Raw genomic sequence first — 142,676 nt, forward strand, 5'->3', positions numbered from 1 at the left:
CCGCTATAGGGGTAGTGGCTAAGTAAACTTGAATCTCCTCTGTTGGCTCGGGTCGGCTGAGAAGAGGCGGGTTCTCCAAATATTTCTTCAGCTCTTCGAAAGCTTCCTGGCATTCGTCCGACCAGATAAAGTCCTTTGGGTTTCGGATATTCTTGAGGGCCTTAAAGAACGGTAGGCACTTGTCTGCCGATCTCGACATGAATCATGCCAACGCTGCCACTCGTCCGTTTAGCCTCTGTACTTCTCAGATCGTCCTTGGAGGGCTCATCTCTTGGATGGCCCTGATTTTTGCCGGATTCGCTTCGATGCCTCTGACAGAGACCATAAAGCCGAGGAACTTTCCCGAGGTCACGCCGAATGCACACTTGGCGGGGTTCAGCTTCATTTGGTTCTTCCTCAATACGCCAAAGGCTTCTTCCAGGTCAGCCAAGTGGTGTTCGGCCTTCAAACTTTTCACCAACATGTCGTCCACGTAGACTTCCATGTTTCTTCCGATCTGCCCGCAGAATATATAGTTCACGAGGCGCTGGTATGTCGCTCCGGCATTTTTCAATCCGAACGGCATGACCTTGTAGCAAAAATTTTCTTGGTCAGTTCGGAATGCCGTGTATGACTCGTCCTCCTCATGCATCATGATTTGGTTGTAGCCGGAATACGCGTCCATGAAACTCAGCATCTCGTGACCTGCCGTGGCGTCGATCAAGAGGTCGATTCGAGGTAGCAGGTACTCATCTTTTGGACAAGCCTTGTTGAGATCGGTGTAGTCGACACACATTCTCCACTTCCCGTTCTGTTTAGGGACCATGACGACGTTAGCCAACCAGGTCGGGTTTTCTTCTCGGATGAACCCTGATCGGCGAAGTTTCTCCACCTCTTCTTTGATTGCGGTTTGTCAATCAAGTGCATAGTTCCTTCTCTTCTGCCGAATTGGTTTTCGACCTGGATCTACGTGGAGCCGGTGTTCAGCTATATGCCTGGGTATGCCCGTCATGTCGGCAGCCGACCAGGCAAAGACATCGGTGTTTGCCCTTAAGAAAGCTCTGAGCTGATTCCTTTGATCTTCATTCAGTAATGATCCGAGCTGGACCACCTTCGCTGAGTCGTCCTCGCTGAGATGAAATGGAGTCAGGTCTTCCACGAGCCGTCCTCTCCTTTCGATAAGCTCATCCCGCTGATCCTTGGGGAGGTGTTCGATGCACATTGCCATTCCTCGGACATTACCTTTGTTTTGCTTGACAAAAGTAACGTAGCTCTCCCGCGCCTTCTTCTGGTCGCCTCGGACCTCGCCGATACCGTTCTTGGTGGGGAACTTCATCTTCAAGTGTGTCGGGGAGATGATGGCTTGGAGAGCGGTCAATGAAGGAAGGCCGAGTATGGTGTTGAAAGCCACTACCGACAGTACTACCATGAATTTGACTTGGATCGTCGCCTGGCATGGAGCTTGCCCAATCGTGACCAGCAGGTCCATTGAGCCCTTGATGGTCGCGGCAGCTCCCGAGAACCCGTGAAGTGAGGTGCCTTCCGGCTTGAGCGCTTCGTCGCCGAAGCCAAATTGTCGGTACGCTTCTAGTGACATAAGGTCCACGGATGCGCCGGTATCGACCAATACACGGTGGACAGGTCTCTTCGCAATTTCTACCTGCAACACTAAAGCATCATCATGAGGTAAACTTATATCTTCGAGGTCGGCCTCGGTGAAAGAGATCGTCGCCGCTGGCTTGAGCTTCTTGGTGGGTATCTCGGTAACTCCAATGAACCGTGCGTTTGCCTTAGCTTTTCAAGTAGTCTCTTGTCTGGGCCCTCCGAGGATAGTGTATATGGGGGCTCCCTTGTCACTGCTCGGCCCGGACCCGTCCTCTTTCTTCTCAGCCCGGACTTTATCTTCATCTCGTTCGACTCGCCTATTTTTGGGCCTCGGCTCGGCTCTTCTTTGATCCCGCTCTTCAAGTCGCCGACCCCCACTCTCTTCTCGGCCTCCTTTGACATATCGCTTCAAATGGCCCATTTTTATCAGCTCTTCAATTTCTCTTTTCTGTTGATAACAATCATCGGTGTCGTGACCGGTGTCCTTGTGGAACTGGCAATATTTGTTGGGATTCCGAGATGACCCAGCTTGCATCGATCGGGGTCGACGGATGTACCCCCCGTCCTATATTTGCATCAAAATCTCCTTGCGCGAGGTATTCAGTGGGGTATAATCGGGGCTCCGAGCTCGATCCGACCTATCGGCTCAGCGATCCATCCTGGGTCGTTTGTTTTCCCTACGGTCGTCTGTTGTCGGCCTTCGTTTCCCTTCCGAGCCTGGAGGACCTCGGCCATATTCGTAAATTCATTGCATCTCTCCAAGAGCTCGATCAGGTTTCTGGTTGGCTTCCGGGCCAAGTCCTTGATGAGGTCCATGTCGGCCAGTCCGTTGCTCATAGCCGTATGGGCCGTGGCCTCATCCAAATCCTTGATGTCTAATGACTCCTTGTTAAAGAGGGAGACGAAAGCTCGGATCGATTCGTCTGGCCTTTGCTTCACGCTGAGGAGGTTGACCGTTGTCTTCTTGTGTTTCATACTACTCTGGAAGCGCGTGATGAAGGCTCGACAGAGTTGAGCGAAGCTTGTTATAGAGTTCGGCGGCAACCAGGAGAACCATGAGGTCGCCGCGCCCTTCAGGGATGCAGGGAAGGCTCGATAAGAAACGATCTCGGTTCCTCCGTATATGGTCATCATCGCATTAAAGTAGTTGATGTGATCCGTCGGGTAGGTCGTCCCGTCAAATCAGTCGAACGGGGGAGGTTTGAACCCGGTCGATAGCGGTGCGATCATGATCTCAGGAGGATATGGGTGACACCCGACCAACGAATAGTCGTCCGGGGTCGCTTGTTTCTTCAACCCCTCCACTTGCTCCGCCAAGTCTCGTAGCCGCCTCTCCAGCTCTATTTCAGGTGCTCGACCAACTGGCTCCTCGGCCCGAGGTCGGTAGGGTAGGTCGTCTCGTTGTGGTCGGCCATTCTGGTCAGCTCGGTCAGCACCATCCTTCCTTGTTCTTCTTTTCTCCTGGAAGTTGGACCCACGGGGGCTCCCCTGTTGTTCTTCTCGGGGAGGCGAGCTTTGACGCCAGGGGGTACGACGAGATCCTTCTCCTTGTCTCCTCGGCCCGAGGTCGGTAGGGTCGGTCGTCTCGTTGTGGTCGGCCATTCTGGTCAGCTCGGTCCGCACCATCCTTCCTTGTTCTTCTTTCCTCCTAGAAGTTGGACCCACGGGGGCTCCCCTGTTGTTCTTCTCGGGGAGGCGAGATTTGACGCCGGGGGGTACGACGAGATCCTTCTCCTTGTCTCGCAGCGCCCCTTTCATTCGGCTCTTTCCCTTATTCTCGGACTCTCCTCGACTGTCCGTCCTCTCTGAGCCGTCCAAAAAATACCGACCTCCTCGCCACCGAGCCGGCTGGTTCGATTTCCTGCCCTATTCCTGGGCTTCGGCGATGCTCTTGCTCATCCAGCCGAGCGCCACTACTAGGGCGCAGAGGTGGAGTCTTCTGACGAGATGGGTGTGAGGACGCGGCTCGGCTAGGCTCGGCCCTACGCCGGCCACCATTTTGCTGTAAGTTTCTCTCTGCGCGGACCGGGGCTGGAGGGGGCACGACCAGTGGTTGGCCCATCAGCCCGCCTCGGGCCATCTGGTTCATGAAGGTGCGCAGCATCTCGTTGGTATGGAGCATCTGTAATTGCAAGTCCATAACTTATCGATTATTTGCCAAGGCTTTGGGGTCCAAACTCTTCAGCAAGGGCGGCGACGCTGGTAAGCCCATCCCGTCCAAGCTTGGGTCGGCCTGTACCCGGCCAGCCGCGGCCGTGGTTAGCACACCTCCCCCATTCCCACCCTCTAGTGAGGGAATGGTGCTCGTGATGGGTTGCGCACTCCCTGCCCAAGGGGGTCTTCTATTTATCCCCTGTCGAGAGGCTTCGGGGGGTGGTGATCGCCTCGTCTGCCCAACGGGTTATGGCTCGTCCGTGCGGGAAGTCGAGCCATGCTGCCCTGACCTCGTGTGCACCATTATTGTTGCTCTTGAAGTTGGTAGAAACGACGATGCTTGCTGATGTCGTTCCCACAGACGGCGCCAAATCTGTTGCGTGTGGAAATCTCCGACTCTTGGTTCGCCCACGGATGAGCCTGCAAGGACCAAGTGATGAGCACAAGAGGGCCGTGTGGCTCGCCTAGGACTCTCCGATGCTCAAGTTAGATCACCAGTGCAACAACAGAATTACTAGTAAAAGCGAGATGAGGAATGGTGCTCCATACCGGGTATTTATAGAGTGAGGATGAGATGAGGCGGTTGGGAGAGTCTAGTATGGTAGGAGTCCTTCTTTCGGAAGGTTCTCTCGTGTAGAGCGAAGTGGAGAGCTATTTTTGGGGTCGGGCTCTTATTAAGGTAAGAGTCCATGTAGAGTGTGACTTCGTGTTGCGCGAAGATCGTGGCTCGATCCTTATCCCGTGATTCTCGGGATGCGCTGACGTGGCTCGGAGATCCCCGGTGGAGCGCTATGGCAGCTTCAGTGGAGGAGGGCTCGGCCTAGGAGGTCGGCCCGAGAGGTTGGTCTCGGCCGTAAGCTCGGCCAGGAGTCTATGGCTGACTTGTATGAACTCGGCCTCAGCCACTGGCTAGCTTGCGCGAGTCTGGTTCTGTCAGGTGACTTATCGGAGATGGGGTTGGCCCGGTTTCTTGCTCGGCCCAACTCGGTCCTCGGACTGAGGTCGGGTCGGCCATGTGGCAGCCTCTGATAGGTGGGGTGTTTTATGCCTCATCAGTGTGATTACATTTTCATCAAAAAAATAAAACACAAATTAATGATAAAGTCAATAGGACATGTTGATAAACAAAATATTTTAGAAACTATATTATACTATGTATTATGCACGATTGTGTATGTATATATTTGTGCCTTACAGTTGGATGTGGGTGGGGGTAGAAGTGTAATTAGACATCTTTTTTTCTCCCATCCAACGGTTTGAAGGCATGAGCTTTTATCGTACACGATCGTGCATAAAACCTTTTGCCTTATTAATATATCACTCTATTGTTTTTAGTGTTACGATAATGGTTCCTATTACTTGTAATATATAAAGGAAAAAGAACTTTGTCCTAGTCTATCTCTCTCCTCCCCATATGAGAAGATATCTCTGCCCCCTTGTTTTGAGGAGGAGAGAGATAGACACATGGGTGCTGGCATAGGCCACACTCCTGGGTAGAAAAGTGCTTCCCAATTTATAATTACTTCAAACCTATTTTTACTTACAAGGGAGGGAAAGAGGTGCATGTGTGTTTGTGGAATTTTATGAGCGTCGCTTGCCATTGATGCTTTTGCACGCCCTACACCATCTCTCTTCATCCAAACCCCTTGATTACGATTCGTAGTGGGGGTTTCCCATAAGCCCGAATTAGTACTCAGTATCGTGCTAAGCCCTCTCCCTTGATATATATTGATGTTAAAATATTTTGTTTCTTAAATGCTAACAGGGAAGTTTAAAACTAAATCCAGCTCAATTCAACCTTTCCAGTCCATGTAGAAACAGTCATAGCCAGATTTTTTTTTTGGGTGAAAGTCATAATAGCCATATTCAATAAGGTGATTTTAGTTTATGGCCACAATTTTAGGAATTGAAATTGGATTGGATCGGCTGTATCGGTCTATCAGTATCGGTATGGGCAGTGACTGATACCGATCTTTCATTGATCTATATTGGTCAATACGGTATTGATGTGGTATTTTTTTGAAGAAAATTACTGTTTTAATATGGAATCGGTACCAATGCAGCTTGATACGCCCGATACATATCAATATTGATATCAAGGGCGATTGAATACTATCATCGATACCATGAACTAATCCATGCCCATAGTGGCACGTGAAATTAAAAATAAATTAATAAAAAATCTGAAATAAGAGAGAGCATTAGAATGGGTCGCAAGTAATATTTTTTTAAGGGCAAGAGATTGTTGTTTGATCGTGTAGCGCCTGCATCAGCATGGGGCCAATGAGAGCGCATGCAAGGGGCATCAACATAGATGCATTTTTTTTTATTTCATAGGGGGTAGGGTAGACTTTCGTGCGCTCCCATGTATGGGCGTAGGAGCCCATGTGGTCGGGTAATGATCTTTTTTTCTTTTTCAATTAAGAAAAAAAATGGAGAGAGAGAGAGAGAGATCCGTCGGTAGGCAATGTTTATTGGGTTGGCCCATCAATTTGAATTCAATTGGACGACCCAAAATATCTACTCAGTGGACCCAAATTTTGTAAATAAGAAGACCTCGTGGCTATCCGTACATGTCAATAATTCTAATTCACCAAAAATATCAGTCAATAAAAGCTCAAAGAGAGTATTATTAGCCCATAGATTGGGCCCATACATAATCTATTGGATGTATGAAATATAAAAGCCTTAGTGGACTTTTTTTTGGGTGCAAAACCCCTCCCCCCCCCCCCCTCAGGGAGGGGGACGGGGAAATAAATAGACGGCCCAAAGGGCAAGAACAGGTGTAGGGTTGAGATTTCCAAGTCCGGCGTAGGGATAGATTGGGCCTGAGCTGAGTTGTTGGGCTGAGGTCGATAGGATTGCGCCTGGGCTGCTCGAGATGGGCTGGGCCTAGGTTAAGCTAAGGGACCTAGGGTTGAATTTATGGTTTTAAGAAATTTGGCCCCGAACTCCGACTTTGTGCCATTGGATCATCCTCCCTTGGGCAACATGTAAATATAGGGTGGGATTATCGGTCTGGCGCCTGGCGGGGACATTTTTGCATTATTGTTTTATGGGCTAGAAAACATTGCCTGGGTCTCTAGAGCCTGCACGCATGCTAGTCTATGTGAGGGATCTTTATCCTCTCAATTACATTGCCCGTACTTGACTCAAGTACATCTAACAGAGGAGACAGAAATGACTAACCTACCCCCTGCCCGAACACACTGCCCGAGGTGGGGTCCACCTCCCTCTATTAGATGTACTTGACGGTCAAGTACGGGCAGTGTAATTGAGAGGATAAAAATTCCTATGTGAGTGGGTGTAAGCATTGTTTTGGATGAGATTTTCACCTTTTCATGGGGGCAATGCAGTATTTTCATGCGCTTCTGTATTTAGGTACATGTGTCACGTGGCTACACGATGGAAAATTATCCTCTCCAATTCCCTATAGCTCGGCAGTGCGATAGTGCTAATGTGGATGTCCGACATGTGGCAGCTCAAACATCCAACGATCCGAGCTCATTAACTATGTTGAGCTCATACCGTTGGATGTCCGAACTACTATGTGTCAAATATCTACACTAACGCTGCGCACTGCCGAGCTATAGGGAATTGGAGAGGATAATAATCCCCACACGAGTAGGTAGTGTTCTTTTCTCCTGTTTAATATCTCCTGCACGGAAATATGACACTACACGTGCTAATGAGTGTTGCTCTGGCATTGTTTGAGTAAACGAAATCATCCTTCATGGATTCTGTTTCCGTTTCAGCCAGAATCGGCTAGAACCCTAGGCAAATCAATCGGAATCGGAACTGGGTCCACCGATTTCCATGGTTTCAAGAAATGGGGGAAAAAGAATATACCGATTCCGAAGCAGATCCAGGTTGATTCCGATCCATATCGTTCAGGAGTCAGGACCGATCTGGATCCGAAGTCGTTGTCTTGAATCTCGGCCGATCGCACGTGAGAGTAGAGAGATTTAATAATTGAAAACCTCAAACCTCAAACGGGGTGCATGAGGATTGCCACGTTGCCGTTCCTTTTTCGTGCCAGGCCACAAGAGCCAGGCGTTCCCCTCGCTCGCTCGTTCATTCGTTCGCATCTGTAAATCTCTCCCCTGTCGATAAATATTACTCACAGTGGAGTGACGTTCGGAGCCTTCTTTAGGGTTTCAGATAGCTCTGATCTGATTCAAATGGCAGAGAGAGAAGGCAATGGCGAATTCGAGCTGGAGATAGTAAATGATTATGTCAGAAGTTGAGATCTGCGTCACTCTTATCGGATGCTCGAATCGCAAGTGAAATATTGTTTTTCTTCAATTACTGTTATCTTTAATCCAATAGAAACGAAGATTTCAGAGGGAGATCTATACTTGTATAGATACTGTCTTCTCGTTGTGTAAGCGTTCTGATTCGATTGCTAAATTGGATTTTAGTAAAGTCAAGCAGATCGTAAGCTTAATTCTTCTGTTTAAGAGGCCAAAAGGTTCGAACTTCGAAAGGAAGATCCATCAATTTTTTAACCTAGGTTTGTAATATCGCCTGTTATTTCTAATGAATGGAGTATATTTAAGGTTTATCCGAGGAGGTCAATTTTCATTCGATAGATTAATTTTTTTTGAGCTTTTTGTGTGCAGTTTATTTGGTTCATCGGTCACAATTTCTGGCATTTAGGCCAGGATCGTTTATTTAGATGGTATGGAACACTAGCTTAAGGAACATAGTCGTTCAAGCTGGACATATCAGGGGTTTTTGTAAGGGAAGAGTGCAGTTGAGGGATATCCGTCGGGGCTTGGATGCCAGACTTGGCGCCCAGTATTCATTAATTCGCAGATTCAGGGCGGTCGAAGCGATGATGGTTGACAAAGGTGCAAATGCTGAACGGGGAACCGTAGCTGACTTCTTGCCCGAGAAAGAAAATATGGAAGATAATGGCTGTGCTACTGGAGGATGGCGAAGGTATTGTTAGATTAACTGGCATTGCTAATCTTTCCCATTGTGCATTCGTTATTTGGTAAGTGCTTTTTATGACTTATTTGGTGTCTTGGAAATTTTTGATATGCAGATGTGGTAGTTTGATTTCAGCGCATTTTGCTACATGAAAGCATCTTCCTTTTCTTAGTGGTGTGTCTAATCATATCTGAACTCATTCACCCGTATTGGGTGGGACCAATGCCTAAAGACTGAAATGCTAAAATAGACAGGTCAATGTCTGTATATGCCAAGTAGGGGTGTAAATGAATAGCCGAAATCCGTTTCTGTATCCATATTTGTATCTATTTAGCACTATCCGAATCCATCCGAAAGCTAAACGGATGCAGATACAGATAGACTATAGCTATCCGAAAAGCTATATTTACATGTAAACGGATAGTTCCGTATCTGTGTCCATATCTGTTTAGCACTATCCGAATCCGTCCGAAAGTCGGATGCAGATGCGGATATAGCACTATCTGAGCCGAATCCGATCCGTTTACATCCCTAATGCCAAGGAACATCACTACGTAAAGAGGTGGCAAAAAACTTAGTATGTAAATTCGTCCAAAATTTCTTTGCCTAGCTTTTGCCTTTGCTAGTTTAGTTTTGTCGAGAGTTTTCTGTCACTCTGCGTGGTGTCCGAATTAAGGAAACTACGTATTACAATATCCATTAAGAAAATACAGTTCCTGTCACTATATTAAGTGGCTGTTGATTTTTTGGTTAGAAACTGAAAGGTTTTTGAATTAATGAAACATTTACTGAGATTATCATTCTTAAATGATTTTAAGTATATATAAACACTGTACTTGGTGAGTTCATTTTGTTCATTATGTCTTAAATACGCGATCTAGACCTAGTCTTAATACATTTTCCAAGAGACGTTACCATATTGTCCAGTTGAGTAGGTGGCATAATCTTTGTTTGTAGATTCAGATGCGCAGAGTCTCCCCTTACAACACTTTAAACGCCTAGGGTGGGGGTCAAGCAAGTGTTTAATTTTCAACTAGTGTAAATATGTTGCTGTGATGTCAATATAATCTTTCAAGAGGTTTTCTATGTTTCACACTCTTACAATGGATCTGGCTGGAATATGTCATGTGGCACTCTACACAGGATTCATGATTTTTGTATAGGATGTTGTCATTGAATGTGTCAGGGTTTTTGAATTACATTAGGTCCATATTGGTCCTAGGCTTATACTTGATCGAGGCTAAGTTACATAGGACAGGCTGTTTGCTACAAGTAGGAGAAATGCCTGAGCTACATATTAATATATTCTCACCATGGATAGAAGTTAATATCACTGCTCTGGTTAAGCTAGGTTTGGATAATATGGAATAACGTACTTACTTAGAATTTGTGCTATTTTTTGAATGGTAGATACCCAAAAATGTATGATCCTCTTCAGGTAGATGAAGGTAGCATCTCAAAGCCCATAGTACATGAGCAGGGGATTGGACCATCATTAGGTTGGTTCACCTTGGAGACCCCTTATTTTCAGTTGGTATCTGAGTTTCTGCCCAGTGGATATCTTAGATTGCTTCTATTATTTAGTTATCTTAAATGGCTGCAGTGATTCCAGTCATTTCCCATGAGTTCATATCTGTTTCATGATCCATAACAGTGTGTAGGAATGATAATTTGCGCCATGGTTTTTTAATGGAGCAACGTAATGGTTATTTCATATGGAGACTCAAATAATTTTCACTTCCTGATTCATAGGCAGAATATTAGAATCATAAGGGCACCATGATTTAAATGGAATGACATGGATTTTCGTTTCGTTTGGTGAACAAAATAGCTTTTAATTTCTAGATTGTGACAGTATATGAGTGGTCGTTGGTAGCATGGTTTGAATGGAAAGACATTATGGTAATTACATATGAGAACTGAAATAAATAAACAGAAAATTCATTTGCAGTGTGGGAAGAGCTAATATGTATTAATCACACTCAATTATGTTATTATTATTGTTAATTCTGTCCATTCTATTTTGACAGAGAACTACTTTTTTTTTTTTTGGTAAAAACTTTGGCAGAAAACTGAAGGGCTGTATCTATTAATATTTTCTCAATTTCCATCATCCATATTCCATTTTTCTCTTTTTATTCATTTATGCATTTATGTATATATCTCTGGGAATAAAGAATCTATTCCCTTAGAAACTGTGTCAGGAACTGATATATTTGGAGAAGCAATAAAAGACCTTTGAAATTCCTTTAAGATTAAATATTGATTTTTCTTTTTATGTTAAAAATTTGCGGCAATAGTGGTTGTTATTCTGGAATATCAGCAGAGAAAATCTATGCACTATTTAGGATTTCATGTATTACTGGTTTGAACATTTCTCTTTTAAGAATGGAAAATTTTGTAAGATATGGTAGTTTTAAGGACCATATTTGCAACAAGGGTTTTTTGCATTAGTTCATGCAGTGAACCATACTCCCAGCCAACTCATTCATTTTTTGTTGAACACATCTTGGTTGGACAATTGCCTGAAAATAGCCGCTGGCCGGATGAACCTAGACCCTTTTTGTTACCTGATTGTGGCTGGTTATCAATGGAATGTGTAATATTGTTGGAAGAAGTCACCACATTGAAGAAGAAAAAGAAGAGAAACAAAGAAAAAACTGCATGGATGCTGAGGATCCTTCTCTTGTTCTGTCTTCTTTTATTGCTACTTTTTTCTTTTTCAGTTGTTTGATATTGTGATATTTTAGTCCATTTGATTATACAATCTAGATTGATGTCATTGCTGTCTTGGACGGCTAATTGGAAGTGATGCCATTGATGAACATTATGAGATGAGTCAGATGACTACTTTATTCTTTTTCATGAATAAAAACTTTTGGTCAGGAAGACAACAATAATGTTGGCTTATGCATTTTTGGTTGGTTTTCAGTGAAGATGGAAGACTGAGCTACGGCTATTCAAGTTTTAGGGGAAAGAGGGCCAGCATGGAGGACTTCTATGATGTTAAAATGTCAAAGATTGATGGTCAAACAGTTTGTCTGTTTGGAATATTTGATGGTTGGATGTTCTTTCTTACCAATAGACTTTGGTCAATTTATAGTCTCTTGTATAATATGTTGTTATTATGGTCTATTCAGTATACATGAAATTAGAGGACATGGCTTCAAATCCATGCTTTCATGGTGTCACCTTAACCTTGAAGAAATCAACATATTTAATGATATCTGATTTACCTCTTCAGTTTCTGATGTCAATATAGTTCTTATGAACAGAAACCCTTCCCCCCTCACCTCTTCCAACTCCTACAAAGGAAAAAGAGGGAGGAAGGGTTCATCGAATAAGTTTGAATTTTGGTGTACGTGATACTCTGGATTCATGTCCATTACCCTCTATTATTTTCTTTAAATGAAGGATTGAGGATTGGATTATTTATGACCAATCTGGATTGCCTGTGCTTTACCTAGAATTAGCTTGGACCAGCTGATCCTTACTGAAGCTAACTCGGACTGGCTAAGGTCAAACACAATTGGATGCAGCCAATTCTTGAATCTTCCCTATAAATTAATGCTGTAACCCTTTTCATTTTTCCCTTGAAGAGTAGGATTTCAGATTTTTATGATCATAATGTATTGCTACAGGTCATGGTGGTTCTCGTGCAGCTGAATTTTTGAAGGAACACTTGTTTGAGAATCTCATGAAGCATCCAAAATTTATGACAGATACCAAGTTGGCTATAAGTATGTTCAAGTTTCAACTCTATATATTTAATGCATTATTTCCAATTTCTACATGTTTATGCACATTTAGTTTATCCATTGCAGCCAGTGATCTGGTGCAAGAAGCTGCAAAAGTAGAATCAATTAAAGATGTAAATGTTGCATTGGAACAAGTGAAACCTGATGGGAAACCAGTATCTTCTCTTCTCATTTTCTCCTTTACACTCTTTCTGTCCTAACAATTCACAAGGGGGAGGAGAAGAAAGAAGGAAAAGATTCCCATGGATTCAGTGATACAATGGAAGCAACCTCTTTTTACAGAGTTGGCTAACTTTGTGGGTCTAAGTTTGCTGCCCATTCAAGAAATTATGATAATTTCATTTCCCTTCAGGATTAACCGAGGACTACTCGAATAGAAGACATGATGCCAAACAGTCCGAGGAAAAAACTACTCTCTCTCTTTTTGTTTTTTTCCTAAAGAGAGAACAAATTTTGGAAGTTGAGTTTTGATCTATGTGGACTGAATCCCCTCTGGCCTGAGAGGATAAGACTTTTCTCCTTGCTCCACTACCATGGATAGATGACCATGCACGATTGGTATTTGAGATTTCAATCCCACTGTGATCCATTAGGAAAGTTGCCCAAATTTGACAATCTTATACCTGGTTGATTAAACAAATTATGGCAATTATTGTTTGATTGTGCATTGTGTGGGGGTTTCCTACCTCCTAATCAACTTATTGTTTTATTTCGTTTTGCAGGTGAAACTTATCAAAGGACTGACATGGACTTCCTGGATGCCGAAAGCAATACTTACCGTGATGATGGGTCTACTGCTTCAACAGCTGTTTTGGTTGGTAATCATCTATATGTAGCAAACGTGGGAGATTCACGGGCAGTAATATCAAAAGCAGGCAAAGGTATTCTTTACACCTATTTTATAGTTCATTTGATAGCTGCTGATGGGTTGGAAAACAATTTCCAGATATTGTTTTAGCCAAATTTAAAAGTGGGCAGATGTCAATGTGTTTTTAGACACTATATTTTATGACTATGTAATGCATAGGGATTGTAATGGTTGTTGAAGAGCATTTCCAGATAATCGTTTTCAAATATCATATGCTTGGCATCTTTTGTCTTTTATTCATTTTCAGAAAGGTTTTGTGATGGGAAATTATATCAGGGTAATGGTCAATGGAATAGCTGATGTTGGTTTGAGGTTCAGGATTCCATAGATGGATATAAAAATTTGAATTTATTTGGGTATTCAAGTGGCTATTCTTTGGAGTGCTTTAGTACCGATAATCTAGGTGGTTTTTAGCACCCAAAACTGTTCTCTTGTGCCGTGCTCCAGCACTTGAAACACACATAAAACATAATTCTATATCCCCCCCCCCTTTGGTCACCCATCTATGTTGTTCTGCCTCCCTTTGATGGTTTGACAACTCAACTAAAAACTAAATGAAACATTTAAAGACCAAAATACTAATACTAATTACAAGTGGGTCATTGTAATTGATATTGTTTCCCCCCCCCCCCCCCCAAAGAAAGGGAAAAGGCGTACCCAGTGCACGAGGCTTCTGCCACTGCGGGGTCTGGTGAAGGTCATAATGTCTGCAGCCTTACACCCACTTCGCGGAGAGGCTGTTTCCAGAGACTCGAACCCGTAATGACTTGGTCACAATGGAGCAACCTTACTGTTGCACCAAGGTCCAACCTCATTGTCTCCCCACCGACCCCCGAACCCCCCCCCCCCCCCAAAGAAATAAAAAATAAATATATAAATAGGAAAAACAATTCCTGAAGTTTTGATATAAAATGTAATCACAAATAAGGAACTGGCATATAGATGGGAAACTGATGCATTCATCAAGTCTCAAGTGCAATTCAATGATCATGATCGCTCCAGAGTGCTCACTAAATGAGACATTTAAAGACCAAAATACTAATACTACACATCTGTTTTGCAAGGCAAGGTATATTGATTCCTTTATATGCATAAAATGGACCATTGACCATTGCTGGCCCGCCTATGCGGGATCTTGGGAGGGGTGAGTTTGGAGTTGGATTCCTTTATATGCATGTGTTCCTAAATATTTGTAACTTTAGAAGATAACTAAGAATCATATATTAGCCTTATCCCATTAGAAGTGGGATAAAGCTTTGCTGAGTTGAGTTGTAAGTAATACTACTGCATTGGGTTCATAAATATGATCTGATGCAGAAGCCGAAACCATGATTTAATTGGCTGTTCTTTGATTTTCGTTGGAGCCTTTTTACTTTTCTTATGATAGGGTTAAAACAGTCTTTTTTATATTTATTTTCAAGTCTATTATGTTTTATGTTTGTGATTAGGATTCAGATTAGGAATTCCCACTCCTAATCTGACTAGGATTTGCTTTTAGATTGATTATTTGTAAGGCCTTTTGCCCCCCCCCTTTTATTATAAATAGATATTTTGTGGGAGGCTCCCCCCACCTATTATGTTTTAAAATTTTCGTTTCTCTATGCTGCTGCTATGACTGCCGGCTGTTGCTCTTTGAGAGTGTTCCTTGTGGGTAATATCAAGGATCCCCTTGTGAGTAATATCAAGGGCTAGGGCTGGAGGAATCTGGCGACTCCTTGCATCTCGCAGATCGGGAGGTCCATCTTCTCCTTCAATCAAGCTCTTCAAGGTTGCTGCCATTGAAGTTCTGCAATTCCAGTAAGTTTACAAATTTCTGCAACTGTATTCTTCCTTTCTTCTTCCTCCATCTAACCTAATCGATTTCCCCAAACCCTAGTTTCTCTAATTACATTCCAGCATTCATCCCTCATCCATGTTCATCACAAATTAGACCATAGCCTCCCCATATCAGTTCCTCCACTCGACCCAACCAGCAGCCACAACTGTCCATTAAAAACCCTAATTCCCTCCCTCACCATTAAGACCTAAAACCCTAAAACCTATCTAGACCTAACCAGCCAGCCAAACCTCACCAAACTCCAACCGAATCACCTTCCCCACATCTGTGACACTCGGCCAGAAGCCCTTGACCTGTTTCCCCCTAGAAACCCTAAATCCCTTCATTCCTTTCATTCCCAAAACCTGAAACCCTAACCCTAGAATTCCAGAATTTTAATTTCTTATTCAATCCTAATTAAACCTTTACCATTAGCTTCCTAAAAACCTGCATGTCATTACTACATAAAGCCCTAACTCAAACCCCTAGTTTTAACCCTAATTCTGCCCTAACTTAGCCTATGCTGTCTCAATTGGCCAGCCCTAGTGTGTGACCCCATTCCCTGGCTCCTAGTGGGACTATTCCTACCTAGGACTACATTATGATCTCTAAAGTTTGAGCATTAAAAGCACCTAAAAAAAAGTTGAGCACTAAGACTTGACTGAATCCCTCACTGGTTTTCTTATTAATAATTCTATGGGAATGAAATGCTCTTTAGGAGTTAAGAGTATGGAATGGCTAGTTTTTCTTCCTATTTTTTTTGGATTTATTCTGGATGCTTGGATATGTCTAAGGGTTAGTTTTATTTGATAATTTGTAAGGGACAATCAGTTGACAATCGAAGTATACTTTATTTTTTCAAACTCAAACAGAATTCCTGTTAATTAGTTTAATGTTGGAGGCTTGCCTATGGATATTCTTTACCTTTGTTTTCATTTTTCATTTATTTTGTTTAAGGAGATACAAAAAGATTAAAGGTACAATACTAATTCATGGTCTCTGCTTGTTTGGTTTCTTGGATTTTTTTTTTTTGTTAAGACCACAATACTAATCTATGGTTCTTTATCCTATTATATGGTGTTAACTACATAAATCTAGAATTTCCATTCTTCTTTGTCAAGGGACCAATCTTTGTTTATTTTATTTGATAGGCATTAACAGACTGGTCAGAGGAAGCAAATAAGATCTTGCTTATGTACATTAGAGAAGTTATGTCTACATGCATGCATGCATATAAAATAAAGAGAAAGATAACGTGAATTTATTTCTGACATTGCCCTTATTGAAGATGCATACTTCAGGGGGGAGAATGGGATTGTTCCAGCTTTGCTATTTTATTCCACTATGCTATTCTAGTAATTGACCTTTCTATTCCAAATGTGCATATTTCTTCTGTTTCATCTCCTGAAGTTTCCATTAACAAATTTGGGTACCTTAGCTTTCTTTCGATCTCTTATGCACTGAATATAATTTTTTAGTTTAGATGAGTTCCCTGAAGATGGTTCTTGATCTTTCTGCTCAACAGCAATACCCCTGTCTGAAGATCACAAACCAAACAGAAGTGATGAGCGGAAGAGAATTGAAAGTGCTGGAGGGGTTGTCATGTGGGCAGGTAAGATTCCTACTGTCTTGACATTATAGGTTTATTTTACCCCTAAAGGTTGTACTACTCATTTGGCAATGTACACCAGTACACAGACATGCAACAGAACAGATGCATATCTAATGTGGGCCCAGCCGATGGTTTCTTCTTTCCATGGAGGTTCTTGTGCCAAAGATTGGACTATGTAGATATTGCTAACCACCTATATCTGTTCATTTTCTCTTCTTCAACATACACATGTTTTTGACAGAGATCAAATGGTTTGGTGCAACATACCTCCCCTCTCCCCCCAACCCCCCCCCCCCCCCAAAAAAAAAAAAAATAAAATAAAAAATATATATATATATATACAGGAAAATCATTGTTTGTAAATTTGTTAACTATGTAATGTAGCTCTAAATAGGAGAAAGATCCTATTATAGGCCAAGCAACAGGATCTCAAAGGGGGCTGCTGGTTCGAATGGGCAGAATTAGGGTTTTAGGCCAATTTCTAGGGTTAGGTTTATGAATATGGAGATGAATCTTATAGGGTATTGGTGGGCAGGTCTAGGAGAAGCTATTAATGTAGGTTTGGATGATGTTTAACTAAAAAGTTGAATTTCAGAAAATTAGGGTTAGGGTTTCGGGTTTTGGGTTTTAGAACTTAGGCTAAAACTAGGGTTTTTAATGGGATTTTAGGGCTAGGGTTGGGATCGAATTTTCCAGGTAGGGAGGGGGAGGTTCGATCCAAATATGAGACGTTTTTATTGGCTGGAAGTACTAATTCTGGAATTTAGGGTTTTTCTGGGTTTCACAGAGACGAGGCAAACTAGGGTTGGAGTGGGAGAATGGGGCTGCAAGTTGGATTGAGTGGAATGGAGCAACATTTTTTTTTTTTGGGGGGGGAGGGGGGGTAGGGCGGAGGGGATTTTGGGGAGGAAGATAATCCTTGGTTCAGCGCAGGAAAAAGCATCTTGCAGTTATGCCTTTAGCTTGTTTAGTTGTGGCAGCTATTTTCCTGTGGACTTGTTCCTTGTTGACCTTTCTCTGGAAGTTATGGTACTCAGCACCCAAAAGAAAAGTAGATCAATTGTAGGATATGAAGATCAATTTTAGCATACTAGGCCTTGCTGGGTGGACCCTTGTTTTTTGTAGCCTTAAGCCATCATTTAGTAATGCTGATTAACTATAAATGAACAATTAAGTCTCTTTCATTTGTCTGTGTCCTATTGGAGGGCAAGGATCCATGTAGCAGACCCCATTTAGCATAGATGATCCGGACTTGCTGGGCTGTGCCTCTTTCCTCTTTACTTTCATCCTTCTTCTTTCATTTTTCTTTTATCTTCCATCTTTCATTTGTCAGTGTCCGTTTTCATTTCTCATCTCAATTTTCTTCTTTCTTGTTGTTTAGACCTCTTTGTTTGTTTGGATTCATGTAGCCGACCCCATTAAGTTGGGATAAGGCTGTGTTTGTTTGTTTGAACAATTAAGTCTCTTGGTTAACAAGTAAGGTTGATTGTTTTGTTCCTGTTGTTGTCTTTCAGGTACTTGGAGGGTTGGGGGTGTCTTGGCAATGTCCCGTGCATTTGGCAACCGCTTACTGAAACCGTTTGTTGTAGCAGAACCTGAGATTCAGGTATCTAGTGCCTTTGTTGTGTTAAATTTAAGAATTAATTTAGGATTGGAAGTATTTTAGCAAACCTCTCTCCCCCCCCCCCCCTCTGCCGATTTTGAGATCAGTGTATTGAAACATATCAACAGTTATCTACTTGACTACTGAGTTGACTCTACAACTGCAAGAATGGGGTACTTCTAGATCTTGATCAGGTTTAAGGAGGCTTAAGTTTCTAAAAACTTATTGACTTGTTAGGAAAATTCTATCCATATATAAATTCCATTCTGTTCTCGAGTTTCTTGTTATTTGAATGTAGTTCTATATAAATTCCATACTGTTCTTAAGTTTCTTGTTATTTGAAGGTAGTTCCTAATGTCTATTATCATTCTTGAGATTATGATTTATTGCCAGCAACCCTGATGTGTGTTGCTATGTTACCAAGTCTGGTAACATCCCTGCCAATTGCATGTCCGTATGTATGGACATGGATTCGGTGATGGTTGTGCCGCTAATTCAGAGAGGATATGCCCTCTCCCAACTCCCAAGTCCTGTTCAAAATCCTTTTATTGCAGAGGGGAGGGGGGGGAGGGGAAGAAAAAGTCGGAGAGGAGAAGAAAGCCAGAGAATGTGGAGGAGGAAGTAGGGTGGGAAAAGAGAGAATGGAGTGATTGGAGGAGGAGGAAGACGGTGGGGGAATAAGAAAAAGAAGAAAGTGGAGGAGAAAGGGCATGAGGATGTACTGATGTACGCCTGTTTCACTTCAGTAATCTGCATCCTTCTCTCCTCTGTGTTTGACATGATCAGTAACCAACATTTCTTGGTCTCATCTTTCTCTCTCTCTCTCTCTCTCTCATGATCTAACTTGGGGATTAGTAGGAAATATAACTTAGGATCCACAACCAATTCTGTAGACCATGTTTAAAAGTTTCAATTGGAGAATCTCCATAATCAACTTATATAAGTATGATAGCACACTCAGGTTTGCACGACCAAAGCCAAAGTTATAGGCCTCGAGAGAAAATCCTTGTCTTCTTAGGAATTGGAATCGATGAAATAGATTATTCTGGGCTTGTGGCTTTTATATTTAATTTGATCCCTCTTATAGCACTTGTAAATTGATTTTTATAATATTAGCTAATAATATATTTAAAAGGGGTCATACCCAGTGCACGAGGCTCCCACCACTGTGGGGTCTGGGGAGGGTCATATTGTATGCATCCTTAACCCCCGCTATGCGGAGAGGCTATTTCCAGAGACTTGAACCTGTGACCACTAGGTCACAATGGAGCAACCTTACTGTTGCACCAAGGTCCTGCCTAACAAGTCGTGCCAGGTAGGGGTTGAACCTACGACTTTCTGCTTAGGAAACAGATGCTCTATCCACTGAGATAATAATATATTTAAAATGTTTAAAAACTTTTTATTCCCCACAGTCCCCAAATTCTATCTTTTTGTGGTTTTCCAAATTGGACATTTTGTGTTGGTGTTGATCTTCGACACCCACACTTGCATCCTGATAATATGGGTCTGCCACACCTGCATCCTGGTAATATAGGTCTGCCACACCTACATCCTGGTAATATAGATCTGTGATCTCATGAGCTTCGAAAATGAGGAGGATGGGCAGCCTTATTCCCTATGCACCGAAAATGCATCTCATGGTGACCACCCTTTCTTTCTTCCATTTTAGGTTAGGCGGAAGAAGAATGGTGTTTCATTACTGGACAGATTGTTAATGGCACATCTAGTTATTGTGATACAATCTTGAGGTGCAAATAGTGACGCAGATAATCACCGGAGGTCTTATTTTAGTGGAAACAAGCGTTGGGTTGGGTTCTATACATGTTGGGCCTTTGGTCCAATGGATTTTTATTGTGATAGGCTACTTTAATGGACCTAAAATATGGGTAGGAGGAATGAATACAAAATTTAATTACTTAAGCTGTGGGATCTAGTTATGCTGTTATAGTCCTATTCTTTTATTTTTAATTGTTATTAAAGTGTTTTAGTTGAGTTGGATTAGGTTTCTCTGAGTTCAGCCTTGTTTTAAGTTGTCTTCTTCATTATTTTATAGTATTCTAGTCAGTTACAACTACCTCCAAGGTAAGCTATTGGTTAGAGGAGTTTTAGGCTTAGTTTTAGGTCCATTTGGTAAAACTATATATGATGGAGATCCTTAACTTCAGGTTGATTTTCTATCTACTTTTCAGGAACAAGAAATTGGTGATGAATTTGAATGCCTGGTGCTGGCCAGTGATGGACTTTGGGATGTAGTACCAAATGAGGTCAGCTTCCCTCTCATCTTGGATGTCAAATTGTTGATTATTGTATGGTTGGTTTATTTTTGGTTGCATCCTTGACAGTTCGTAGCTGTAATGGTTAGCATGTCCCTGAGAATTAAATACCATAATAAAAGCTGCAGGATTCATCTTGACATTGTATTTAAGTTTCATTTAGCTTTTTCCCCCCAGTATCTTTAATTCGACAAGCACAGGCTCTCTGATTTGGATTCTCCATGTCTGATTTACTTGTGTGCTAATGCCTTAGAGCTTGGTACTCAAATTGGATGTTCCAGGTTGACGTACATGTTTCTGTTCCCTTGTATTGAGCGGTTTAAGAGAGGGATTCAAGAAGACTCGCTGAGAGTTATTTGGGCTTTGTTATTTTCTTGGCCATAATAGGGTGTCATTATAGTGAGCGAGCCTTGGCGCAATGGTTAAGTTGTGCTATTGCAACCATCAGGTTGCGGGTTCAAAACTTGGAAACAGCCTCTCTGCAAAGCAGGGGTAAGGCTGCGTACATTTGCCCCTCCCAGACCCTGCAGTAGTGGGATCCTCATGCACTAGGATCCTTTAGTAGGGTGTCATTATGTTGATCCATTATGTCATTGATCTTTCACCATAAATCTCGGTACACTTATCTTGAATTAACTATCCATGTCAGGATGCTGTTTCCCTTGCAAGAGCCGAGGAAGAACCTGAGGCAGCAGCCCGGAGGTTGACAGAGACTGCTTATAATCGTGGCAGTGCGGACAACATCACCTGCATTGTGGTGAGATTCAACCATGACAACGCAGAATAAGGTTTCCTCCAACACGAGGGTATCAGGAATGACTGGCTTGATTCCAAATCTAAATTATTGCATTTGATAATTCTAGATGAAAATTTTTCCATGTGCATAGTAGTCCATGTGAGTATTGACAAGCACAGGTACGGTTTGTTACAGGGACCTGTTTATTCAGTGTTTTGTCTATATCTTCTGCAGCATACTGGGGCAACCATCTTGTTCTTTATTCTATAGTCTTGCAGTGTGATGGTGTTCCCTTATTCCCAGGGTTTAAAAACTCGGAATCGTGATCTGGATCAGTCCTGGGCCGAATTGGTCAGGATTGGTGAAAAATTGACCGGAATCGAAGGCTAAAACATGCCCTCCTACCAGTCTCGATTCTTAAAATGGTGCTTATTCAGACTGAAGGTATTTTTCCAGTTGTCCCAGGGTAATTGTTTTAACCATTGATTAAGAACAGAAGATTAGTGTTAGGGCCCGTGTGATCCAAAAGGAAATGGGAGACAAGTTGTCAAGCCTTACTTCTACCTAGAGAGAGAGAGAGAAGGGGGCGGGGAGGGGAGGGGACAGTATTAGCCTATTCCGATCCCAACAGTTGAGTGGGTGTAATTTAGGACATACAGGAAAAAGGTTTAGTTTGACAGGAAGATAGGTATCGGGTGTCAAACATGTAACGATCGGTGTCACAGTCCAGCACCATGTCCTAGGGTTCGAGGGTACCTGGAGCAGAAAGGATTACTGCTGCCACACCGTTAAGATCCTATACCGTTAAATTGCTGGCCGCAAGGACAGTGCTGAATAGGCATGGCAGAATGCTTCTGAATCCAATGTTGGAAACTTTAAAATACTCGGTGGCTAATATGGCCAAGGATTTAGTCCACGGTACCGGTGCCAGTGGATATTGATATACAGTTATGGATCGGTGGAATCAGATAATTTTAGTACCTTTTGTTTTTTCAACCCTCTGGCTTTTGCAAACATATCCCGATACTGATTCATAAATCCATGCTTGTGGTTATTGTTATAATGTTCTGAAATTTTTTACCCTTTTCTTCACCTGAGGAGTGGTTGTATCCATTACCATGTGCACGAGAACACTGCGAGTCTGTGGAAGTAGTTTTCCAGGAAAAAAAAGTTTTATTGGATGATTTTATGCGACATCCCTGCATTAGGGAAGACGTGAGGGTAATTTGGTCGCTTTACTCTTTAATTTTGATTGGTTTTTATCATAAAGGTATTTTGGTCATTAAATTCCTTGAAACTAACCTCTAACGTCCTAGACTAACGGATTGGACCAAACTGTTACAGAGTTTTGTAAGCAGGGGAGTTTACAATTTGTAAAGTTAAAGGGGCGTATTTAGACAAATGGGCATTTTCAGGGGGGTATTCGTAAAAAAACCCAAGAATCTATACAAAGGGAGTGCAGAATTTTTTCGCCATGCATTTATAAGAAAACTTGTATCCTTCTAAACTTGTGTAACCTCCCCGTGTCTATCTCTCTCCTTACACAATTGGAAGCAAATATATCAATTTAGAGGAGGGAGAAGAGAGGCTACGCAGTTTGGCAGTTTTTTTTATCATCTTTTAATACTTAAAAAAATTTAAAGAATCAAAATTTCAAATTTTAGTTTTTTCCTTGACCAACTTATTTTATTTAATATGACACATCTTAAAGACCATTTTAAGGGATTTAAGTGGGTTTCCTCTTCTTGGTTGTTTCTTCGGAATGGTGCACATGTGTCTACCATTGATCCTTTTAAATGGTTATATGGATTTTATCACGTTTGTTGTGCACAAGTTTGATTATGATTTCCTTTCAGTCTAACTCATGGAATGTGTTTAAAGACATGGGTTGGTAAAGAGAACACATGTTTATTTTGAAACCGCTGGTTTATGTAGGTGGATCATTCTCTCATGTCCATACATCACACAAACTTTCATCTCATCCCTACCGATTGAGACTTTTGTTTTAGGGTTAATTTCACATTGTTAAGACCATCACAAACCCTATTTAACAACGGTTGAGAATGAAGCAGGTATAAGAAACTTTTAAAGTTTGATAGTTAGAATAATTGTAGTCACAGATTTGATATGGGCAGTTCATGCTTGTGAATAGGTACCTCATTTCCAAATATTCCACCCAGGAGTCCTTGTTGCACCACAGATTTTTCCTATCATATTTTCAATAGTTCTCTACAAGAATGGCTTTCCATATTTCTGTTCAAGACAATTCTACTTCAATTATCAGTTGGCTAAAAGTTTTAGAATCAAGTGTCTTGTTGAGAAATTCTGATTCTCACTGATTGTCCTAAAACACATTAGTCCTACACCAATAAAAGAAAAAGTTGCTCGAGGGAAATTTTATCGTTAGGACATCATGGATCATGCCTATTGCTTAGTACAGTCCAATATCCAATAGCTTAGACAAGGCCTCTAAAAAAAGGATACACAAGTGTCAATAGCTGCATGGAGAACCATTTAGTTTCATAGAAAGAAAAAAAAGATGTTTAGTTTTCAGTAAATATGTCATTGAAACTAGTTTTCCTACAATTCTTACCAAAAGCTTCCTAAAAAGAGATGTTTAGTTTTCAATAAATATGTCATTGAAACTAGTTTTCCTACAATTCTTACCAAAAGCTCCCTATGCCATTCTCCTACACCTTTGACATGTCTGATTTGAGACCCCAGAACACCCCTTCCCTTTTCCGATTTATAAGTATGAAAAATTTTATAACCAATTCAAAAATGATTTAAGGGATATAACTTCAAGAACAAAAACACTCCCAAAGTGAGACTAAATTTCCCAACAAGTGTTTAAATTTGTTTATCAACATCTACACAATGATCTTAAATATACTAAGTTGAAGTATGCCAAGAAGCTAACAACAAACACCTATGATACATGGCAATAAATGAGGTTTGGGTTGCCAGGGCATATGCCCGGGTTCGAGTCTTTAGGGTGGCCACTTTGCGCAAATAATACTGAAAGTTAGGGTCAATACCAATCTCAGCCCTCCTAGGACCCCACATAGGCAGGACCAGCACTGGGTAATGGCCCTAACGGAGCCTCTAAAGAAACTACTTTCACATTATCAGATACCACAATAACTTGCTATATCTGAAGGAAACTAGAAAAATATATGAACCCAACGCTTTCACGGGACCATGTTTAAACAATATTGCCCATCTCATTCAGTGTGGTATTCACACAATGTGGAAACTATCTTCAGCAGAATGATAAGTGGGTTACAGGCAGGGTTTTAAAACTGGGAATCAGTGACGGAAACGGTCAATGATGATTCCGATTCAAATCAGGTCTGAATCGGCTTGAAAAAACCCTAGAATCGGTAGATCCCTGGAATTTTCCAACGATTCTGGAGTTTTTTTCTTTTTTTTTTTTTCCAGAATCAGCCATATCAAATTGCCAAAAATCGGGATCCATATAAGCCAATTCAGATATGAATCAGCCAATTTGCGATCCATTTCACCAGTTTTTGAAACCCTGGTTACAGGTCTTATCAAAGAAAACAAGGATGAATGATATACATCCTGGATGTCTGTTGTAACAATGATCAGATTCCTATTGGAAAGCTGATAAACCAAATTCAGATAACACTGCTAATTTGATTAATAATTTATGAATATGCATAAGCATTTGCCTACCCAAAAGAAGACATCACAAGGCTACCAATTTAAATTCTTGACCGGAAATTAAACTCTGTGATTTAGAGGACCTGTACATCACTTCTAAGCAGCCTTTAAGATTTCTCTTCATCTGACTGAGAACATGGCCCAGGGGCAGAATCAACGAAGAACTCCTCAACTGACAACAAGGTAGTTATTACATAAGGTAGGACCCACAAAAAAAGACTTGCAGAATTAAGCAATATATCATTACCTATGTCATCTTGCTCTGAAGAATCAAGCAAAATGTCTGAATCCGATGGCAACAAAGGAGAGCCAGGAAAGTTATCCAGGGCCCCAAGATCTACGAAAAATTCAAATATCAGAATTTAAATAAAAAAAGTTGGGGGGGGGGGGGGGGGAGTTAACATTTACATTTGTCATTTCTATGTTCCTCCTACCATTTATCAATGGCCTGATATTGTAACAAAGCCAAACATTCAAGTCTGGTTTAATGCAGATAAAAGTCTTGCAAGATTACCTCCCAAGTTCGACAGATCTGCTGTAAGATCTGAAAGGCTGAAATTCCAAGGGATCTGAGCCAATGATTGAAGAAAATCCCTAGAATTTCCTGCTCCACCATCTGGTCCTAGTTGTAACCCTACTGAACTTGTGACATCGGATGTAAACGCTGTGTCCAATGCTGACGACTCTACACCCATTCCTGATATCTCTGATGGGGCGAAGGGAAAATGACCATTGGATGCAACTGAAGGAGGACTCACATCCATCTCTGACATGGATAACATGGCACTACTGGGAGGGATAACTGGGGTGATTTCAGCTGCACTGTTCTCCATCACCCTACTTCCAAGGACAAGGGAAGTTCCATCAGTAAAGCTTTAAGTGGGCAAAACAAATGACATATGGATAGACCAGTGGTGCCATATTCAGGATGTTCTGATCATGGCAAGTCAAATTTATCCTTTTACCTTATGCCTCGTATTCTATATCATACATTCCTCAATCCTCACAGTATTAACTTTTTATATCAAGGACTCCTTGATGACGTACCTTGATAACATGTTAAACACCAACCAGTGGTGCAAGATATAAGGATAAAATGTTAAACTTTCCAAGTGAAGACATACCTTGATTTACATGTCAAACACCAACCAGTTGTGCAAGATTCAGGAATAAAATTTACAGTGTGCTATTAATCACATACAAGGGTTTTCCCCAATTTCTAAGGAAAAACAAAATAGCAAAGGACCGAATCCAGTGGCTTTGGTCTATTTATTTTGGCTTTAACCAAAGGTTTATTGATAAACGAACACAAACTAGGGAACTAGGTGGTTCCATGCAAAAAGTTAGTCAACAAGGATGCTTCAAAACTAAAACAATTTTTTTGAGTGACTAAAGAAAGGGTTGTTGCAAAAGCTATTTCACAAATTTGACTCAAGCAAGGGATAAGTCCTGCTGTCAGACATGAAATTTGACATACTCATGCCAGAATTAATTCAGTACAAAATACAGTTTCATTCACTTAACCCCCACCCCGAGGGGGAAAAAAAGGAATAGTTCATTCAGTAGAAAACAAGAATGGAGATAATGGAAATACTTAATGATAACAAAAAAATTTCGAAACAGAAGTAAATAAATTGTTGACCCCTCTAAGCAATGTCATGGGTTTGAACTTCGAAAATTACTACCACCACCACCCACATGCACATGTAGATTCAAATAATTTGATCACTTTCCATAGTGATTATAGAATTACTTATGATATGAAATGACCTTAAACTATGCCTAAAGTAATGATGATATGCAAAAGTAACAGAATTAACTTCATGAACTACACACACACATGCACGCACAAACACATACATACCCACAAAATTGGTCTCATTCATAACACTACTATAGATTATTTTTATGACAAATTTTAGACCATCCCTAACCAAGAGATATTACTCCCTTGGTAACCCCAAATTTTAAGGATAGACGGCTAAAGCATTAACACCCCTGGCTTATTTTACTTCAATATTGTCCTTCCATTGCTTATATAAATTCTCTTGAATTTTGTCTTTAAAATTGCTTGTAGTAATAAATGCAAGGATTTATGTGTTAAACATTTTAAAAGTTCATTACTAAGTGTGTGAAACTGACACAATTATTGGGACAGCTAAAATGGGATGGACGGTCATTGTTGGATGGAGTAAGCAAAGGCAATGTAAGTAACTAAGTTACATGTTTGCATAACTATAAATAATTTCCTCTCCCTTACTTAAGTGAATATAATTATTTATACCAATATAGGATACAGATTTAATTTCTGGAATATTTGAAAGAAAAAATGTTGTATACCCCCATAGTTCCTGAATCGTATTTTGGGCCTTTGCCCAGTCTAGCAGCATGGGTCCATGTCTGAGTCTAACAATCATATTTCATGCCCCCAAAATTAACGATGATAAGTAATGGAGTTAGGTAGACAGAATGAAGTTATTTACAAGAAAAAGATCAAATGAAGTGGAGATGTAAATGACTTCTCACTCATTCCCGGAATTCATTCGAATGGGATGGAGATTGCCTGCGGCAGGAACTCCGTTTACTACATGGCAGCTGGATAGCCCACAGCCTATCGAATCAAGATGAGGTTGGCCTGTTGCTGTAATTGTAGGCTGCTGTAGAACTGGATACCCTATAGGTAAGTTGTTAACTGCACTGCAAACAAGCTGGCATTGAATAAAAATGATAATAGTAAACTTTATAACTTTAAAAGTTAGACTACCACAGAGTTTTCATAGATGATAAGAGCGCCTTATAATTAGAAAATCAAAAGATGAAAGGGGCCAAACACCTAAGTTCACATAATCACAAGATAAAAATTTTGTTCATCTCTGCAGATAATTCAACCTTAACAAAGATCGGAACCGAACCATCACATGGCTAACAATCCTTACCTCATTGAGTATGAGAACATTAGATAAAGGGACGAAACACCTAAGTTCACATAATCACAAGATGAAAGGGGCCAAATACCTAAGTTCACATAATCACAAGATAAAAATTTTGTTCATCTCTGCAGATAATTCAACCTTAACAAAGATCGGAACCGAACCATCACATGTCTAACAATCCTTACCTCATTGAGTATGAGAACATTAGATAAAGCGATGAAACTGTAAACCATGTGTTAATAATGTGAACCGCATGCTAAGGGGTGTTTTTGTTATTTATTTATTGTTGGACTGATGTGTAATTATGTTACATAAGTCTGTCCTTTACTGTAATCACTCCCTATTTGGTATTTTATAAATACATAGTGGAGGGTCATGGTTAGGGTATTCTGTTCCTACCATGAACTTCTCCTTTTCTCCCACCATCTCTCTTCTCATCTTCTTTCTATTCTGTTACATGTGTATGTACTGATTTCTTTTTCTTGGTATTGTTCCACCCTAAATATGAAGTTCCTATCAAATTAAATGGATGGGGAACCATAAAATTGTCAAAATAAAGGGAAACCACAAAGAACGTAGAATCCCTAGCTTGCTAAATCAGGTTTTCCTACCCAATACAAGTCACTTCATGCAAAAAACTAGTGAAAAACAATTCACCAAGAGCCTTATGCTTCGAAGTTTCGGTTCCATTTTTTTGAATAATTCAGATGCAGTTTAGTAATTTTAATAACTATAATGGACCAGTAACCTGGAAAAAAAGGTTGTTGCTAATCTATTTAAGTACCCTTGGTATATTAGTGCTTTTCAACGCAATGGAAACTTTGAAATGATAACATACCAGGCATGGGATAAATCCCATTCTGTATAGGGGCCAATGGAACTTTTGGAAGTACAGGGTTCTTCATCAGATGGTACTGGTGATCAAGTAAATGATTGAACAGAATGATCTGTTTCTTCAGCTTTAGCCTAATGTAATAGGCCCTGAAAAAGTCAGCATTTTCTTCTTCCAATTTCTGCCATACTGAAATAACACCAGGGATGGGGGAGAGAGAGAGACATCAGAAGTCAGAACAGAGTCTTGCTATTGAAGATATGCAAAAAAAAGTTGAAGTCTTAGCATGTAGAAAGGATTAACTGTTCTCAAGGGTATACTACCTGAATAGAGAAGACACAGCTACATTGGCCTTTCTATTTTTCCTTTTTCTTTTTTTTTTTTTGGGGGGGGGGGGGTGTTTGCACTTTAAACACACCAATTCAGAATTCCGGGCATTCTCTTAAGAATGTTATTAATGTGAATAACACAAGGTTTCTTTGTTTTTTTAAACCCTTCGGATTGGCTGTAGTCATTTTTTTTTTGAGATAAGGGAAAGTATTATCCTTATATCCCTGGACCCCCTCCCCCCATCCATCCCCCAATGTAAAGGTGGCTTCGATCCCAAGACCCTTACCAGCTGCACTTCTGGCACCTTTCCTTGTCAAGTTTTGTGGTGCACCTTAATTGATAAATCACCTCAATTGGCCAAGCGTATAGCTTTGTCTTGCAGCCAACTTTTGAATTTTCTAATAAAAGAATGGATTTAAAGAAAGAGTTTCAATACCACACAGTGCTTTCCTCCAGTGCCTTTAATTTGAGAAATCAACTTGGCTGATATTGCAAGGGGAGAAAAGCAGCACCTGGTGGACCATATAACCACGGAAGACTATGCCAATTGACATGCATTAGATACTAAGGATTCTGTGTCAGATGGATGATTCAGAACAGCAAATCACCTCAGGCCCATGCAGCCATTCTAACTGCCATTTGCCCGCCAAGTATTTCAGCAGTTTCAACTTCCAACTTACTCCCCCACCCCCCCACCCCCAAAAAAAATAGTTTCTTTTAATCCGTGAAGCTTTGCTGCTGCTAAAAAGGTTGGTTGACTATTGTAATAGATTAGGCCAACTATTAAAAGCTTGCGCACTCTGTACAACAGCTTGTGGTTTTGCCTTGAAGAGCACTTCCAGAGGAAATAACAATGATGGGCAAACTAGTAGAGTGAAACTTCAGGTTCAAAAACTGAGTGGACGAATTTCTCTATTTTCTTTTTTCATTTAACTGTCCCTTGTTTTTGAAATAAATTATTATATGAATATCATTTCATCTACATACATTCATCTCCATTACATGACGTAGAAATAGTAATTACTGTGATTCAGCCAACAACATTTAGTTGTGACAAGGCTTAGCTGAGTTGAGTTGACTAGAAATAAATCCAAGTAAGTTACCCAGATTTGTAAATCCAGGCTCTATTTTTGCTCGATGCAAGAGGGTCTTAACCACCTCATCTCTATTCATATACAATTGTAAGCACCGTTCTATCAAATTCTGGACCTGCAAACCATTTAGGAGTTGAATTATAGCAGGAATGGTCCAGTTGACTTCCATCTTGAAAATAAACATCAAGCATACAAATCAGAAACAGAAAATTAAGAATAGATTGTCTTACAAATTCAATATCTTGACGTGAAACCTTCCTGTTATCATTTCTAGAAAGGGGTATTGAGCTTGAGTCTGCTCTAGGAGCCTCAGCTGTTGTATTATTCTGTTGATCACTGTGTGACTCATGTGATACTTGTGTCGAGGATTGTACTTCTGGTGTGCCCTGTGAATCCTGTGGAAGTTTTCTTCAACTTAGGGGTATGGAACTAAAGTAAAAAAGTTCAGAGGGAAAAGATAAGAAGAGGCAAGAAAAAAATAAATTAGCATACAGGCATGCCTAGATCGTCTAATATGAATTTAAGTCAAATATATTTTGTTCTAGTCACACAAGAACCTAAGGCTCAAAATTTCCATTTTCTTTTTTTTATTTTACAATTTTCAGTTAGTTCTAACATTACATAATATTAGGTTATTTGTTGCAGCATATGCTTTCAGCTAGCAAGAATTAAAAATCTTCATATCAAGTATTCAATTTAATTTGGACCAGTAACAAGTTCACTCCTCAAGAATAATATGGCATTATTTTTCACACAAGTAATTCAAATATCAACAAGAGAAGGTTTAGAAACAGAAAAGATTTAAAGGCTCAATAAATTAATTGGTCTAAAGAAGATCAAGGTAAAAATATAAGACTGCCACCTGTAAGGTCTTCATTTCATTCAATGAATGCTGCTAGCATTCTCTATGGTCAGTTGAGATATCATGATGCCGCCATTGTTACCAAGATCAGATCATACATGAATCAAGTCTCATATTATCAAAAGTTTCTGCAATAATCACCTGCAAAGGAGGAGACAGGAGTTAGGAACTCATATGGAATATGGGCGACCTACTTGAACTATGATATTCCACTGAAGATTAGCTTCTCAAATGAAAGCTATTGAAAGAATACCAAAATCAGAGATTCAACTTTCTAGGTATGGTACAGATCTATACTAGGAAATACTACTTAAGGAAACTAAAAAAAAACTTATTTTCCCTAGCTAGTTATTCCAATTCAAGTTTCTGTTCACAGATTTGACTGAAACCAAGACTGAAGAAAGTGTGAATGCTACATATTCCAGAAGTTGTAGAGGGTGGGGCAGTTGGGGGACACTCTGCCCATTAGGTAATCTTCAGAGCTGTGTGTGTGTGTGTCAAGTTTAGAGTTCTAAGTGCAGGATTTTTTAAGTGTTGCATGAGCTCTTCTTACTAGATTCTGCATGAAATAGTGGCACTCAGCAGATTCCTCCAAAACTTCTGGATCCTTTTTCTTTTCTTTCCTTGTTTACTCAAGCAGAACACAAAGGCTGTTTTGACAGAAAACCTCCATCCCATATCATATTAACTAATATACCATGAAAACCAAAACAAGAAGATGTATGATGGAGACAAAAGCAAATCATGATAAATGAAGGAACATCCAGTGGAAATAACATTATATAACCGGGATATTCCAAAGGAGTTAATCCTGCATTCCTGCTAATAATCGTGAACAAAAGATCTGTTCCTACATACAAGAAACACAGAAAGAAGTGAAATCAAGTTGGGACACCAAAACAACCAAAAAGGGTAAGTTTTCTCCTACATAAAGAGGTTTCATAACACATGAAATGTAGGATGAGAAGTAAAGCGATCACAGAATCTCAAACAACACTCAATAAATTCAAGTACAGGAATGGAAACAAGATACCAGTTACAAAACCATAAATCTCCAGTATCAAATTAGTATATAAAGAAATTGCACAGTACAGGGAAGTATCTGACTCCGTATAGTTTTTATCTTTTATGACAGTGAATTTTCTAGTTCTCTATAGGAGGGGGTTGGAGTGCATGAAAGCAAATTAAAAGACCAAGGTCATACGAACTCCAGAGCTCGCACAAATCAGTGATTGTTCACTGCTTCCACACAACCAATGCCGGCCAGGAGAAAGAAAAATAAAATTAAAACAAACTACAAAATTAACATATAAGACGAAAATCAAACTTTTAAGCAGCATAAGTATCCAAGCAAAACTAGATCTGCCAAGCATTTACCTTCAAGGAGCCTCTCAAAATCTCCAAAGTCCAAAAAAACAAATAGAGCACTTTATGTCGACAAGTTTTGAAACCCTAACTCGTTGGAGCTCCCGATTCGTGAAACATGCAAGAGAAATCAAGCTCTTCAATACTAGAGACTCGAATCCGCAGAAAACCAAACTGAAACTTTAACTTACAACTTAACGGGAGGGTTCATGGTTGCTCTACTTTTTCGCCATTGAAGTTCTGCTAGAGCTTCCTGAGCTTCTCTCCTCATAGAATGTGACAATATTTAAATCAAATCAAGGGGGAGCAAAATTGACGATTCTGTACCTGAAATCATGAGACCTGAGGTTAATAATAATGCTTGTTCTGTACATGATTTTCCTTTCCTTTTTTGTCATGAAAGGTCAAAGGTTTTCCTTTTCTTTTCTTCTTTCCAAATCATAAATAAATAGTATGAATTTAATTGTCTTTCTATTTATGAAAACTCTGGCTTACACAACGGCTTCGGCTTTTGTCGGCTCAGTTCAAGCAAAGCTTCTAATGCAGAATGGCTGATACGGACTCTGGTTTGAGGAATCGGAATTGAATAAATTGATTTGGAACGAGTTTTCTAGGAACTTTTTTGGCCGATTCTAGGGTGTTTAGTGGCGACCGATTCCAATTACCCAAATCCTAGATAGGATTCCCAAATCACAAAGGCCACAGAACTTAAAAAAGAATTTACTCATCCTTTGGACCTGCCCATGTCACAATAACTTGGGTTCTATTGGCTCTTCAAGCAAGCTTTCTAAGTGGTCTCTTGTCAAAAGCAGGGTTTTAATACATGATATCGGTTGTGATTGATACTAATACGATATCGTATGATCGGACCATTTCGGGTTCAAAGCGCAGCCAAAATATATTTTGATCCCTAAAATCTAATATGGATAAATTCAGCTAGATTGGAATCGAGCCCGATACCAATCTAAATCGCTAATCTGGCGGATTCCATCCCGATTTTTAAAGCCCAGAATTGGATTCCTCTATATGACTATATATGTACCACCATGTGTTAAGTATCAAAAAAAACATTTTCTTTTTTTTTTTTTGTTAGTTTTTCCTCTTTAATTTTCACGTGGTACAAAAGCCGGCTCATGACGGCTCAAGAGTCGAACGTGGCCTGTGGTACGAAGGTCAATGGGCAAAGAACAGGACACGTGCCAGAAATGAAGCGGGCGATCGTGGCCTCTGGATGGCCGTTTATCGGAGGGGTTCCCGCGGGACATACTTATAGTGTCGTTTGGGGAAAGAACGAATTTGAAAATTCCCGCTAAGGTTGTCTTGACGTTAACGTTAGTGCCTTCTTCAGTTCTTCTTGAGTACTAAACCAAATTTCAATCATGTAAAGCTTTGACCGTTGGTTGGGTTGGGCGTGGTTTCTGGCCTTCTTCTTCAGGCCCATGTCGTGTGGGCCTTTGGTCCCTTCCTTCATTTTATTATTATAATAATTATTATTATTGGTATTCATAAAAAAAAATTCAAACCTAATTAGTGCTTGAACATTCTAGAACATCAAAATACAAAAAAATAATTATGATTTACTATATAATGGAAGAAAATACAACGAAAATCTCTCGAGAATACCAAAAAGTTGTAGCAAAAATTATTTCCTAAAAAACCTAACTCAAAAATACCCAAAATTCATTTGTTTCATTTATTTACACAACGAGATGATAAAACATATAAATACTCTTCCAAGTCCGATCGATTCATCGATCGTACTGTATCACGAGCTCCAGGCTTGGGCTTATCGGCCCAATCCCTTCGCTACCATCACAAATCTCATAAAATTTACCATTTAATTTACCATAAAAAAATGTTGAAGCAAGTCAATCGTCAAAATGAGTACAAGAATTCGAGACATGCACACATAACTATCGAAGTGAGGTAGTAGATCTCTCTCTGTCATCCCCCACCCTCTCAAGTGAGTCATGAGTGATGATCTACATCGTGAACCATTTGTGATGCGTTTGATTGTCAGGAAATAAAACTTTAAAATTCACCAAGAAAATGAAACTTTTGAAAAGTGATTGAAAACAAATAAACGGTTTAAAATATAGATTACCCCATACATCAGAGTTAAGTGATTGAATTGGTCTCTAATATCCAACCTCATTTGCACGTCATGTACGTGCATGTGAACGTATATTTGAGAGAGAACCACACGTCCCTTTTGTTTTCATAAATATCCCTCCTCCCCTTATAAATGACAAAAATGGGATATGTGATTGTCTCTCACATGTACGTGCAAAGGAACTGAACTCCTTCCACATGGCAACATTACCACATTGGAAAGAACCTTTGCCATTTGGGTTTTAAGCCACATCGGTATCCCACATAAGATTCTTAAGTTGATACACCAATTGCACCCCAAAAAAAAATTTGATACATGGATAATACATCTCTAGACCATGGTTTTATTTATGGTATCAGACTATCAGTTCCTTATTAGTCTCAACCGTTACTGATACGTATAAATTGAACCGATTTATTTTGGTCCGATTTGAGATCAAAAACTCATTTTTTTTTTATAATCCCTACTTTTTGGCTGTAACAGCCGGTTCATATTGATATCGGACTCCGGCAATATCAAACATATCGATCGATATGACCAATATAATACCAGATACTTGGAACACTTCTCCTTTAACATGGTTAGCTAAATAAGTATTTCAATAAAATGTTCTTGCATTCAAAAAAAAAAAGAAAGGGACCTTCCTCCTTGGATTGCCCTTGCCTAAAAAATTTGAAGAAAAGAAAAAAGAATGTAATTGCATTAATTTTCATTTTCATTTGTTAAACCGGATTCTATGGGCTATTATGCCTTAATCGAAGATCAAAGTTTTGTACACTATACAAGTTATTTTCTAGAAACCAAAAAGCCATGTGCAGCACACAGATTTAGGGCTAATGGGTTAGGTCTAGGGACGGCGCCAAAAGGTAATAGTTTAGTTTTGCTTATTTGAAGGGGATTATTCGATGGACATCTACCAAACCCTCGTACAGCCTTTGGAGTGATTTGAAAATTTCAATCAATCAATCACTCTTGAGTGATCGCACTCGGTAGTGAAATCTGAAATCAATAGTTTTTGTCCCGTTTCATGTTCAAACTAACAATGGATTTTGTCATACACCAAAGAATTTAAAACCCAATGATACACGTGGAGGTTTGTTTAATTGCAAGTAAAGGGCAAAAAAAAAAAAAAAAAAAAAAAAGAAATTAATTTTAAAAACATAAAAATTTTGATAAGGATCAATGTTCTCTATGCCGCAATGCAGGCAGCGTCCAAACACATGGATATGATATTTTCGTTATTCAGGGGACAAGACAATCATTTTGCCCACCACCATCCTCATGTGTTGCCATGGGGGATGGTAGTATCTTAGAAATAACTATACAATAATATTAGGTGATTACAAAAATTTTTATTTTAGATTAAATTTTTTTATGATAAAAAATTTAATTTAATTTCACTTCCCTATTCCATGGACTTCAGCGTTATATAATCATGCTTTGTAATCATTACAAAGTTCCTTTTTTGTTCGAAAAATATCATGTCCTATTTACCTTTAAATTCCTTTGCAATCAAACGGAGCCTCTGCTAACTTCACAAAGAAACAAAGAGATAGCCTTCATATGTGAATCTTACCTAGAATAATGAGAAAGAACCGAATGTTGGTAAGTTTCATTTACAAACTGGAACTCCTTTAGGCCAAGACGTAAGCCCATATATCGTCAGAAAATGCTCCCCTTAATACCAATCCAACTAGTTAAAAGGATCAGTAGCACCAGCCCTCTTGCCAATGTTCTCATGTGAACTATAAAATTTAATTTAAAAAATGTTTTACATTTATCTTCTCTCCCTTTCATCCATTTGTGTTTCTGGATAATTAATTTCACAGACAAATATTGAATAATGTGTAGAATGCATCATCCCAAAAACTAGTGTATTGATAGAGTCGAAAGCCGATCAGGAAGAAACATAGGCATTTGCCTCTTCCTTGAACTGTTTCTAGTTGTGTATCTAATCCAATGTCGATTAATCATTCCGCCCTTCTTTGTTCAACCGTCTTGAAGCAAGACCTTTGGAGGAAACGCTTGGCGTGACAGGTTTTGATGTTGTGACCGGTGCCTCCTCATCATCCCAATTGTCGCCCCAACTGTTATCCCATCCATCAGTTACTTCCGGCTCAGTATTCCCTCCACCTGAAACTGGTAGCTCTGTCTCCAACTTCTGGTATTTGGAACCATCACTAGGGCGATGCCTCCGGCGGAATCTGATGAATGTGCAAGCTGAAGCTAGTAGTAGAAGTAATACAGCAGCTGATATGTATACGGCGGAGGGGGCTTGCGTAAGAAGGGTTGTGTATTTGGCGATGGTGGAATGATCAATTTTCCTCACCAAATTATGTGAGGCCAGGTCCCGGAAGTCAAGGATGCAGTCACCATTCACAGCTGTCAAAGTGATCAATGTGTTATTACCTCCATCCCCTATGGCAACTTTCACCTGCAGTTCACAATATCAGAACAGTTTTCTCTTTGATGAATAATTCAGGGTTGTTGAGATGACAAATGAGAAACTAGTCACATTCTTATGCATGCGTTTACTAATCCAGCCTGGCTATTCTAGGTATCTCTAGGTTTTGAGAGGGAATACAAAATGATCAGTCAAACTTCAACTAGCTACTCAAATAAATTAAATGGGTCCTCCTATTTGTCACTATACAGAGTGAAACGATTCACTTCACTATTTTTTATTTACCCTTGCAAGTTATTTTTTGTTGAGTTAGAGTGAAAGGATAGTTTTGTCAATTCATTTTAAATAATACTTTACCAAATCCATCCCACTTCCTCTTCGGTTCCCCTTCTCCCCCTCCCCTCTGGCTTTCAGAAGACCAGCTCCAACAGGATTCCCTGGGTGTAGAGCCATTCATAGTATCAATGGCACCTAGAGATCCCACAATACTCCTATCTTCTGAACCTTGCCTTCCCTTCCCTTCCCCCACCCTCTTTAGTTCTCTGACAAGGCCGAAGCTCTACAAAATGGACGGAATTTGACGAGATAGGTTCTGGAAATTGATCCTTTTGCACAGCTTTCCGGAACCCTAGTTTTCATCCAATGGCTACCGAGTAGTGGCGCCCAACCTTCGTGGGTACCTCTACAGAATCAATAATCTAAGTCGGAGATATTTCATTGTCCAGTCCTCTAGTGTACACATTAAATAGTATCTCTAACCGATCGCATCAATCCGGTAACCTTTGTCACCAGCCCTAGCAGAGACCAGATCAAAGACAAATATGGAAACAAAACCACCATAATGCGAAAAACCACTTACCACCGCTAGGATACAGGTGCTCCTGCAAACCTCCATTGGACATACACTCATAAACCAACAACTTAAGATTACTATCTGAACTGTACCAGAGCAAAGCTAACAAATACGAAGATTGAACCCAACAACTCCACCTATCATTCAAAGCTAATCATACAAAACCCTGATCACGGAGAACGAAGATGACCTGAGCTCCTCGATCTGAATGCAAGCTACCTTGAGCGATGGGTACTATATCTGCAGATTCCAGTTTGCCCCTGCCCCCTCTTATTCCTTTTTTTTAAAAAACCTTTCCTGTTATTTTTTAAGAAAGATGCACGCGGCGGATGGGATGTAATGGTATGGGGTTCTGTAGGGAGAAACGCCCATCGAGTGGAGATTTAATATGGACAACTTGGGCTTGACATATTGCAGAGTGGAGATTTAAATATGGAAAATTCAGTCATTACAGCTGGTCCGGCATGAGCATTACAGTTCCATCTGGATGGTGGAGAACCAACACATCAATCAAGATATTCCGGGAACATACTAGAGGTTCTGATGCAGAGCAAGCCATACAACAATGCTTGAGAGATTGATGCCACTGATTCGGTTCTTCCCAAGGAGAAAAATCACTGGAAATTAACTGATTTAAAAAAACTCAATGGGTAAGAAATCGATTATGGAGTCGAGCTTCATCCATCAGCGAAACCAAGGCCAACAACAGGGTGGGCGGGCAAGGGGGAGGGGAGAGCAGAATCCAGAGAGGGAGGGGATGGGAGAGAGGAAGCCTAAGCCAACCGGAGCCGGGGAGGGAGGGGATATCGGAGCCGGTGGGGGAGGAGAACAGAAGGTGGGGTAGAGATTTGGTAAAGTATTATTAGGTTGTGAAATTACTATATAAGCCCTTCACATATTGAATAGCATGGGTGAAAAGTGGGGTAAGAAAATCATAGTGAAGTGAATTGTTTCACTTGGCGTAGTGACATGGAAGAAAACCCTAAATTTATATATTCCAAAAGACAGTCTTGAGCCACATCAAGGACAATTAGTTGGCCACAAATGTACAGTAGTGCTTCCTTAATTTCTCTTCTGACAGATGAATCCCTTGTACAGCCTTGAACAAATGATATCAGACAACATAAGCCACAAATGGGACATTCCAGGCCAGAGACCACATGCTGTGAATGTACAAGGGTTAATTGGTTATTGTTCCTCTCTAACAAACAAATACTTTACAAGATCCTTTAGAATGAAGACAACATAAGCCACAGATTGGACATTGCAGACCAATACAAACATGCTACTGATGTACGATAGATACTTGCATTGTTCCCCAACTTAAAATCATTTGCATATAAAAAAAAAACATATATATATTTTTTTGTGATAACCATAAGAGATGAAATCAGAAAACATAAAACAAAATGGTACAATTCAGATAAAAAGGAATGTCTCTGTCAGATATATACATCGTCACAGTAGGAAAAGGAGGGTGAGATAAGACCATGAAGCTAAGACTGTCCAGAAGTTAACATCAACCTTATCTTGGTCTGTAGGGCTGTAGGCATGCAAACAGACATGAATGCCATACTAGCACCAATTCACCATAAAAACACAGTACTATCATGCATATAATGGACAAAGGTGTTGTTATAATTTGTATCATATGTTGGGAACACAATATGATCAGAAATAAGTGCTTTGTTTCACTAGCATTTGCAGGGCCACACAGACATTGTATTGGTATACAACTGTACAAGACACTAGTCTCCAAACTCATTGCAATTTACACATGCATGTTTGATGGCCTTATCAACTACCCTAGCAGTGACAAGTTCATCAAATAAGCTGTTCCAACACAGCAACTATTTAGGGGTTCTTACAGGCTATATTACACGGGTTTGGATGCAACGGTTGGCTGTAAAATTCAAGGTACCGTATTAAAAAAAATATATTAGGACATGGGGATTTGACTAATATGGACTCACCAATTTGGGTACAGGCATGTAGACACATCATACAAAGCAATTTCATACTGTTTCCAAGTAATCATTTATCTGGATGTATTCCTCATTCATATCCAAAAGTGTATTATTTTTTTTTACAAAAAAGGGCGTACCCAGTGCATGCCTCCCACCACTGCGGGTCTGGGGAGGGTCATAATGTATGTAGCCTTAATCCCCACTTCGCGGAAAGGCTGGTTTCCCAACTCGAACTTGCAACCACTAAGTTGCGATGGAGCAAACTTACCGTTATGCCAAGGTTCGCCCTCTCATATCCAAAAGTGAAAACATTTAGCAAAAAGTATGCAATACAAACCTGCAACATGACACTAGGGCTTCCAAATAAGAGTGTGGTAAACTAAATTGTGTAAAGTTAAATTCACAGACTTGTAATGATAGAAAGTCTGTGCTCTATGCCATCTCATGCGCAAGTAATGGGAACAAAACTCCCAATTTAATACATAAATGTTTCTGGATTTTGCAGATCTGACAACGTATCCCATTTCAATAACTATGTCCTGTAGTGTGTCTGCCAAGTGTCATGGGTACTTTTTGTTAAATGAATGTTATAGGTATCTGAGATAATGGAGACGGGGGAGGAATCTGTTGAAGTTATACCAGTTAAGCAGGAAGGTGATAGCACTATCACACCATTTTTTAAAGGGGGGGAAAAATCTTAACACTAGATCAACCTTCTTCACCATACCACATGTTAAGATATTGACCACCGCAGGGTATTATTGTCAAACGCTGCGGTACTTTGTTTATTTGTCATTGACCATGATAGGGGGAATGTCCTTATTGTGGTGTATGTTAGGTGGTAGAGGTTGAGTTGTTTTAGTAATCTTCTTTTCTTGTTATTAGTCTTATACTCTAATGTTATAAGTATTTATGATTGACTACGATACGAGACTACTGAATCCTATCGTGGTCTGTTGGATTCTCTTCTTCTTCAATCGTCTCTCCTTTTTCTCTTTCTCTTCTTCAAGGTTTGTGAGGACTGGTTATTAGCTTCTCTGTTGTCACATGGTATCAGAGCAATTATATTCAGTCTTCACCTTCAATTCTGTTTTGATAGTATCTTAAAGGATTGTCCTTGTGGTTGCAGCAATCTATGCTTACATTCTATCTAAGGCTCTAGTTGATGATTATATGAAGATAAACGAGGGTCGCTTTGCATCTACTGCCTTAATCTTGTTTCCCATGGAGTTATCCGTCTACAGGAATCAAGTTTTATGCATATAAAATGCTGGCGGCACCATGTTCTGGATTTTTTTTGGGAAGCATAGTGATCTGCAATTACTTTGCATCAAACCAGCAGATCCCTCTCGTATTTCAGGACAATGTTCACCCTATTGGTAAGCCCACTCGATTCCTGTTTGGGCTGATGAGAACCCTTGATTTTGTGTAATCAGAAATCTCCCTATGGCTATGCAGTACTCTGTTTTATGTAAGATTTTTTCAGAATCGGTTTTTGGAATTACTTTGGATCTGACCATCAGATCCCTATAAGATTTTAGGGCAATGTTGCCCTCCAATAGTAGGTCCTTCGATCCTGCTTTGGTGTCCATTTGACACCAGGTTTTGCTGCAATTGAAAATCACCCATTATCTGGTTTTTTCATGGTACAAGTTTTGATATTTTGTGCTGCTGATCTGTTAGTTCTCATCAAATCAGTGTTGTCTTGAGGGGTTTTGTACCTCCTACTGCTATTCTACATTCTCAAGGCTTGGAGACTACTCAGAAGTTGCATACACTTTTTTTTTTTTGACGAAGTATTCTTAGTGGCCAGAAGTGGTATCAATACCTCTCTGTGTTGTTTCCACTGTGCATGATGATTGATCCCAGAACTACCTTGGATAATGTTAATGTCCAGATCACCTGATGAGGAACCCGGGTCACAAAACCCTATTGGGTTCGCTTATAGGCCCACCCAATTATCACACGGCTCAACAATTGAAAGGAATGGTAAAATTGTAAATAATCAGAATTTCAAAGGCTTAATTAGGAAGGCAAAGAAGAAAGGACACAAAGGAAATTATCATTTACTGTGTAGGGACTGACTTGGAAGTGAATCAAAAGAAAGGGTAGGATGAAGTAAAAGGGAGAGGGAGGGGTATTTTGGAAAGTGGGGATAAAACCATACGCAATTGAAATCCTGAAAGGAGGGGGGGGTCGTCTTCTTCCTTGCGCATAGAACCAGCGGCACTTGAACTCGATTCCAAGTGAGAAAATTCACTTGTATGATTGCCAATTGGTCTGAAGTTTCATACAAGATAAATCCCAACTAATAATAAATAAATAAACTAAATATCCTACTGAACCCAAAAACCAATTGGACCCGATTCTCGATCTGGGTTCTCAAACGGGTTCGAGCCAACCCATAAAAGCACTCCTGCATAATCACTACTATCAAACTCAATAGAGTTTATAATTATCTGTTATAGGCCCAGGTGGTTAAGGTTTACATTAATGATAATGAGAAGATGAACTATCTCACATCCGAACCACCTTCTGCTGATTCTAAAGAACCTTCTGATTCCAAAGCCTATGAGGAGTGGGTGCGTGAGAATGAAACTGTTCTCATATGGTTGTGGAATAGTATGGACCCAACTATCGTAGCAAACGTAATATTCCACATCACTACCAAAGGGGTTTGAGATGACTTGAAGAAAAGTTTTTCCCAGGAGAAGAACATATCTCGTATTTATGATCTGTATGATAAAAATTTTAACTTCAAACAGGGGGACAAGTCTTTGAATGAGTATTTCAGCGCTTTTAAGGGTATGTATGAGGATGTCAATATTAATCAACCTTTTACTACTAATCTTGAACAGCTGAATTTCATGTTGCAAAGTTGATGGCCGGATTAAATTCTGATTATCATTATATTAAGAGCCAGTTCCTTATTTGAAAGAAGGTGCCTTCACTAAAGGAGACTTTCGCTTGGCTTTAGCATATTGTTACTCCTTCCACAACTGACATCTCACCCTCTCCAAGGAAGGTTCTGCATTTGTTGGTCGTGGCCAAGGTTCTACATTTTTTAGGAGAGGTCATGGCTCACGGGGAGGTCATGATCACAATATAGGTGGACAACAAACTGCTCGACAGAGTTGTCAAGGCGTCCAGGGACCTTAGGCACCTAGGCGGGTGCTTTGGACAGTTTGGTCCCCTTGGTTTGAACCCTCTCCAACTATGCTAACCGATCCTCCAAACAATGTTCCTTTTGTTGCAAGCCAAACCATACAATTGAGACATGTTGGGCTGAACATGATAGACCAAATTGGGCTCAACAATTAGCTAATATGTCTGTGTGGTTGATACTGAGAAGGTGTCTTTTGGCGACACCACCCTTGCCTCTTCATCTGGAGCTTCTTCATCAGGTTTTGTGTCTCGAGACGACTACAATCAACTACTTAAATGACTACAAAATCTCGAGTCATCCACCGCTACTTCCTAATCCACATCCACTCTGATCCACACAGGTAATCAACATTTCTTACTAACACATCTTTCACTCTGTGGATCATTGATTCTGGTGCTTCTACCCATTTGAGTAGTAAGTCAAAATTTTTCTCTTCTTTGTCAAAAGTTCATAACCCTTCACCTATAATTCTGGCTAATGAGTCCTCTACCCATGTGACTGGTCATGGTACAGTTTCACCCATTTCTTCCATGACTAAGTTCTCGATCCTTCATGTACCACAATTACCTTTAAGTCTTTTATCGGTTAGTCAAGGAAAATGCGACTTTGAGGGAGACACCAATGTGATGTGGAACGAGATGATGACTTGTATTAAAAGGGTGACCAAAGATGTGCTAGGGGAAGCAAAGGGTAATCGTTAGGCCCCTAGGGAAACGTGGTGGTGGAACGATGAGGTCCAGGCAGCCATTAAGATCAAGAAAGATTGTTTTAAGACATGGCAAAGGATAAAGAGACGGAGGATAAAAAGAGGTATTTTAAGGCCATAAGCAAAGCTAGGAAGATTGCGGGAATGGCTAGGGCGAAGAAATTTGAGGATTTCTATATCAGCCTAAACACAAAAGAAGGGGCAAAAGCTATATATAAGATAGTTAAGATGAGAGAAATGAAGAGTATAGATTTCGATCAGGTGAGGTGTATCAAGGGCGAGGATGGAAGATTGTTGATTAGGGATGAGGACACTGTGAAGAGATGGGACGAGTATATTTGTAACCTACTTAATGGAGATGGGCTAAGTAGAAATGACCTAGACGAGTACTCTATTCAACATGATACCACACATCATAGTTATGTAAGAAAGGTTAGTGTGGCGAAAGTTAAAGAAGCATTAAGAAAGATGAAAACTGGCAAGACTCTAGGCCCAGATGAGATTCCAATAGAAGTGAGGAAAACCCTAGGTGGTTGTGGGGTTTATTGGCTAACCAAGTTTTTTAACAGGATTATGAACACAACGGGGATGCCAGATGAATGGAGGAGAAGCATTGTAGTCCCAAGTTACAAAAATAAAGATGATATCCAAAGTTACAATAACTATAGAAGCATAAAGCTAATGAGTCACATTATGAAACTTTGAGAGAAGGTTATTGAAGCCCGTTTGAAAAGAGAGACTCATATCTCGGTGAACCAGTTTGGCTTCATGCCAGGTAGATCCACATCAGAAGCTATTTACTTATTGAGGAGGCTCATGGAAAGGTATAAAGATAACAAGAAGGATCTCCATATGGTCTTCATTGACCTAGAAAAGCCTATGACCGAGTCCTTAGAGATTTAATCTAGCATACTTTGGTGAAGAGAGGAGTGTCGAGTAAATATGTGTAGGTAATTAAAATTATATATAAGAGCGTGGTGACTGGTGTCTAGTGTAAGATCAGTGGGAGGTCAGGACAAGGAATTCCCAATTACGATTGGATTACATCAAAGATCTGCCTTAAGCCGTTATCTATTTGCGCTTATCATGGACGAACTAACCAAGAGCATTCAAGACGAGGTCCCGTAGAGTATGCTCTTCGCCGTTGATATCATTCTGGTGGATGAGACAAAAGAAGGGATTAACGCTAAGTTAGAACTATGGAGATCAACCTTAGAAACAAGAAGCCTTAAGATTAGGAGAACGAAGACGGAGTATATGATGTGTAATTTTAGTCACTATGATGGATACTGATGGTGCGAATTGAGGAAAAAGATACTGCAAAGTGACTATTTTAGATATCTGGGGTTTATCATAAATAAAGAAGGTAACATTGAGGATGATGTTTCACAGAGAATTTAAGTGGGATGGATGAAGTAGAGAGGTGCGTCCGGAGTGTTGTGTGATCGATGTATTCCTTTAAAGCTTAAAGGAAAATTTTATAGGAGTGTTGTTCGACCAGCCATGATGTATGGGGTAGAATGTTGGGCAGTTAAGAAGTGTCATATTGATAAGCTTTGTGTAGTAGAGATGTGGATGTTAAAATGGATGTGTGGAAAAACAAGGAAAGATAAAGTACAGAATGAACATATTAGATCGAACTTGGGAGTAGCCCCGATCAATGACAAACTACAAGAGAGTCGTTTAAGGTGGTATGGTCATATTCAACGGAGGCCTAAGGATGCCGCAGTAAGGAGGAGTGATATGATTCCGATTGAAAGCGCTAAAAGAGCTAGAGGTAGACCTAAAATGACCATAGGAGAAGTGGTGAGGAAGGACATGCATAGGCTAGGGCTTGTTCCAAATATGACCTTGGACAGAGCCTATTCGAGGTCAAGGATCCATGTCGCAGACCACATTTAGCTGAGATTCTCCTGACGGGCTGGGCTATGCCTCTTTCCTCTTACTATCTTTCATCTTTCATCGTTCATTTTTCTATTTATTTCTCATCTTTCATTTGTCCTTTTCCTTTTTCATCTCTCTTTTCCCATCTTTTCTTTCCCTTTTTTGGTTAGAACTCTGTTTTCCGTACTTTGTTTTGTTTGGATCCATGTAGCCGACCCCATTAAGTTGGGATAAGGCTGAGTTTTTTGTTGTTGTTGTTGTTGTTGTGAACTTACTAAATCTCTTAACTATTGTGTTACCTTCTATCCATTTTATTGTGTTTTCCTGAGGTTTATTGCTGTTTTGACAATCTGTTTAACATCAATTTGGGTCGTTAAGATTCTTGTTTCGTTTACTGTTCTGGAAACCTAAATCTGGAATCATATCTTCCGTAGGATTCTCCCACATTTCCAGATCAGACGATCAGAGTGGTCCCAAGTTCTGATATTATATTCTCCTTCCCAAATAGAGGGCTTGACCACTCTTATGACCTGATCAGAATCCTTGATCTTCCGTTATCTTAAATCTTTCAAATCTATCCTTTTCTCTCACTAATTCTGGTTTTCAAAAGAGTTTCTAAACCAAATCCCTCAGGCTTCTAGAAACCCATCAATAGGTCACATTGTAAAACATGTTCTGTTGATTCAGCTGAAAGCCCATAATACCATCCTGAGGAAAATATATTAAATTGATTCAGGCTCAAAATGCATACAGCCCATAGTGGAAGGCTGCAGACCACCAATCAAAAGAAATTGACAAATGCTAATACATTTCTTTTACCCACTAATCATACCATATTAGTGTACAGTTGTACATATAATATTATACACCAAATATATTATGCCAGAATGATAAAAACTTTGAGCAAGCTGACTAGCCAAGCTCACCACAACTAATGTTTAGCTTTTTGGAACAGAGATCATGAATGAGTTAAGCTAATTCATTTCACTGAATATCCAATTAAACCTAGTCCACTAAGTTGTGCAATTTATACACCTGAAATTATCTTTCACTTTTGCTGGACAATCCAAAAGGACAAAAGAATAAAATAAAATAAATTCTTACCTCAAGAATCAACAGAATTCCTCCCACATCTTAATTCCATTTCCCCAACATACAAGGCTACAATCAACTGGATACATGGGGTGGGGGGAGGCTTCATGGAACCGGGGTTTTATGGTTTAGGCCCTAGGGAAAATACCAGAAGATACCATGTGACAAAATACGAATAGGTAATGATCAGAAGAAGAACAAGTCGTCCGTAAGGCTAGACTAGATTAGTCTAATCATTATGACTGGAAATGTATGATTACAAAACATCCAGCACTATATTTTCAAAGTACGTTAAGTACTGTTCCAAACACAAGCCAGGACCCAATCTGATTCCTTGAAAACCTTCCAATTAGATTAAAATATTAATAATACTCTTCAAAAGACAAAAACCAGTAGAACAGCCATGCTAAAGCAATCCGCACTGCAATTTCAGTCCCAGCTCATCGCCTCATGAAAGAAACCACTATATGCAAGGGCTATCATGGGCCAAGTTAGCTGAATTGGCATTTCGACCAAATTGATCAGGCCTCTAAATTAACAGGCTGAAAGACCTAAATTATATTATTTTGCATACATAGGTTGATAAGATAAAAAAGGTTTTTCTTGTATCATTTACTGAAGAAGACCTGTGGATCTGAGCTGCAGAAAAAGCTACAATTCCAATGCCTTAATAAATTTTGGAGGACATGAGACTCCAAAGTGAAAAACCCCATAGGATGATAGAAATCTGAAGATAGGATGAAAAAAAAGGCAAGCCCAGCCTGGCTCTAACAGGACCCGGGCTTTCCTGATAACATTCCAGTGCAGGGAAATGAAATACTCAACATCCGATGCAAGCACTGCCGACAAATGATTCACAACCGCAGATACAAAGTTGATTCTTTTTTCAAGAGGAAGGTTTTTCTCATTTACAATTAGTTGCTTATACCAGAGTGGAAATGGCAATGCACTGCACCAACTCTTGTGACATTCTATTCCCCACCCCCACCCCCGGCAAAAAACAGAGAACTGAATCAACTTCCACATATCCACAAATATAATTGATTTTCACTACTAATCTATAATTTAATCATGAATGAGTATCCTGGCTTTCCACACGCATGTATAAACAGCATGTAAGTTTATGCATATATAGAATATTAGAAACTAGTGTATGTGTGTCTGACATTCCTGTCAAAGAAAAAGAAAGGAAGAAGAAAAAAAAAATACTCTACATGCAGAGGCATCATGGATTCAAATGTTGATCCAGTATTTTCATAACATTGGACTGATTATGTTGGGGACCTTGGTGCAACAGTAAGGTTGCTCCATTGTGACCAAGTGGTCGCGGGTTTGAGTCAGAAAACAGCCACTCTGCGAAGCGGGGGTAAGGCTACGTACATTATGACCCTCCCCAGACCCCACAGTGGCAGGAGCCTCATGCACTGGGTATGCTCTTTTTTCTTTTTTTTAATGTTGGGGTCTAGGAAGCCCTTGGTTTAAGGCAATCACTTGCACACACACAGATGGTAGCACACTTTAAGACACTAACACAGGTAGCAACCTGAAAAGGCATTAACTTGGCCTTGAATTGGTTCAGTCTGGAATCTGGATTTGCCATGAACGTCAGTAAGCTTCATATAGTTATAATAAGCCAAATATTATTATTATATATTATTTTATAAATAACTTACTGCTTTGTTTCCATGATAAAGATTAGAGGAGTTAAAGGGCCAAGGGTAGACCAAAAGTGACTTGGAAAGGAGTGAAAAAATGATACAAGTGACCAAGGGTTGCCAACCAACATGACCTCAAACAGAATTCAATGGCAAAACAGAAACTGTGTAGTCAACCCCAATTTAGTTGGGTAGAGGCTTAATTTTGCATAAGTACCTTACTGTTTTGTTTCCCTGGGAGTTGAACGACGGTTTTCTCCAGGTGGACAAAGTCAGGAGCAGAAATCTTTACAGCAAGCAGGTCTTTCCCCTTATTCTGTATCAAAAGTGAAAGATCTGGAGAGTCTGGAAAACACAAACCAACATTTAATACAAAGTTTCACTGTAACCCATGATAAAGATGGTAGTACAGATATCATCAAAAGGAACATTCCAATATTAGAAAATATTATAATGAACATGGGAAAGCCAAAAAGGTTAGTCTGATTGCAAAATAACATGCAGAATCTATTAATAAAATCAACCATGAAATATGCTAATTTTATTCTTATATTTCCAGATTAAGAGAACCAGCAAGTTCGCATAATATGTATAAAATGAATCCAAGTCCTCCGTAAATTAGATTTGATTTTTTCTCTTAAGCACAAGCGCATACAGGTTTATCCAGACAGATATAGTTCCCAAATTGAGTAATAATCCTGGATCTTTTTGTTCACCATAAATATTTTACTGGGAAGACGTTTCAGTGAAAATAAATTCTTCCCCATTCTTCAGCAGTTTGCATGCATTCCCGAAATAGCCAGGAAAAAAAGTATGTGTTTCTCTTTCAGTGTTTATATGACTTAAAAACTAGGCATACAGAGTGTCTGGACTCTGGATCCATTATTCTGAGAATTTCACCTATAAAATCTATTTCTGTTAAAAAGGTTCATTCGTGCATAATTTGGAAGATGCTTTTGTCGCTATCCACTTGTTTAATTGTAACACTGGTTCTACAAAATCACTTATTGAATTAAAATTTTCTCAACTGAATCAGCAAGAAATTTGAGAGGATTAGCATCACACCCCAAAATGATATGTTCCAACAACCATGTGGTGGTGGTGACCGTGTACATGTAAGTAAACAAGTTTTGTGTGCATGGTAGCAGTGCTTACATACATAAGGTAAACATAAGGTAATTAAGCAGAAACTGTTTTGGCTTTTTATCTGTAGGACAAACAAGCATTTGTAATGGAAGCCCTTGCAATGGTTGTAGTCTTTGGGGTCAAATACTTAGTGATCTGGCACTTACTGATATTGCATATTGGTATTGATGACCAAATGGAGGTCCGGAAGCCTCACATTTTAGGTGGTTTGGTAAATTTATAAGTTATAACTGAACATACATATTTAGTAGGTGAGAACCATTGACCATTCTATGTACAAAAGGTAATCGACCGCAGAATTAATTCCTTGAAATCGAGTCACTTGCACTTCAGGGTGCTACTCCTCAAATATGCCCTCCATGTGTTTCAAGCTTAACTATCCATTGTTGCACACAAACACAGGAGAAAATCGTACTAGCCATATATAAACACAAATGACAATCTTACGAGTCTAGCGACTCTAGCCTAATGGTAGTGTAGTTTAATTTCTTTACGTAAGACTTCAATTAAATCTGCACGTGGATGAGACATTCCTTTTGGCAGTTGATCAAAAGGATCTTTGTCTCACATGGGAAAAATGATGTCAAACAATCAAAACTGCTGAAAACAGAAGTTTTAAGCTTTTCAAAACCAAAACCTAAAAAAAAGTCTAGAGAAAGAGGGAACCACTTGATCGGATCAACTCCATATGCATATGTACATAATATGTAGTGAACTCCAAGCAAACCAGTGGCAGAGAACAGACAACCTAAATAGACAACCTAAATAAGAAGGAAAGTGAAAATTTTCAAACTTAAGTTATGCAATTAGATACCATTTCCAGGAACTCTTAAACAGGCAACTAATTGTTTCTTTGCATCTGTGCAGCTCATCAATGAATCACATTCTTCACCCCGAAAACCTTCCTTCCTTTTTGGCTTTGAGGGGACTGCAACTCTGTCGGTGCTTTCGTCTTTAGGCAAATTTGTTGTGGTCTGTGGCTGTCCACTCGGTTTCTCTTTCGTATCATGCCCCTTTACTTGTGATTCCTTGCTTGAACCATCCTCTTCTGTTCCAGTTTTAGGGCCATCTTTTGAGTCCATTTGCTTTGTCGAATTGCCCGTCGTATTATCGTTACTGTTTTTCCCTTGTAATTCACCATCCTGTTCTTCACCCTTCTGTCCTTTCCCAGTTTTTGTAGAATCAATGACGGAATCAGATCCACTCTTTTTCGGAACCGAGCTATCTGTGTTGTTCGAGGGCAGGGAACTCCTCGGATCAAAACTAGTATTTGAATTTGTTGTATTTACCTAAGTTCAGAATCTACAATTGATTAGGAACCCAACACTATATTGATAAAAAATTTGACCCTACGAAAAAAGAGAGGAGAAGGAAAACAGTTACTCACCTCAGTATCAGCAAGAATGCAATTAACAATGACGTAGAAAAATAAAAAACCCAGAGGGATAATGCCAATTCGCGACATTTCTTTAAGATTTTATTCCTTTCAATACATGAATGCGCTGATTTCAGTCGCCGGCTTTAGCTGAGACCATAGATCCAATCTATCCATGAGTTTAGAAATCAAGGCAGTTGCAGAGAACTCTGTACTTCACTCGTCAATTAAACCGAATTCCATCAGCAACCCGGGATGATAACTTGACTTGTTATCTACACAAAGATTCACTGCAATTAAACTTGTAAGACTCATAAACGACTATAAATTTAGGTTTTTTTTTTTCAAGAACAAAACGCACCCTTGAGCAAGAATAGAACTTTAATCAAATCACCAAGCTTGTAAATTAGAACACTAACAGAAATCGAACTCTTCACTGTGATCTACGACTGTGGAGGGCGTAGAGACCATGAGGAATGACCAGAGACAGAAGTATCGACAGAGAAGGGTCGCACGTCGTCAAAGCAAGTTGATTCACTTTGCAAGAGAAAAGGCAGTGTGCAACTCAAGTTAACAATGGCCGCGGTAGAGCTGTTGCCTGGGAAAGGTATCACTGGAGCTGTACACCCTCTAGCATGACCGACGGGAAGATGAAAATTTCAACCTTTCCATATCTAAAAAGCAACCCATAGGATATGGTATAGCATAGCAAAAAACAAATAATAATTTGAAGAAATCTATTGGTTATGATCTTTAAATAAGGGAAAAAAAAAATAAAAAAATTTGAAGAAATCTATTGGTCATATTCATCAATACCCATATTGAATCAAAATCATTAAAGTTAAACTAATAATAATAACAATAGCAAAGGTCGTTAACTTTTATGTTTCGACATAGTCTGCTTTAACTGTACAATAAATCTAATACGAGAAGTATTATCAAAAAAAAAAAATCTAATATGAGAAGCGCTCGGGGTATGTGCTCGAGTGCTCCCACCCATCGGATATGCGCTGGAGGAGTTGGCGTGCTAGAGAGGATCTGTGTCTAGATTTTTCATGGGTTCAAAAATTTTCATTGATCGGTAAAATGAATGCCTCTTAATTACACAATTACTTGGCATGCAATGTAATGTAACCTATATGTTGAAGCATGGTGATGGACTCTGATACCAATTGTAATATGTTTGACCAAAATGTTGGTGAATGGGTATTCCAGTACCAATAATACCATGCCAATGAAATATATGTTGATAGTTTTATGATAATTTATTTAATTTTGATACCTCACTTGTTATATGATTTTTTTTGCTAGAAAATTTTTAATAACATATTTTCTATGTTGTGATTTTTTCATATCTACTTTTCAATTAATTATATTTCAATAAATAAAAATAATAAATTAACAATCATCCTTAGGAAATGACATAATAGACCTACGATTCCATACAAAAATAAAAAAAAAACTATTTTTCTTTTTTCATCCTTTATTTTATGAGGTCTTTCTATGGGGTCGTCTAGGGGGTGTCAAAAGTTTGCATGAACTGGTAGGTCTGACCTAAATTGACCGGTTGAAGATCAATATTGACCTGATTGATTACTAAATGTGTCTAGTTAAAGCACCACCCGATTAGTAATTGAGCATTTCTGGTGCAAGGTAATGGCCACTGATTGTTCAGGTAATTACTGAATGTGATAGGCTCAAGCTTCAACCGATTAATAATCGAGTGTTTTTGGTGCAAGGAAGTGGCTCAACTAGGACCGAATGAATATTGTGACCGATTGTAGTTCGATTAAAAACATGTCCATACCCTGGCCTATGAGGCCCAATTGCCTACAGAGGTTGAATGGTATAGGGCCTTAAATTGGTGGGGGCCAATTAGGTATGACTGAAATCGACCGAGCCTTACTAGTTGATACGCCTAGGCCATCTCACCTAGGATGTTAAGATTGACATATTGCTTGAAGGTCAAAGATAGGCTACCAAAACGGTTAAACAAGCTTATCGTATCTGGTATAGAAAAAAATAACATTTACTGCTTATGTTTTGTAAATGAGAAAAAAAACAAATCGAAGAAATCTATTGCTACAAGTGTCACACTCATCAATGCCCATACAATGCAATGTTCAAAATTGTCAAACTAATAATATTGACAATAGCAACAGTCGCTAACTTTTATGCCACGATATAGTCTGCTTAACTGTACAATGAATCTAACACGAGAAGTGCTTGGGGAGTGTGCCCGAGTGCTCCCAGCCATCAGATGTGTGCTGGAGGGGTTGGCATGCTAGAGAAGATCTGGGTTTAGATTTTTCACGGGTTCAAAATCCTTTATTGATCATTAAAACCAATGTCTTTTAATTGCACAACTATTTGGAATGCAATGTAATGTAGCTTATATGTTGAAGCATGGTGGTAGGCTCTGATACCAATTATAACATGTTTAATCAAAATGGTGGTGAATGAGTACTCCAGTACCTATAATAACATGCCTATGAAATATATGTTGGTAGTTTTCTGATAATTTATCTAATTTTGATACCTCATTTGTTATATGATTTTTTTGCTAGAAAATTTTTAATAACATATTTTCTACGTAATTTATTTTATTTTTTATAAAATATAATGTGAGATTTTTTCATATATATATTTTTAATTAATTATTGTTAAATAAATAAAAATGATAAACTAACAATTATCATCAGGATAATGACATAATAGTCCTACATCTCCATATAAAAGCGAAAAAGAAATTACTTTCTTTTTTCCACCCTTAATTTTATGAGGTCTTTATGTGAGGCCGTCTAGGGGGTGTCAAAAGTTGGCATGAACTGGTAGGCCTGACCGATCGAAGTCAATATTGGCCTGATTAATTACTAAATGTGTTTGGCTAGAGCACCGGTTGATTAATAATCGAGCGTTTTCGGTGCAAGGTAGTTGTCAATGGTTGTCCGACTGATTACTGAATGTGATGGGCTTAAGCGCTGACCGATTAATAATTGAATGTTTTTGGAGCAAGGAAGTGGCCCAACTAGGAGAATGAATATTGTGACCGATTGAATAAAGCCAGATTGTAGCTCGATTAGAAACATGTCCATACCTTGGCCTTTGAGGCCCAATTACCTACAGAGGCTGAAACGATGTGGGGCCTTTGGTGGGGGCGGATTAGGCCTGATTGAAACTGACCGAGCCTCATTGGTTGATACTCCTAGGCCATCCCACGTAGGATGTTTAAATTGGCATATTGCTTAAAGGTCTAAGTTAGGCTGACAAAACGGTTAAACAAACTTGTCGTATCTAAAATAGAAGAAACCAGCATCTACTGTTTAATGGTATTTAAATAGGAAAAAAACAAATCGAAGAAATCTATTACTACAAGTGTCACATTCATCAGTATCCATGCATTGCAATGTTCAAAATCGTCAAACTAATAATAATGACAATATCAACGGCCGCTAACTTTTATGCCATGATATAGTCTACTTTAACTGTACAATGAATCTAACACGAGAGTACAATAAGATTTTTTCCGCAATGCCCGAGTGCTCCCAGCCATTGAAAGTGCACTGGAGGGGTTGGCGTGTTGGAGAAGATCTAGGTTTAGATTTTTTATGGGTTTCAGAATAATTTATTGGTCGTTAAAATCAATACCTCTTAATTACACAATTACGTGGCATGCATTTTTCGTATATTTTTTTTGTTATCTATGGTTAATCATGAGTCTTCTAAGGGATTGGAGATTGTTTTCTATTTTTCCTTTTGTGAAATTATACTACAATGACAATAATTAATAGATTTCATTTACTCATAGCTAATAGGATAATAATTGAATACTACTTTTGTTGTCGTTGTAATCTAGGTGTTTGAAGATAAACAATAACAATTTATTTTTTATGTGAACATCTTCAACATGTTTACAAACCTAGCCTACTATTTGCAATTAGGTTTGAGAATGTCATCAACGTAGAGTAATTTTAGAACTTATTCATTGGGGGTGGGGTGGTATAAATTATACATTCTTCTAACTTCGTATAAATGTTATTAGTCATTCATGTAAATACCTTGCAGACAACTGCTTACTCAATTGGTTGGTGCCTTGATTAGTTGTAGTGAATTTCGAGTAAAGGTCTAACTGCAAAAATCCAGTGAATTACAATTGTTATGGACTAAGGGTTTTTATTTATTTATTTATTTTATAATAGGTATGGACTAAGGTTCCAAATTTATAAACCCTGTTAAAAAAAAGTAAAATCTAAACCCTCTCTCTCATTTCCCCTATAAATAACCTTCTCACTCCGTTACTTTCCTCTCTCACCTTCTCTCCCACCTCCATTTCTCTCTTTCTCTGTCTCTTCTCCTTGTATCTCTTTCTCACATTTATCCTCTTCTAGAATTCCAAGTTCGATCGTTTTCTTGTTCTCAAGCTCTTCGACGGAAAAGTACGAGGCAAATATCAACAAACAAGGGGTAACTTCTTCGCTCATTTTTCAAATCTATGTTGTTTGCTAGCTTTCGCATCATAGATAATCTGCTTTTACTATTAATCTTAATATATGTATATCGAGGTTTAACGCATGAGAATTGGTTCCATCATTGTAATCTTTATTTTGCTATGATCATCTGCTTAAGTCCTTCAGCTTACTGTGTTATAATAAATCTATTCATTCATTGTTTTTATTTTTTTTGTAGTCTCTGCAATTGTTTCTCCATGCATGTTGTTGATTTTCCAGCGATAATGTTACGATTTACATGATTGACGAAGAGTCGAAGGAGTTGGAAAAAGAAAATCTTTTTTTTTTTCCCCTTCTCCTCTCTCATAAACCGCCATTATTGAGAGCTTGATATGTTTCTATTTTCCTCCTCTATTTTTCAAAATTTTTGGCTCTAGATAGCGAAAACTCTCTTTCACCTGTGAGCGAGCGAGAGAGAGAACCTAAAAACGGTTTTGATGTTCATTTTTTTCCCTACCGCACGCTGCGTCAAAAGATGAAAACACCCTTATATACATTTTTTTTTTAAAAAGTTTTTACCCTTATTTTCTCCACTATATTTTGCATTCGATCCCGAATCCCCGGACTTCTTTTACGAGAGCTAGGCATACATTTACACAGAGTAGAGATCCCATTGTACACATAACCTCTTCGTGGGTGGATTATCCTAGATATATTTATGTCGAGAAAGAACCTTGAAATGCAGCGTGGCCCCTAGATACATTGGAGACACAAAATGACCATCTCATTGCCCAAATTCTTTTAGAAAACTGGCAAGAGAGGAACAAGTGCCAATCTGTTTCTCTAATAGATCCACAAAATAGATAGAGATCTGTCAACAGGTAAAAATTGACTTATTTATTAAGTTTACTCTTGGTAGTTATACCATTGTTTAAAAGCTTCCACAAAAATAACTTGAATTTGGGGTGGGATTTTGATTACCAAAACAAAGACCAAAAGGATCTACACTGAGCGTTATACACAGTTGAATTCCCTTCATTGTTAGGGCCAGAACTTCTGCTTAATAAATTTTTTTTTGGAATTGGGAGCTTTTATATATATTTTACTTTTTAGGGGGACGGAGGAATAGGGAAGGGGTAAGGTACCACCAGCTAGGAGACTTGAACTCAAGACCTCCTGGTGAGCATGGGCATGAAGCGCACCAGTGCATCACGGTTCACCAACTGCACTAGACAGCTAGACAATTGTTGGTCTTAATAAAAATTTTGTTGCAAGGACAATCTTAGAGGCAATAATTTGAGTAAAAAGAGAATAAATCAAAGGGACATTAAATTTCCTGTTGACCAATAGGTCTGAAAATGTATTGTATGTGTCTTTTTTGAGATAAAAAATTTAGATCTAATTTTTATTCACCTACGATAAAGAGAGAATCTACGCAGCCGTAAGATTTGTCAATATATCGAGAGTTAAAAATGAGACTCACCATTGGAGGAATCCAAATCATAATGTCAAATCACAGTGAATGAATGAGATTCACTCATCACTCCCTGGATACAAAAAAAAATTTAGCACCTTAATTTTTCTGGATTGTTCAAAGTCAAACATTTGATGTTATTGCATGAGATCTTTTTATGGAAACTTGCATTAAAACCAGGAAAAAAGGGTAAGTATTATTTATTTCCTAATAAAATCTGGCTCCTGTGCAATGCCTTCATTCAATGCATGCTATCAGATTTTACTTTTTGACATCCTAGTCAATTCCTATGATTAAATCAGTTAAATTTTGTGTTATAAAGATGTTTCTATTTTAATATTGTATCTAATAATAGGAAAACTATTTTTTTTCTATTTTTGGCAAATTCCAATATGATACCATTGGATTGTTATGGCGGGGGGTCATTCTTACCCTATTTTAAATTGTCGTTCATGTTTGATCTTAATTTTTAGTCATTGTTTTCTTCTTTTAGTCAGTAAAATAATAGATCATTAATGAAATTTACCTCTTGAATCAAAATTCCCCAAATATATTGAATAAAAAACTCAAAAAAATACAAAATTTATGCAAATATTTGTTTATTATAATTGAACCTTTTACGATATCAAAACTTCTTTGGGTCTCTGAGCTGCTAGGGGAGGATATGATAGCATCCTCCCTCTCTCTCTCTCTGTCTAAAATGAAATGACTTCACTACCTTCTTATGTATGAAGCCATTTCATCGCACCTCATTAATGTGCTCTTCAATGCTCTTGTTTAGACACTCTTCTCCCAATCTTTTTTTTTTGGGTAGAAACCCTCTCCCAATCTACCTCTACCTAAAAGTGGATTAAGGCATATTCTCACTTTAGGTTGTGAGTTAATCTGAAGTTCCTATCAACGTTGAGTTACATAGCACTAGAGAAAGATTCTGAATGATATTTCCTAACAAAGATAAGGAACAATACTATGGACTTCCTTTTTGAAACTCCAACAGAAATAGATTTCAAATCTCAGTTTCTGCACAATGTATATCTGGTCTAGCAGTTTTGGTTCTAGATTTATTGGTTCTGGAACAGTTGGAAGAACCAGACCAGAAACGACTCAAATCCATAAGCTAATTGGTTCAAAAAATTAGATCTAGAACCGGACCAATAAGTTAATAGGTGGGTCGGATTCGGTTCCTAACAGGTTGGTTTCGGTCCTAAATTAACACTCTTTCTGATTAGTCAATTAGCTCGTTTAAAACCCGATTAGTTAATAGAAACGTATTCACGTCCTGATCAATGAGGCACGATTACCTAAATGATTGAAAAGGGTGCAAGGCTTTATGTTGGTGAGCACCGATTAGGCTCGACTAAAACCGACCAAACCTGGTTGACACCCCTAGGGCCATCCCAAGTGGGATGTTTAGATTAGCATATTACTTGAGGGTCACAGTTAGGATAGCAAAATACTTAAACAAGCTCATCACATCTAGTATAGAAAAAATCGACATTTATTGTTAAATGATCTTTAAAAAGACAAACGGCAAATGTTTAGAATCTAACATTGCATTGTTTAGAAATCATCAAACTAATAATTATGTTTGTATAATAAATCTAACACGAGATGAATTAATAAGAGTGCAATAAGATTTTTTACATGGGTATCGAAATCATTTATCGATTGTTAAAATTAATGCATCTTAAGTGCAACTACGTGACATACACTTTTCATATGTTTTCGCTTGCGATCTATAGTTAATCACAAGTCTTTCAAGGGATCGAATATTATTTTCTATTTTATCTTTTGCGAAATTATACAACTATGGGGACAACAACAATAAATATATTTCATTTACTTCTAATTAATAGATAGGAATAGAGTAATTTATTGTTATTATAATTGAAGTGTCTCTCTAAGTCGAATGTAAAAATCTTCAAATATATAGACGACATGATATGTAATCCCAAAAAAAAAAATTAAAAAAAAATCTAGATCTCATCCTAGTCCCACAAAATTCTTTTTGTACTTTACCAATTCAACAACTAAGATATTTTGACACACTTGTATGCAAACAGTTGAAACAAAGACATAAGTCTAGATCTCTTCCTAGTCCCACAAAAGTCTTTTTGTAGTTACCAATCCAACAACTAAGATATTTACTTGCGTGCAAGCAGCTGAAACGAAGACGAGTGGGTTTGAGAATGTAGTCAAGTGAAGGCACCACTACATTCCCCACTACTCTTCTATGACCAACCCTCAAAACTATACATTAGAGACAATTTCTAATTTTGTCATTTAATTACATATTACCACTCCAAGAAATCTTAACAATTTGTGTAGAGTAGTTTTTGAGTTTATACATTTTTTTTTTGGTGGGGAAGGGTGGGGGGGGGTGTTGTTAAGGTGTCATAAACTATACTTTTTTCTTATTTCATATAAATGATAGGGAGAATGTTCTCTGTGTTAGGGTTTAGGTTTAAGCACAAGGTTGCTTAAAGCATTACACCTTGAGTATTAAGTTTGGAATACCCAGGCTGCTGCCTCCAGCTAGTATTTATAGGGAAACTAGGGTTTAGGTCAAATTGACTAATTACTAGATTGTCCCTCACAACTTGAGCTTTAATACAAGTAGGATTATATCAGAACATATGAAGGGCTATAACATCAATACTCTTACACTCTGTGCCGCGGGCGAAGCCTATGCTCAGACACATGGGGGTGGGTGCAATGACCACTCTACCCCCTGAGTGGCGTGCCCATGTGTCTGGGCACAGCCTGCACTGCGGCACAGAGAACATGAGCCCTAAATGATATTAGTTGTTTTTATTATCTCAGAATACGAAATCAACCTAGAATGCATACCAAACATAACTTAAGTGTCTTCATTTTTTCCTTTATCAAATTAAATTGGTTATTTGCTCTAGCCTCCATTTTCACATGTTCAATAGTGCCATTATTTCTCTTCTAAACATTGAAATAATGATCTGAGAAAATGTTTTCTGTCTAGGAGCATAGATAACCTACGCTAGCGCTCCTTTGTGTCTATTTCTCTCCTCCCTTTCTCTGAAATGACCTTTCTGCCTCTTAAAATGATTCCTTTTCAAGGCCACTCATTGGATGTTTATTGCTGGCGTAGACTACACTCCCAAACAGAAAATGCTCTCCGTAATGATATAATCTTATAAAATAGGTCGATGTCAAACCTATTGGACTATGTTGATTTTGTTTCTCACTTGATCCATTGACAAACATAAATAAGGTGTTGGACTTATGAGGATATTATATGCTTGTGGATTAAGGAATTGAGAGAGAGAGAGAGAGAGAGAGAGAGAGAGAGAGATTTCTTTCCTTTTTTTTGGCAACTTATTTATGACTTTAATTTTATTCAACTCAATATCTTACTTTAATGTGAAAATGTGGAATTATATATATATATATATATATAAAAGAATTTGGAAATATAAAGGATATTATGGTCATTTTGATAAAAATGATTAGTTGTAATAGGATTTGAAGTAAATTTTTTAAGGTCTAACAACAAAGATCTCGTGAATCACAATTTGGTAAGGTTCCAAATTTCCAAAATCCGTCTCTCTCACCTCTCTTCTCTTTTTCCCCTATAAATAACCTTCTTCAATCCGTTACGGTTCTTTCTTCTCTCTCTCTTTCTCTCCTACCTCCACTTTTCTCTCTCTGCCTCTTCTCCTCGTATCTCTTAATTTCTCTCTCACATTTATCCTTTTTCCAGTTTTCCGAGCTCGTTCTCGTTCTCAGGCTTCTCGGCGGACAAGTCTGAGGCAGTGTGGAGTGAGGCGGCGCTGTATCGACGACGAACAAGCGGTAATAACTTCTTCGCGCATCTTTTCATATCTCTTTTTTTGTTTGCTTGCTTTTGCATTCAGATAATCTGCTTTTCTATTCCACAATCGCATTCGAATTGGTTCCTTCATTGTAATCTTTCTCTTGCTTCGATCATATCTGCTTACTGTGTTTTAAATCTAATCTTCCATTTTTTTTTATAGTCTCTGCAATTGTTTCTCCGTGCATGTTTTTGATTTTTCCGCGATAATGTTAAGATTTATATGATCGACGAAGAGCGGAAAGAGTTGGAAAAAGAAAAATCTTCTTTCTCTCTCTCGTAACTGGATGAGATTTTCCTCTTAACTTGCGCCATCTCAATCTGGTCAATTGTAGAAGAAGAAGAAGAAGATTACAGGCTCTTTTAAATCCGGCCAATGCACGGCACTCTTAATCCGCCATTGTTGATAGCTTCATATGTTTCTATTTCTCTCTCTCCCTCTCTCTCTCTCTCTCTCTCATAGTCACCTGAAAGAGAGAGAACCTTAAAAACGGTTGATGTTCGTTTTGCTCCTTCCGAGAGGAAGCTTAACCGACTCAACATCTAGGTTTAAAAGACGAAAACACCCTTCTATTGTTTTTCTCATATTTTATTTTAACCCTTATTTTCTCTTTCTTCTACGCGTATACGAGTAGATCCCATTGTACACATCATCTCAACGTGGTGGATTATACTTACTCGATATATTTATGTTTAGAAGAAAATAAAGAGGATACTTCCTTGCATCAGTGTAGGGCCAATGTGGAGCATGCAGGGGGCATCTAACAAGAGGGGTAAGGTGGTCATTTTGCCCTCTTTGTATGGGTGATCACAAAAAAATATTGTACCTATTTTTTTAGACCAGAAAATTACCAAAGAAGGGATTACTTAGTTTTATCGAGTTTTTTTATTTTATTCTTATTTTTGAACCATGTTTTTGTTCACCTATGGTGAAAAGAAAATCTTTTCAACCACAAGGTTTGACTATATGATCCGACCAATTTAAGATTTTGGACCTTGGTCACTATATAAGGACTGAGTGAATGATGCATGATGAGACTCGATGTTTTAGAATTTCAATTAAAACATGAAATCACCGTAGATGAAAAGATTCTCTCTTTAACCAACATGATAAAAAAAATTTCAGCTACTGCCTAGTCATGTGTCTATCTTTCCACCCCTAGAAAAGACCTCCTTCCCCTCCCATCCCGCACTACCTTGATGCCCACTACTAGCATCCGCAAGCTGACAGCGTGTCCATCCTCTGCCTTTTAGTGGCTTGTTCAAGTCAAAGATTTTCTTTTACTGCATGAATAATTTTTTTTTTATTTATGGAAACTTACCTTTTACAAACCAGGTAAAAAAGAGTAAGAAACAGCTATTTCCTGATTAAAACTAGATCTTCACAATGGGAATATGGTTTCAGCTTGTCGATAGACTCGACAAAATAGTCATTCTCATTCTCACGAGTATGTATGAATTAAATTTTTTGTCTCATAAAGATGTTTCCATTATAATACTGTCGTACTATCTTTTCTTTATTTTTTTTGTCTTTTTAGTAAAATCCAATAAAATAGCATTACCTTGTACTGTCCGGGGGTCACTTTTGTCTGTCTTTTTTCTGGTCTCAACTTTGGTTCTAGACCTCTGGTGTTTGAACTTTGAACCCAAAAACCTTCATTCTATTGGGCTTAAGTAGGTCTAGATTCCATTATCAATCTTATTAATTCCTAGCTAGTGGCATAGAGAATGAGTTGATTCGATAGAGCAAGTTCTATGATTGAATTGTAGGGCCTAAGACAATAGAGACAGAGAGAGAGACGGTTTCGTCTTATTAGCCATTAATTATATACGTCATCGAAAGCCCTCTCCGATCCCCTCAGCCGCATAGCTCGTTCCACCTAAATACCTAATTGCCTTGTTTATGTCTTCTATGCTTTTCCTTTTCTTAGGTCTTCTCTTGTGGGACCCATGACTTAAAAGTAGAAAGGATTAGGTTAGGTGTGATCATAAGATCGCTTCCAAGAATGCTCATGTCTTGGTTACATGTCGCATATGGTGCTGGTGGGTTAGAACGCTTCTTATGTTTTACTTTTTGGTTTATTTATGGAAATTAAGAGCTTATTATATTAATTGGTTCTTGAACATAGAACAATATAATCCACATGGACCAGAAAAACACAAGGCCCATAAGAACCATGGGACCTTGTGAGGGGTGGCCCCAAAGGGGAACAATTGAACTCCGAACCCCTTCAGTACCGTGGTCTCGTAGGTCCTTAGCCAACCACGTACATGGATTCCATGTGGCTGGCAAAAGGCATACGAGATCATGTTCTTGTACGAGAATGTGAACTGACCTCTCCTTAAGTGGGGAATTGATGGATTAGGTTAGGTTGGTGGACTATATCAACGTCTAGAAAACAATTGCTAGTGCAGTTGATTGGTACCCTGCCAGTATGGTGCAGAATGTGATGAGGCAATACAGTAAAGAAAAGGTGGTTTTTTTGTTTTGGTACTGAAATTGGCCTAATACGGACCAATATGGTCAGGTATTGATACCGGTGTCAATACTGTGAATTCAAACCTTGGCTAGCTTTCTAATTTTCTTCGATCCTACGGGTCCACCGGGTAGGCCAGGTTTTCATTGTCCACCTTGCAATGCCACAATCTCACAATATAAACTTGCATTTTCAATTTTCAAATTATTTGGTTTTCACTGTTAATTTGTTTCTGTTTTAAAGGTTTATTATTTTGCAAATGGGGTTTCAACTGCAAGCAAATGAGCAGGACATTGAGTCATTGATAAAGGCCAGGTCCAATGAGAATGTTGATAAGATTACTACTGTCAAGATGCCCATAACTTGTGATCTTCAAACTAAAGAACCTGATCTTAGCAGTAATGAAACTATTACTAGTGATGATAATTATGCTTCATGGATTGTAAGTTCTATTTTAACATTTAAGCATTTATTTTTTATTTTTTTTGGGTTGTAATTTAAGCTAATCCTAGCAGTACTACAGAACCTGATCCTCTTAATTGTTTTTCTTTGGTTTTGTGGTGGTGTTTCTGTAGATGAAGTTCCCCTCTGCATTGAGCATGTTTGATCAGATGATGAATGAAGCAAAAGGGAAAACCATTGTCGTGTTTTTGGATTATGATGGAACCCTCTCACCGATCGTTGATGACCCTAGTCAGGCAATTATGTCGGAAGAGGTAATTTAATTATCATATAATAGGAGAAGGGTTTACAACTAGCTAGCTTCCATAGATCTTTTCTGTAGGATTCTGTTGGGTTGGAAATTAGAATAGCTTGCATTAAGTAGGAGTTGGAGAGCTTTTGGCTTGGAGATTCATGGGTTGACTTTATCAAGAATTCATGGGCAACATGAGACTGGGAAGCTAGATGGGCTACAAATTGATCCTAGGCTTCCTGGCCCAACCGATCTAAAGGCCTAATAGATAACATTTGGGTGGACCTTGGTGCAAGGGTAAGGTTGTTCCATTGCGATCGAGTGGTCATGGGTTTAAGTTGGGAAACAACCTGTTCGTGATGTGGGAATAAGGCTACGTACATTATGACCTTCCCTAGACCCCACAATGGCGACACTCTCTCTTCACCTGTATTCACAAGTGAAGTGACCGTGTGATTGGACTTGTGGGTCATTAACTCTAGCCATTGCTACCAATCCTCATAGATGGGTGAAGAAAAACTCAAGTCCTTTTAGTTGCACTCAAACTTTTAGCCATCAGACGCTACCAATCCTCTTGTTGGAGGGTCCAATCTAAAACCTTAAGAAATTAACTTTCAACAATTCTTGATTCTTTAGCAAAAGAGAAAAGGAAAATAAGGTCTTGGTTGTTGTTATATGTGGTTGCAGATGCGCTCAGCAGTCCGTGCAGTAGCAGAGCATTTTCCAACAGCTATTATCAGTGGAAGGTGCAGAGACAAGGTAAACAGCTCTTGCTCTTCGTTCTTGGCCACTCCTCTATCAGTCCTAACTCATAGCCAGGGAGATCTAACAAAGTTATCACTTCCATTGGTTTTTTTAGGTTTATGACTTTGTACAGCTAACTGATATATACTATGCTGGAAGCCATGGAATGGATATAATGGCCCCAATGCGAACTCTCCGGCCGGCCACTGCCGATTACCAGACAAGAACCGTTGATCAAATGGTTAGTTTGCTATAAGTTGATTATTAGTATAGAAGTTTCCTTGCTCTCATCATACTCTAATTACCATCATTGTTGTAGGGGAATGAAGTAGTAGTTTTCCAACCTGCCCAAGAGTTCTTACCAGCAATTCAAGAGGTAACTAATGTAAATGGATTTTATGCTTAACTGGCCTTGCCAACATTGTTCTATAAGACCATAATCTGATTCTTCTTTCTTAAATAGATATTGAAGGCATTGGAGGAAAAGACCAAAACAATACGGGGTGTTACAACAGAAAACAATAAGTTCTGTGTATCTGTTCACTTTCGGAATATTGATAAGGAGGTACGAATTGTTTTCTTTTAAGTCATCCTCTTCTTCGTGATCAGGTAATGCTAACTCAAAGGGCTGTCAATGGGTACCCTTTTTCTTGATTACCCAACCTTCATTTTGAGGGTAACTGTAACTGTATAAGCTTTGTTTAACCTAGATAGCGTATTGCCAGATACAGGTGATACGTATCGGTTTTGCTAGACACCAATATCGATACCATGCTGATACTGTATCGGTACGGAAAAAAGGGTAAAATGATCCAAAAACTCATTTTTTTAAAGGAAATTAAGAGGTAATTTTATCCGATACAGCCGATCCAGGCTGATACCGTATCAGTAACGTATCAGTTTTCCGTATTGTTGATAATCGTTTCGAAATCGTGCACTAAAACCATGGCTATGTGAGGTTGATGGGCCCAATCCTCGTCCTTCCTACAACATCTATTTTTTTAAATGAAGGGATTTTCTTATTGACACCAATTTGTAATTTTACTTTTTAACTCCTTTAGTATGATAAACAATTTTATTTTCAATTAGGGTAACAACGACATTTTCTATGCCGTAATAAAGTGTCACTTACATATTATTTATGAAAACCCTTTTATATCCTATCTTAAAATTTTTTTGGAAATAAAACGAGTAATTAAAAGGTATCACGTTTTATTCACACTCCCTTAATGAAGTATATACTTTCAAAATGCAGGACTATTTCGAACTTGAAGAGCAGGTGAAGTCTGTGCTTAAGGATTATGCAAATTTTCACCTAACTAGAGGTAGAAAGGTAAGATAAACAATTTTGATTCTTTAAAAAAAGTTAAGAAGAAGAAGAAAAGATTTTAATTCTTATTCATTATTTAGGTCATGGAAATACGTCCATCTATAAAGTGGGACAAGGGTCATGCGCTGGAATATCTACTGGAAACTCTGGGGTTTGGCGATTCCAATGATGTCCTTCCAATGTACATCGGAGATGACAGAACTGATGAAGATGCTTTCAAGGTGCTTGTTAAAAACTCTCAATGAACGATCTCATCAGACTATACCAACCATGAATATTATTGATCCTTTGTTTTTTTGAATCTGGTTCACGAGTTAATGTTTGTAAATGAATTAATTACAGGTGATACAGAGTAGAGGACAAGGCCAAGGGTATCCTATTATTGTGTCTTCCATCCCCAAGGAGACTAATGCTTCTTACTCTCTCCGTGATCCATCAGAGGTCATGTCTTTCTTGATCCGTCTTGCAGAATGGTGGAACTCTTCCTTTTTAGGTTAGTTTTGTTTATTAATTAGACATTTAGACTCCTTTCAGCTCCCCCTGTGCATACCATAAAATTAGAAACCTAATAAGGTTGCAAAAGAGAAAGATAGAGAAACAGAGATATACTTGGAAAAATGAGACATTACTCATAGGCTTAGATTTTAGAGTTAACATATTTCCATCTGGGATCTTTTTTGGTTTTAATTTTTTTTCTTTCTATAGTCAGATTATAGACATCCAGGCGGTTTTAATTAAAATTTTCATAGTGACAATTAAATTAAAGGTTCCCCTGGATATGGTAAATTTGGTACTTATCTCTCTCTCCTTTTTTTGGGTTTTGTGGGTGAAAATTTTGGTGCTCATCTCTATTGTATGATCAATGCATCAATGTGTTATGGACAATGCTTTTTCTTCACACTGATGTTGTGTTTGGTATGCATTCTGGATCGATTTTGCATTTTCACGCAATAAAAACAGTTTGGAATACATTCCAGGTTGATTTCGCATTCTCCGATGATGCAAAATTGACCTAGAATGCATACCAAACACAGCTTGAGTTAACTAGTGTGAAAATTTTCCAATTCTTATTATAACATGTAACAATGTTTCAACACCAACAAATGGTACCATGGGATAGATAGATTAACAGATGCAGAATCATAGCATCTATTGAGGGTGCAGCCTGCTGCTCACCTCATGGTTTAAAGGATTGGAATTGGAATAGGCCAACCCTAATTCCAATTATGCTTAATTTTTAAACCCTATTTTGAATTCTTTATGATTGTACTTGGATCTTAATTTTTTTGTTTCTTCCATTTCCCCCTTCTTTTAAGAAATAAAGGGGAAAAGGTTGCTACACAATCCCTTCTATTCGCATCCTCTCACATAAGCTCTCCCCTTCTAATCATAAATACCGTGAGCCCCCCTTGTATATCCAACATCCATCTAAACCGATGTTTTCCCCTCTTGCATATATAATGCCAATATAATGGGGCAGCACATAGATCAGCATAAAATCAATGAAGTTACCTCTTGTATCAAAATTTATAGAATAGGTTTGTGGAAATCTTTGCTTCTTTTCGATTCCATTTCTTGGGGTTTCGATCGAGTCCGATCAATTCTAATTTGATTTGAATCAAATAAATGGAGTTTGATTCCGTGTCCAATTCCGTGTTTCTAAACCTTGATACATCCCTTTTATTTTCTTTTTGTGCATACTATCCTTGGGTTTCATGCTAATACACGATGGTGGTGTAGTAGATTATTTTCATACCTATTTCATGACCAAAAAAAAAAAAAAAAACCCCTCAAGCTTCATTTGTTTTAATATATATTTTATATTTCTCTATCACTTGCTCACTCCTTCCTCCCCTCCATTTATATGGGAGCAATGTAACATATTTGGGTATATGATTGATTGAGGAAAAGAATACATCCAAATGATGGGGGTGGCATTCCTAAAAATTAAAAAGGAAAATAATGACAGAACTGGGCAAGTACACCATCTCATGGGCCACGGCCCAACTAATGAAACTCTCATTTAATAACAATGCCTATAAGATCATGGGGCCTTGCCAGGGATAGGCATGCTTAGCTTAGGTCTTGCCCCTAGTATTACCTCAAATATAGCTGTTTGGAGATTAAAGATCCATGCGGTGGTCTCATTTAGGTTGTCTTTGTTGTTGTGATGTTTCAATTCTTAGAGCAGAATGTTGGACAGTTAAGAAGTGATTCATAGCTAAGAAGGATCGATGCCCTAGAGTGTGTGTTTGTTTATCTCCCCCGCCCCCTCCCTCTCTCCCTCCCTCCCTTCCTTATTATTATATTGTTTCTTTAAGATCCATGTAAGGCTTGGATGTTGTTGTTGTTGTGGCCCATAAGGTCATCTTCCCAATTGTACAAATCTGCTCGAAGCATCATTTAGGCTTTGTTTTCTTCTATAAACCACTTAAAAGAACTTATAAAACACAAGGGGAAGTGTTTCCATGGGGAAGCATGGCCCCTGCACGTATGTGAAAGCATCATGTAGATGGTCAATTTGCCTTTCTCTGTGTCTGAACGTAGACAGTAAACTCCCCCCATAGGAAACATTTTTCCAAAACATAAAATACCTTGAATCAGAAAGATTACCCCAAGGTTCAGGTGAGCCGAATCGGCAACAGGACAGGCCTCACCTGACCGGAATCGGTGAACTCTAGAAACCCTTCCTGGTTTAGTCAGATTCAGAATGGTCAGAATCGGGCGATGACTAGACCGATTCCATTTCCGATTCGAATCGATTCAACTGATCTGATTCCAATTATTTTAAAACCAATCATTACCCTTACAAGTGGTAGACACAAAGTCCTCAGTTTGGTTCGCATTTCGCAATCAAAAGATACTTACTTGCTGAAAAGGTGTTTTACATTGCCTCCAATTCCGTTCGAAGCCCTATTTATGGTGTTTTACATTGCCTCCAATTCCGTTCGGAGCCCTAATAATAAATAATTGAAACCTTCGAAAATCCAAAAGGTCTTCTTCATGATTGGGATTTTTGAGTAAAGATTTGGAAGATTTGGACCCAATCAAGCCGACCATGTCTAAAACATTTCTCTTAGACCAAGAAAAGGTCCAAACCGACCAAGTCGAAAATATTTTTCTCAGACCAATCAATCCAATTAGTCCAAGTGACAGCTCAACTCAGGTCACAGCCATAGACCCATTTCAATTCCCTGCTTAAAGGTAGTTTGACTCATACTGCGCAGCTTCATATCAGACGATCAGCTGATGCAAGATTCAATAATAATAATAAAAAAAAGACATACTAAGGGTATCGCCACCGCAAGGTCTGGAGTGGGTCATAATGTACGTAGCGTTATCTTTGTTTTACAGAGACACTGTTTCGAGAGACTTAAACCCATGACCATTTTTATAGTGCACAATCATTGCACATAATCGTTGGATGGGGATGATGATCTATGGCGCATCTCTCTTCAATTCCATCAGATGGCTGTGTGCATTATATAACCTTTTGCATTGTACATATTTCTATGAGAAGGGAAAATTTTTTTTAGGGATGATTTCATGTTAAGATTCAAGCATAACCAAGATCTTAGATATCGTTATTGACACCTATTTCAGTATTCACCAATATCGATACAGATATTGATATGGACGGATCAGACCGTTTTGCTATCAAAATACCGATTCCTCAGTTTTTTTTGGACTTTTCTTTGGGGTTAATTTTACCTTCTTCTATATGATACCATGGCTACAGTATTGGTGTCGTATAGGTATTGAGTACCTAGGAACACTGATATGTATCACCGATTCAATACCAATACCATGAACCGTGAACATAGCCTCTCATCATGAGGTTGGGATTTTCACATCGGGTTTGGGCTCAGAAGGATCGATGCTCTTGCTAGGAATCAAATCTAACCTTGAAAAGCTTTTTTCCTGCACCGAATCAAATCAGAATTTAAATGACAAAATGGGAAACGTTCTGTGAAAATTTGTCTGATTAAATAATCTTAGAAGAGGGTTTTTCAAAAGATGTCACTAAATGAAGGAATTTGTATATCTATCTAAGGTCCACATAGTCAAAGTAGAAGAGAGTGTCAGTGTAGGCCTGATTGATTATGTAAGAGAAAATATATATATTAGAATCTACACAAAAGCGATGCATGCTTTCTTTTCCACATAAACTGGTCTTGTTGATCTTCCACATTTTTGCCATATTACCTGGCCTTTCTTAATTTATAGTTACAAAGAAGTGGTAGGACCTGGTCCTAGTGTTAATGTTTGATCACTACCTAGGGTTTAAAATGCGGAATCAGCCCCAAATTGGATTGGATTAGAATTGGTCATGATCGATCTAGTTTGGCTTTGGAATGGGAATTAGATTGGAATTGGGTGAACCGATCTAGATAGGCCCCTAGAATTGGTATATTCCATGCATCTAGGGTTTTTTCATACATAATCGGCTCGAGTCAAAATTTTTTTTTTTTTTGGGTTGCCCAAATTTCAACCAAATTAGGGTCAACTTGTATACCACGAAACCGGAAAGGATAGCAATGCATAATTATACAAAAAAAGGATTCTATTTATACAATCGTAGCTATTTATATCAAGTGAAGAATTTCCACAATAAAAGTTGATCGGTTCAAATCCAAAATCGACTAAAAACAAAAAAAAAATCTTAACGGTTTGGTTTCAGATTGGCCCAATAATATACCAAAATCGATTCAATCAAACTAAAATCAGACCAACTCAATTGATACTCTAACCGTTGGGGTATGTACACTCGCATTTCCTTGTCTATCTCTCTCCTTCTCACATGCAAAAAAAAAATTCACTACTTTCCTTCATAGATGCTGTATGATCAATTTCATTGATATGTTCCCCTATATTGCTTGCTCAGAGAACCCTCTCCCATAAATGTATGTTATCCTTGATGGAATTGAGCTCATCTCTAGGGAACCCAATGCCCAAGAAGTATCCAGGGGATATCCAGCAGTTTGGACCGTGTTGCACACATCCCAATGGCTGACTGAGTGTGCAGTACTGCATAACACAGCCCAGCCCTTGGATGCCCCCTGGCACTCCATGGGTCCAATGAGCCGGATCCATCCTCAATGGCGTGTAGTCTAGTGTATCAGCTGTCGGCATAGATACACTTGGTTAATGGACCCTGAATCAAGTCTTTTTAGATGACTGAAACCTCGCGTGGATTCACGTCCACTTGGAAACTATAGTGCGTGACAGACACGGAAACATGACGCGAGGAAGCAAACATACCACGAGGGCATGGACCCACTGTCAGAACTAAATGGGACCCGCAAAAAATAAAAAGAAGAAGAAAAGTCATATACTTCCAAAATATACCTTTTTTTTCTTCCTAAAGTTTGGATCTGAAAAGCAACTTCCAAGTTCGAATCAGTGAAATGTTACAAAGTTCACGTTTTGGTGTTTTATCTTCTTTCTTTTATCGTTGGCTTTTTCCTCTCTCCGTCCCTATCAGAGTTTCCAGATTTCACTCCACACCGACATAATCTTTGGGTTTCCAGGACATAGCAAGCCCGAGTTTTCACTTTCAAGTTTCAACCTCTTTTAATTGGTTCTTCTTAGGCTGGTAATTAATTTTTAAAAGTTTTTTTTGTTATGTATCTAGTGGGATTCATTTTAGTGTATCGGTGTTAGATCACATTTCATCAGTTTTGAAACTTTTAATATATTGATTAAGTATCTAATAAATTTTCTAAGAAAATGAGAAATATTTGGTGTTACGGTAACAAAAGAAGGCATACTTCATCTTCTCTCTGTTGAACATAGAAAAGAAGGATCAAATGAGACAAATATGTCTAACAAAATGAAAAAACATCTGGTTCATGAATGAGAATTGTCGATGCTATGGGTCCATAGAGGAGAAAGTTAGGTTTAGGTACTATTCACATGGAAACCCAGAAAGGAAAGAGAACTTTTTTAACTTTTAAGTTTTTGAAGAGAAGCCTCTCCCAAGTTTTTGTGTACAGGGTGTGTTTGAATATTGGCCAGAGAAATTAAAGGTCGTGGCCTCCGGTGTCGGTCCATACCCACGGGGACAGTCTTCGTCCTTTATAGTACGTGATTGTAATCGCCTTTAATCCTTCTTTATTTATTATGTTTTCTTAAGTCTTTTCCCGGACCATTATCACCTCCAATTTTCTTTCAATCCTTCACATGGGAGCTGAAATGACCACTTACCAATTGTCTGGACACATTTCCCAAGGCAATGGGTAAGTGGTCATTTCACTCTCATGTGAGGGATTGGAGAGTATTGGAGAGTGTCAGAATTGGAGGAGATAAAAATTCGTCTTTTCCCTTATGATGACTTAGTTACGTACTGTTCATATCTGGATTTTCAGTTCCAACTTTAATGCTTACATGTGCCCCACCCTTTCTATGGCTATGATACTTACCTTTCTACTTTGATGAGGAGCAAAAAATGGTCCACTCCTGCATTCAATATTCCTAGATAGAATTTATGGTTGATTTATTGGATTGCCCATCACGGCATTGCTGTGGTTTCGGGTTCTTTTGGCTCGACTTGTAGGCCATGCAACTGGAATGAGCATTTTCTTATTATCTAGTTAGAGGGTGTTTGGATATTTTAATATTTTTAAAATTAAAGATTTAAAATACTTTTGTCGATTTTTGTTGGGTGTATATCGGTTGGAGATACTCACTGATTGTGACTCTTTCTCGTTTATATAAGGAGACGATGTTTTGCCTATTTCTTTAACATTTTTTTATTGTAATCTGTCAGTATCAATAAGTTAGTGAGTTATAGCCTTTGGATTCTCTCAGTAATTTGATACAGTATTGACATCGGCCCAATTAAACCATGAACTATATCCATGCCTAATTCACCATTTAACAAGAACCCGAACCACCCATCTTTATATTGACACTCTACATACAGTTTCATGATGACACATTACCTTTTGCATTCATAAATACTCTTGTACGCACACTTAATGGTAGCATTGAAGGGCATTTATGGAAGCAAAAGGACTGTATTTTTCACGTGTAGGAAGATGTTCTAGACTCGTTCAATAATAGGGGAGGAGTCCAGCATTGACAATCTGAAATTCCATTATGGAAACTAAGAATTAAACATGTGCCAATTGCGATGCGAATATAATAGAAAGTTAGAATTGTCATTGAGGCTGGCTTATATCTCTAATTGAGCTAAGGGTGTAACGTACTTTACATTTTTATTATGTTTGAGGTATCTCATGTTTCATAAATGTTATATTTAGGATACATTATGGGATTACCTGCAATGTTTGGGGTACTTTATTTTTTATATTTTCATTTTTATCTATAGATAATATTTTTGATTTTTTCCACTTCTCTCACCGATGTGCTGCAATACCCACCCACACGAGGCGACAACCTACCATAGAAGGAGATAGCATGGAGATCCTGGCTGGACCACATAGCTCTACGGGAACTCTGTACATACGGTTTCATGATGACGCATGTCCTTTTGCTTTCATAAATACTCATGTAGACACTCTTTAATGGCAGCATTGAGAGGAATTTATGAAAACAAAAGGACTGTATCATCACCATACCGTTCACATATGGGTAGGTGATCTATTCTAGACTCATTCAATAATAGGAAATGGAATCTACCATTGATAATCTGAGATTCCATTATGGCACTTAGATTTAAACATGTGTCAATTGGTAATATAATAGAAAGTTAGAGACCTCTTTGGTTTTTTAGGTTTTTGAATGGATACTAATTAAGTTACTTAGTTTATTATCAATTTTGGCACTTGATTTATTATGTTTGAAGCATCTCATGTTTCATAAATATTATGTTTGGGATATTTCAAGTTTATACAAGTTATGTTTGGGGTACATTTTTTTTTCTTTCATATTCTCATTTTTACCCATAATTATTATGTTTCATTTTCTTCTTATTCTCCGACCGATATGCTGCAACACCCACCCACAGATGGCCACAACCGGCTATTGTAGGAGATAGCAAGAAGGCCCAGCAATGCTCCGCTCCTTTGAAGCAGTGGTCCACCAATCACACACATTCCATCGGAGGAGGAGGTGGTGATAGTGATGGTGGGAGATGGTGGTATGGGCAAAGTAAAAAACATGAACTTGAGTGTTCTCTCTCTCTCTCTCTCTCTCTCAATCTAAATCCTAAAGCCTAGCATAAAATCCTCCATGATATTGGATGGTAAGAAACAATCACGCTTCTAAGAATGAGTTAGACCAAAACCAAACTGTTAAAAAACTTCGATTCTCAATTTTGATCCGGTACAATTTCAGTTTTTTTTTACATCAAGTTAATACGGGCTTAGATTGATTTTATTTTTGGGCTTGAACTACAATGAAATCTTACATTTGTAACTGGTAGTCTAGTACTAAGGAAAGATTTGGTAAAACGCTTTACATCATCTTCCCGAAACCAACAAGTAAATTAACAACCAATAATAGAGAAAGTGATTTGATGTGTTTATGTTGTAATCGAAACACAGATGAATAAATTTTAAGGGAGAAGATAACTAATATTGAAATCAATGAATAACTAAATAGTAACAAGATAACTAATATTGAAATCATAAAATGAATCCTATTATCAAATCATTCATTTAATTGTCCAACTAATTTTATACAGTAAACAACTAGATCAATGGAAGGATTGTTAGAAATCATTTTCCTTATTCATAACCTCATACTCGTTGATAATAATTCCCATTACAACTACAAATCTTCTCACTAATATTGAAATCAATGGATAATCAATTCACTTATTCCTAATCTCATACTCAATGATTTTTTATCGATTTCATTTTGTTCCAATTTTGGTCTAAATAGCGGTTGGTTCAGTGTGGTCTGGTTTTCGGACGGACCGGACCCATTATACCCCAACCCAAAACCTGTTCAATAAGAATCGATTCGTTCTGTATTATTTCGATCGGTTTCGATCTAGGTTTTGACACCGCGAACTTGTGTATTAAAGAAAAACCTTGTAAAATAGAAGTAAAAAGGAAAAAGAGAAGAAACCATTTAATTAATTAACAGGTGATTAGGGATGTAAATGAATAGCCGAAATTCGTTTATGTATCCGTTTAGCACTATCCGAATCCGTTCGAAAGCTAAACAAATATGGATACGGATAGGCTATAGCTATTCGAAAAGCTATATTTACATGTAAACGGATAAAACATCCGATCCATATCCGTGTCCGCATCTGTTTAGCACTATCTGAATCCGTCCGAAAGCTAATCGGATGCGGATGTGGATATAGCACTATCCGAGCTGAATCCGATCCATTTACATCCCTACATGTGATTGGATTGTGTCTTTTAGCAAAAAAATTAAAAACCTGTTGAAAACCTCATTAATTAATTCTTGAATAATATTGTGAACCTTCGACGAAATGCGGGAAAATATATTATTCCAGGAATATGACAAGAAACCAAACATAACCTAGGATGTTACGAGCAATATTACCTTTGGAGTTTGAAACATCCACAACCCTCAGCCTATCTCCTCAAATGCATCTAGGTGTGAACGCTTTGACCCAAAGACTACATTGAGCGTAGACGAGTTCAGTAAATCTTTATGTCACCGACGCTGTTTAAATGACATATGGCAGAGGGATAAATAGAAAATGGAAGAAAGAAGACTAACCGGTGTTGTGCCTTGGTGTGTACGTATTTGTGCCAAGATAGAACTCAGCGTGGAAATACTAGTGTACCTCGGGTCCTTTTCGCCTTTTTAGGGGCTGCACTGGTTTTTTTCGTGTTGAGCTGTATTTAGGCATAGGTACACACCGCGTCTAGTGACTAGTTAACGTTTTTTATTTTTCTATAAAAAATTACTAAATTAATAGTAAGACCCACATCCTCATGACACATGTCACGTAAACAATGTATGTGACCTGAAAATTCCCCTCCCTCAGCATAGATTAGTATTGATAAACGCTGCAATGGAAGTTTGAATCTATGTTTTTCTATTGTAAAGGAACGTCATCGGCCATGTAGCCCCTGCACCAACATGGTAACCACTGAAAGTACACATAGAGACATTGTTTTGAATGTGATTTTCGTTTCATTAGGGATTGGACAGTCTGCATTGGTTTGTGTTTAGCATTCTTTTCCCCTATTGTAATAAACAAAGTGAAGCAAGTACAAGCATACAACCACTAGGGATGTGGTGGTTAAACAAATCCAGACCAGTCCACAAACGAAATCGGAACCAAGCAGGCTAGGCAGTGGCATCACTTGGTTTGATCGGTTGGTCTGGTTTTCAAAACTATGTTTTGATTTTATTAAATGTGTTGAGAATAACATGCAAGCATGGTAAGAAATCAAACAAATATTCACACACAATCATAATGAATTTTATCATGATTTGGTATAAATGTCTACATTCATTCAAGAAAGTTGGAAATTACGTACAAATATAAGAAAAAAACCAAGCAACAATCACACGCAAATCTGAAAAATATACTGTGGTTTGACACGAATGCCTATGACCATATGAGAGAACAAGAGAATTTTTTACAAGCTAGCAAAATACTCTACACTAGTCTCTATCTCTGCCCTGACTAAGTAATCTTCTTTGTTAATTCTATGTTGCGTTTTCTATTCATTCTCCAAAATAAATTTTAGGTCTCGAATGCACTCTGAAGTGAAAGAATAGAAAAACTGTGTCAGAATACATTCTAGGTTAATGCATACCAAACACAGCCTTACATTTTTCCAAAATTTTAATTTTGACACAATTGTAACTCAACCATCATTTCTACCATAGCCAATCTCTGAGATTTTAGCTGAGCCGATCTGAGCCGAGCTGAAAGCATTTAGGTTTGTCTTCTTCTGAAATTTCAAAGGATCAACAAGTATCAAAGCAGTATGTATGACTAGTAGCAGATTTCTCCTGTATAAAGTGGGATATAAATGTGTTTACCTCAAAAAAAAACAAAAAACAAAAAAAAGTGGATATAAATGTAAGACTTTTTCCACGTGACACGTGGCATAATCAGTAACAGCTTTTTTTGTTTTTTGATAAAGTCCAATCAGTAACAGCTCAAAAGAGTCTTAAGAGTAATAAATCCAAAAAGTAGCTTTTTGTCTTCACCTTCAAATCATGGTTGCGATACACCTTACACCACCATACATCATACACCTGCAAGAGATGATGTTGACTTTTGGTCTCCCCCCCATCTTCCACCACCACCAGCAGACACCACCAGTACAGACTAAGGACCACACGGAGAGGAATGGGAGTCGGGACTCAGGAGGATGGAAAGCAAAATCTTGCAGTTGAAAATCTTGAATGACGAAAATACCCCTATTATGCTTTCAACTCTAATGTCCTCCTTGACTTGGAAATTTTTTTTCCCATTCTTTTATGGGAAGGAGAGTGTTATCTGGATGTGTGCAGTACGCTGTCCCTATACCCAGACACATGGTGGGCGAAATGACCATCACACCCCAATAGAAAGAGGGAGTTTTTCGAAAACACGACGATCATTTCACCTACCCTTGTGTCTGGGGCACACACCTAGGGAGAAGGTAAAATGGTTTGAAATTAAGATGATTACAAGTGAGAATTATGTAACTTTTGTTTTTCTTTTTATCCTGACCACATTCAAAGAAACTTAAGTGATAATTGTAAAAGTATAATTTTCGTAATACTTCTCCTCTTCGTCCTCCCCGCCCCCATCACGAATCCCCCGTCTTCTCTTTCGATCTCTCTTTCTCTCTCAAAGACACGTCTTAAACGTCAATCTTAGAGCAGTGTTGGGATGAGATTTCAGAAAATTCTCAAACCATTCACTATCTTTCTTCATCCTATTATTGCTACTCAAATCCACTCTATAGGACGTCTCCTATGTCATATTTTATGAGAAATTATATCATTTGTCTCTACGTCAAAAATGAAGTTACGTTGTGTTGAAGGACTGATAAAGTACGCTTGCGAATTCTGATTTTAACATGCTTGGTTACAAACACACGAACCCTTTAGAAAATAAGTTAAGAACTGGTCATACATTTAGCACAAAAATTATTAAGGCTGAAAAATATGGGAATGGTAAGAAATAATCAGGTATATGTTCTTGATATGCATTTTCCATTAAACTTGTTGTTTCCATGTAAATAAGCATAAAAGGAAAATTCTCATTTAAAATAGCATTTTTCATTGTTTGTTTGGATGAAAACATTAAAAAAATAATAATAATAAAATTACTTTCATGTAAAATCTCATTAAGAGGAAAAATTCTACAACAAAATAAATAGAGCATTTAATGACAATTTCAATACAAAAAATATATAATTTGTATTCATACTCTGTGGAAACAAATTTTAATCATAGAAATCCTTTATCTATAAAATGTTTGTCTTTTAACAACTTTGGTGAGACAAAGTGAGCTCTCTTAAAGTAGTTAATTTGCTTTCTCAAGTCCAAATAACCTGTTTTTTTTTGTTTTTTTTTTTTTTGTGTTTTGGAACAAAAGACTAAAATTTTTTAAGGGAAATCAGGAGAATCTCCTGCTCAAAAAAATCATATTTACAAGAAAAGAAGATGGGTTAAGCGACTACATTTTAGATAAAACAAACTTAGAAACTCCTGTTGCAAGGAAATAAGCTTCCTTATTATTCAAAGATTTGGAGAAATTAGAAAAATTAGCCTCATTTTGGGTGTACAAATGGAAATTTATATTGTGGTATTCTTGTAATTAGACAAGTGAAGCCAACGGTAAAGGGGCAAAGGGAGGAAGCTATGTCTTTGTGTAATTATAAATACTACTCATATGGGCCTAGTTTTAGAGACGCAGAGCAGAAGCCAACGTTTACTCTCTCTCACTCTCTCTCTCTGAGGTTTCAGTTTTTTAATATCCTCTTTCGAGACTTAGATGCTTCCTTTTTCCACAGTTTTTCCCGTACTCTGATCATAATTGTTGCGTTTCAGGAACGAATTCTCCTCTCCTATATGATTTCTCGATCCAAGTTTCATATCTGAGTTCGGCCATTATCTCTGTATCTGCAGGATCCACGTATTTCTTCGGATCATTTAGAATTTTCTACTGAAATTTCAGTCCATTCTACTTCTTTCCGTCATTCAGTTTCTGTCTAATACTGTTCCATCTCCCTCTCTCGTCTTGCTTTCTTTTTCATTTCTAATTTGCTCTCTCGCACTTGAATTGCATAATTTCTTTTCTCCATTAACAGAACAAGAGGGATATGTTTTTAGCTCTCTCTGTGTTCTAATCTTTGAGAAAGTTACTGGAAGAAATGGAAAGAAGCGTAGCTACCGGTGCGCCACTTTCTTTCATGTCCGGCATTGACATCCGCCCGTCTTTATCGGAACTCTTACTAACTGGTGGGACAAACCCATTAGACTCAATCTTCTCTCATTACCCACTTCCAAACGCTGTGAGCAGTCAAGTGCAGGAGCCGTTAGGTTCCTCTGTTTATCTCCGCCAGAAGGAGTTGCTGCAAAAGTTCAGCGAGGAAAAGAGGGCTAATGGCTTGATTGCCATTGATCGTACATTATTGAACTTTCCTTACCCTCAGAAGATTCAAGACTACACATTTACTGGTACGAGTTTGGTTTCATCTAAGAAGAAGCTCTACAGAGGGGTGAGGCAAAGGCACTGGGGGAAATGGGTTGCAGAGATTAGACTTCCACAGAACAGGATGAGGGCCTGGTTAGGGACATATGATTCTGCTGAAGCAGCGGCGTATGCATACGATCGCGCTGCTTATAAACTACGAGGCGAGTACGCTCGCTTGAATTTCCCTAACCTCAGAGATGGGGATAAATTGGGATTTGCAGATTCTGCCAAGCTAAGTGCTCTGAGATCTTCCGTTGATGCCAAAATTCAGGCTATCTGTCTCAAGCTAAGGAAAGAGAAGCCAAGTAAAGGGGGAATTATCCGTAACAGAACCATTCGTGATGACAGCAGCGGCAATGGCGATGGCGACGGTGATGGTGAAGAGAGTGAGAAGAGAAGAAAGATAGATTCATCGTCTTCGCCATTGTCGTCCTCATCATTTGTTCCTGGTGAAAATTGGTGTGAAAAAATGTTCTCACCTTCTAATTCTGAAGAGGAGGTTCAAATGAGTGGTAAGTCACTGTCCTCTGTTTCCACGAACTGTCCAGTGGTTGCACAAGAGGAGGAAAGCTTTGATTTTGAAGATTGTTCTCTCGCAAGGTTGCCCTCTTTCGATCCAGAGTTGATCTGGGAAGTTCTTGCCACTTAATTTGAGTAGAACTCTGTCACTTCCATCACTTTTTTAACAAAATCTTAGAAGATCTGTTCTAAGTAATTGGTAATTGTAGCTTTTAAAGATGGACTGGCTTGATTATGTGAATCCATCCGTTCATTTACTTCTTTTCCATCTGTACCCTTTCTTTTATTTGGGGTTGGTTGGAGAAGAAGGTCTCAGAAGGGTTGGGAATATTAATGTTGGAAAAAAAATTCCAGTACTGTTTATCTTTGGCATAATAAATTAATAAATAAATAAATAAACACAAGACATGAAGTTTTGAGTATGATTAGCGATTACGTGAATGTGTTTATGAAGAGTTCGGATCCTCTCCAGTGCGCATCGGACGGTTTGACAGGCTAGCACGCACCCTAAGGCCAGCGCCCAGCCGTCCGATGCACCCAAGACGTTCTAGCGAGCGCAGAGTAAATTGAAAAGATATTTATGAAGTAAACCACACATGAGAAAATTACATGATTAGCTACTTTTGGGTTTTCATTTACAAAACTGTCCACTTTATGTTTGAGTTAACAAAAATAGACAAAAACAAGTTAAGGTTTACAAAACTGGACAAAATAGTGTCTCTCCCTCCCTCACTTATTTTTTTAGACATTTTTACCCCTGCCATTGCCTTCTTGCCGAAGCATCCTGGGTAATCATAGGGAAGGGAAGGGAAGGGAAGGGAAGGGAAGGGAGGGGCGGGTTTGGGTAGCAGAGAATGACAGTGGCGGGGATAAGGGTGGGTTGCAAGGAACGGAGGATGCCTAGGCGAGAAGGCAATGGTAGGGGTAAAAATGTCTAAAAAAGTAATTTTGGGAGGGAGAGACACTATTTTGTCCAATTTTGTAAACCTTAACTTGTTTTTATCTATTTTTGTTAACTCAAACATAGGGTGGACAGTTGTATAACTGAAAACCCAAAAGTAGCTAATCGTGTAATTTTCCCAAAACAACATCCACCGTAAAGCTTTTCTTCATTTAGGTCCCTTAAAATATCTACACCAGATTGAAACAAGAAGAGCACAGTAACCACAGATCATATTGGACGTAGAAAATTCAAATTTGTTACAGAACAGAAGTGGGACAAGATGGTGATGGGCAAACCTTAGCCAAGACTTGCCATCAACTCCATCAAGGCCCCACAAAGAGAGGACCCACAAGGGGTTCAAATATGGTACCCATAGGCTCCTCTTCTTGGAAAGCAAATAAATGTGGACTAGGTGTCGCTAAAGAGACTTGAACCACCATCAAGCTTCTAACGCAGATCTCCCAAGGGAGTAGCGAACCACTAGGACAAACCCTGGATCAACTAATGCATCTAAATTCAATGATTGTATGTGTTCTCATTCTCAAGTATGTTTTCTCATTCTCAAGTGCATGAGAGTACACAGAGGAGTATCATATGGGTAGGATTTTTTCATTTCAGGGGCGAGACAGTCATATGCGGGCACAAGCTGCGTGCAGCCTGACAGGGATCTTTTTCCCTTGGATGAAATAACAAGATTTACCCTCATTGAAAAGAAAAATGTATCATCTTGAAAAAGACAATAAAGTACAAAGAAAAGAGAACGCTACCTGGGCATGTACGATACGATTCCCCTGCACCCAAAGTCCCAAACATAAAGACGCACGAAATGACTACCGCACCCATGGAAAGGAAGGATTTCCCGATGCTGCAACGGCTATTTGACTCATTTCGCACGTGCTCTGTCTAACCACAGGGATAGCGTACCGTACGCACCCAGATAGCGTTCTTTTTCCCAAAGTAAAATTACAACTTCTTAATTCACCACTTTGCTTACAATAAGATTCTCATTACGTAAAGCATTGAAGGCTTAGAAAGGAGATGGCTAGGGTCGGGCAATGGCCTTCCTCGTACCTTCTAGTAAAAATAAATCCCACTAAGTAAAATAGGTATAGTAGGTGAATTTTTTTCCTGTCCTGTTCCCTGCCCAATACAGTGGTCCAGTTCCTCTCATAGGGAGGCGAAAATTACATTTTAACCTCCCTCGGACAGTGTGTTCAGGCAAGGAGTTGGGTCATCATTTCCCACCCCCTATGAGAGGAACTGGACCACAGTACCAGACAAGGAAATAGGAGACGATAATGATCCATAGTAGGTAAACCTGTATAGCTGTATATTATAAATTCGACCAAGGTTTCCCATGCAAACCATGGGGTGAATCTCCCATGCCACACCAATCATGGCACATGATACAATTTCATAAACAAGGAGACCCACATAGTCAACAATGCAAGAATGTCAATACAGACCCACCTGATCAGAATGTGCGAGAATATGCAGAAGCATCCTCAAACTGCTTGCATGGGGATTTTTTTTCCCTATAAAATTTACATATTTTCTTAAAAAATAGTACTAAAATATTTATAATTATTAAAGAATATACATTATTTTCTTATAAAAACCTAAGAATAAAACAACAATATACATAGTAACAGTCCATAAAATTCACAAAAAAACTTTGTAGAAATCAATATTCACCTGGTTGTTTGGGTAATGATAATAGTGTTTTGGTTTGTTGCTTTAGATCCTGACTAGCTGACCAAATACCATATTCAGTTTCAATTACATGGGAATCTAGATCCAGCTGTACCTTTATAAGAGTTCAAGGCTGTGGCTGTGCTGGGGTGGGTCTATGTAGACCCAGCCTTGCTATTCCACTGCTTGGCCCTGCCTGGCTAGAGATTTTGTCTCCCTCACTCACCAAAGGAAGATACCACTGACCAAAATTTCATTTAAAATAGAAGACCACTGAAAGGCACAACTGATCAGAACAATTGCTTTCCAGGAATTGAAACACATAAGTGTAAGAATCTATGCATCAACACACAAGCTAAAGAAACTTCTCCACGGTGAAACAACAACTCTCGGTTAGGTTTAATGCACTTCCGTCGATTGAAAATGGGTTTCCTCGTCTGGATGAAATTAAACTGAACATCCTAGCTTTCCCCCTCATCTTGGTTATGTTTTCTACAATCAAGTAATGTAGAAATTCTTTCTTTCTATCTGGAGCGAAGACCACGAACATTTTTAAGACCCATTTTCCCCAGGACTAGTTTTGGTATGGCAGGAGGGTTGTCCAGCCCCATACTCCTGCTGAACTCATTAGCAAGCTCCACAAGGCGGCACTTATCGCGACCCACATTCTTATTGGAATTGTAGTACCCAAGCCATGCTTGGTAGGCTGCTTCTTTGTTCTTCATCTCTACATGAGATAGTGCCTTTTCAACCTGTTCACACAGAGTCCATAGAAGAATCAAAATTAGTTCCAAGATCTAGTCAAGAGTAATAGTTCTGATAGTGGCTTGAATGGGTCCAGGGAGCTATAATTTGCCACATTCTAATGATTCAGACAATTGGGGCTTCCATAGAAAGGTTCCTAACTCAAAGATCGCTTAAGCCAAATTTTAGTATGATCAGATATTCTTAACCATCAGTGTCGTTTACATTTAAAGATCATACAGATGATAGCACAGAGCTAAGGTTGTAATCTTGATGGAGATTAGGGTAGGGTTAATGAATTAAACAAGAATTGGTAGAAACTCTCATAGGTGAAGCAATCAAATATTGGAACAGAAAGCTCAAGAAATACTCACTTTCTTCCTGGTGTCTGGATCTACTGAAGGTATTGGAGCCTTTTCTATTGGCAAATCCTTAACACTAGATAAGAAGAAATCCTCCCATGGTGCCAGCAACAATATTCCCTGCCCTTCTTTCCCTTTCCTGCCAGTTCTACCCAGTCGATGAATATACTGTTCTCTATCAGATGGCACGCCAAGCTGCAATTAGAACAAATGGTTGAAGTGTAAGATCCAAAGAAGATGCTTATACACAGTTTAGAAGAAATCATGGTAGTTTCAATGCAAAACTAATATTAACTATCAAATTTCTCATTAAATTGAAGATGCTAATCCTTAAAGTTATTAGAATTCCTCAAATAAAGTACTGAGGGGATAGGTGTTGTTCTAGAGGATGATGAACTTCAGGTGCAACATCATTCTCTTGCTCCTTTGTCAAACTGAAGGGGTATAGACCCACATCTCCACCTTTCATTAAACTCCTGGATTCAATTTTATGAAACTACATGATATTATTTAATATGTATTACAATTTTTTCTCCCAGGGAGTGGGGGTTCATTTACCCTACATTTAAGCTTGATGTTCAGGAAGTACATAAAAATAGCATAAACTCCAAAATAGGCTAAATACATAACTAGGGTTTTCCAATTTTGTAGTGCAAAAAGAACTAACAACTCGCTACCTGTATAACGAGAGTAACATCCGGATAATCAACTCCACGTGCAGAAACATCAGAGGTCACAAGAATAAGACCCTTCGACTTGCGAAATTCATCAGAGACTCTGGTTCTATAACTCTGTGGTTTTCTTGAATGGATCTCCCTTACATTCAAGTTCAGTTCAGAGAGAAGGTCAGCCACAAGTTTTGTGACCATTGTGGTTGTGCAGAACACTAGAACCTGCAATTTACCAGTACAAGTCAGGGATAGATCACATATTCTTGGAAGGAACATCATACAGACCATCACATTATTGTCCAAAAGAAGTATTATATTTTTTAAAAAAGGTCTTAAACAAACCATTGTCCGTAAGACTTTGCCAATTGTTAGCCTTTTAACTTGCCCAAATCATCATCAAAGAACCACAATGAAGAAAAGTAGGAGGGAGGGGACCATCACAAATACCTTATCTGAAATTTTCGAGAACATGATTTGGGATAGGCACATACCTTATAGTCAACATCCTCAGAAATATGCTCTTTGAGAAGAACATATAGTAGAGAGAAATGTTTGTCCAGTGGAGCAACTAGATGCATCTGTCTCACCTGAACCAATGGCAAAGTTAAAAATATACGTCAATTAGGTTCTAAATAATAATCATATAAGTGGATCAGTAAATGCCAAAAGTGTCCACCTGGGAGTGTGTCTCTTCACTACCCTCTTCAACTGTGTTAATAAACTCATGATCTCTTTTTAAAGCAATGTGACAGATTTGGCGGACCTACATAGGCATTAAACAGCACATTAGAAGTTTATAATAAAGCTACAAGACACATTTTGTAATGAGGCAATGAGGAAATGGAACCTCTTCTGGAACAGTAGCTGAAAATAGAAGTGTTTGGCGTTGTTTTGGAACAGCAGCAATGATTCTCTCAATATCTTTCCGAAATCCCATATCTAATAGATGGTCAGCTTCATCAAGGACAAGCACTTTTACTCCCATGAGCCGAGTTGCAAATCCAGCCGTATTCCCAATATGATCTCTAAGCCTTCCAGGAGTGGCTACTAGAATCTATAGGTTCACAAAGGGAAAAAATTAGTAAGGTTCCAGACCATATTTCATGATGTTGGTATCCACCCTTGATTGAAAGGATACCATACTCAGCATCATATGTAGAGTAAGAACCATAGTTTAAAAACTTGAAAGGACTCAATCAGGACAGAGAGAAAGAGTAGCTGGAGAGCGAAAGTGGGAAAGGAAATCGTGCACAGAGAAAAGAGAGAGAGAGAGGTACAAAGGTGGAGTTGCACAGGTCTCCAGTGGGGAAGGGTGTCGAATTTTGCAATGGAAGTATGGAACAATCATTTTCCATTTTTATGTTTTCTCTCAATCCTTTTGTTGAGCAACTCGAGCAATCTTCTGAGTAGATTGACTAATTTTACCCAATCCAGTCCATCAATCCACTTGAGTCGAAGACTGATCCAAAGAGACCAAGTTAGTGGACAAAGAAAACCAGGTGAGTGACCAATCCCAAGTGCATCAACTGGTCCCCAAGTTGACTCATTGAGTTTCATACCTATGGTACCCATTATTACATGTGGCACAAATGCAGAGTTACAACTTAGAATCTGATGCATTCTACTGACGGAGATTTCCCATGCAGAAAAATAGGAATACTGACTGGTCAAACACCATCTGATCAATTTGCCTTTTCTCACCAGAAACTATTTTTCATAAATTGACTGTCCAGTAAAGCAAGACCTTGAATAGTTAGGATCAAGGATTACACTTTGCTTTTTCATTAGTTGATTTCTTATGAGGGCCAACCATATGCATGTTGACCCTCCTTTTCACACGATGGTAGCTCACCTGACAAGGGCTTGCCTTCATTCGTTTCTGTTCCAGAGGAAGTCTTGTGCCTCCAATTACAACCTGTACACCAATAGAAGGATGATACTTCAACAGGGTGTTGGCCTCTGCAGCTGCTTGATTTGCAAGCTCTCGAGTTGGGCATATAACAAGCACAAGGATCGGGGGTCTCTTCTGATCACGATCAACAGGAGGTGATTTTACGACTACTTCAATAGCGGGGAGCTGAAATCAAGAATTGACAGTAAGCATGGGGAAACTTCTGGCATCTCTGACATAGGGTTAATTAAACAACTATCTGTTAATTTAATAGCCCAACACTGTGTCCTCAAACACCCAAAATGGTGCGCTTTACCAGAAATGCTACAGTTTTGCCAGTGCCGGTCTTTGCCTTGGCCAAAACATCCTTGCCTGGAGTACAAAATTGATCACAATGAGAATAATAGAACATTGTCATCATTCTGAACTATGAGCATAAGAGATAGTGTGACACTAAACAAATCACATAGGTGAAGCATAAAAAAGTAACAATAAAAAAATAAAGTAATTTCCTCATGCATTTGTGATTAGTTTAACCTTATAAATTTAAGTGATGCCTCTAGCCATTCTAAAATTTAAGCATCCATCTCATGCAAAGACAACCAAAAGATCTGCCATGTCATTTGCTGGCTTCCAGCCAAACAAGCAGATCACCTGTGAAGCAGGCAATTTATGTAACTCCAAGGACCGTCAGTGTTTGAAGCCACCCGAGCAATGATGGTTGCCAAATCTCCTTCCACCATCATGTTATCAAATCCATCCCTCAACGCATGCAAAAGTAGTTCAGTGGTTCAACTATAATGGTATTCCCCTCACTAATTAGACTAGAATATGCCCTCAAAATGGTTTCTGCACTAGATGTAACGACTCCTCAGAAACCCCAGAAAAGCTGATTTCCCGACAACTTATCAAAGTTTTGTTTAGCATTCCATCCTCCCTGCTGGGAGTCCATGGCACCTCTCTTCTTTCCCTAGGAATATTAGAATTGATCACATTCTGCCAATCTTCACAAAAAGGGGGAAGGAACGCCTCTCAAAATAAGTGGAGCCACAGCCTTATGTGTTATACCCTCACCTCTACCCTCCAAATGACCAGTAACTCCAAAAATAAATCAGGAAAGCCAGATATTTCTTTCCTCCCAAATATTTGCAGTCAGTCCTGCCAAGCGTGTAGCTTCCCATAGGAATCTCCCCCTTGATCAAAATATTCTAAATTTCAATTTGTATGTCTCTGGATCACATAATAAACCAGAACTGGAACCACATCTCCATCTTTCCTATACAGAATTCTATGGAGAATATCATACACCACATCTACCTCTTTACATACATTCAAAGCAAGATAATGACGATGCCTCATCTTGTACCCCCAGCCACTGAATACACTTATCTTAATCCAACATTTCTTAACAAGTTCAGGTTCTGATCATTGTTCTAGCTTCAGAATTACTGCCAAACTAATATCATCAATCAAAACTATGTAATTTGCAAACATTTGCCTCTAGACACATGTCAACGGTTGTGAATAGTCATATTTCAGTAGCAAATCTCTACAGCCCATTAGTCAAAAAATTTATTTTTTTACTCGAAGGTTATGAACTGTGATTAAAGAATTCAACCTTTCAGAATGACAGGGAGAGTTGCCTCCTGCACCTCAGTCATTCGCTCATATCCTGCATCTTTTATTCCTTTTAATGAAAGGGGGGAGAGGGAACATTGATCAAATCTGCACACACGAAATAAATAAAACATTTAGCTAACAAGTCTAAAATAAGAAAGCAGAGAGTAAAGGGCATGAAGTTTTCAATGGTGTTATAATAATTTAGCCCACAGTTATTAGGACTAGAATTTAAACTCTGCGGAGTTTTGTATGTTACTTTTCTATTTTGAGTGAGGAATATAAGACGGTGGGTGAAACACATTGTCATTTTAATGCTATAGAGGAAAACAGAGCCATGATGATTGGACTCTCAATGGGTCTGACGGTCAAGCTAGAGATCTTTTACATTAACTATTGACCAAGACAGATTAACTTAACCATCCAGTGTGAAGTGTGAAGTGTAAATGTTTCTCTTGGCCATTTTTCATAGTTTCATCTGGCCCAAGGAATATGAGAGGTCGAACAATTGCCACCATCTCAGATTGATAATCGAACCTATAAACCTCCTTTGAGGTTACTGCAGTACACACAAACAGCATTTTCTAATAAGAAGTTGGGTAAAAGGTGTTTTTCCATAATGCCCCTCCTCCAAGGCATGAAACTGCACACTGTTCGTGTAGCAAACCCTCTCCCCAAGAAGTTTTAATGGTAGCATCACTATTATTTCCGTGTTGTAGTTTGTAGTCTCACTAGAGTAAAAAGTGAACACATGTGAGGCCCAAGAAATCCAAGCATCAAATATCCAATGTTCATATGCACAAAAGAGATTATTTTTAAGCTTCTACATGAACTTTATATCATATTTTAGTCTAACAATGAAAGTTAGAGACACAAATAGTACACAAACTTAACAACTAAACTAGGGGGACAATATTAATTTGTGTTCTTAAACAGGTTAAAAGGTCCAATCCTCAAATCCATTTGTATCCGAAATCTAATTGGACAATATGATAGCAAAACTTGAGTCGCATTGGCAATTTACCTAGTCTGACTCAGGTAAGAGTCAGTTTTCCCGGTTGTACTCCTAGGCATTGGCTGTACATTAACTTCTTTGGCAAACCCAGTCAGAGAATTTGCACTCTTTGACAGGTCTTTATCATTATCTTCCTCACTTGGCAAATCTTCGATACTGTACCTCAAATCCTCATCCTCATCTTCTGACATTGTAACAGCTCGTCTTGAACTTTCCCCCCCTCTCTGCAAATTTCTATCCCTCTGTCCTTTTCCGAAACTCAAGTTAGAGTCTCTTCCACCTTTCTTCGCTTCAGAAGAAACTGCACCTCGAAATTCACGATCCCTCTTTCTCGGAGAAAATGCTTCACTCTCATCTTCCTCTGATTCACTACGAATTAGTCTCTTCGAACGAGACCCGGTCATGCTCCGGGAACTTCTCCGATTAGTAACTGTGAAATCATCCGAATCACTGTCTATCGGCCTTTTTGCAGACAAAACCCCACCTTTCCCGCGTCTCTCGTTCTTCGGAGAGGAAAATGAAACCCTACCCTTATCCCTAATTCTACTCCTATTTCTACCGGTATCTGAATCATCTTCACTTTCACTGGTAAACCCAACGCGAAAAGAGTCGGTCTTCAGTTCACTGATCCAATCACTAAGCTCGGCTTCATCCTCGACAAGACTCTTTGCCTGCCCGCCTCTTCCGCCAGAACTCCCAGTCTGAAACTCTCTCCTCTCAACTCTAGAACTGTGCGACAACTCTGAAACCCAAGGAGCAGAAGAAGTGCCGCCATTTCGAGGACTAAACGAGCGTCTAGAAAACCCCCGGACTTTAAAATGGTCATTCTGAAGAGCATATTTTAACCTGAAGGGGAAGACTCGACTGAGAAAGGAGGTTCCTCGTGACGATGGAAAGCTCGTGGCCTCGCGTCTCATGAAGGAGAAACCGCGGGAGGAGACAGAGGCGTTGAGCAAGCGAAGAAGAAGAAGCCGACCAAGCATAACCTCAACACCAGAGTAGGGAGAGATGATTAAAACCTAATAACTCAACCGTTACGACTTTACGATCTTTTATAGTATATGATTATCAGAATATGACTTGCAGAGTTGCAGTAAAGCATTTACAGCGGAAGGAATGAGTCCAGAAGATGAATTCAGTACCGACCAGGGTTTTAGTGGCACTTTATCGGTTGCCGCTGATATCGATACGGATCAGCTGTATCGCATCAAAGAGACCGTTTTACCCCTCAAAAATTCAAAATATCTAGGGAAAATTTCACGTACACCCCCTAAAAGTATTTAATATATCCAAAATTTACCATACTTCGTCAAAATGGCAAACTTCCCCCTGACGTTAAGTAGGGTGACCCCCCAAAGATAAAATGTCGATTTTACCCTCTTAGTATCACCCAAAGCAGAAAATGACGATTATACCCTCTTGAAAAAATTACTAGGGCAAGATCAGATTCTTCCCGTTGGAGAAGAACAACCACCGTGGGCATTTTCATCTCCGGCGATTTCATCTCCACCGTGGGTTGGCACTAAGAGCGTTTAGGGTTCTTCATCTTCAACATTCACAGAAGGGGTTTTTTTTACCCTAGCATTCTTCTTCCTCATTTCACATTTTCTTCTCACCCTTTTACTCCTCCCAAATTCCCACTCTACAAGCGGCGGCGGCGGTGCTTGGGCTTGCCTGCTACTAGATTCCAGAGAGCAGCGGCCGGTGCAAGGGCCAGAGTAGCATTGGCGCAGCTTCTTCTAGTTCCAAAATTCCTTTGAGCAACAACTACAGCGTGCAACGTCCAGGTCTGGAACTCTTTCGAGCTGTAGCCACCTTAGGGAAATAGGTTAGATTCTTAAACCCTATTTCACTCTCTGCTCAAGGCAGATTGGTTTCTTGCTTGATTTTAGAATTTTTAGGAAGAGAAGAACAGAAAAAAAAGAAAAGGAAAAGGGTAAAAGAATTGGGAATTTTCCCATTTTCGGGCTAAATAGTTGCAGAGAAGGTGGGAATCGAGCGATCAAATACTGTTTCAGTGTTTATTTAGAATGATAAATCTGCGAGATTGAAACTGGTCGGACCCCAGTTCTTAGTTAAAATTTTAAATTAGAATTCTCAAATATCTTTTTTTTTCTTTTCGCTTTTTTTAAAACCCCTTTGCCTTCCGTCGATCTTCAACAGAGCTTTAATGGCAAAAAAGTTGCAGTCATTTTTTTACCAATTCATGTGTAGCAATCTTCTATCCTTAGAGTCTCCAACATAGCTTTAATGGCAGAATAGTTGTAGTTGTTCTCTGACCAATCCATCTGTAGCAAGTTTTTATCCTTAGAAACTCCAACAAAGCTCTAATGGCAGCAACAACGTCTGAAGTTGCAGTAGCGATAACAATAGCGGAAAGTGGATATTGGCCCTTAGTTGCAGACGAAGGTTCTATAGAAATCTGAAAAAAAAAGCAAATCCTAACCCTAGATCGAGAGATCGAGAAACAGCAAGAGGGATTTGAGAATGACTTTTTTTGTTTACGGGTTCTTGGCTGCAACTCCTCGAGGATGATGTCGAGTTCGAGGCCGAGAAGCTCGAGAAGATCTGAATCAATAAACCAATGATTTTGGCCCCCAGAAAAATCTGCTTTTTTTTCTTCTAAGCAGGCGTTGGATTATCAGCCGGGGAGGTCCAGACGAGATCCTTCATCGCCGGTCTAAGCTCTTTAGAACAGAGAGGGTTTTACCCTTAAGGGTATTATGGTACATTTAACCCTTCTATGGGTAATTTGGCCATTATGAGAAAACTAACAGCAACTTAACGCCAAGAGCCTGACGGAGTGGACTAGGTTCATATTTCTTCATAAAATAAGGGTAGTCTGTGCCTTTTTGACGAAGTATGGTAAGTTTCGGATATATTGGATACTTTTAGGGGGTGTCAGTGAAATTTTCCCAAATATCTATACAAGGTTTTTATAGACCATTTTGTCCTGAGTCGGGATCCTCTCCAATGAGACTCATTGGAGAACAGAATGAGATATCGGACGGCTAGGCTGGGTGTGCACACATTGGGTTGGATGCATGCAAGCACACATCCCAGCGTGTGCCCAGCGGTTGAATGCTCATTGGACCTCATCAGAATCGTTATCCCCTCCAACTCGCTGCCTCCTCCAATTCCTCCAATTCCTCACATGGGGGTGGAAATGACCACCCTACCCCCTGCCCGAAAACACTACCCAAGGTGGGGTCCACTCCCCCCTATTAGAGGAATTGGAGGTGCCCGCGAATTGGAAGTGATAATTATTCGCCTCATCATGGTTCTAAGTATCGGTATCGTATTGCTTGGTACCGGTTTTGCTAGCCACAGATACCATGCCAATATTGTATTTGTAGTATGGTACGAACAAGGGGTAAAATTGTCAGAAAAATCATTTTTTTAAAAAATTCAGGGGTAATTTTATCCGATACAGCCAATCCAGGTCGATACCGTCTCGATATCGTATCAGTTTTGTGTCTTGTCGATACCCATTCCGATACCATGCACTAGAACCATGGGCCTCATTGGAGTTGATCCAGACTCTTTTGTCCTCTCCTAATCCGATACCACCGAGTCAGTATCAATCAGGCATGATATCGGCTCGATCCGATCCCAATACCTAAAATACTACCAGATGGCTCTAAAATTTCGAACACATATTGAATGGAACATGAGCCTGCTTACGATTTAAAAAATTAAATGATTGAAGGCACTCTAGGAGAACATTCACCAAAGCTCAATACTTTCTTATGGAGGTGCTGCAGAGAAGTGGTTGTTGTCGGTGAGAATTTACAAATAAGAACACCAATCGATGTGAATGCCCCCATTGCTAAAGCCTAAAGCCAAAGCAAATCTATTCTTCATGCAATTATTTTTCCTAATGTAATAGCAGAGAATATTTTATGGCCTGGCAGTCCATAAACCAAGCCATGGTCACATGTCTATTTCTGTCACGTGGTAGGTCAGATTGAGTTGAATTTTTTTGGAAGGTAGACCCTACGCCCCACGCTCCAAGGTACCCATTTTACACGTCAAGTTTAAGCCCAAACGAAGTGGGACTTGTGAGTTGTGACAAAACAGATCATTGAATATGTAGGAATTCTTCACAAGTGCAAGAGACCACGGGGTGCATAGACAGACATGTATTTTTATCTGCTCCATTTCCTGTCCGCTCCATTTTCTCAAATTCCTTTAATAGAGGGGAATGGATTCCACCTGAACAGTGTGTTCGAGCAGAATTACGATGATCATTTCCACTTCTTCTATTAGAGAAACTTGATGAAATGGCCCTGTTCAGAAAATGGAGTTAATAAAGGCACGACATGGGGATCAATGCTTGGGGTGGGATCTGAAATTTCATATGTGATCCATCTAAACTATCTTCTAGTCAAATTTAGTATTTGATCCTTCCACATGTCAGAATTAGGTGTCCAAACTCCTGACCTAGTCTTTTGGCCAACTAATAGTGCTTAGTTTTTGGACTTTTTCTAAACGAGCACCTCTTTTTACCACTCCACAAAGTTAGATTGAGGCCAAATTCTTTGGACAAGTAGACCCTTATGTCCTTGCTCATATTTCAAATTTTAGCCCTAACAAAGTTTGCCAAATAGCAAAATAAAGCATTGGGAAATTAAAGACCACCAAAGGAATGCACTAAGTTATAATTATAAAAGACGGTAAATTCATGTGAGAGAGATACAGAGATAGTAGGACATTATGCCTAGTGTGCCCTCCACAGGGATCTGGCTGTCCTTCAACCGTGGCGGGAGCTGGACGGTCCAGCCCAGCAAAAACACCCAAAAATAAGGGGGAGGGGGGTTATGGTCATTTTATAGAGGACCCACTTGGGTCCCACCTATGAAATGACCAAAACCACCCTTGTTTTGCTGGGCTGGGCCATCCAGCTCCAGCCACAGCTAGAGGAGAGCCAAATTGCTTCCCCTGTCGGCTCTAAGAACCTTTTCCCATAAAATTATATCAAAGGAACGCACATAACAGTGGATCGGGCTCCTCTTCTGCGAGGCCAACGCCCAGCGAGTGCCGAGTGAAGCTTGAAATGCACAAAAGCTAATAAATTAGTGCAACTGCACAAAAGCTATTGGCAATTTTGAGTAAGAAAGTACTGCAAAAGGTTAAACAGCATAACAGCTTAGTTAATTTTGAAGCAGCAACCAGTCAAATTTACTTGTATCTATACTACAAAAGTTGGGTTGGTGCTACATTTTGTCAGTCAGAAACAACATAAATCTCTATTGTCTAATTTATCAGACTATAATATGCTACAGTATAGAGAAAGGAAAGACTTTCTGGGTAAATCGACAATGAAATGATCAATCTAAATGCCTACTACTATGGGGGTGGGGGGAAGAAGAATAACTAAACTCTAGATCGTAAGTCCAACAATGAAGTTAAGCAGTGCAGGGTAGGAAGATGAAGAAAAAGAATAGAAACTAGGGGAAGTGAATTATGAGAATATTCCTATTTCCCCCTCCACCATCCTCTCCTATGCATGTAATATAGGTGTAGGCTAAAAATTGACTTGTAGTGTACATACAAACACTACGCTAGCATGAAAGAGTGTTCACTTACATGAGAGAAATTTACAGAAAACCCTTGAGCACAAAACCAAAATCCCTTTTAAGGGTGAGGAGGTGAGAATAAGAAGGCCTGATAATGTGAGGGTTTGCCATTATAGTTGTTCCCACCATTATCTTCCTGGTTTGGAAACGACAAAGGTGGGAAATCCTCATCTTTCAATTGATAATTCCTCTGGGTCGCCGATCTGGCAAAATAATCAAACCCCCCTGTTAAGATAATACATCAACAGCATCACAAGCAATCCCAACGAAGAAATAGAAAGTGATTACTAAAGACAACAAAAATGAGAAGAAAAGAGTTGGTTAAAAAATAGTACAAGAGACGAGCAGAAGTGAAATCAGGCTAAAATTCTGCATGCGATGCACATGCTGATCAATATTCTAGACCAACTCGTTAAGGACAAGGTCACACATGTTGACGGTCACTAGCATCGACCTCCAACTAATACCCTCACAAAAGGTGTCCACACAGATGTTAAGGACCAATTTTGCAGCATCATGCGTGACATGCATGGCTGATTTAGTGGAAGATCAGGTAGCTGAGAGTCCAGCACACGATATCTATCAGAATGGGCTGGGACTACTACACAATAGCAATGGGCCATTCGATGTGGTGAAGGCCCAGGCTGAAGTGGAAAAACTGCAACTCCTCAATCAACTGGAAAATGAGGCCGTCGCTTTTCTAATGGGACTGATTGCATTCTGGATTAACATGATTAAAGCATACCAAATAAATGAAAAACATGAGGCAGGGTGAGGGTGAGGAAAAGTTGTGACGTACCTTTGAAGTTGTGGTGAAGATGGCTGATCTGGTGAGGATCGTGCAGGAGAACCTCCTTGAAACCTTTGCTGCTCATATACATTCCTTGCTGGTCCTCCTTCACCAAGCTGTGGTACATCATTTACACCAGAAAAATGCACAGGTCCGAGGGAGCCAAACTCAAGCTGCTCAGCAGGCGAACCATAACCAACATTGTGATCATAAGAATACAACATGACAACAGAAGGAACTGCAGGTCCAGTTGGTGTGACACCATTAGAGTTCACAGCTGGAAAGGGGTACATGCCATAAACCACATTGTTTGGGCCACCGTGCAATGAGCTGGAGGAGTTGAACGGACCATTCTGGGACTGATATGTGGGGAATGAGTCATGCCTGTATGAATCCCATGTCCTGTCAGCTCGACTATCACTAGCTCCCAAGCGGTCTGGCTTTGAGGCTGGCTTCTCAGTTTGGCTGCGTCCGTGGCTGCGGCCAGTTGCCCGTGATTTTGAATTTATGTTCCAGTTCCCTTCCCTGTCCCCATGGTAGTCATTTCGATCATAATTGTAATTCCCTCTGTGGTTTCTGGTAGTAGAAGTTTGCCGGTCCCGGAATGAACCCTTCTGAAAAATTTAAAAAATTCAGTTGATTCAATTCTTATCAAATCTAGGAATTACAAGCTTACATTTCCGGAGGAAAAAAGGATAGAAGAAAACGTAAAGTTCCTTAATATGTCCCAAATAAGATTATACACATCCCAAAGCTTATGTGGAGGTTTTTTTTCCTGGTAACTATCTCGACAACTTGGAAGGAAAGGACCAATAGGATGTTCCATGGCTGACAGAAATCTACAAAACATGTCTGTGATTTTGATATGCTGAGGGCAGCCCAATGGGCTTTGACCTCAGAGCCTTTTGAAGGTATCCTTGCTGACTAATTTTTGAGGCATCAGGACCACATGGCTTCGTCATGATCAGATCCAGCATGACTGGAGACCTATCTTAATGATATTAAGCTTAATAGTGATAGCAGTTCCTTGAGACTCTGGGCCCCACTGGGACTGGGGTGGTTAAAATCATGTAAGTCTAGTTATACAGGTCCTTTAATTGCAGAATTAAAGGCAATCCTTCAAAAGGGGGTGGAAATATCTCTGCCTAATGGCTGGAAAGATGTGATAGTGGAAGGACACACTTGGTTATACAGTGACTCAGGATTGAGATGGGGGACCTAGGCATTATTTCTTCCATAATAGGAAGGCTGAAGTCCAGTGTTCCTAAGAGCAGTTTTGTTTTTCATGTACGATAAGAACTGCTAACTCTTTACTTGAAGAGTTTAGCCATTTTTTATGGAGGGGTTTGGATTTTAGATAGATAATCATTGATGCAGAATTGAAGATTTACTCAAGGTGGCACAAGGGCCATCAGACAGCCCCTAATTAGCTGTTTAAAATGGCCCATGGTATGCATTTAAAGAGCCCACGACAATGGAGGACATGGGGCTTCAAATCACTTGTTTTCTCAGACTGTTTTGGGCCCCTGTTGGTTAAATCATGTTAAGTCACTTAAGCCCATGACAGGCCCACCTCTTTAAGTCTTGAACTTGAGCCCAATAGAGTCATGTCAGTGGTTTGAAGACTAAGTAATAGTATTTCTCTTTTATTTCTTTCCATTGTAATGATTTTCTATTTTGTGTAATGCCCGTTGGGCTGTTATAAATAAAAGAGACGGGAGAGAGAGCTCCCACAATTTTGACAAGAAAGAAGGTGTCTTCTCATGAAGCCTTGCTCTTATGGTAATGTAGCAGCAGCCAAAGGTGGTGAAGCCTAACTTAGGTTCTGGCGGTGAAGCCGGATCATATCTATTCTTTTTTTTACCTTCTTCTTTCTCTTTACTTTTCTGTCAATCAATTCCAGCAAGGTAATACCTAGACTGTTCCCTTGAGTTTTTCTCTTTTGGTTTCCTTTAATGACCTGTTAGCACATCAGTTTGTCTTAACATTTACTGCAGGTTTCTTTTGTCGACTGTTCATTCACAGTTCGGCAGATCAGTCCTTTTCCCTAATCTGTTTATTCTGTTATCAGGCCAAGCATCTGTGTGTATGTATGATCTTGGGTCCATTGTTTCCTAGTGTTCTGTCCATCATATGCTCACTGATCTCCATTGTTATTGGCAGGGTTTTGGGTACTGTTCCGTTACTTTTTTTGGCTGCAGGGAATAACTTGTTATTTTGAGCAATCCAACCCTTGGATTGAATCCCAATTTTAGTATATTGTTCCCCAAAGTAAATACATTTAGTGCCTCAAATTTGATATTCATCTGACAAGTCAGGAGTTAAATCGGTTTTATTTTAGTTGCTATTTTCTGTCAAAGACTTTCTATTTCTTTTGTGTCATTATAGCAGATCCCACCCTTGGATCTTTTGTTTTCGGAGGGACATACCCTAGTAAAAGGAACATCTGATTCAAATTTCAGCCCCAACTGACCATTGAATGTTGTTTTATTCAACTTTTACTATTCTGCCATATTGTATTCTGTTATAGGATTATTGTGTTTCTGTCCTGCGGGTTTGTGTTCTATACCTTATCTTCCCTACCCTAGAACACATCAATCATTGTATATGGGTCCTTATCCTTTGACTAGTCCCTTCTGAGTATTGGCTTTGGTCACTTTGTGGTTGCTGTTGTTCTCTTAGCTATCTTTCGCTAATAAAGATGTCTTCACACTCGTGTAAAGTTGAATGTCCAATACCCATGACCATAGACTACCTTCTCCCCACATGCACATAATTGAAACTGGATACATCAGAGGCTGAAATATCAACTGAAGGAGAAAATGAGAATATGCTGCCACCAAGTTCAAGCCCATGATATATTTCACACGGGTGGTTTCTGGATGACCCGAGTCAGCTGACATGAAAAGCCAAAGTTCAAGAGTTGTGTGGTTTTTATTGAAATAGGGATGGCCAAACATGCATTATTCTATGTTGGAGGACGAAGTAAACATGGATGAACAATCTGTAGGCAAACCTAGTGTGGAATTCTAACCAAGTGATTTGAGGGTGTACACATATCCTTGTGGAAGGTTCCTCCTATAGCAGTGGTTTGGAACTAGGACCTATCAAAAAAGGTATGAGGTCCATATCTTAAAAAAGTGAAGCTTGACAAAGCCTTGAACCTTCGAATAAACAATTAAGGCTACAAAGAGGCTGGTGGTATGAGGCTCATATTGAAGACCATAAATTTACATTACACTCATGTCAAACTTGTGAATATCCTATGCACAGATGCACTACACATTATACTTGGAATTCAAGCATCAAAATAAATTGGATACTACAACAATCAACAGCATAATTAGTCCTCGTTTAAGGTTTTCTTACAGGATTTGGCAGATAGGTCCCGGTACCACCACGATATCTAGGGACTTCATCACCATAACGCTGATAAACACCAGCAGGCCTAATTGAGCCAGGTTGTAGTGGTGCAACTGGAACAAGACGAGGGCCATAATTCATGAGCTGCGAGACAAGGTTCACATTTGCAGATAGAGGTCTTCCAGGACCATCCCATGGGAAATGGCCTTGTAAATACAGAGGTGGCACCATCACAGGTGAAGGATAAATTAGAGGTCCATGATACCGTGGGTTCTGGCAGAACCGTCCATACTGCAGATTTTGCCAATGGCTAGCAAAGTCACTGTTAAGAATGTCGGGCTTGTGCTCCTCAGTAGGCCCCCCAAAATCAGCACCCTTCATCGAATTAGAACTACTGAAGATCTCTGAATGATCAAGGCTCTCAGCTGAATCAAAGTTTTGATCAGACTGGTTTGTACGGCTGCTATCCAGGCTGTCCTCCCTATCAAAATGGCTTGTGGATGCATCACTATTGCCTGTCTCTGTTGGGAAATTGTACACTGGAAGCATTGTGAGGAATGGAACCGGAGGTCCTGTTGGATAAAATGCAAAGGGTACCATCCCTGAATTATCGATAGCTCTCTGTCGAGATCCTGAACCCACAAGCATTGGGGCAATGGGCATCACTGAATCTGATTTACTAATTTGTGCTGATTCATAGCCAGGTTGATGGTTTCGAACATGCGGAGAGGTCACAGATGTTGATCCGGTACTTCTTTCTGCAGTATCACTATTCATGGTTGACAGAGGAATCCATTCCCTGTTGTCGTCATTTAAATGACCAGAAACATGATCAACCGACGAACCCTCATTCTGCCACCCAATCTTTCCCTTCCCATAACCAGTAGCTGGAACTGCAGAGGGAACTGGTTTCCTTCCACGCTTCTCTCTTGTTGACTTTGAGGCCTTCACAGATGATGCATCCCAAGAGCTTTCAGAAGCCTGTCTACTTCTTGAAGAACTATCCTGTGGAGAAGGTAAGAACCTCAAACTTGCATTTCTGTCGGTGGAGTACATCTCACTGCCTCTGTTTTGTTTGTACTGGAAACTATCAACATGATCTTCCTTTATCAACCCTCTGTTTTCTTTGAGAAACTTCTGTTGAGGTCTCACAGCACTGCCAGAGCTACTAACCCAAGAAGAAGGAATGAAGTCAAACCCTACAGATGTTGACTCTTGCTTTTCATCTGATGGAAGCATCTGGAAACTTGCACTATCAGCATCAAACCCTCTGGTTGAACTTGCATCCTGCTCATTCCAGAAACCATGATCACCATCCTCCTGGCTCATTTCTGCCAAACCTGAGTTCTCATTACCAGTTTCAACTGTCTCCTCTGGATTAAAAGTGAAGCCGACATTAGGGAAATAATGGGATAATTGTGAAGAAACCAGACCATGAGCAAATTGCATATTTGGGCCCCAGGGAGGCTCAATCAAGGGGATATTAGTTGGAACCATTCCAGCCAAATTTCTTTGAGCATAACCCATTGAAGCAAGAACAGAAGGTGAAATAGGAAGAGGTAGGTGAGCAGAAGAAAGATTCATTGGCATCTGTACTTGTGCATTAAAACTATGAACCCTGGAAGACGCCATCATGTTCACAAGGTCTTGCTCTTCCTGATGCATCTCCATTGTCTCAGCAACAGATGAAAGCTCCTCACCCATGGTACCCAACCCAGCTTCATCATGGTAACTATTTGAAACACTGTTCGAATCCGCAGCAGCATCAAGGCTTTGATGGGATGAGCTGTGCGGCAACAATGATGGATCCTCACTTGAAGATCTTGCACTATGACTTCCTGAACCTTCATCATCAAAGTTCTTCCTCCTACTACTGTTATCCTGCCTCACAGAACTGATTAGGTTTTTCACAGTTTCTGGCACCCTGTTACGCCTTCCTCGTGTTGAAATTTCGATAGATGCATCTGTAAGCTCAGGACTAGAATGTGTCCTCGCAAACTGATACCTTCCCTGCACTTCATTCACCAAATAATCTGCTCTAGAACTTCTCTGACTCTTCTCATTATGAACACTCTCACTCCCAGTAATATTCCGTGCAATGTGATCGGAGATTCTTGAGCTGTTTAGGTTACCATAACTCTTTTGGCTTTGAGTATGAGAAACTGCAGACACATTACTGGTCCTAGACATGCCTTCCGTGGGGCGGGCACTTTGTTGAGAGGAGATTCCATCAAACGTGTTAATGGCCTCAGCCTCAGATTCGTGACCTGTCAGATTCTCACTCTTCTTCTTGCTGTTTGAATAGTTCCCTTGATTCTCAGACCCATCCATGCGATCTGGGTTTGATGGTCGCAAGCGCCATAAATCAGAACTTGGTGCGTCAGGGCGGTTACCACTTCCCTGTCTGTCCCATGTGTTCAAAAAGAACTGATTGACTTCAGCAATCAGGTTTTCTTTTGGACAATCAAGTAATCTGGCTAGCCTTTTAGCTCCAAATGCAAAGGCACTACGAATCCTAAAGAAATTACCTGAAGAGATTTCAAGAGAAAAATGTACAGTAACAACACAAGCAAAAAGAATGCATTTAGTAGAGGAAAATAAATTAGAAACTGAGTAGATAAACATCACAACATGAGCATAAATCAAGCAAGTATGTATCCTAGTCGATAGATCAAGGTTTAAAAGCTCGAAATTGGGTATGAGATCTGTCTTCGTCGATTCCGGTTTGAATTGTCCCAGAATTGGACAGACTCGGCCTAACTCAGTCGGACTCAGTAAGTAAAGAATCCAGGTTGATTGGAATCAGCCGATTCCAATCCAATTATTAAACCTGCGGTAGATGCTCTAATTGCATGTTTTAATTTGTAGTTTTTGAGTTGAGAAACTGCTACTAAAGCCTGCTTGCAAGATCACTGTCATCAATCCATCCAATAATCACGTTATAAATGTTGTTTATTCATTATAGCATTCACCTAACAATGACTATCCAGAAACTCTCCCAGACGTAATTTTACCAACAGAATTTGATAATAATATATATATATATATATATATTAAAAAAAAACGTCTACATGAAATAGCACCCCCCCCCTTTCTTTCCTGGATTTAAGTTGGAAAATAAGCCACAACCAAGGTATCAATGTATATGTTCTTCTTTCATATTTAAACATAAAAGAGAAATAAAAAAAAAATTCAGTTATTCAATTTTGTTTTCCCATATGTTATTGATCCTGCTGCTATCGATCTCCCACTGGTTTTTCCTTGGTTTGAGTTCGAGTTTGCATCAGAATTTGTTCTAGGAACCTACTCCCTACATCAATAGTTACGAGGTGTTCAGATAAGCTTTTGAAAACACACACCCACAAACATAGAAAGAAGCAGCAGCAATGTTTCACTTCTGGAGCCCAAGATATCATTTCCACAAGTCATACACAACCTATGTTACTCGAAGGCATTCCAATACATTTTGAAAAACTGCAATGCTAAAAATGACACCACTTAGGCCACATTTTTCCCTTTCGTCTTCCGTCTCTGCTATGCTAATTCACTTGATGACATGGAAGCAAAACTCGACCGAAACCTGTTGAAACCGCCGAGCCAACTCGGTTTCGCCAAGTTCCGAGACGAGTTGGGGGGAGAACTTAAAAAATCCACTAATTCGACCCGGTTTTGGCCTGGTTTCGACCGAAACCGTCACGGTTGAAACCATAGTTGTCAAGGCGTCCAGCGCCTTGCCCTCGCCTTGAATTCTGGCGTCGCTTTGGTCGCCTAGATGACGTCTTGTCGCCTTGTTTTCCAACCCCTTCGACCGCCTTGAATCACCTAGGCGGCTTGTTCGAAACCTGGTCGAACCAGTCAAAACCAAGGACATAAAGTGAACTTTGGAATGGACAGAAGCTTAAAACACCTCATTTCTCTTCAAAACTCAACAGAGGCTTCTCCAGTTTGGTGGCTTTAACTCAAGAGTCCATTTTTGAGGTGGATTTTTTCATTTTGGCTGCAATTTCTCCACAATCTTACTACATTAAGCTTGGTTTTGCATCTTCTTTTTCAATTTCATCACCTCTTGAAGAAGGTAATAGTGTTTCAAACCCAAAAACTCATTTGTTTTGTACTTTTTTAGTAAATGTATGGTAGAATGCTTTCAATTTATTATGCAAGTTACAATGGCCTAATCTAAAACTCTACCGGAGTTTTTTTTTTTTTTTATAGTTGAATTATTTTTTAAATTTTCTGTTTATAAATGCCATTTTCCTACAACATTTATTTGAAATAAATATGTTTTATATATGTTGGATGATGATCAATTTAATATATGTAAGACACTGTTGGCCGGCTCCATATTCTTACACTCTCGGTGAGCCCTTCCCTAGATTGGGATATCTTGGAGAAATTGATGATGAAGCTTAACATTGGGCAGTAATGGACTATGAGACCAATTGGTCCCATAACATGTCATGGGATACGTATGTTGTGCATTCGGAGGAACGGCTTCGCAATCTTTAATGGTACTCTGCTCGTGGATTAGACCCACCAAGAAACTCTGTATGGAATTGAAGAGGGGCAGTTTAATGTTTTATTTGGATAATATGTATTATTCAGGGTTCAAGTACTTTAAAATTATGTGAACTAAGTATTTATAATACCACTTTAGTGTCTGTATCAGCGCGTACATTAGTAAACTTGGGTCAACAACCACAAGTACCATTTTGAGAGATGTTTTGATGAAAATAATTAACGGATTGTGTTTAAAATATCAAAAATAGGTTAGCTGCAAAAAATAAGACCTAAAAAAGCTGTTTTGGTGGTCGAAACCATGGTTTCCCCATCAATGGGAAAAAAATCCCTGGTTTCGACCGGTCTTGACCAAAACTCAGTTTTGGCCAGGTCGAAACCCGAGTTTTTTTTCCTTGCTTGATGAGGCTTATAGCATACAGTGGATCCTAAAGAGTTGATAGAAACAGACAAAACAAAATCAAGAATTTTGGTGCACGTTGACACAAAAAAGTACAATCTAAATTGCCAAAGTGAAATTGATTGTCCAGCATCTCGTAACCAATATCTCACAGAAAATAGGCAAATTTCACAGCTGGTATATCATGCAGGATTGAGCTCAGATTTTAATTACCTTTGCTGACACTACGTCCAAGATTGTTGTTTGTACGTAAAGGATCAATAACATTGAAATGTTTGGAAACAAAGGGTTGGCCCTGGCTTTCTTGGCCGTTAGGGAAAACAGCATACACTGAGCTACAAGCATCAAGAAAACGCTTATTGAGCAACAGCTCTCCACCATCCTTTCGTGGAAGTTCCGCTGTAAGACATCCAAACAAAACAAGTACAGGTGAATTGGATGATATTTATAATGACATAACACCATTAATAAGCAGAAGGAATAGTAAATATGATTGCATGATTCTATATACCTGCGGTATCTGGAAGTGAACTAACAGGCACTGGACCCCAGAGGCTCACACAAAAGTTATCCCAATCAAAATTACTGAAAAACTCCAGAAAACGATAGAGCACCTACAGATGCCAAGAGATTACTTTCAACTAGAAAGTTCCCAAATAAAAAGTGACGCAGAGATAAGGATAGTGAATCATTAGATTACCTCAAGAGGCCCAGTAAAGTTATTGTTGAAGACATTAAATATGTATAGAACCAATGTTTCAAGGGCATATGTGGAAATAAGTCCATGATGAGCACCCAATATGCGGCTCTCATAGTAACACCAAGCTTTAATCAATATAACGCTGCGTTTGAATAGATGATTTTCATTTATCAAATGGTCAACCTGTACGAGTGGGATATTTTTTAGAGGAGCATACAATCAAATAATCAATGTTCATTGATTCAAAGATGTTTAGGAGCCACATGTTCAGAACATCTCACCTCGTCAAGGAAGCAAAGGGTACATAATCCACCAAGCTGGTTAAAAGATATGTCTACAACAATATTTTCTACAAGGCATTTTATTAACTTCACCTGAAAATGAAAGAAGAAAAAAAAAGGTAAAATTGAAATGCCAAATCAAAACTCATATAATGCTAAAAACCAAAGTAAAGATAAAAAATTGCTAATCAAAATTCATATAATAGATAAATCAATGAAAATTTTCCTAAAGGACAGCAATTAATATACCTGAAAAACGAAAACCACATTGGGTGGTGGTTCGGAGAAAAGACAGCCAACATGGAAAATATTTTAACACAAATAAGGAGAGGAAAACAAGGGGAAAATGATTATCCAAAATTATCCTTCCACGGTGATGCAGAACCCAGGTCACAAAACCCTATTTAAGTTCGCTATGGCCCACCCGATTCACAAAAATCCAAGCACTAGAAGGGAATGGCAATTTTGTAGTAAACCAGAATGTTTAAGGGGCAACTTGTTAGCTAAATAGGGAAATGAACAAGAAAGGAAATATTATTTATTGATCAAGGGCAGAATAGGCAATAACCACAAATAAAGGGCAAGGCAGAATAAAAATAAATGTAAGGGTAATAATGGAAAGAACTCAAAGAAGGAATAAAAAGGGAGGGGATCATTAAGTTGTTGAGTTTGTCTTCAACCTCCCGCTTTCTCAGCCACATACAAAACCAGAGAATCCAGCGGAAACCCAATATCATTCAAGGTGAGATATTTCACTCAAGCTAATGTGGTTCGAGCTGAAAGTTTGGGAGAATAATCCATACTGGACTCTCTTAAAAGCACCTAGTAACAATCCCAACTAAGTACCAAACAAAAAATCAAAGCCTGCGGAACCAGAAGTGGCAGTAACTGTAGAATCAGCCTGGTTTGAAGGTTTGTAACTCACAACTGAAGAGTCTTTGGAAATAAAGCTCCAGGGTTTAGTTCGCCTATGGGTAGGCAACATACGCCCAGAATTGTAAATGGGAAGGAGTAGTATTGATGGTGATCGATCCAATAGGAAGGGGGAGCAACTACTGCCCAGAACAGGGGATGTAGATATAAAACCAAATCGCAGGGAGAGGGAGAGAGAGAGAGAGAGAAGGGCGCACAAAAGTAGGCCATGCAGGCATTCAACTAAACTCAATTCATTCCATTATCAATTCTACTCCCAGGATGGGGATTACATATAAAGAGAAATAAAAGACTCCTAAAATTAAAATCTAACCCTCAACTAGGAAACTAGGGGAATCTAAGCAATTAGGAAACTTAAAATCCTACGTATCTAACTCTAAGTAAAACTCCTAATTAAAATTACAAAGAATCCAAAAGTATAAATAAATAAAATCCTAAAAATATCCTACCCAAACTAAAAGACTACATAACATTTTCCCAAATAAATAAAACTTCCTAAATATCCTACTGAACCAACCAACCATGGGTGGACCCGGTTCAACTTGATATTGGCCACCAAACGGGTTCATAACGGCCCAAGGCAATGTTACTGCATCACACAGTGTATCAATATAGCAATCTCATAAAGTTCTAGCGGCTTTCCATTAGAAAGAATTCTCAACACCAGCCAAGGATAGTTGATTAAATTCAAGTACTCAACTCAGCAACTTTATAGGGCAGGCCTTGGTGGAATGGTAAGGTTGCTCCATTGCGCCCTAGTGGTCGCAGGTTCAAGTCGAGAAACAGCCTCTCTGCAAAGCAATGGTAAGGCTGCGTACATTATGACCCTTTCTAGACCTCGCACTGGCAGGAGCCTCGTGCACTGGGTACACCCTTTACTCAACTCTGTAAATTTAAATTTTCTTTTCCTTTTCCAGGCAGGGGATTGTATTGCACAAGGAGACAGGGCTAAACCACACTGTGTTCACCTCAAGGGATGAACAAGCATAGGCAGTTTGCATCTCTAACAATATCATAGCGAAATAAACCACAAAAGCACTGAAAGGAGAAAGCCTAGCAGCCCTTGCCCACTAAAATCATAGAAATCTAAGCAAACGTATCTTCAAATACCTCTGTGTTCCTTCCCATGGCGCAATAAGATAGTGAGAACAGTGTGTGTCAAATATGACAGTCCAGTTCCTACTAAGCAATAGCCCCCATTGGCAAAGGAACTGATGGTGCAATAAGGGATGACACAGGTGTGGTGGTAGGTATTAAACGTTTTTAGCTTGAGAGGGTATAGTTGTATTTTGACAGTTTTAACTCTTCTTTGGGATTAATTTATTCAGCATTTCAATTTATAAATCTACTTTTGTTAAACTTAGCAATTGAAGAAAGGGATGTTTATAGAGCTAACCTTATCTTAACTCCATCTCCGTTCTTTAAGCCCAAAGTTTGATTTTGGTTTCACTAAACAGGTCTATCAACTAACTACTTAACAAAGCCAAGATTTCTTAAATCCAAGGTGATGTCCGAGAGTTATGAACTATGGGAGTTTATTACCCCGTGACAGGATTCATCTGTTTCAGAGTTTAAGACAAATTAGAAGTCTAACTATGAAAAGTATATACAGAGGTCTCTTGTACTAGTAAGGTATTCGAGCAAACTGTCTTCTTCATGTGATCTTTCTAAGTCCTTTATGTGTCATGCATAGAGAATTCATAACAGAATCCACACAAATGATCTGCCTCTTCAAGTTGCTACTTTTCTGAAATTTACCTTTAGCCATATCCATATTGCATAACTCATCTGAATAGACAGTCCAAAGAAGTAAACATCGACACAGGATTCAGACACAGCTACACATTTTTTTTAAAAACCAAAAAAAAACTGGTAGGATGATTAGCTACTAGAAAGATTGAATGAAATTTCGCTGAAATAGTGTACTGGGCATATTGCTGATAATAAAAAGAAATAAAACAAATAATGGGAGACGATCATAACTAAGAATCCTGAGATGATTGAATTACATATATGAGCTCACTGTGAACAAAAAATGGAAGAGACTAAGACATAGCGTTTGAAGAAATATAGGTAGTATGCGTGATTAAACGGACTTACTTCTGCCTGAATGTACTGAACTTCTTTTACACGGAATTCAGCATTCTCACTCTTCTCTTCACTCTCAAGCATATCACGAACCTCATTAGCCCAGGTATCCTTCAAATTTTGATTCTTACTAAAGGCAGTCAAGTCAATGTCTCCATCTGGTAAATAGGTCTTGAGAGGTACAGACCCAAAGGTGAACACCTGCAGTAAATCAAGATAATTACAAGCTGGCAACAAGAAGATTGAGAATGAAAAAACTAAAGAAGCCTTAAAATACATATCCCAGGACAGTGACGCTCCAATATTTTAGAGAACTCTTAATAAACCTTCACATTTATTAGGTAAACTAGAAGTTCTTAGTAGACAGCCATCAATAACAGTCCCACCTTTCTAGGCTTCCAGCAGAAATAAAGAAGCAGAAGAACAAAAAGCAAAGTTTGACAGTTTTCATCCACAACCGAAGGTCCTAACAGAGTAAGCACAGATTTTTGAGAATTAAAGGGGAATAAACATTCACTTTTATGGTGTGACACCTTGCCCTAACTATTTTAAAGAGCCAGAGATCAATCCTACACTCCTACCTTGCAAAGCCAGGATATTAACTAAAATGCAACTTCTTGCACCTCATTGGAATCATAAGGTTATTATTTAAGGCTAGCAGAAGCCACTGATCTATATTGAGAATTTTCACGATCTTGACATTGAATTATTGTAAGTTTCCAGCAACAAAGTATTAATCAATTCACTCTGGTGGAAACAAAAGACTCCACTCTCTACTAACCAAATTTTGCCACGTTTGTTTTTCATGAATGCTCATAAAAAAAAAGGCAAGGGAAATAATACCATAATAAGAAGAGTAGCAGCAGTAGAAGGGCAGTGAATAGATAGCATCATCTAGAGTTTAGTAGAGTTAAGGAATCATGTCAATTTGTGATTTCAAACAGGTAAAACACAACCGACCTCAGTTGAAGACAAGAGCTTTCAAGTTTCCAGCTCTGACATCCTGACACTATGGGAATGGAGAAATTTTAGCAATCAGTTGTAAAGTGCATTTATTTTTTATTGATTTAAAAATTTTACAACCTAGGTGCCTTTAATTACCATGGATCCCTAAGCTCTTAAACCAACACCGTAACAATCAGAGCAACTTGCCAACTAAGTGGGCCAGGCTACATGAATCCTGCTCCACTATCCATGACCCATATGGATAGAACCTACACATTACCTGTCCTTACAAGCATAAATAAAAGAAGGACAAAAAAGGCAAGGTGTGGAAATATATCATGTATCAATAATACCGAGTTATAGCAGTCCTAGGGAATTTGTTCGGTGTCTCAGAGTTGTAATCTTCTTAGTAATGATTGTGACAGCTTTTACAGACCGCTCCCATGATTAAAGCATTACAAGTGTACCAGAATTGTTGCATTTGGCATGTTTACATGAGTCAGTCGGGAAAATCGCAAAGGCTAATACAAGAATGTATTAATTGCAGCTATTCTTTATCAAAGTTATGAGACAGCCTTTTCTATATGTGAAGGGAATCTAATATCATGTCGAGAAATAGACACTGCACAGTCCCCCAATGCTCCAACTGGACCAACTCAATTTCAATTGTCATTACAAGCCTGCCGGCGGCGCTTATACCATATTAAAAATCACAGTTGATATAAATGTGACGATTAATAATGGTTACAGAATAACGATCACAGAGACATATCTGCATGTTATAAATCAGGAAACTAAGAAAACAAATGAAACAGTGGCCAACCTGACAAGAGAAACACTTCTTGATGAGTCGCTGCACGTAATCCGCAACAGCATTTCTTCGCTCTTCAGAAGGTGGGTTGGGCTGTATGCAGTCAATCAGCTCTGCAGTTCTCTCTTCAGCTTTAGACCATCTCTCCGGGTCAAGTAATCGAGTCATGGATGCCGTTTCATTTGACAAGAGGCCACTTGGCTGTGCCCAGCCACCATGATCGCCCATGCAATACTAACCCGTAGCTAACCCGTGCTGTCTAAAAGATTAAGTGAAAGAGGACGAGTGAAGGTGACAAAGAAACAGAGAGAGCACTAACAGTTTATTGCTTCAACGCTTTTGCGGACCAATGCGCTAGGTAAATCAACTCTACACCAATTTTCAAATGGAGAGGAGGGAACAATCTTCTTGTAATTATCTCAGATTCACAGTTAGCAGTGAAATTATTCAGCCTCAACACAACTCCCCAGCAACGTCAAAACTGAAAATGCAAATCAAAGTACAAGCGTCCACTGACCAAAAATCACCGTGATTAATAGTATCAAATGTTGGTGGGGTCTCTACAGAAGGAGATGATCAGAACCAGACCCTGCAAAAGCTTAGACGTGATGTTTCAACAAGGAAAATCAAATGAACGTCAAGAGATATTATGTGGAGGTTAATCTTGCTACGTCTAGCATCAAACTTCTAATTCAACAATATCGATGAACCCGCTAATCTCCGAACCCTAACCCTATTGGAGCAGCGTCCCACTATTCTTCTGGAACGCCACGAAAATGATCATAGGAAGATGAATAATTGAAACGGAAACCCTAAAGTGAGATCAAAGGCCCTGTTTTATTCCTAGCCCGACAATCCAATCGAGCCAAAATGATCAAAACCTTGCCCACGACTCCTCCAAAGTTCAGCAAGAAAGGAAAACTAGAAATGGTGAGCAGTAAACCTTCGAACCCAATATTTCTTCAATGTCGACGAATCTTAACGGAAGCGATGGGTTTGTATCGAAGAACAAAGCTCGATTAACAAGAAGGTTACAGAGAGAAGGCGGCGAGAGAATAACAGAGCAGCAAGGAGGGAAAAGGGTGGGTGAGTCCACAACCAAATATAAGGCAGGGCATGAGAGGGGGGTTGTGGAATTTTAGAAAGCCTAGCGAACACCGGGCGCTGACCTTCAGATACGTGAAATTGAAACCAATTGAAGCATTTCTGAATTAAGATTTCAGGCGATGGATCGGTATAGACTAGGGTTTCAATGAGCTTTAAGAGAAAGGTTTTGAAAAATATGAGAAATGTGAAAGAATCAGATTAATGGGGGAGGAAAATAAAAACTGAAAAAGGAGAGAAAAGAAAAAATTGTTGAGAAAGGATAGAGAATGAGAGAGAGAGACACAGACAGAGACCAGAGAGGTGGAGAGAGAGAGAGAAAGAGACGCCAAGTATAGATACAGGAACGCTTGGATTGAGATCTTTCTTCCACGCTATTGGGAGAACGTCATGCCAAAGATGATGTCGACGGCAATATATTCTAATCTAAGAGTAAGTGGCAAAGATGTACTTTCTGGAGTATAGAATTTGCTCTACATTATCATATCCCTTCTATTTATCGTGTTACGGTGTCGGGTGTTCTGCTATTCACCTTCGGCTGTCTAGCAAGGAGGGGTCAATCGTTATGGAATGGGCCAATTGGGTGTGGGTTAAATTGGAAATGTTGTGGTTCGGGTGTCCCCTTCCGGTTTGGTTTTTCTTCAAATATTTAGGCTGCGTTTGGTAACGGTCTGAACAAAGAACGCCCGTTCTTGACTAGAAACGTTCTTTTGCGTTCTTGATCTAGAACGGCGTTCTAAGACCGAAAATGACCGTTTGGTAACGTTCTCAAGAACACTGTTCAGAACGAAAATGGTGTTTGGTAAAATCTGTTCTTTTCTATTTGATATTAATTATAATAATGCCATTTCTTTGTCAATTATACCAAAAAAAGACTTGTAAAATCCTTTTCTCTTACCAACCTTAGCATAAAATTAAAATATCTCATTAACATAACCAAAGTAAGTATAAAAAGATGCCAAATTTCAAAGATGCCATTAAAATTAGGTTCTTGAGTGGATTAGTGGCATAACTAACTATGCTATGAACAGTTGAATAAAGAGGGCCTTGGTGGACTCGAACCATCATCCTCTTGGAACATGCTCATGTTCCAAGTGCTCTACCAATTTGAGCTAAAGGCCCATCAAGTTGTCAATGAATTAACACAACAGATTAAACCAAATTATATTCTCCATTCTTTTGGATTCTAGAAAGCTAGGAGATTCCATAGACTGAATGATCTTAACTAACTGAAGCACTTGGCTATTTTGGACATGAGAAGTAAAGAAATTTTTTGTTTTTCAAAGAAAAGGCAATTAGTACAAACAGAAAAATGGTGGTGCCAATGCCAGAACCTTTTGAAATTGGTCCTAAGCGATAACATAGATGGGCCCTGCTCTTACCTGCCATTCATTGCTTCCCTTCTCAGTAATTTCTTTGTCTTCCCCAATCCCCTTTCTCCTATGTGAGTGGAAAAAGTAAAGGAATAAAAGGTATGGATATGAAAGTTGAATCAACTTATAATTTAAAGGGCAATCATATGATAGTCCCCCCTAGGGTACCCAGATTAGAAATCAAAAGTTCAAGTTTGAACTATTCTCCCCTGTCATACCCAGTAACCAAACGAAACCCATCCCACCTACAAATTTCCTTTTATTGTTTCCTGCAACTAGAATTGATTTCTGCAGCCCCCTATAGTGCACTGTTCTTCTCATTGATTCTATAGGTCGAATATTATTTCCTACATTCGGGTTCAAATCCGTTGGCCTGCTTTAGCTCTGCATATAGACAAGCAAAACTGTCCCATACATTGTTTGTTTCAATAGTTCTTGCTTGAATTTCAATCTTGTTTATCTATCTTGAGTTGTACAATCACTGAGAAGAGAAGATGGGAAGAGATTTGGATGATAGATGGTGTGTATATCATACCAGCCTTCATGCTTTTATATTTAGAAAGCCAAATAAGAGTTACAAAGGAAATAGGACTCTAACACCTCTTACCTAGCTAAGCCTAGAACCTAATTACAATAGGAAACTGAAATATAACTATAATAGGAAAGAGAAACAATATAACAATTAAATCCCAAATTACTTAGCTAAGACTACCCTCCCATGTATGTATCTTTAACAGGCTCCATTGAATGTCCAGCCCTTTTTGGGCCCATAAATGGACTCATGGATGACCCACAATTTTCAGTTCTAACAAGACTCCCCCCTCTTTTGTCTTTTATCTTCTGCTCTAGATTATGGAAGCTTTAATAACATAGCAAACTGTGATTCATTGGCTCATTATTTGTTATTCCTTTTACCATATATAGTTCTGATATCTAATCCTGATTCATTTTTCCCTCTCTCTCTCTCTCTTTTTCCCCCTTCCTTTTTTTTTTTTTAATACCAATTACATCATAAACTACTCACAGAATAATGTAAATACAACCAACATCTCCATCTATCAGAAACTCTATAGATCCTAAGCTAATGAACTACTAAAGTTGTCATTTTCTGCCTTATAGCTCTGATACAGAGTACCTTGAAGCATTCTGATCTCTATCATTTAGTGAATAAAAGTGGTATAAAAAACACTTCAAACGATTAGAAAGTAGTTCCTAGTTGCCTAACACCATCTTCAGAATATTCACTTCAATACCCAAAAGAAGGGAGAAAAAAATATCAAATTAACCAAATCAAACAATACATGGAAACAAAAAAAATGGTGAGGAAAATTAGAGAAAATAAAAAATATGGAGGTAAAGCAATATTTACTTGGCAGTTATCACATTTAGGGAGCTTGTTGGAGAGGCAACAAGAAGAAGCCTCGATGTTCGCTTGCAAGCTTGTTTGCTTCATGAACTTCAATGTCAAAGTTGTCGGTGCCTTCTCACACACATCACATTGAGGTTCCCGAGAAACTCTGCGAAAGGGGAAAAAGAGACTTGAGTAAAGCAAAACAGACAGAGAAGTGGGTTTTGACAACTCTTTGAGCTAAGAAACTGGTTGAGTCTCAAAAGATTCATATAAGGCTGAGAAAACCCAAAAGAATGGAAAGAGGGAACAAAAAAAAAAAACTCCGAAGATGTGAAGAAATAAAGAAGCAGAGAAAGACTGAGAAGAGAGAAAAGAAGGAAGCAAGGAAGATGGGAATACGTGTAAGAAGAAAGACGTGTGGACAGTAAAGTGGTTGGTTAAGAATCACTATAACTGTGCAATAGGAGATAATGTTTGATTCTCATAATAATCAACGACACTTCGGTGCGATCTCCTCCTAAATTCACATGACAGACAAGCGCACGGCTTCAAAATTCATATTCCATAATCTCAAATCATACCAAAAAAATCCCTAAAATTATAGATCATACAAAATTCCCAAATCACACCAAAAAAATTCCTAAAATCCTATACCTTTTCGGCTGAATCCTTCCAAGTATAGGGTTGGTGATCCAATTCCTGAGACACAATGACACACAAAAACCCTCCATCAACCGCTGATTTTTGCACAACAGGGATGACCTAGACACAGAGAGAGAGAGAGAGAGAGAGAGAGAGAGAGAGAGAGAGAGAGAGAGAGAGAGAGAGAGAGAGAGAGATAGAGAGAGAGAGAGAGAGAAAGAGAGAGAGAGAGAGCTAGACAGAGAGATTGAGAGAGGGAGAGAGAGAGACAGAGAGAGGAAGCGAGAGAGAGATGAGATCATGGTTACCTTGGCCGTAGTTGCAGGTACTTCTCTTCCTCTGTTCCTTCTATTCCCTTCTCTTCCCCAAGGAGGCTGTTGAATTCTTTTCTCGAAAACACGGGATTTCACGTTATCGCGATGTAATTGTCGTTCTTTGTTCTTTTGGTGATGAAAACCTCCGGTTCGTTCTAAAAGAACGAAAAAATGAACCGTAAAGCCAAACACTTTTTCATGGTTTTTTGTTCTTTTTGAACAAAAGAACTATTTAGAACGCTGTTCTGAACGTTACCAAACGCACTCTTAGTATTACAACATGAACCGCTCACTCCTGTAGTCCTGTTTGGGTATTGGGGTTTCTTCTAACTTGAACCTTTTTAGGTACCAAAAGAAATAATAATCTGACCAAAGGTATGTTTGTTTGGCAAGAAAAGATGAAATGAATAAGTTAAAATACACCCATTAACACAAATGTTTATGTGTCTCTTTCTTCCGTTTTTTTAAAATTTTTTCTTTTAGGCTATGTTTAGAAGTAGAAAAAGAAAAAATAATGAGACAGAAACTATGATGATAGAATATAGATTTATATGTCTACATCCCTCCTTACATTTTTTCTTTTCTTGGCTTACAAACATAGCCTTATTGACAAATAAAACTCAGGTGATAAAACGATTTTTTAGATATGGGGATGTTCATGCAAACTTTTTGTGCAAGACCAGTTATACATGGCACTCCAATTGGTCAGATAAGCAATTTCATTTGGCGAAAATTTTCCTTCACTATGGATGAAGCGATCATATGATTGGACTCTTTGGTCCTTATTACACTTCTATCATTTATTTATGTGGTCGGAACTACACTCCGTTTTGTAAATCTGATGCCCCCAATGCTTGTGGTGAAGGAAGCATAGGTGAAAAAAAGAAAACTCGGTTCATTTTATTTTTACTTGAGAGGAAAGACATATTATTATTGTTATGTTATAAAAAGAGGATTACAAAAAAGTGGTTATACACTCATTTACGATAATCTGGCTATGCCTCTGGAGTAAATTTCCTATGTTCGTTTGATTGCAAATATAAAGAAGGGAATAGAAGTGAAATTAATTTAGAAAATAAAATTTTGTAATCGTGATTGTATAACCTACCTAAATTTCTTACCATATTTAGTAATCATGAAAATCCAACCCAATCTTAATGCTTCAAAAATATAAAGTAAAATGACACATAACACCATAATTACAATTAATTGTTTATCAAAAGAAAAACTACAATTAAAACTATCGGTAACGTATTAAAAAAAAACTATCAAGATCTTAGGGAGTGAATTGAATTACCAATTATGTGGTAGAAACAAAAGCTACTTGAGATGCAAGTATTAATCTGGCTTAGCTATAAAACTGGTTGCATAGAGCTAAGCTATTGCTAGGTATGATCTCTTATGGAGGGCTTTTATCATCCTATTAAAATCAATTTGAAGCCGGTTATATCAAGGGCAAAGGAACCAAAGATCAGAAGGTTAATTAGGATGTAATTAGCCTATCAAAATCAATAGGGGTAAGCTATTGTTGGGAAGGTGGAACAAAATTCATAACTGGTTTAGCCCATGTGTTCAAAAACTTGCTTTGGAAGGACTACTCCAATCAGGGTTTTAAAAATGGATTGAATCGGCCAATCTCGATTCGCCTCCCTCCCCATCTCAGCATCTGGTTCAGACTAATCTATACAGATAAACCCTAGATGCCTAAAATATACCAATCCAAATCCCAATTCCAAGTTTTTAAACCCTAACTCCGATAAACAATGTGACCAACAGTGGTGCTTGATCTTTGTACAAGGCACAAACTAGTTCAAGGAATATAGTGTTACCCAAAAAGAAACATAATGCTAAAGTAATCCGGGTTTTTAGTGTATTAAGTTAAAAAATAATGGTTGATTTTGTGTATTTCAAAAAAGTTTAAGGTATTCTTTAAAGGAATTTCAGTAAATTGTTACATTTATCTCTGTGCCATTAATATTAGAGTTTGTTTTGATGAATGATTTAGCCCATGACTTGCACATTGAACCATTGATGGGAGAAAAGCGATGCAAAAGAGAATTTATGATTGTTATGTGATTGGCACCTGAACCTATACCCTCCATGTATTATTCTCCTTGTTTGTGTTTAGAAGAACAAAAAAACCTACATAACAAATTGTATTTATTTACAAGAGAGAGGTTCCCCACGACGCTAGAGAAAATTTCCTACCAATATATGGTATTTAATGTAGAGAGAGAGTGTGGGGTCCATGGGTGGAATGTGAGGAGGCGTTACACGATGGGTTTCCTTTCCTTTATTTATATGAGAACAATATCAAGTTTGTGATGCTTGTGCAGGAAGTTATGTACCCCAACACATCAATTATCTCATACTCAGTGATTTCTACTTAATTTTCACTGTGGTGTTTAATGTTGTCAATCTTCTAGCATTTAATGTATATCTACATAGTCTACTAAATTAAAGGAAGAAAAAAATGTGAATTAAGATTGAGCCATTAAGGTCAAAAGTACATTGTTTTGCTTCCTACTAATCCTACATAGTTTTAGCTTTGAGTCTCAACTAGAACCTTTACACCTGCTATTACAACTTACAAGATTTGACGCTATGATTGGATTCCTGAAACAGTGAACTCATCATTAACTCCCGCCTCCTATTAACAAAGGTCCAAAATACCCTTACTGGATTCGATTGAAGGGTCATCAGATCATATGGTGTTAAATGATTCAGTCAGCAATCAATATTGACTCTAATTTGTGAGGGTTGTTCTTGCTTTATCTTTAATCATTTGGCAAAGGAATACTGACATTTGTTACCAAATTCAGTAACTGTATCAGTGATAAATAACATATACATGTTTCATTGAAAAACAGAAAAAGAACAAGGCTACTATTTACATGAAAGATTGGGTAACTAAATCCCCTTGGCTCATGTCATAACAATTATATGTGCCTTCTATGGAGATGAATGTACAAATTAGGTTCAGACGTCGGCAACCACTTCCTTGATGATCAACCTATGGTTCTTCAAGTATCCTCCATGACTCCACGGTTGGTCAGAAGGCGAGGTTGTAAGAACTGGCCACAAATCGTGACGCCTTTGTCTTCTTGTTTGTCGAACTGCAAGCTTAGTTTGTTGCCATAGAACCCAATTCAGAACCCTTAAGTAGTTGCTTGAGGTGTGGTCTCTGCAGATTGTACCTTCTGAGCCATAGGCTTTGGGGTCACTTAGTGTCTCCAATGGATGAGGGGAATTAAGGAAGGCCTTAATTGCACTTGTTATTACAGCTTGAGATTCACATTTAGTCTTGTCCAAAGCATGTAAGGCATTCCCAGGGGGAAGCAAGGGATGAGGAGGAGATAACTTATCATCTGGTTGAAGAATGTATAATTTTCCCATTGGAGAATACAGTAGTTTCTGCACTCACAAGATAGAAGATGAGTTAACACACCAATGTGAGTGCCTTCTTGAGTAATACTGCAAGTCTCAAGCTGATCCATTTAATGCTTACATGTCGATGTTAATTCAACAAATGGCTTAAAAAGTTTATTGAGTTCTTAGTGATCTGGAGAAAACTTACATGTTTATTGAGACAATGGTGAGATCGGAATGAACCATTCAGGCGCTTGAGGACTTGCGCTGCACGGGTTGGATAGTTGCAAGAGAAAGCCCTCGGAACGATATCTCTGTGCATAATCACTGAATGAACATGGCTCTCATTCAATCCCAATTTGTCAAGGATATGGTGACCCCCACAGAATATAGATGGTGATCCGAATGTGACTACAGGAAACAGAAAGGAGGGACTAATTACACCTCTAGTCAAGAGCATCAAGCTAACTAAGAGGGAAAGACTCCCTCCTAGAGAATGACCAGTGAAACGAAGTTTTGCTCTAGCTCCATATCTTTTCAAATGTTTTAGAATTTCTGGCATGAATTGCTTATATATCCCCTTAGCAGCCTCGTAGATACCTCTGTGAACTGATACATCTGTTCCCTACAATATAACAATCAATTTTCAAGATTTTTGGTGAGATAATGACTAGTAGCATATATATTTAAACTGTCTAGTTTTTATAAATTTTTCATTCTGAGTAATGAAGTAACAATTGTATGCTTACCTCAAATTTGGTGGGCTCAAAGAAGAGGTTTGTTTGCCAAGATGCCAATGAATCTGACCCCTGCCATTCGCAGTCCTCATTGTATAAGTTGCAATGTTGTATGCACCTAAGAGATATTATGATGAAGACTAAACATGATATATCATCATAACTACTAGTTTCGTTGCATTATTTTTCTGCGATGGGAAAAAAAAAAAGCGGTTGGCATCAATTCTTTAATGGACCATTGGATCCACAATGGTTAGATAAGGGTGAAACAATTAACACCTCCAACAAAAAATGTCCAACAGTCCTCTGCTTTGGAGAAATATTCTAAGTCAGGTAATCAGATGACTGTTCAAACCACAGCTGATTAGAAGACTATAAAAGGATTGAAAGCTATTCCATCTTTGTTGTTTGATTTTTAAATTGTTTAGATGTTGGGAGTCTATAGTTATAGTCCCTCAACGGTTTGTTCAGGTTCTTGGTGCCTAGCTTCTTACACTTGAGGAGCTATCACCACCTAATGCCCCAAGGTTTTGGGTTGGACCCTCCAATGTAAGTAAAATTAAATTCATCAAATGGTAATGATCAATCACACAATGCTTGTTATCACAAGAAGTTCTTCCACATTTGAACTATTACTAATCACAAATGGTTACAGTTACCAAGTATTAGGAAGAGAAGCCATAAAGCATAATACCTGAATGATGAAGCAACGAGTATATGTGCTTGGATCATCACAAATGAACCATTCACATGGAGAGGAATGGAGTGATTGAAGTTCCCTTGCTGCCTCTTGCTTTGCCGTCTCCTCTGCAGCTACCACAGCTGTCATTGTTGTCGTCGCCATGTAAGCTGCCACTTCATAATTATAAATAGGTGTGAACAACCCCTCATCTAGTATGTTGTCCCTCTCACCACATGACTCCATCTTGAAATCCTCATGGCAAGATTCTGAGCCCAAGGATAGGAGTCCTTTTGCATGAGAATGGACGTATGATGCAGCTGATGCAGCGATCTCATAAGCTATTGATGAACGGATTGATTGCTTATGCTTAAACTCTGTTCCTTTCTTTGAACTGGAATCAGGATTTGAGGCAGAGTCCGTCCCCATGCGAACATGATCATGGTCAAGTTTCACTTTATTTCTAGCCACATTTGCTTTCTTCTCCAATGAAGATGTTACATAATGTAGATTGTAATGCTTCCTTAAATCCTCTGCCTAGCATGTTTTGAAATACTACAGTATTACCATTTATTTTTTGTTTCATTGCAAAAAATACTAAAACAACAACAATACAATATATAAAATTTGAGTGTGCAAATATACAACCTGGAAAGGATCGAGGAACTTACAATTTCTTTAAGGGAGGGAGCAATCATATTATTGGGGGCATAATATTTACAAGCATGGATGTACTTTTCCTTCACCTATCGTGTCTGGAAAACTTTCTCCTTGAGTTCTCTCTGTCGGAATGCAGCCTCCCAGCGCCCTCCACAGTCTGGCCATCTCCTCCCATATGAAATGACCATATGGCATAGGACAGACAGACTCTGGGCAGCACTGGCAGAGGCTGCGCTCCCCACTCCCTCTATCCCACAGAGAACACTCTCTTTTATTTCATTAGGTCATGTTTGTATGAAAGAGAAAAGTGAAAAAATTGTACTTGTTTCTCACAAACTATCACACATATGAGTGTTTAATTGGATGAGATGGAAAACTTATCAAACAACCTCATTAAATGCATTTATTATTGTATAATATTATGACACCCCAAATTTTTTCATACCATTCTCTTTCAAAATCTTAGAAAATTGATAAAATTTTGACATTATTCATGAAAAAATTCATTTTGTATCTTTCCTCTTCTCATTTCATCTCTCACATAGGATCTCACCCCATCTCAATTTCTTGTACTCTCACGAGCAGAGACCTGATGGAATCCACAAAGTGGGGTCTACAAAAATGGATTCCATCAAATCGGCTAAGGGGCATATTGTAAGTGAACAAGAGCTGAACTACTCGATTTCCTCTGTTTCCCACCAAATTCTACCCCACTTAAAAAGCTTTAATCCATTATTTACTTCCCTTCCCTTTTTTTTTTCGACCCGACCCACAACCCACAACATAGGGGACACACCCTCACAAGTCACAAGTTTGCCAACCCTTTTTATCCTTAGAAGGAGACACTATTTATACACTCCCATTTTTAACCCCATCTACGTGGTTCAGGCTGAGATTTGATCATTATTTATGGATTTACATGTAACTGTGTCCATCCTGATTCTACCACGTGGAAACTAATGATGGATGCCAGCAAATTTATTGCCAAAAGTAAAAAAAAGAAAGGGAATACCTTGATATCTTCTATCGCATATGCCAAGTTGGACAGGAAAGCCAGCTGAGAAAAGAGCTTAGTATCAGACCAGGAGGCTCGAACCAAGAGCCGCGAGAACGATTCTTGATCGAAACTCTTGTGTTGTTCATCCTCGACGTCCGAACTGTAATCGACCTCGCAACCACCTTCCTCTCCCTCTCCCTCTCCTTCTCCATCCATTTGCTCTTTCGGTTGTCTGTTCATCCAACGACCTCGGAGCTCCAAAAGCCTCTCCACCCAGTTCGCTCTCTTCTCCGTCTTCTCCATTCCACTTTCACGCTCTCCCAATTCAAAGCCCACCTCTGGATTCTCCACCAAAGTCATTTCCTCACCTACTGAATCAGAAAGAAGCGGCCGGGTCGAGTTTGAACCCAAGAGATGGGTTGGGAGGATCCCCATCGAATGACTTTTCCTTAATTTAGGCTCAACAGAGGCAGCCCGAATACGGTTCACCGAGTAAAACCGGAGCTGAGACTCGGACATCGTTCTCCCCATACCGGATCGTCCACGCAGACCCACTCCGTTTTGTTCTTTGAGAATGTCTTTTCTGGTGGGGGTGGTGGTGGTGGTGATGGAAGAGCTAGAAATGCTCATTGAGCTGCACGCCATGGTTGTTCTATTCTCTCTGTTGCTTAATTTCTTTCAAGTGTTTTTCTTCTCTGTTTCGCTTCCACCATGTCCTCCATTTGAGAGTGACACGTCTGTCATATACGAAAACAAGAGCATGACTTTAGTTTCATCGGCGGAGTCACCGAAATTGAGGCGGAGTTATCGAAATTCGAAACTCAAACCCAAAATAATAGCGGAACTGCGGAAGGCCACATTTAATGACTTAAACAACACGTAATATTACCCCCAAAAAAAAAAATTCCGTAAATGATCTTCTTCCCCAATATGTCTATCGTTTTCTACGAAACAACAAAGATGCCCCATGACAAAGGATATTTACGTAATTTAAATGGCAAACATAAGACGTGACGACATGTTATGTCGCTTACCTGTAAACTATCAAACGATTCGAGGAGTTAGCTGTTGTTGATCTGTTCTGTTGATTGTTTCAAACAAGAATGTCGTCCGCCCCATGACTTCTCCCCATCACTTCTCCACCTGACACACAAATTGGAAAAAAAAGAAGTGCAAATAGAATTATAAAAATATAAAATGGTCGGCATATGGAATCTCTCCAGGATCTTTGATCCCCTCTAAGCGTTCAAGGATTTGTGCTATTTACCGAATTACGTATACAAATTTCACAAAAAACAAAAAAAAGAGAATTACGAATTCAAAACTGATACAGAATCCTCTGTTTGGGTTGAATTCAAATCACAGTAAAAAAAAAAAAAATTTCCTGTTTTTGGTGGGAAGTAGGAATAAACGATCACAACTAACTCTCCCCCAATCCTCTCTCCTTTTACAAATTCTTTATGTCTGATCTATCTGTACTCCGAAGAATTATTCTTCATTATACAGAAATGGAAAGAAGATGAACGAGGCTACAGCAGTGGTTGGGGCCCACAGGGCCAAAAATGAATGTTTCAGTTGCATGTGCGCCATGTGGTAGTTTCAATCTTTCATGAATGATCTATTTTTTTTTTTTTTTTCTTTTAATGCTGAAATCTTTCATGAATGATCGGTGCTGCATAGAAATGGAGGTTATTAGGGAGTAATGACCCTAATTTCTTCAATTCGAAAATGAAGAACGCATGTTGCAGTACATTACAGATCGATTACACTGAAAAAAGTGTTATTTTTTGTTGTTGTTTTTAAAGGTTAGATTATGGTTATTAGATCATGATCGTTATGTAAGAAGAAATGCAGATCGATCGACGGGGTAATTTCTGTAAAAGACAAGCATGTAAGTTTCAAACCTTAGAAAACAATTCGAGAGAAGAAATGAGAAGTCGATTTCTTATACAAACGGGGAGAGCTAGGGAGATCTAACCTGAATGTCAGGGAGTGGATTCGAAGCAGGAACGCGTTTTATCGAGCAAATTCAGCAAGAGCAAGGCTTACTGTGGCAAATGCTGTTCTGCAGGAACCTTCGAACGCAACGTTGATCGGAGCCTAGAGAAATAGAAACTGAAGGAAGGACTTCTCCTCTGTGACGAAATCCCTGAACAAGTACCGTAATTCGCATCAAGCGTGGCTGAGATTCGCCAGTGTATAACGCGATTTCGCTTTCTTTCAATTAATTTCGACAAGTTTCCGATACATCAGGGCCTGTAAGACGAACACGCAAGACGGTTCACCTTTCTCTCTCTTTCGGAGGTAATTAAGGTTTCTTATATACGGGACGGGAAGGACTTGCTAAAGAGCATCTAAGCACGTGGACGTTTCAATAGCCAGCGATGCAACCTGAGGGGAGTCACTGAGTATTGCTTTCATGGACCAAAATGCCCCTACATCTTTTTTCCAACGGGGAAGGGTAGTTTTGGTATTTAAGATTTGGGAATACCATAAGAATAATCGAATAGAAGGTGAAAGCCATATGTTGGGTTGCATGAAGAAGCCAAGTTCGGGGGGCTCCACCTATTTCGATCCCCATCTTCTTGTGGGCGCACTACCTCCTGTTTCCCGCCAATCCTAACGGCGAGGAGTTAAGAGGGAAGGAGATGATTGCGTGGATGATTCAGTGGTGCGGAGCTTTACAAAAAGCATCCTTTGACACCATTGAATACGGATCTGATACGTATATGACAGTTAAATAAGACGGAACCCCTGCATTGGAGAATTGTTTTCGGTGTCTACCGTTTGCGGTTGTAAGACTTTTCAAACACGAGATGACTAACCATCATGATTAAGAATTTCATGTTGCTTATATTGTAGCCTGTGGACTGTGGTGTAGGGCTGCAACAGGTCGGGTTGGGCCGGGTTTTGTAGAACCCTAGCTTAACCCTATCCCCTTAGCTGGGCCCAGGCCCGACCCGATCCTGACTTAGGGTCAGAAAAATCCAACCCTGACCTACTCTTAGGTAGGGTCAAGTTGACCCTGATTGGCCCTGATCATGGGGAAGGGAAAAGAAATGCATGGGTTGGAATGGACTGGGAAAAACATTTTCAATTTTACATAAAATAATAATATAATAAAATATATTATAACACTTATTATCTTCATATATATTACATTATATAAAAAAATATGGGTGAAATTTAAAGTTTATGATGTATAAATTATATCAATATATATTTTATAGTATAACTTAAATCTGGGTCGGGCCAAGCTTAGCTCGAGGCCTCAACCCTAACCCGACCCAACCCTAACTTAGGGCCAGAAATTTCCATCCCTGACCCACCCTCAGGGCCAAATATCTCAGCCCAGGCCCTGTTCGAACTTAGGGCGGCCAGGGTGGGTTTGGGCCGATAGGACCAAACTTGCACCCCTAAAGCCTAGTAGGTAGTACACGGTGTACTACTACTAGGCTTGATGGGCTGGACTTGGGCTTATCTTATTTTTCTGACCTCTCCTTGGACCTTAAATTGTATACCAACACCAAAATATGTTGAGGCTTCGGCTTACCCATCTGGCCCAGCCCACGGTGCATGGACCCAGGGTCGAGTCCAGTTTTGACCCTAATGCATGTACAATTAGACTTGGATCTAGTTTCTCCTCATCCATGGTGAGGACATCTCTCCTCACCAAAGAGATCTCACTCTTTAATTAGCATAGGGAAGGGTATTTTTGGCCCTGTATAATAGGGGGTAAGAGTTAACGATGACATACCCGCCATGACCCGGATACAAAAAGTTTACGTTGGATGTCATTATGTATATTTTAGAATACAAGAAGTTTTTTTCATATGGGCACATTTAGTTTTGACGTTTTGTCATGTGGAAGAGCGATGTGACAAATCTAAGCATTGGATATCTAGGAAATAGAATATATATGTCACGTGACAAATTTAATCATTTACATTACTATTTAATGTTATACTCTCCCGTGCATCAGTGCCTATCCATGAACTCCACTATATAGGTGTTCAATCTCTTGGTAGTCCCAAAATTTTCAATTCCTTGTTCTGCAACTTTGGAAAATTCAAATTGATCTAAAATTTGACATGTGAGTCTGGGACCTTATATATGTATATGTTAAACTCCAATAGAAGAAATAAAACGTGAATATGTAATATGTCATGTCGCTAAATTATGTACTAATCTTGGCTGTGTACATAAATCTACATGACTCATAATGAAAAAATTTTCATAAACCATGGATTTAGTTCACGGTATTGGTACTGGTAACTGATATCAAAATGTTTTTATTTTTATTTTTATGTGTAAGCGAGTACAAATGCATAGGCCATGGTTTGCCTGCAAGATTTTTTGAGGAAATGGTTTCTGTGGGGGAACATGTGGGCTGTGTCTAGACATAGTTGAAGTGACCTGACTGCCTCACGCACCCCATGAAAAGGCAGAAATACCCATTCTATTGATGCTTCAACGTGTCCCCATTGGCCCTACACACATGTACAGGCTACGCTCCCCCACAGAGAACTCTTCTCTAATTTTGTTTTTCCATTTTGAAGAAGGATAGCAATGTTTGGCCTCCAAATGGTCGGGGGGACTCGTTTAAAGGAAATAAAGTGATAGGTCACATTGCTCAATTATGCACTTGTCTTGGCTATGGATCCCATAGTTACCCCTAAATCTTTAGGACCTCTTTTTGATATCTTGTGGAGAAGCATCACAGTGTAATGGACTGAGTCGCCCAAAAGAAATGAAGTAAAGTGATAGGTCACATTGCTCAATTATGCACTTGTCTTGGCTATGGATCCCATAGTTACCCCTAAATCTTTAGGACCTCTTTTTGATATCTTGTGGAGAAGCATCACAGTGTAATGGACTGAGTCGCCCAAAAGAAATGAAGTGATAGGTCAAGTTAATTATGCACTATTCTTGGCTATGGACCCTACAATTACACATGTGGAAATCCATGGATGAAGTACAAACAAGTTTATGAGAACCAGAATCAGCCGAAAGATTCGACAGGAATTTGATTGGAATTGGCCGGATCGATCATGGTCGATTCTAATCCAAAGTGATTGATTCGATTTATCTGATTTAAACCATGGGTTTGCCACTAAAATTTTCTGATCTTTTTTTGGAGAATCATGGCGCAATGTGAAGACCAGAAATGGAAAAAAGATGAGTTTAAGATCAAATGGTTGTCACGGTGGGGTATCACCTACTCAGAGTATTATCAATTGTGCTAGTAGTCCCATCAAAAAAAAAAAATTATGCTAGTAGTTGTCTTCCAAGGATTAACTTTTATTCCATGGGTGTATTAAATGAGGAACGTACTCCTGTGTCGAGATGTAGGATCCACAACATCAAGTAGCGTTCTTTTTCCCTTAGGGGAAAAGAATGTTACTTGATCACATGCCCCTACGCCTAAACACAGGTGGGCATGAATGATCACCCCACACCCATGAAAATGCCAAAATCCTAGGCCCCATAGTGCTTGCACACATACTCCCATTGGTCTTTACGTTGGTGTTAGGGCATGTGATTAGGTAGCAATGAACAAGCTCACTTTTTGATTGTCTCTTAAAAGTAAGGTTTAAAGATTGGAATTGGTAGCCAAATTAATCAGAATCAGTATAAAAACCACAGTAACCCTAGTTTCCGTATAAGGATAGGTCAAGCTAGTTCGGTCTTGATCAAAATTAGTAGTTGGATCAGAATCAATACATTTCTAACCTTAGTTTTCACTTTTCATATAAGGATCAGTAAAGATTAGGATCACAAATTTTAAAAAGTTGGTTAAGCATCGTAAGAGTTTGGAGAAGCAAGTGATACAAACAAGATTATAGGTATCAACATCGGTATTTGTATCAGTATCTGGCCTAATTTCATTTCAAAAACTAAACCACTTGTTGCCTGATTCAGTGATTCATTCATTCCATATCAATATCAGACATTCGACCTTCGACGATACCGTTTCATATCGGCATGCATCAATATGATACCAATTCTTAGAACCATGGATTCAAGAATTTTTTTTTTAAAATAGAATGGATACAAGAAGTTCAAATTTACTATTTACGCAACATCATAAAATGCCACATGCGAAGTACTTGCTTAGGCAATATTGTAAGAGTGGCAATTCCTTGTCCTTCCTTTCCTCTTTAAAAACAATCTTGTTCTTCCTGGTGTCCTACACAACGAACATCGTCCATAAACAACATATCTAACAATCTGCGAAGGCGGGGTTTTTGGCCCAAAAAGTTAGAAGCGACGTCAATGTGTCGAGTGGATGGTATATAAGGTTTTGCTCAGGGGGGTTTTTGGCATCTCGCATCAATCAATTCTGTGAAAGTATCATCTATGTTTTTGTGATATTGTAATTTTCTTCTCAACTTTATTTGTTGGGCATTTGTTGGGCAAGAGATTGTTCTTTTGTTGCGTGGCCCTGAAGGGGGGTGAGGCAATGAGAGTGCATGAAGGGGGGCATCAATATGAATGAGATTTTATATTTTATGGGGATGGGGTAGTAATTTTGCTCACTCTTGTGTATAGGATAGAGGTCACGTGACCAGGCAGCGTTTTTTTTTCCTTACTTGTTTTAGCAAGTTTTTCCTATTTTTTGAATTGAATATTCAGATTATGTATGAATTGAATTAAATTGGTTATAGAAATCAAATTGAGTTGGTTCGATTATGAAAAGTATTCGATTTCAGTTTGGTTTCGATTTGTACATATTATATCTTGAACTCAAATAAAATTCAATTGGAAATTCGAACCGAACCAATTAACACCCTTACAAGTGCCATTGGAGAAGAGGGGAATGGAGCAAGTTTTAATAGATTTGCCTGAATCAAATAACAAAGAGTTGTGTTCTTACTTTAGTTCCCATGCAAGGTTCAGGAGAATATAAATAGGGATAGAATGAGTTCCGTCCATTACCATTTTATCTTAATCTCAATTAGGAATCATAAGGAGGAAGAAGCAAATAAAATTTTCAAAACCTATCATTTTTTGTGTTTTTCATTCTATAAACTTGAGGACCTTGCTAGAGTAGGCAGGCCAAAGGTATGGACACTCTCAAAAAATTAAAAAAAAATTAAAAAATCATAATATTAATAAAAGGAATCGAATACTAAAAAATGAAGATCATACATAAAACTAAACGATTCAAAAAAACATCCAAAGAATCGGGGATCAAGTAATTCTATCCAATTCAAATTGAACGATTCACTCGATCCAATTCTAATTCCTAAAATGATCTTACGATGAGAGGATTTCACTTTGCAGTAAGTAAGATGGGTGTGGACCTCGTAGACTTCATAAAAGATTGAATGGGGTTTGAGTTAATTAGGCAATTGTTGTCTGGCTATGTGGTTCCTACACAATTATGGGATTAATGAGAATGCAAAGAGAGACATCAATGGGGTGAGATTTTTTTATTTATTTATTTCAACAGAACGAGGTGGTTATTTCATGTGATCATGTGTCTAGGGTTTTTACGCACTGCCACGGCCTGGCAGGGATATTTTTCTTAATTTTTTTTTATTCTAAAATAAAATCATATCACGTATCAAAAGTAAAATTCTAAAGACATCAAGCCAAATGAAATTTTGCCTTTTGGAAAGACACACTTGTCATTCAAAATTTCAAACAAATAATGATCGTTGTTTTAACGACCAATCAAGCATTCTACTGGACGAAGAAAAGACAAGAGCAGGTTAACTCATTGGACAAAGATATGACAACCATAGATTATAGAGGGTTTTTTTTTTTTTTTTTTTTTTTTTTGGTAAAGCTATAGATTATAGAGTTAGTGGAGAGGGTTTCCTACGCTGTCAACGTGGGAAGAAAGGAATCTATATGCTATAAACCAACGTAGGAAAGATTTTATATTTTTTAAATAGATAAGATAAAATAAAAATATATGTGTGAGGCCCTCAATTTTTGTGAGAAAAGTCAGAAAACATGAAAATGAATCCCCATAAGAACAATGTGCGAATCTTTTTTTCTAAAAGAAAGAAAGAAAAAAAAAACTAAAAGCGGCTAGAAAATTAAGGAAAATGGCTTCATTGAGCAAAATAAAAAGAATTTGAAACACTACGCTAATTGGAACTTTCAATTTAATTGGTCAAGATCTAGAAATTTTTATAATCAATTTGATTCAAATTAGAATTGACCGGTCTGATTTTCGATTGTGCCCAATTCTCAAAATTTGAATGAGTCATTAACAACCTCAGATTTGTTTTTATTATTAGAATTTTATTTTTCAATTTTTTTATAAGTAAAATATTAGAAAATCAATGAAACTTATCTCTACAAGATTTTTGTATAAAAAAAATTAAAAAATCTGTTCATATCTTTGCTTGTTCTTCTCGATTGATTGATTCCGATCGATTCCTAACCAATCTTGACTTGATTTGAATTAGAATCCATGAAGGCTGATCTTGTGTTCGATTCCGAGTTTTTAAATCTTGCTATTGATCGCTCTTCAAATTCTGGTTAGATTAACTGGGCTTTCAGCTTCACTGAAAAAAAGAAAAAAAACCTTCACTGAAAAAAAAGAATTAGTAATGGGGATTTTTTTTTTGATGAGAAGTAATGGGGATTATGGGTTTGGATAAATGTGAATTTCTTTTTCTTCATGTGTTTTTTAGCTCAAAGCAAACGAATGAAGCCAAAGAGAATTAATACTTTTGGATAAGATGACAAAAGAGTCGCTGTTAGATCTCTCACTTCAAAATTAAAGCATAGATTAGATCATTGCATGAGCAGGTGGGCCAAGCATTGAATGTTTTTCTAACTTGAAAATTCAAAAACATTAAAAGGATCCAAATCCTTGGAGCTGGAATTTGTTAAATAAGGTGGAATAACCCACAAAAATATCACTTCAACTCAATACCTTAAAAGCATTAAGTGGAGAGTATCTAAGGATATATTTAGATGGGGGTACAAGTTCTCTATGGGCGGAGCGTGGCCCTTACATGTATGTAGGCCCACGCAAAAAGCATCGAGAGTGAGATTTCTACCTTTCATTGGGGGTGAGGCGATCATTTCGCCTCCACTATGACCATTATTCCCCAGCTTGAGCCTCATTTGATTAGATGCTGGTTAAGGATAAAACCATTAGTTCCATAAGAAGTCTCTCTCTCTCTCACTTTGACAATCTCAATGAACGTTAAACCGAAAAAAGAAAAAAGAAATCTCAATGAATGCAGCCTAATAGCATTAAATCATTTGAGTCTAATACATTACACAGGATACCATGATAGAAATGTTGACATAAAGTAGTTATGAATCTGACTATCACAAGATTAAGACAAAACTTTAATTAATATATTTTGTTTGTCATATCACAAAAAAAAAAAAGATTAAGACAAAACTTGTTTCTTTGATAGGACTACAGAGAGGGTGAGAGCAGTATTACACTTATAGGAGAATGTTCTTTATGCTGCAGTGCAGGCTGCGCTCAGGCACATGGGGGTGGGCGCAGTGATCATCCTGTCCCCCTAAGTGGCAGGCTCATGTACCTGGGCGCAGCCTGCACTGCAGCACAGAGAACAACACCCTTACACTTATACTTGTGTGTTTGTCTCTCTACTCTTCATATAAAATAACCTTGCTGCCTTCCTATGGTTGATACCATTTTGTTATAACTCATTGATGTACCTTTAATGCCAGTTGCTTAGAGAATCCTCTCTCGTAATGTAAGCAAATATGTTAGGCTTCATAAATTTTGTAATGTACGGATGGATTGGAATAGTTAAACTGACCAAATTAATTACTGTCATGTTTTTGATTTTCTGAAAAAAAAAAAAAAAAAAAAAAAAGAAAAAAAAGAAAGAAGATAAATACAAGTTTTGATGTTCGAAAATATCATCCATCATATGGGTAGGACCTAGGGGGAAAAATCCTCTCCAATTCCCTATAAGTGTAGTGCGGTGCATTTCAGGGCTGAGAGCTCAACACGTGGAAGATATTAAATCCAACGATGCTGAGTTTGAGAAGAAAAAAAAAAAAAAAAAAAAAACTGGGTCAATCGAGCTCTACACCGTTGGATTTAGCATCTTGTACGTGTTGAGCTCTCAACCCTGAACTGCACCACACTGCACTTTTAAGGAATTAGAGAGAATTTTAATCGGACCTAGGGCTTCTCAAGAAAGAAAGAAAGAGATAAAAAAAAAAAAAAAGATCACAGGGAAAATAGGTTCACTACATGTCCTTGTAGGAACCATTTCTCGATGCCTTGTCATGTAGATAACTACCTTAACTATTTTGACCATTGGATAGAGAGGTTATAGTTTGAATTAGTAGTCACTTGTCAAAATTCAAAATTTAATTCAACATAATATTTTTTTCATGTATTTTTTCATGTATGTCCATGTATATCTATGGTACTCTGATAAATACTACGTCTCCCATGGCCCTAGATTTTTAAAGCTATGGTTTACTTTGCCATGTGGTAAATTTTACTGAGGTTAAAACTTGACATGCGAGTATGCAACTTAAGAATGTAATTGTAGATAAAATTTTGGTCCCATCTAACCTGCCACGTGTTAATTATTTAATTTTTAAAATAGCATATAAAAAATTCCTACAACAGATGTGTAAAACTTGGCTTCCCAATCATACTTAGGCTATCTTTTTAATGCAAGAGAAGAAAAGAAAGAAAGAAAAAGATACCATAAAATTATTTTTATCATAAAAAGATATGGGTGGTGTGCCTAGTCTTTTTTCTTTGTTTTATTATATTTTTCAAATATAATTCTAATAAAAATTTAAAAAAAAAATCCTTCCACTCTATGACATGCACCCATTCTTCAACTAGCACAGATCATGTCCTTCTACAAGAACCGTCCAAGGACCTCTAGGTTGGTCACATAGGATCCACTGTGGGACCCATAGGAAAAGTGGATTGCATATCTCCATGTGAGTGGCCATGGAGGGCCTTGGACGGTACTTGTGTAAAGACATGATCCCCGTCTCTCCTTCAAGCCAATCAAACAATGAGATTTTAGGAAAAAATATCTCTTGCAATTCCTTGATCGGTACAGTTCCTCTAGTGTCTCTAATAAGAGGGAGATGAATCCATCCAGAGTGTTTGATCAGGGGTGGAATGGTCATTTCGCCCCCTTTTAGAGAATCGTAGATGATAAAGATCCGAGATTTTAGTAGGTGAAGTCATTCGGGTTTTCATCTCTGTGTGGAGCCCACATTTATGCATTTTTTATTTTCTGGGTTTAAGTGTGGAACCAATTTGAATACTGCGTTAATAACTTAATATAAAGAAAGAATGCGACATAGTGATTCCCACGAAAGATTAGAGAGAATAAAATAAATGAGGCATAAAATAAATTAGTAAAAATGGCTTTAATCCTTGATTACCCTGTGAGACCAACACGTGGTCATCAATTAACCGTGGATCTGTATGACATGATAGAAAGAGCAACAAAGGTCAGATTATGTTATTGGCAGAGGGTTTTTTACAACATCACTTTGGGATAGGAATATGCATGCCACACCAATGACAATGTAAAGAATGGCATCATTCATGTAGGATTCACATAAGTTAGAATAAGAATGTGTTAATATGGACTCACATCTCATTAAGTGGGAGAGTGAATCCTAGAATTTGCACTTATTTTTTTGCCCCTTATTTTAATTTTGGGTTTCCATGTAGAGAAAGATACAATGGCGGTGGGGATTGGGGAAGAATTAAAAAGGGAAACGAGAGTGGAGAATTATCTCCTCCGGTCCCTCCGTGTCCGCCCAGTTCCCCAGTTCCTCTAATAGGGGGTGGTGTATTCTATTCAGGCAGAGTGTTCGGGTAAGGATAGGGTGGTTATTCTAGCCCCCCCCCCCCCTCCCCATGTTAGAGGAACTGGGGAACTGGGCTGGGTAGGGAACTGGAGGAGATAAAGATCCAGCGAGAGCAAGGCAAGTAAAGCAACTAAATATTGTTATGGGCAAGCGGTGCGAGGCCCAATGAGAGTGAGTAGGGGCATAAATAAGTATAGGATTTTTTATTTTATGTGGGTTTGGTGATAATTTCATGTGCTCTTGTATGTGGTCGCAAGGGTCTCGGGACCAGAAAATGTTCTTTTTTCTATATTGTTATTGTGTTAGTTTAATAAGAGAAGGTGTCTCACATGACAGTGTAGGGAGAATCTCTTACCCAAAATCAATCACAGCATGAGAAATGGTTTTATTTAATAGGAGGCTTACATGATCATAAAGGAGAGAGACTATCACTGTGGAATCTGAATGTGAGAGGGTATAGGAATATATTTTCCCATAATTTAATAACTCCTCCATATAATTAATAGGTATATAGTAAATACAAAAGTTTTTTGACAAAGTTTTCCTCCACCCATAAAGTGCCATTCACCCACCATCCTAGGGTTTTGTATGTTCTAAAATACCCTCTCGAGTCACCCACTATCCTAGGGTTTCTATGTTCTCATAATTTAATAGCTCCTCCAGATAATTGGTACATAGTAAATATAAAAGTTTTTGGACAAAGTTTTCCTCCACCCATAAAGTAGGATTCACCCACCATATTAGGGTTTTGTATGATCCAAAATACCCTCTCGATACATATTCCCTCCCTCTCTAGCCCCACAGTGAATAGGATCCGTGGGTGGAGGAAAACTCGATCTTTTTTGTCTTTTATAAAAGTTTTTTTAAAAAAAAAAATTCTTTTCACTGATAGAAGATTAGAAGTTAATAGACAAGTTAAATTAGATTACGCAAATCACTACATTGGTCTCACTTATGACAGCAAAATTACAAAATCACCTTGCAAATGACAAGATGAGGTGTGAGTTGTGACCCTTTATTCTCTCTTTTTTTCCTTTATTATTATTCTGTAATAGTAATTAGTGGACATGATCTCTTTTATTGGGAATTTGACATAGCAGAAATTGGCAATAGGATCATACATCTTATATTCTTATGCAGTGCAAATAGAATTTCCCAAATAATCTTGATCAGAGGGGATTTTGAAATGAAAGTATAATATCTTAGGGAAATTATTTGTACACCCCATGTACTATTGCCCGATTGCTTAATACTCCCTTAAATTTAAATTAGAAAAATCTCGATCAACAAATTTTGAAATAGAAATATATAAAGTATACTAGTCATAAAAAATGCCTTCACATTAAAATATGGGGAAATGTTCTAAGAACTACCTATAATGTTTCTTATGCTTTCTCGTAATGAAATTTAATTTTTTAGTAAAAAAAATTATTTGCTGAGATCATAATCCACCAAACTTTTTCCAAATATTTAAAAGGAATACAATTTTTAATCCACATTGATTGAAATATTAGTAAATTACATGTCATTCCCTGATTTTTGAAAATACTCATCCGTCCCCCTCTACAATAATGGTGTTAGTCTGTTGTTAGTAATTGGTGTGAAAGAACTATTTTATTCTTGTACTAAAACACTAAAATTAAATTTATAATACTTCCCTTCAAAATCTATGTTTGGATGTCAAGGGTAGTTTAGGGATTTAAATTTATTTAATTGGCTGACATCATCACTTAACATCATAAAACTAACGGTAGAGACTAATTTGTCATATTGGGACCTAATACAGAGGGTGATTAAAGTATTTTCAAAAATCAGGGTGTGATGTGTAATTTACCCAAAAAAAATATAATTTTACCCAATTTCTTATTGGATTCTATTTTTTGAAATCAAGCCTGAATCGTTTTGTTTTGGTTTGGTTCACTTTTAAATGATCATCAGTTTCGATTTTAGTCTTAAATTGACACTCTTACTTTTATCCCACCCTACCTTTCTTCAAAGTAAAACACTTTTATGTAAGATTTTACGAGGGAAGAATGATTTTTTATTTTTTGGTAAGGAGGGAAGAATGATTTTATTACATGTGACGGTTAGAACTTTATTACACATAAAAATAAAAAATTATTAAATTCCATTAGTTAATTTCCTTTTCTTACATATGAACTTCTTCTTTCCCATTCTTTTTTGTCCACCAAACAAACGGACCTGAAAAATATGAAAATAAGAAAAGAGGGGGAAAAAAGAGGTTATCTTCCCTACACAAGCTTCGCGTGTGTCAAGAAATGGGGAATCTCTAGTGTAAATGCATCTTTCCATTCAGTGGTGGTGAGTCATGATCGATCATTGACAGTTGACACACCAGACACGTATATATATATATATAGATAGAGTGGCACCCAGCACCCATGACTAGTATTTATTAAATGGGCTTGATCATGTCATCCTTGATTGAGTGATGCACATTCTTGATTCCTCTCTTGGTCACTTAAAGGTTGTATCATCCAATTAAAGAGAGAAAGGGATGGAACCTCCAACTTCTCCTCTTGTTGTCACCACGTGAAATTTTTAGGTCTCTGACCGGTTTGTCAAGATAAGCTTATTTATTGTTATGTGGTCCAAGTATTTATCATTTTGTGGTTAGGTTAAATTGGTGCTTAAATTTTGTAAACATGTTATCAATTTAGGACAAATTTTACTTGACATGGTCCAATGTACACAAGTTTTGAGTGGAGCTCCATTTAATTCTACCATGTGGTAGTGGACAAAAAAAAATTGGTTGGCAACTCGAAAAAAAATTCTCTATAGTGCTTTAATCTTACGGTGTTTTGTAGTTCGGGCCTGAGAGCTCGACACGTAGAAGATGCGACATTCAACAGTGCCAAGTTCGAGAAGAAAAAAAAACTGGATCAATATTTGAGCTCACACCATTGGATGAAGCATCTTTCACGTGTCAAGCTCTCAGACCCGAACTGTTGCAAAACACCGCAAGATGAAGGAACTATAGAGGATTTTATCCGTTGGCAACTATGACTGTTGGATCGGCAAGTTTGGTCTATATTTGTGACAAACATAGTTTTAAAATCAGATCAAATCAACAGTCATATTAGAAAAATTCAAAATCACTGCATTTTTATAGGTATCGGTATCATGGTCATAGGAATCAATATTGGGAATGATATTTATGACCAATCCGGATCAAGCTGCAAGGCTTGAAAATGTCACTTCTTGAGATCGGTCTACGGATTGGCCCAGTAGTGGCCAAGATCATGGTTCTAAGAATCGGTATTGGCCCAATATCGGCCAATCAATTTATAACAATTTGTATTGGCCTAATCATGTTTCGAAGAAATGGTATAGGCCCATATCAGTCCAGATCAGCCCTATATCAATCCGTATTGGCCCAATATCGGTATTAATCGGCATAGTATCTGTCCAAATTGGGGGCTAGGATCGACCATGAATCGGTATTGGCTATCAATTGATTCGACCAATCAGATACCAATTCTTAGAATCATGATCAGTTTTGTATTGGGTGGTAAGTATCAGTATCGATAGTGGTTGATGTCAATACGATCGAAAAATTATTTTTGTACGGGAATTGTCGACCCATATTTGTATGTAAATCAATATCGGAATACCGACACCAATACCATGAACTAAAACGTTCGGGGTGGGGCTTTTGTTTTGTTTTCTCCTCGTAGAAAACTTAAAATAAAATAAAATAAAAAACTAGATTTTTTTTGTTGTTGTTAATTTGAACTCTTGTCTGGTTTTGAAGCTATGTTTACATTTCAAATTCTAGATCTAGATTTATTTAAACCTTTTATTGGTAAACATTTAGATTTAATTATACACATCACTGTACATTGACATGCTATTCTTTGTAGTTAACGTCAAAGTGTGCACCCCCTTTTGGCAGTTCCAGATTTCAAAGTTTTATTTTGCTGACTAGATTAATTTAAATTAAGCTGTAACTTGAGGTATAAGCAAGAGTCCTTGGGATGTACCTAGTCACAAAATTTGGACTCCAACATTGCAAGTGGTTGATATTAATATGATAATTATCAATTCAATTAAAGGTCTTTGAGAATTTAATTTTAGGGAGAATGTTCTCTGTGCCGAGGGTGCAGGTTGCGCTCAGACACATGGGGGTAGGCTCAATGACCACCCTGCCTCCTTGAGTGGCAAGCCCATGTGTCTGGGCCCAACCTGCGCTGCGGCACAGAGAACATGAGTCCTTAATTTTATTAATTTTTATTGGGATAAGAGATCGATGTCTGGTTGTGTAGCACCTGTAACATTGTGGGGGCCAATAAGAGCGCATGCAGAGGCATCAACATAGATGTGATATTTTGTTTCATGGGAGCAAAGATGATACTTTTGCACTAGACATAGGAGCCATCTGACCACGTAGCATTTTTTTCCTCTTTATCGATATTTGAAATTACAAAGATAAATACATAATAGATCATATGATTATATGGTAAAGAACTCTTCACTATTTGCCACTTGGCAATATACATGGGATAGTCCACGTGATAAAGAACACTACATATATCTCAAAGGGCAAGTTTAATCCAAATTAAGGAAAGAAAGTTGTATCTTTTTTAATTTAAGCTATTTCTTTTATTCATTTTTAGTTGAAATTGTACCAATGAGATGCTTGGTTGCTCCTCTCTCTCATGGACTAAACCATGTACTATCTACCATGTGACAAATAATGAAATGTTATATTTCACTAGGCACGGCGGCAAGGGAGAAATACTCCAACTCATGAGCCTTGAGAGCATAACCATGAATCGTCGTCCTTATATGTGTCTACGTCTGGCCAATGAGATCTGTTATTAACTAAAAACAGTCTATAATGGTGCAAAGCTTTAAATTGGTCGAGATTGATTAAGCCCAATTAAAATTGATCAACTCTACTAATTGACAACCTTATTTTCTTCTCTCTAATTATGCGAGCTCCTTGTTGAAACTGTTTTCCATGACGTGATTGGTATCCGAGCATATAAAGAAAGTAAAATTTTCCTCTGAATGCATACCTTGTTTATGGGATCTTAGAACACTATTAAAATTGTTATTAACAAAAATTTTAAATTTAAAATCGAATTGAATCTATCAATAAAACTTTAGATTCAGTCCCTCAGATTTAAAACCCAACGATTCAGTCCCAGAAATCTTAGAATTACTTCCAAACTATATTCTCGGGTGGGGATTTTAACAATTTATTACCTTCATGCTCTGTGCTAGATCGATGAAAGACAAAAGAAAGGGTTAATAATTATCCAATACCTCGCGACATACTATATTAAATAAATAGAAACAGAGCATCCCGACAGCCCAATTGATGTTGATGGGTACGAGTACAGCCAAAAACATTCACAATTTAATACCTTTTATTAATGTATCGCTTTGATATTTAATTTTCTTTTTCTGTTTATAAGCAAACAGACTTCTATTTATTAATAGTAAAGTCTGGATTCACTCAACATCGAAACGATAAAGTCACACAGGGAGGATTCACTGAACTAATACCAAAAAATTACAACTTGCCCCACCTCCCTCCCTCCTACCGGACACAAACAGGGGTGGGCCCTACTCGGGTAGGGGTAGAGTGGTCGTTTTGTCTCTGTTTGTGTCTGGTAGGAAGGTCTTAGGAGGGGCAAGACGTTGGAGAGGAGCCGAATGCGTTCACACCTCCTTTTACTTCTATTTGTGTAAACAAACCTAACAACTCCTAATTAAACTATTCAAGATAGATTTTACCATATTTTTATATGGCCTTAGATGCCATTTATAACAAAAAAAAATCTCAATTCTATATGACTTTTTATATATGTTTAAAGGGATTTTCTTATTGACATCTTTTAAAAATCACAAATTGTTAAGCAGAATTTGCACACTAGCAATTTGGCAATTTTTTTTCTCACATTATTATTATATGAAAGTTGAACATTAGATTTTTGGGAAATTTACAAAAGACCTCCTGAAAATGGATCAAAACTCAGATCACCCCCTGAAATTTAAAAATACTCAGATCACCCCTTCTACACTAACGGTGTTAGTCTGCTCTTGGTTGTTAGTGTAAAAAGACTATTTTACCCTTATACTAAATCATTAGAATTAAATTTATAATACTGCACTTTCCTTCATCTTCAACCTAAGATACCCCACCCCTTCCTTGCAACTCCGCTGGCAGCACCGCCACCACCACCGTCGCCGCCGCGTTGCTGCCGCTGCTTCTCTTTACTTAGGGTTTCAATAACCCCGCGACTTAGGGTTTCAATAACCCCGGGAAGAGAAACTGAAAAGAAACCTTTAATTGGCTAACCTCATACTTTTTCTTCTTCTTCTGGTGTTCTATTTTTTTTCTTCTTTCAACACAGATCTCCTCTTCTTCCTCTCTGCGTTTCTTCTTCTTCTAGGGCTAAAAGACAGGAAAGGTAAAGGGTAGGAGAGTCACTGTTCATCTCCACCCCAAGTCGCTTGGTTAGATTTTTTCAGGAATTTGGGTGACAGAGAGAGCAGAGGAGGGAGAGAGACAAATAAGCACTCACCCACTGACCCACCTCTTCCTTGTACGAGCGCCCTGTCCACTGCATCTTCTCCGACGTCACAAAGAACCTGGGACGAGCCCTAACGTTGGTCTGCAAGTGCAAGCACAGTGGCCTCCTTCGCTGCATCGTCACAATCACCAAGCCCTTCAACCTGCGTCGTCCTTGTAATTTTGGCAGAACCCGTTTGATTTTGGAGTTCATTTCTTCGTTCTTTTTTATTGAACAAATCAAACACCAACATGCATTTGTGCTTGGAAAGATGAACAATAAAGCCTGATTTTTCTACTTTTGTTTTTGTTCTTCAAGATTCCTTATTATGAGTAATCTGGAATGGGTTTTGTTGGTTCGATTGTTTTTTCACTTTTGGATTCTTTGACTAGTGATTAAATTCATGGCTCTTGTTCCTATTGCACACTCTGTATGCATCTCATCGTTATGGTGTCCACCAATTTTAAAAATGGTTTTGTGAGTTATTTTTACATTTATCAGAGAAACTAGTGGTAATTAGGTTTCAGTTTCAGATGGATTTGAGGGATTTCGTTTCTGCTTCGCCACAGATTTACAATGCACATGGGATGCACAGGGACGGGATAGAGCTGGGTTTGTTGCGGTGGTGTACAGCGGTGAGATGTTTGGCGGTGGGTGATTTGAGGTGGATGATGGCGGGACTGTGGTGATGTACAGTAGCTGGGGTGAGAGGTTGCATGGCAGATCAAAAAACAGCTCTTATGTTGCTGCTGCGAAGAGGGTTTGATTGGTGGCAGCCATGGCGGTGGAAGAGGATCGTCGGCTGCAATGGTGGCAATGATGGTGGTGTTGGCGGAAGAAGAAGAAGAAAAGCAAATAGGAAGAAGAGGAAATTCGTTGTCTTTCTTCAGTTCGGCGAACTTCAGTTTTGGAGTTGCAGGTCATTTAGAAAGAGAGTGAATAACGAAGAAGAAAACATTAGAATTTGGGGGGGTTTTCTCTACAAGGGTAATATTGTAACTTTATGTTGCACAAAGGTAGTTTAGGATTTTAAAAATTATTTAAATGGCTGACTTCATCGTTTAACGGTGGACCACTAACGGTAGGGTGGATTATGAGTATTGGGCTCTATTCTAGGGGGTGATCTGAGTATTTCAAATTTCAAGGGATGATCTGAGTTTTGATTCATTTTCAGGGGTGTTTCATAAATTTCCCTAGATTTTTTATAGAAGGAATAACAACTTGAATTTTTTTAATGCAAGCCCACGATGAGAGATGTTTTATTCGTCCAAGAGGGGCAAAAAGTTTAATACAACAATGGAATAAATTCATCTAGAAAAGTCAAATCCCATAACCAATGATGCGGGTAGCACAAGGCCCATTTAACAATACAGTGAGTCTCTAAAGTGTTAAAACAATTTACATGAGAAGAGTGAAAGACATCTCAACAACTGATTACTTTTGTTCCATCCCTCTCTAAAGGTTGTCATGAATCTTTTACTGTACTTTTGTCCTTGGGGAAAAGTGTGTGTGTGTGGGATTCGGATCCTGAACTTTCGAGCTGCTCCTACTGTCGTGCATCCCAAACACAGCAAGGCGGTAAAGGCCGCCTTACCTTTGCTCGGGTAGGGGTAGGCCGGTCTTTTTGCTGCCGTGCTATGTCTGGGATGCACACGGCAATAGGGGCAGCTCGGCAATAGAGGACCCCGACTTGTGTGTGTGTGGGAGGGGGGGGGAGATGGAGGGGTCTATATGTCACACCAATGGTAGTCACTTATTCAAATTTCAAAATCAGATCAGTTGAATCAAGCCGACTTGGATCCAAATTGGTTGTGACTGATCCTATTTCTAGATGTTTTGTTGCGACCAATTCTAGGATTTTTGGGATTGAATCGTTGGATTTTCTGATCTAAGGGGTTGATTCTAGGTTTTTTTGGGACTAATTCAACCTCGGATTTCAAGTTTAAAATCTTAGATGATGGTAGTGCTGATAATGATATTATTCGTATGGAACTCACATGGATTAGAAGCAAGAAAGAGTGTTTCAATGTGGTTCATTATGTGAGAGGGTGCATGTTGTAATCTGCACTCCGTTGTCATGCTTTTCCTTTTCTAGTTCCTTGAAAAAAAAATGAAGAATAAGAGAAAATAAAATAAGAAGATTCTAGGGAGGAATCTACATGCCACACTAACGGTGGTGTAGACAAAAGTATCATCCACATGGGCCCATGTGAAAATGATAAAAATCCCATGTAAGAGGAAAACAATATCATGGCATTGTGCCAAACTTTTTTTTATGAAAATATAAGAGAGGGTTCCTTGAGCAAGCATCATAAGGAGTGACAAATAGTTTCATACATGGGGGCGCGGGGGGGGGGGGGAAAGAGGTCATTTCATGTGAAATGGGGGGAAAGAGAGAATCCGGCAATTTATCCATCCTGGTTGGCTCAAAGAATATTTTCCCTAACCATATAAACAAAAGGATATATAATTGAAGGAAAAATGAACTCTACTTGGTCGTGCCCCTACGCATAGACACACGGGGTTGGCAAAATAGCTACCCCACCTAAATGTAAGAGCCACGTGATGAAGCAATGTTCTCTTTCCCTATGTGTGTGTTTGTGCCCCCTATGCCCAGGCCCAGACACACAAGGTTGGTAAAATAACCACCATACCTCGTGTTGGATGCCTGGCCGCCTGGGCGTGCTCTCCCATTGCCCCCCCCCCCCACTGGTGTAGGAGCCGCACTACCACTTTCCTATAATTGAATTAAAATATTAAATTGGATAAATGACCAATCTAAACCATTCTTTAGACATCTAATATCAAGAACAGCCATATCACCTATCCACGGGGGATAACTAGAAGGGTCATCACTCATAATAGACATTCTATGGACGGGACCGTTCATAAAAGCTTTTGCCTTTTCCTGTTCTTGTTTTTTAATTTTTAATTTTTACATTTTTTAATTTCAGGCGATGAGGATATGAGTGAAGGTTTTTTTATCGGAGGTCGCGATGGCGGTGGGCTTCGAAGAATTCTGAGAGGCTAAGAAGCGAACGGCGCAATCCACAGCAGGAAGAGGATTCGTGTTTTCGTCTACGGAATAGTAATAGAGCGGTTTGAGAGTGGTTTCTTGGCTGGTTATCCGGCAGTGGTGAGCGGTTTTCTGGTGGTGGTGGTGCGTTCCACGAGTTATCCTTATCACCAGGTAGTATTCCAGTTGATGGTCGCAGTGAGAAGAGTTTCGCCATGAACGGTAATGGATATAGCAGAATGGAGTCCGAGTATATATGGAGACACCACAGACATGAAACAAGAGAGAACCAGTGTAGTTCTGCTCTTGTTAAACACATCAAAGCTCCTGTTCATCTCGTAAGATCTCCTTTCTTTCGATCGGTCAATACCTCTCTTTTCTTGAACAAATCTAGGCCGTTCCCGATATGTTTGCTTTCGTGTTTCTGACGCTTCCGGATGTTCACTGTTGCTGATTTTTCTGAAAGATTTGATTGTAGGTTTTATTTTTTCCGACGTGTTTTGAATGAAATTTTCGGTGTAGATCTGATTATTTCTGCTCGATCTGTAGTGGATTGTTTTGTTTTAGATGATCGAATACTGAATCCTGCGTATTTTCTGGAGTGGTACTAATCATTCTGGTGCTGCTTTCATTGTGGTTTTTCTGCTTACACGTCTGTCAAGTTAAAAACTTTAAACTCTATTTAGTCATGTATCCGGATTTGGTCAGTATCCTGTGGACTGTTCTACCGGTAAAAAATTTGGGTTTCTAACGAAGCTCGGGACGGTTTCGGTTAGGTAGGATGGAAGAT

The 142,676-nt window shown here is 38.8% G+C and overlaps 9 protein-coding genes across 19 annotated transcripts in view; 4 read left to right on the plus strand and 5 right to left on the minus strand.

Annotated features, from left to right (window-relative positions):
• The first annotated feature begins 7,800 nt into the window (after positions 1 to 7,800).
• Positions 7,801 to 21,641, plus strand: LOC122664726 (probable protein phosphatase 2C 76). 4 transcript variants are annotated; one of them, XM_043860685.1, is made up of 9 exons: positions 7,801 to 8,175; positions 8,356 to 8,682; positions 11,606 to 11,733; positions 12,315 to 12,413; positions 13,154 to 13,312; positions 16,641 to 16,727; positions 18,242 to 18,333; positions 20,523 to 20,597; positions 21,256 to 21,641. In XM_043860685.1, the coding sequence occupies exons 2-9, from the start codon at positions 8,417 to 8,419 to the stop codon at positions 21,391 to 21,393; spliced, it is 1,044 nt and encodes a 347-aa protein (XP_043716620.1). In that variant the 5' UTR covers positions 7,801 to 8,175; positions 8,356 to 8,416; the 3' UTR covers positions 21,394 to 21,641. The 4 variants fall into 4 exon arrangements, with proteins under 4 accessions (XP_043716620.1, XP_043716619.1, XP_043716621.1 ...); XM_043860684.1 differs by lacking the exon at positions 7,801 to 8,175 and adding an exon at positions 8,225 to 8,264 and having other exon boundaries at positions 8,341 to 8,682; XM_043860686.1 differs by lacking the exon at positions 7,801 to 8,175 and adding an exon at positions 8,231 to 8,251 and having other exon boundaries at positions 8,361 to 8,682.
• A 3,297-nt stretch (positions 21,642 to 24,938) lies between these two features.
• LOC122664320 lies at positions 24,939 to 32,623 on the minus strand. Of its 3 annotated transcripts, XM_043860093.1 has the most exons (9): positions 32,458 to 32,623; positions 31,081 to 31,221; positions 30,449 to 30,613; positions 30,228 to 30,333; positions 28,801 to 28,983; positions 27,556 to 27,721; positions 25,544 to 25,869; positions 25,277 to 25,366; positions 24,939 to 25,201 (listed from the first exon to the last, which is right to left on the minus strand). In XM_043860093.1, exons 2-9 carry the CDS (start codon positions 31,093 to 31,095, stop codon positions 25,137 to 25,139), a joined length of 1,116 nt encoding a protein of 371 aa, XP_043716028.1. In that variant the 5' UTR covers positions 31,096 to 31,221; positions 32,458 to 32,623; the 3' UTR covers positions 24,939 to 25,136. The 3 variants fall into 3 exon arrangements, with proteins under 3 accessions (XP_043716028.1, XP_043716030.1, XP_043716029.1); XM_043860095.1 differs by lacking the exons at positions 28,801 to 28,983; positions 32,458 to 32,623 and having other exon boundaries at positions 31,081 to 31,319; XM_043860094.1 differs by lacking the exons at positions 25,277 to 25,366; positions 32,458 to 32,623 and having other exon boundaries at positions 31,081 to 31,308.
• A 3,666-nt stretch (positions 32,624 to 36,289) lies between these two features.
• LOC122664319 lies at positions 36,290 to 51,409 on the minus strand. Its single transcript, XM_043860092.1, has 4 exons — positions 50,819 to 51,409; positions 50,246 to 50,720; positions 48,503 to 48,630; positions 36,290 to 36,992 (listed from the first exon to the last, which is right to left on the minus strand). Exons 1-4 carry the CDS (start codon positions 50,894 to 50,896, stop codon positions 36,525 to 36,527), a joined length of 1,149 nt encoding a protein of 382 aa, XP_043716027.1. The 5' UTR covers positions 50,897 to 51,409; the 3' UTR covers positions 36,290 to 36,524.
• An 11,884-nt stretch (positions 51,410 to 63,293) lies between these two features.
• On the plus strand, positions 63,294 to 66,335 carry LOC122664840 (probable trehalose-phosphate phosphatase C). 2 transcript variants are annotated; one of them, XM_043860851.1, is made up of 9 exons: positions 63,294 to 63,494; positions 63,628 to 63,768; positions 64,434 to 64,505; positions 64,606 to 64,731; positions 64,810 to 64,866; positions 64,954 to 65,055; positions 65,746 to 65,823; positions 65,901 to 66,041; positions 66,163 to 66,335. In XM_043860851.1, exons 1-9 carry the CDS (start codon positions 63,312 to 63,314, stop codon positions 66,316 to 66,318), a joined length of 1,056 nt encoding a protein of 351 aa, XP_043716786.1. In that variant the 5' UTR covers positions 63,294 to 63,311; the 3' UTR covers positions 66,319 to 66,335. The 2 variants fall into 2 exon arrangements, with proteins under 2 accessions (XP_043716786.1, XP_043716787.1); XM_043860852.1 differs by lacking the exon at positions 65,901 to 66,041.
• A 12,730-nt stretch (positions 66,336 to 79,065) lies between these two features.
• LOC122664842 (ethylene-responsive transcription factor ERF061) lies at positions 79,066 to 80,209 on the plus strand. Its single transcript, XM_043860853.1, has one exon. It carries the CDS (start codon positions 79,101 to 79,103, stop codon positions 80,070 to 80,072), a length of 972 nt encoding a protein of 323 aa, XP_043716788.1. The 5' UTR covers positions 79,066 to 79,100; the 3' UTR covers positions 80,073 to 80,209.
• A 2,647-nt stretch (positions 80,210 to 82,856) lies between these two features.
• Positions 82,857 to 89,894, minus strand: LOC122664839 (DEAD-box ATP-dependent RNA helicase 31-like). 3 transcript variants are annotated; one of them, XM_043860849.1, is made up of 11 exons: positions 89,218 to 89,894; positions 88,887 to 89,178; positions 87,864 to 87,970; positions 86,562 to 86,617; positions 86,207 to 86,431; positions 85,202 to 85,408; positions 85,031 to 85,117; positions 84,846 to 84,941; positions 84,361 to 84,576; positions 83,696 to 83,878; positions 82,857 to 83,329 (listed from the first exon to the last, which is right to left on the minus strand). In XM_043860849.1, the coding sequence occupies exons 1-11, from the start codon at positions 89,858 to 89,860 to the stop codon at positions 83,102 to 83,104; spliced, it is 2,340 nt and encodes a 779-aa protein (XP_043716784.1). In that variant the 5' UTR covers positions 89,861 to 89,894; the 3' UTR covers positions 82,857 to 83,101. The 3 variants fall into 3 exon arrangements, with proteins under 3 accessions (XP_043716784.1, XP_043716785.1, XP_043716783.1); XM_043860850.1 differs by having other exon boundaries at positions 88,887 to 89,207; positions 89,738 to 89,744; XM_043860848.1 differs by having other exon boundaries at positions 88,887 to 89,894.
• Positions 89,895 to 94,315: 4,421 nt separating this feature from the next.
• On the minus strand, positions 94,316 to 110,630 carry LOC122664838. 3 transcript variants are annotated; one of them, XM_043860846.1, is made up of 10 exons: positions 109,810 to 110,630; positions 109,295 to 109,537; positions 107,539 to 107,727; positions 104,506 to 104,598; positions 104,225 to 104,407; positions 104,036 to 104,138; positions 103,738 to 103,923; positions 98,616 to 101,137; positions 95,256 to 95,857; positions 94,316 to 94,659 (listed from the first exon to the last, which is right to left on the minus strand). In XM_043860846.1, the coding sequence occupies exons 2-10, from the start codon at positions 109,508 to 109,510 to the stop codon at positions 94,515 to 94,517; spliced, it is 4,239 nt and encodes a 1,412-aa protein (XP_043716781.1). In that variant the 5' UTR covers positions 109,511 to 109,537; positions 109,810 to 110,630; the 3' UTR covers positions 94,316 to 94,514. The 3 variants fall into 3 exon arrangements, with proteins under 3 accessions (XP_043716781.1, XP_043716780.1, XP_043716782.1); XM_043860845.1 differs by having other exon boundaries at positions 95,256 to 95,860; positions 109,810 to 110,629; XM_043860847.1 differs by having other exon boundaries at positions 94,520 to 94,681; positions 95,256 to 95,860; positions 109,810 to 110,628.
• A 6,241-nt stretch (positions 110,631 to 116,871) lies between these two features.
• Positions 116,872 to 121,217, minus strand: LOC122663758 (phospholipase A1 PLIP1, chloroplastic). The gene is made up of 5 exons (XM_043859401.1): positions 120,524 to 121,217; positions 118,867 to 119,388; positions 118,185 to 118,244; positions 117,644 to 118,060; positions 116,872 to 117,480 (listed from the first exon to the last, which is right to left on the minus strand). Exons 1-5 carry the CDS (start codon positions 121,151 to 121,153, stop codon positions 117,046 to 117,048), a joined length of 2,064 nt encoding a protein of 687 aa, XP_043715336.1. The 5' UTR covers positions 121,154 to 121,217; the 3' UTR covers positions 116,872 to 117,045.
• A 6,155-nt stretch (positions 121,218 to 127,372) lies between these two features.
• Positions 127,373 to 142,676, plus strand: part of LOC122665116 (abscisic acid receptor PYL3-like) — an 18,153-nt gene continuing 2,849 nt past the window's right edge. Inside the window, exons 1-2 of the mRNA XM_043861184.1 lie at positions 127,373 to 127,377; positions 142,045 to 142,224. Of these exons, the coding sequence (XP_043717119.1) occupies positions 142,102 to 142,224 (123 nt within the window). The 5' untranslated portion in view covers positions 127,373 to 127,377; positions 142,045 to 142,101. The remainder of the gene's footprint in view (positions 127,378 to 142,044; positions 142,225 to 142,676) is intronic.

This window comes from Telopea speciosissima, chromosome 6 (genome assembly GCF_018873765.1).
Source record: "Telopea speciosissima isolate NSW1024214 ecotype Mountain lineage chromosome 6, Tspe_v1, whole genome shotgun sequence".
NCBI classification, from domain to species: Eukaryota; Viridiplantae; Streptophyta; class Magnoliopsida; order Proteales; family Proteaceae; genus Telopea; species Telopea speciosissima.

What these genes read in the sequence shown, in the direction of transcription:
- LOC122664726 (XM_043860685.1), top strand. Translation starts at nt 8,417, where the DNA reads ATGGTATGGAACACTAGCTTAAGGAACATAGTCGTTCAAGCTGGACAT. An exon ending in GCTACTGGAGGATGGCGAAG is followed by an intron (nt 8,683 to 11,605) that starts GTATTGTTAGAT and finishes GTTGGTTTTCAG; the next exon opens with TGAAGATGGAAGACTGAGCT. An exon ending in TAGCAGAACCTGAGATTCAG is followed by an intron (nt 18,334 to 20,522) that starts GTATCTAGTGCC and finishes TCTACTTTTCAG; the next exon opens with GAACAAGAAATTGGTGATGA.
- LOC122664320 (XM_043860093.1), bottom strand. An exon ending in GCCTGGATTTACAAATCTGG is followed by an intron (nt 28,984 to 30,227) that starts GTAACTTACTTG and finishes GTGTTATTTCAG; the next exon opens with TATGGCAGAAATTGGAAGAA. An exon ending in TGGGATTTATCCCATGCCTG is followed by an intron (nt 27,722 to 28,800) that starts GTATGTTATCAT and finishes TTTGCAGTGCAG; the next exon opens with TTAACAACTTACCTATAGGG.
- LOC122664319 (XM_043860092.1), bottom strand. Translation starts at nt 50,896, where the DNA reads ATGTCGCGAATTGGCATTATCCCTCTGGGTTTTTTATTTTTCTACGTC. An exon ending in TTTAAGAGTTCCTGGAAATG is followed by an intron (nt 48,631 to 50,245) that starts GTATCTAATTGC and finishes TGTGTTTTCCAG; the next exon opens with ACTCTCCAGATCTTTCACTT. An exon ending in CAGGGAAACAAAACAGTAAG is followed by an intron (nt 36,993 to 48,502) that starts GTACTTATGCAA and finishes TGTGAACTGCAG; the next exon opens with GTGAAAGTTGCCATAGGGGA.
- LOC122664840 (XM_043860851.1), top strand. Translation starts at nt 63,312, where the DNA reads ATGGGGTTTCAACTGCAAGCAAATGAGCAGGACATTGAGTCATTGATA. An exon ending in GTGGAAGGTGCAGAGACAAG is followed by an intron (nt 64,506 to 64,605) that starts GTAAACAGCTCT and finishes TGGTTTTTTTAG; the next exon opens with GTTTATGACTTTGTACAGCT. An exon ending in CAAGAACCGTTGATCAAATG is followed by an intron (nt 64,732 to 64,809) that starts GTTAGTTTGCTA and finishes TCATTGTTGTAG; the next exon opens with GGGAATGAAGTAGTAGTTTT.
- LOC122664842 (XM_043860853.1), top strand. Translation starts at nt 79,101, where the DNA reads ATGGAAAGAAGCGTAGCTACCGGTGCGCCACTTTCTTTCATGTCCGGC.
- LOC122664839 (XM_043860848.1), bottom strand. Translation starts at nt 89,860, where the DNA reads ATGCTTGGTCGGCTTCTTCTTCTTCGCTTGCTCAACGCCTCTGTCTCC. An exon ending in TCTCCCTGTCATTCTGAAAG is followed by an intron (nt 86,618 to 87,863) that starts GTTGAATTCTTT and finishes TTTGTACTCCAG; the next exon opens with GCAAGGATGTTTTGGCCAAG. An exon ending in ATCCAGACACCAGGAAGAAA is followed by an intron (nt 83,330 to 83,695) that starts GTGAGTATTTCT and finishes CTGTGTGAACAG; the next exon opens with GTTGAAAAGGCACTATCTCA.
- LOC122664838 (XM_043860845.1), bottom strand. Translation starts at nt 109,510, where the DNA reads ATGGGCGATCATGGTGGCTGGGCACAGCCAAGTGGCCTCTTGTCAAAT. An exon ending in TTCAGTACATTCAGGCAGAA is followed by an intron (nt 104,599 to 107,538) that starts GTAAGTCCGTTT and finishes TTTCATTTTCAG; the next exon opens with GTGAAGTTAATAAAATGCCT. An exon ending in CCCTTTGCTTCCTTGACGAG is followed by an intron (nt 104,408 to 104,505) that starts GTGAGATGTTCT and finishes CCACTCGTACAG; the next exon opens with GTTGACCATTTGATAAATGA.
- LOC122663758 (XM_043859401.1), bottom strand. Translation starts at nt 121,153, where the DNA reads ATGGCGTGCAGCTCAATGAGCATTTCTAGCTCTTCCATCACCACCACC. An exon ending in ATGCGATAGAAGATATCAAG is followed by an intron (nt 119,389 to 120,523) that starts GTATTCCCTTTC and finishes AAAACATGCTAG; the next exon opens with GCAGAGGATTTAAGGAAGCA. An exon ending in TTGAGCCCACCAAATTTGAG is followed by an intron (nt 118,061 to 118,184) that starts GTAAGCATACAA and finishes GTTATATTGTAG; the next exon opens with GGAACAGATGTATCAGTTCA.